At 44.3% G+C, this 144,179-nt stretch overlaps 3 protein-coding genes, 1 non-coding gene and 2 pseudogenes across 4 annotated transcripts; 3 read left to right on the top strand and 3 right to left on the bottom strand.

Moving 5' to 3' along the window:
• Positions 1 to 1,997: 1,997 nt before the first annotated feature.
• On the top strand, positions 1,998 to 20,512 carry LOC142461199 (cytoskeleton-associated protein 2-like). Its single transcript, XM_075562881.1, has 8 exons — positions 1,998 to 2,165; positions 6,141 to 6,207; positions 6,325 to 7,193; positions 7,717 to 7,921; positions 8,975 to 9,145; positions 10,870 to 10,939; positions 17,706 to 17,961; positions 18,709 to 20,512. Exons 2-8 carry the CDS (start codon positions 6,154 to 6,156, stop codon positions 18,968 to 18,970), a joined length of 1,887 nt encoding a protein of 628 aa, XP_075418996.1. The 5' UTR covers positions 1,998 to 2,165; positions 6,141 to 6,153; the 3' UTR covers positions 18,971 to 20,512.
• Positions 15,987 to 16,776, bottom strand: LOC142461201 (proteasome activator complex subunit 1 pseudogene; annotated as a pseudogene).
• A 9,336-nt stretch (positions 20,513 to 29,848) lies between the features above and the next one.
• LOC142461894 (U6 spliceosomal RNA) lies at positions 29,849 to 29,953 on the bottom strand. The gene has a single exon (XR_012787064.1). It is a non-coding gene; the product is annotated as a U6 spliceosomal RNA (small nuclear RNA).
• Positions 29,954 to 34,774: 4,821 nt separating this feature from the next.
• On the top strand, positions 34,775 to 62,032 carry NEK3 (NIMA related kinase 3). Its single transcript, XM_075562880.1, has 14 exons — positions 34,775 to 34,829; positions 38,226 to 38,458; positions 41,073 to 41,166; positions 41,258 to 41,355; positions 44,815 to 44,898; positions 47,036 to 47,103; positions 47,218 to 47,304; positions 48,776 to 48,830; positions 51,791 to 51,991; positions 52,602 to 52,674; positions 54,610 to 54,753; positions 56,111 to 56,245; positions 58,305 to 58,431; positions 60,486 to 62,032. Exons 2-14 carry the CDS (start codon positions 38,312 to 38,314, stop codon positions 60,565 to 60,567), a joined length of 1,395 nt encoding a protein of 464 aa, XP_075418995.1. The 5' UTR covers positions 34,775 to 34,829; positions 38,226 to 38,311; the 3' UTR covers positions 60,568 to 62,032.
• On the bottom strand, positions 45,533 to 46,399 carry LOC142461538 (large ribosomal subunit protein bL35m pseudogene; annotated as a pseudogene).
• Positions 62,033 to 66,835: 4,803 nt separating the features above from the next.
• NEK5 (NIMA related kinase 5) lies at positions 66,836 to 138,376 on the top strand. The gene is made up of 25 exons (XM_075562879.1): positions 66,836 to 68,503; positions 74,091 to 74,187; positions 78,869 to 78,966; positions 81,963 to 82,046; positions 82,146 to 82,216; positions 84,424 to 84,510; positions 86,038 to 86,092; positions 89,473 to 89,673; positions 89,760 to 89,835; positions 91,979 to 92,112; positions 96,338 to 96,519; positions 100,502 to 100,568; positions 103,786 to 103,902; positions 106,037 to 106,123; positions 107,153 to 107,245; positions 109,277 to 109,357; positions 109,585 to 109,653; positions 113,451 to 113,580; positions 114,008 to 114,014; positions 117,059 to 117,183; positions 121,930 to 122,074; positions 124,140 to 124,156; positions 124,328 to 124,339; positions 126,718 to 126,799; positions 138,084 to 138,376. The coding sequence occupies exons 1-25, from the start codon at positions 68,387 to 68,389 to the stop codon at positions 138,319 to 138,321; spliced, it is 2,472 nt and encodes an 823-aa protein (XP_075418994.1). The 5' UTR covers positions 66,836 to 68,386; the 3' UTR covers positions 138,322 to 138,376.
• The last annotated feature ends 5,803 nt before the right edge of the window (positions 138,377 to 144,179 follow it).

Genomic DNA, 144,179 nt, shown 5'->3' with positions numbered 1-144,179 from the left:
CCTAAATGTTTCCTCACCCCACCCCTATCCCCCACTATCATGATCCAAATTCTACCTTGCAAGTCTGGCTAGACCAGAGGATTTACACTGGTACAGATAGGAACTGGAAACACAGGGAATCCAGGGCAATGATTCATTCAGGACCATTGGTGTGAGTGGCGATACTGGGAGGGTAGAGAGTAGGTTGGAAAGAGGGAACCGATTATAAGGATCTACATGTGACCTCCTCCCTGGGGGACGGAAGACAGACAGGTGGGTGAAGGGAGACATCGCAAAGGGCAAGATGTAACAAAATAATAATTTATAAATTATCAAGGGCTCATGAGGGAGGCGGGGAACAGGGAGGGAAGAGAAAAAATGACCTCATACCAGAGGCTTAAGTGGAGAACAAATGTTTTGAGAATGAGGAGGGCAATGAATGTACAGATGTGTTTTATACAATTGATGTATGTATGGATTGTGATAAGAGTTGTATGAGCCCCTAATGAAACAATTAAAAAATTATTTTTTTAAAAGAGTTCAGTGTTCATTATTGGAAACCCATAGGGGGCAGTTCTACCCTGCTGTATAGGGTCACAATGAATTGGAATCCACAGGATGGGATGGCCGTGACCACTACTACCAACTGCTTTGAAAGTGATCACATTAGAAGGCCCTGGATAGAGGGGGAGGAAATATGTGAAACAAAACTCAAAATTATACCAAGGCCTCACTTCCTGCCACTGAGTTGCTGCCAACTCATGGTGACCCTATAGGACTAGACGGACCTGCCCCTGTGTGTTTCCAAGATTTTAGTTCCAGAGGAGTAGAAAGCCCTATCTTTTGGTTTTGAACTGCTGACCTTGCAGTTAGCAGCCCAACAAATAACCACTATGCTAGCAGGGCTCCTTCACAAAGCATTTACTGATTGGATAGAGATTGGTGGATTGATTCCCTAAAACTATGGCCTTTAGGCACTCTTTAAGCCTGGAATTGAATTCACTCATGTGACTCAATTTTCACCCCCCAAATCGTTCTTGCAACTGAACGATAACACCAGGAGGTACACATTCCTTAGAACAATCACGCATTTGAGATCTAAACGGGCAGCATCTGCTCAAGGACCAAATTGAGAAGTCAGAAAGGATTAGGAATGGAAACGGAAAAGACGGGTGGAAGTGGAATGAGTGAGGTTATGTTGTGGGGATTGCAACCAATGACAGGACATAAAATGTGTATGAATGTCTGAATGGAAACCTTCACCCGGTTCACAAGTTACACAGACACAGACACACACACACACACACACACACGACATACATATACAAAGATACTTATTGAAAAATAAAATTGAAATGCTATTTTAGCTTCACAGGAAGATTTCAACCCCGGAGGGTAGGAGTCGTTTGTGTTTTTTTCTCCTCTTCTCCCCCTTCTTTGCACCTGATAGCTGGGTACAAAGCGTGGGCTCGCGTTTCAATCCCTCTCTACAAGCTGCGAGAACTTTGTGACCAATAACGTAGCTTCCCGTGGGAACGGGAGATAACATCCTGTTAGTGGAGGGAAATACGTGTGCGTCCAGCCTCCTCCTCAGCGAACATGCACATGCTTGAGAAGGGCAGCACACGAACACTCAGATATGTGTCCACGCTCGTCCTGGTACAACACCCCAAACCCACTGCCAGGCAGCCGAGTGGGGCTCATGCACCACATGCAGTTTCCTGGAGTCGGGAGATTAAGTGCCCCCTCATGGTTAGCCGCCCAACGCTAATCCCACGACGCCGCCAGAGCTCTGGCCCCGAGTACGGACTCCTGAAGATTGAGCGAACAAACGAGCGCGGCCAGGCGACTCCTTCCCAGATGCACAGGCTCCAGGAAAGCTGCTTCCGTTTGAAAACCAGAGTCGTCTTTAACTGAATGGATGCAAGCGCCGCCCAGCAACCGCGGCCCAGACCCCGCCCCTCGGCGCCCATTGGCCCTTTCAAGTCCAGCTGGGACCAATGGGCGGGGTCGGCGGCTACGCCGTGTTAGTGCAGAACTTCCCGCCGCTCCCCGAGCTCCCTGATTGCCTGCGTTCGGGAACTTGAAGGCAGGAGACCCCGGCCGTGAGCCCCTCGCTCCTCGCCCCGCGCTGCGCTGCGCTGCGCGAAGCACCCCGGTACCGAGCCCGCGGCCCTCGTTCGCCGGTGAGGGAAGGCCGAGCGCAGGGAGGGAGTCGCGGTGGCGGGAGCGACGCGAGCGGGAACCGATGGTCTGCCTGAGGGGCCGGGCGGACTGGCGGGCTGGCTGGGGAAGGTTTCGTACCTTGCTCGAGATTGTCCCCTGGGTGGCTGGGAACCGGCGACCCCTGTTTTACAAGGGTCCTGACCCGCTGGGTGGCCGGCCCCGAGGACCAGCGCCCCGCTGTCGCGCTGCCTGCGGGAGGTCACTGAGACAGTCGCCCGGCCTGTCCCTTGTGAAATGGATCCTGAAAGAGTAGTGTCCACCCGGTGGTGGGACTGCGCACTGGGCGCGGCCCGCGGGGGTTGTCCCCGGACCTAGCCGCTCACTGCGGGGCGCCGCGGGCCGTTGGGCGCCGGGGCGGGGGGCGGGGCGGGCCCCGGGACGGACTGCGCCTGCGCGGGCCGCGCAGGTGGCTGGTTCGGGGTAGAGCGCTTGTGTTTGCGTGGGAGAGGGTTTGCGCGTTCAAGCACACCACCTTGACCCAGGGCAGTGTGGATACTTCGTGATGCCAGGGCCCTCTGCACCCTGTTAATTCTGTGTCCTGCCACTGGGACAATAGGAATTGAAATGACTCACCCGATCCAGTGCTAGCGCATTAGGCACAACTCAGGGTCTTGGCTCTGGTCCCCAACGTTTAAAGCCTGGCGTCCGGAAACCGTTGGTTGACAATCATGTTATCCAGCTTTTTCAGTGCTGGCCAATCAGGGGGCAGTAAGAATACAACTCTTGCAGAGTGATTTTTTTTTTTTTTTACCAAATACTAGTTTTCACACACTCATTGCTATCGAGTTAACTTCAGGATTATTTCTGAAATGCAAAGAATGTGGAGTATTGTCTGTTCTGTGGACAATAAGGTCTTCTACATGGAGCGTTTTTCCTGATGCAACAGCCAGTCCTTTAGTTAACGATGTTCCTTGGTTCCTGCTGCTTGAAGGGATGTTGACTTGTCCATTTTGAGCGTTGTTGAAAGCAACCACCGACTGGTCTGTGTGAGATAGATGGGATTTAAAGCAAAGTCGAATTAGAACAACTGGAAGCATAGGAATCAATAAGAAACACAAACAAGAAGACATGTTCTTTCCCAAACTGACAGGAAAATCACATACTGGTCCAAGCGAAGTCATGTTTGTTGTGTTGGAGTTTTGAAATAGTATAGAGCTCTCTAATAAGTATTGTGAACATTTCTCAAAAAAACTCACTGCCAGGGAGTTAATTCTGACTCATAGCAACCCTATAGGGCAGGGTAGAACTGCCTCATGTGGGTTTCCAAGAGTATAACTCTTTATAGGAGTGGAAAAATCTCATCTTTCTCTGGCAAAGTGGCTAGAGATTTCAAACTATTGACCTTGTAGTTAGCAGCCCAATGTCACCAGGATTCTGTATGAGCAATGTAGGTCATTTAAATTTTAATAGTAGCCATATTAACAAATTTAAAATGAAATTGCTTTTAATCACATTTTATTTAATCTACTATGGCTATGTCCAAAACAGTATCATTACAACATGCAATTTATGTTCATAAAATGATTTTGAGAGAGAGGCTTTTACATTTTCATTTTTGGTACTATTCAACATTGGGTGTATATTTTATGCTTTCTGTTTATGTCAATTTGGACTTGTAAATGCTCACTACTAGTCACATGTGGTTGCTGGCAATATGCTGGTTTCAACTCAGAGTGCCCGTATGGGCCACAAATGAAAACCCTGCCCAGTTCTGCTCCATCCTCACAGTCACTGCTGTTTGAGCATATTGTTGCAGCCATTGTGTCAGCCCATCTCCTTGACAGTCTTCTTTTTGGTTGAGCCTCTATATTACAAAGCATCAGGTCGTTCTCCAGGGACTGGCCCCTCTTGATAATGGTCAAAGTAGGTGAGGCAAAGTCTTGCTACCCCTGCTTCCTAAGGAGCATTCTGGCAGGACTCCCTCCAACACAGACCTGTTTGTTCTCTGCCGATCATGGTGTTTTCAGTGCTGTATTGGGCCCCCAGCATCAGATCATTTTTTGTGTATAAATGAATTAACACTCCAGTAGGAACCGATTTTTTAAAAGTATGTGCACATACCAAATTTGTCATTTTTGTAATTTAACAAGATTTTTCTTCTTACTATATATGTTTTAAAAAATCCCCACTGCCATAGAATTCATTCCCCCTCCTAGCAGCCCTATATTGGGTTTACAAGGCAGTAACTCTTTTCAGGGGCATCCAGTCTCATTTTTCTCCTGATGAGTAGTTGGTGGGTTTGAATAACTGACCTTGCAGTTAGCAGTTCCACACTTAGCTGACAATGCCACCAGAGCTCCTTTTTAATATATGTAGGAAGCATTTCTGGATGGGTCCCAGAAATTAGATAGATAGTGTTTTTGAGGTTATTTAAATTATAAAAATAAGACATGGTTGTTGCAGATGCAGACCAAACGAAGGAAACATGTAAAGCAGAAACTAAAAGAATCCTTTCCCACTCTAGAGATAAACTCTAATAACATCCCCGAGGCTAATTTCATGCAATCTGAGAGCATGGATTTTGGAAGAATAAGGTCCTTGGGTAGGATCTATAAATTGGCCACTTATAGTTATGTGAGCCTGGGCAAGGTACTTGACCTTTTTGAGTCAATTTACTTATATTAAAAAAGGATCATAATATTTCCATAAACGTACTTTTGGAATTAAATGAGATCATGCATGTATTGTGCTATGCTTGGCATTTCATGAAAGCCTAAAAGTAGTAGCTATTACTTCATGAACCAGTAGCATTACATACTAGTGGACTAGTTCTTGACATTTTTTTCGACCTCTTCCTGGATTAGAAGGAAAGTCTCATTCTTTTAATTTGTATTTCTTCATGTTAGGTAGGATATTTATTAATCTATGTTATCTTTTAAAAAATATTTTGTCGTCTTTTTCCCCTCCTTTTTTTTTTTTTCCCCTCCTTTTATAACCACTCAGATCAATGTTTAGATCTGAGGGGTAAGGAATCTGGTGGGCTTTTATCTGTGAGCCTTCAGGTTTTTAAAAAGTTAAATAAAAAAATATTAAAAGTTCATTTTGTTGGGGCCTCATAGCTCTTATAACAATTCATACATCAAGTATATCAAGCACATTTGTACATATGTTGCCATGATTATTTTCTGAACATTTACTTTCTATTGGAGCCCTTGGGATGCCAAGCTCCTCTTTTTTTCCCTCTCTCCTTCCCCCCCCTTGTGACCCCTTGATAAATTGTAAATTATTATTTTCATATCTTACACTGACCACTGTCTCCTTTCACCTATGGTTTCTGTTGTTCAGGATGGTGGGGTATCGATCATTGCAATCTGTTCTCCCTTCCTCCCCTCCTCTCCTTATCTTCCCCCACCCTCCTGGTATCAATACTGATTTTACACTTGATCTTAGCCAGAAGGCCAAGAATCAATAATACTGATTTTTTAAAAATCATTTTATTGGGGCTCGATACAATTCTTATCACAATCCATACATCCATCCATTGTGTTGAGCACATTTGTACATTTGTTGCCATCATCATTCTCAAAACTGATTTTGTTTTTTAAAGAAAAACAGGTCTGTAGTTGCACAGCCATATCATCAAATCTAATAAGTAATAGTATCCCATTAAACTCCCCATAAATAAGGGTTGAATGGTTAGAGACAAGTGGTTTGCATAGAGCTCATCAAATGTGTACACATTTATGGAGGGGAGGGTGTTAAGTCTTTATAAGTATCTCTATATTTCTCATCCAGCTAATTAATAATACCACACTATAATAAAAATATTGGTTAGGACCAGTAAACCTCAGCTCAGTTATGCCTGAATATAAAATTTTAAATGATAAAATCAGAGTTAGCTATTATTCTGCTTCCCAAAAAAACAGTGGAATTGGGAATACATATATAATACCTGCACATATATATAATTTCTATTTTACGTTTTAAAATAATAGAGCCAAGAGAGTGATGACATCTGAGGACCAGTTCCAGGAAGGGACAAGCATTCTGAAACATAAAATGGTAAGCCATGGGCATACCACTTATAAATAAATGGTCCTTTCTCCCCTTTGTCCCTTTTAAAAACCTTTCTGACATAAGTTATTGGAAATACTGACTTTTCTTAAATAACTCTTTTAGGCTGATAAAGAAAATGCCAATAAATCTGCATGGAGTGAAAATAATGTAATGATGGGAAAAAATTATATTCCTTTAAAACCAAATGAATTAAGCAATTCAACTATAGCTCTTGATATACATAATTGTGAGGACAATAATCAAGATCTCTCATTTATACCAATTAAAGATGATCTTCAAATTCAACATACGTCCTTTAACCAGACATTTCCTCTTAAAAGCAATAGTAAAGAAAACCAAGTGCCTGTAGGAAAATCAAAGCAAGATGTCAAGGTGCTCAAGAAACCTGTGCTTGGATTGTATCGTGGGAAAGTTGTTGAGTCTAAGATTAATTCATTCAGAAAACCTCTGCAAGTCAAAGACGAAAGTTCTGCAGCAAACAAGAAACTGTCAACAACTCTCCCAAATGCCACCAAGCCGCCGCCTGTGAACACCAGCAGTGGGACAGTGGAAACGGATAAGGCCTCGAAGGTGACTCCTTCCACGAATCCGGGCAGCACGGCCTCTCAGAACAGACAGCTTCTGCGGCCTCCTATCAGAAGCCACCAGGGCAATACTCAGGCCAAGGGGAAGCAAGGCATCAGTAGAACCTCCGCCAATGTTACCGTTCGGAAGGGGCCTGGTAGTAAAGAATTAACTCAAGTGAAACCCCATCTATCTAGTGTCAGACCCAGTGCTTCTCAGGACATGAAAAGAAACGGGGTACCCTCGAGAAACACAGCATGTGACCTCGTAGCCAGGCCTGCCTCCTCTTCTAAGATCAAACTGATGGAAAAGTCAAAACCCACCGACCAACGAAGACATACTATAGTAGCGAAGACCAGTGCCCACAGTAAACCAGCTCAGCCCAGGGAAATTGCAGAGCAGAGGAGGTGAGTAGATGATATTTGATTACCTTTATTTTTTATAGCGCTGTCTTTGTGAGTGTGGTTTGCCTTTTCCATGGATGCCTTAGGATTTTCTTGTGCCTTCTTTAATGTCCTTTGCAGACAATGTTAAGTCTGTGTATATTGTAGACCTATAGGATAAGTCACAGTGTCTGGGTTTGTTTTATGAGTTCAAACACTTAATAAAGATTGGAAAATACTTTGTAAACACAACCATTTTAAAAAGCATTCTGTATGTGCTTTTTACAATTGATGTATGTATATGTATGGACTGTGATAAAAGTTGTATGAGCCCCTAATAAAACGTTTAAAACCAAAAATAAATAAATAAAAATAAAAAGCATTCTGTGAGGGTCTTTGTGCATGCCATTGACTGTTATGTGCAATGTTTCCTTCTTCAGATTTGTGAACTATGAATGTACCACTAGTTTCAAACCACTTACGTTTTTTCTTTGGGTGTTCTGTCATAAGGATCACAGTCCTGTTTATGCTCTGCTTCTGACCATAGAGTGCCTCTGACTGAGTGCAAAGCTGACAGAGGAAGGGTGCCAAAGGGGCCTCCGAGCTCGGTAGTGACACAGGCCGAGCCCGAGGGGCCGAATGGGAAACCAGTGGGGTCCTTCTGGAAGACCATGGCCGAAGAAGACGAGCAAAGACTGTTCACTGAGAAAGTCAACAAGACGTTTTCTGAATGCCTGAGCCTGATCAGTGAGGTATGTCGTGTTTGTCTTCTCTCTTTGTAGCGTTTTATAGTGTGTAGATGATCAGTGTAAACAGCTCTTTAAATCGCACTGCCAGTCTTTTTGACTAAGTTATGTCGAGGATGTTATGGTGACTTAATGTGAGATTGTGTCTCAAATGCCTTTACTGAAAGAGCCCCAATGGCACAGTGGTTATGCACTTGCCTTCTAACGGAAAGATCAGCGGTTCAACCCCACCCCTCCAACCCTCTGCAGGGAAAGATGTTGCAGTCGGCAGGAACCCCCTTTGGGCATTTCTACTCTGCCCTACAGGGTTGCTGTAAGTTTGAAGCAGCTCATTGACCGTGGGTTTAGTTTTTAACTGACGGCATTTTGTGCTGAGTTCATGTACCTGTATCAAGGGGGTTGGCGGTGTTGTCTGAGCATAAAAATGGTATTCCTCTAAGACAGTGAGTGGTTCTCAGCCTTCCTAATGCCGCGACCCTTTATATAGTTCCTCATGTTGTGGTGACCCCCACCCCAACCATAAAAGTATTTTCGTTGCTACTACTTCACTGTCATTTTGCTACTGTTATGAATCAGGCAACCCCTGTGAAAGGGTCATTTGACCCTCAAAGGGGTCATAACCCCCAGGTTGAGAACCATTGCTCTAAGATGTTTAGATAGAGTAGACTTGCAGTGGATTGTCATTTTCTTTGATACTGCTATTTCTAGTTTTTGACAATTCAAACATGTTTGCCATGCATTTTTCCCCATCGTTATTAGTTAACAAATGAAATCTCAGAATATAGAAGAGGATCAACTTTAAAACCAAGTAAAGTGTCAGTCATTTTTACTATCCTGATACTTTATTTTCTGCCACTTAATGCTCATGAATAGTCACCTTCTGACTAACCATTCAATATTAGTCTGGAGTAACTTATTTTAGTCATAATGAATATGCTTTCATAACTTTTTATAGCAACTATCTTTATCATTTATCATAATTTTCATATATGTAAACCATTACTTATTCATAATTTATAGACTAAAAAATATATGCTACTTTATTTCTTGCTCTTTCAGGGCTGCCCCAAAGAAGAAATATTGATCACACTCAATGACCTGATTAAAAATATTCCAGATGCCACAAAACTTGTTAAGTATTGGGTATGCCTTGCACGCCTTGAACCAATCACAAGTCCAATTGAAAACATTATTGCTATCTACGAGAAGGCCATCCTGGCAGGGGCTCAGGTGAGATAAAACCTCATCTTAAAGCCGGGTCAGTGGTGTTGACTTGTTTCAGGACACATCGCAGTGTGACTGGGTAAAATGTAGGTTCTGTACGGGGAGTGACGGGACGCTGTTCCTCAGCAGCCTAGAACATTGCCTGTGGGATCGAGATGGAGCTTAGAGAAGGATGTAAGCATAAGTGTTAATTTACTAAAACTTACGAAGAGAAATAGCTGAGCATTTGTCATTTTGATTTCATAATCGAGAAGTCTAGGAAACTCAACTTTTAGTATTAAGATTTACTTATTGAATATAAAGCCAACAGTTAAAATCAATATTTTTAATGTCATCAAGTGAAAATAACCTCACCTTCAGAATATGCTTGAGCTGCATACTCACAGAAAAGCAGAGTAGATCCTTTGTGCACGCGCATAGAAGAGAACAGCAAACTGGTTTCCTGGTGTTACTGCTATGATAGTGATTTGTTGCCATAATCTCTCTTCGTAGTTGATTGGTAATTAAACAAGCAAACAAACAAACAAACAAACTTGGTATAGGATAAATTCCACCCTGAGGTTTTTGTTTGGTTGATTTTGTTTTTAGGCAAATGTCCCAACATGTATTTCTTTCTTAAAAATTACTTGCGTAGATTTTGTTTTCTTCCTTTTAGCCTTTCCTTAAGGAAAGTATTCACTCTGGTTTTAGTGAAGCCAGGGTTGTATTTGACCTTTCACTTGAATTAGAGTTTACATAGTTAGCATATAGTTTCTCAAGGACTAATAATTATATGTAAAACACTAGGCTGAAGAGTAATCATTTTTAATAAGATCCCACTTGGAAATGAGTGTCAGATACGCAGTACTTTGAAGGTACAAGGAAAATTACCAAGGCAGCTTAGGGCAGTGTAGTTTGGATGCCTAACTGGTACAAAGGCTGCACATGAAAAGAAGTCTTATGTTGAGAAAGGTTCAGCACCAGACCAGAAATTGGAAAACAAGGATTGAAACTAGGCAAGGAAATGAAAAAGATGAATGGGTAAGAAGTTCAAGACGCAGTTGGCGAACTATGAGCCAGGTTACCTTTTTACATTATATATATATATATATATATATATATATATATATATATATATATATATATATATATATATATATATATATATTGTGTGTGTGTGTGTGTGTGTGTGTGGCAATAGCAGTCATAGTAGCTCAGAGGTACATAGTAGTTAAAGTGCTTAGCTGCTAACTTAAAAGGTGAGTGATTTAGATCCCCTAGCAGTTCCACAGAAGAAAAATGTGGCAGCCTGGTACAGTGAAGATGATAGTCTTGAACACCCTATGGGAAAGCTCCACTGTGTCCTGTAGGGACTCTGTGAGTCTGAGTCAACTTGACAGCCATGGGTTTGGTTTCTGGTTTTAAGAATGGCAATCTGCTACTCTTCTTACTTTGCCCTATCAAGCAAGCAGTAGTAATTATCAAAGATTTAAGAAAAAATGATGGGGGAAATTTTGAACTTCTGAAATTCTATCTTGGATATTTGTTTTTCATTCCATAAATAGTAAAAGACAGCCATTTTACACAGTTAATGGAAAAATAAGTGTTGTGAGAAGCCCAGTTAAAGAACCACTGTTGTATTTTTACAATGAAATCTTCATCACTGTGATTTTACTATTTTCAACATGGACTGTCTAGTTACTGTATGAGAACACAAAATTTACACCTTTACTTTCTTCATTAAAAAAAAGCCTATTGAAGAGATGAGACATGCAATTGCAGATATTCTAACAGTGAAGAATCAAGAAAAAGTTCATTTGGGTAAGTTATGACTTTGCTTTCCTTCAACTGAATTGAGAGTTTACTCAATTTATTACAATACCTTTTTTCTTTTCTCATAATTTTTAAAATATGCAGATTGTTACTTTCCTCCGACTTCTGTTTAGCCCGCTTCTGAGATAACAAGATTTATGTCTGATGAAGAATATTTTATTAGGAGAGCTGATTTAAAATCTAGACTGGTCATGTGTTTGAAAGTTACTTCACCTTCTCTCTAGTCCTTCTTTTCCTGACTTAAAAATTAAAGTGGGGCAGTTTGTTTGACCATGAGGAGCCCTGACAGTGCACTGTGGTTAGGCGGCAGTGCAAATCCGCCAGCACTTGTCCAGAGAAAGAGAAGGCTGCTGCTCCCATAACAGCTTGAGACTGCGTGCCCGTGAGTTTTGGTTTGGGACTATAGAGAAGCTCATTCAAGAATTTTCTTTTCTGTCATTAGTAGATACAGATACGATATGAGATTCATTAGCTTTGGATGCATAAAATGGAAACGTTTCCTAGACTCAGCTTATAAAAGCAATAAAAGAAACAATCCATTGCCTTTTGAGTCAAAGTGACCCTCTAAGACAGAACAACTGCCCCGTAGGGTTTCCATTGGAAGCAGACTGCCACCTCATTTTCCAGGAAAACAGCTAGTGGGTTGAGCCAGTGACTTTTCAGTTAACAGACAAGTGCTTAGCCGCCGCAGCCCCAGGACTTGTTAGAATGAAATGTAAGCACTCTATGTAGATAAATATTGGTAGATATACAAGGTCATTGCTGTCCATCCAATAACCCTCATAGTGACACTCTAGGAAAGAATAGAACTGCCCCAAAGCGTTTCCAAGTTTGTAATCTTTATGAAAGCAGACTGCTTCATCTTTCTCCCTCAGAGTGGATTTGAACTGCTGAATTTCCTGTTGACATCTTCCCTTTGTGCAAACCAGAGATAATGTTAATATCTGCCTCAAGATTGTTGGGATTATTGAGTGAAAGGATACAAACAAAACAGGCATTTTAATCTGTGCTCGTAGCAAGTTCATTAAACATTAGGTGTTGTTAATAGTAATATGCTAAGTGGGGGAAGAAGTCACTACATTTAACTGTAGCCTAATTTATTTTCTGGTTAGAACAGTTTCCATTTTTTTGCTGTAATATTGTATATTACCAAATTAGTAAATAATTGGAACACTTACATGCTGAGGGACCCTTGTGGTGCCATGGTTGCATGCTTGCCTACTAACAGAAAGGTCAGCTGTTCAAACCCACCAGTGGCTCCATGGAAAAAAAAGCCCTGGTCATCTACTGCGATACAGATTACAGCCTAGGGGGAAACATGAGGAGCTAATACCAAGGGCTCGAGGAGAAAGAAAATGTTTTGAAAATGCTAATGGCAACAAATGTGCTGACACAATGGATGTATGTATGGATTATGATAAGAGTTGTATGAGCCCCAATAAAATGATTTCAAAAAAAAGATGACAGCCTAGGAAAGCTGATGGGCAGTACCACTGCTTCATATAGAGGTTTACTCTGAGACGGAACAGGCTCCATGGGGCACAGCAGCAACTGTGATCCCATAGTTTGTTTCCTTGTTTGCTTGCATCAGGTTGTTTTGATTATTTTTATCAGGAATCACTTGGAATTCTTTAAGGTTCCTAATTGATGCTTCCACATTGATCTCCAGAGTATTTACAAATACTCTTTTTGTTTAGTACCAAAACGAATTTAATATATTCTAGGTCAAGTACTAAATACTAAATAAAATTCAAGATCTTACCAAATTTCTAAATTGTGTTACAAAAGTTTTGATTTTGTTTAATATATAAAAAACTACAATCCTAACTAGTTTCTGAGGAGATGATATATTGTCAGTATGTTTAGCTGAACAGGAAATATTTCCATTTGTGGTGGCTATTAATAGGCCCCAGGAGAGCATGCATATATTCTGATCTTACTCGTAACGTTTAACGAAGGGGCTTGAGAAAGAATGGTCAAAGAGATAGAGGAAAACCAGGAAATACTAGTCACTACAAACAAAAGGGGGACAAAGGAAAAGGATATCCTGACCTCTCTTATGTGCTAAGGAGGAAAGTAGAAAGTATTTCATAAGCAGAGCAGTCTTCCAAAAGTTGTGTGATAATTATATGTACAGCAACAACTCCCCTCCCCCTGCAAAAAGAGCCTAGTAAAAAGCAGCTGAGACTACTTATGTATAACTAAACCCATAACCCTTCATGAGGTAGGGTTCCTTGGTTTGAAGTTTTAGGGTCAGGGTTTCACGGGAAAATCCCAGTTAATTGCTCTAATCACATGAGTGCTTCTGCTTCAGACCTCTTGTTCTTTGTGTAGTGCATGGGGTCTTAAACGCTTAGAAGCGTTGAATTATAGATCAATGACACTGTTTAAAACAAACGTGTACGCAGCCCATCTAAGATACACCAACTGGTCTCTGCCTGGAGCAACAGAGGGAGGATAGTTGGAGGGGAAGAGGAAGAGGTATGGAATGTGTGATAATTGTCTCCATGAACAAATGCTGCTTTTCCCGTGACATCAAAAGAACTGGATGATTCTACTATTACAGAACAACCTATATGGTATCAAATTGACGGCGGCAACTTGAAAGATTAGATGGGAAACTTAGAGGGCAGTTCATTTATGTTAGTGGGATAAGAACAACTCGAGAAAAGGGGAGGTAGAGTGGCATCCACCTGGACGAATAGAGCCCATGTCACTGAGTTATACATTTAGAAATGGATAATTGGGTATATGTTCTGCTGTGTATTTCCTCAACAAAATATTCTCTATAAAAAATCGCTATTAAGGACAAAAGAGCCACCTTATAATTTTCACTGGCAGTAGAGATACATTAGAGAAAAAGAATATTAAGTAAAACTGGTGGTAGCTGAATAAAGATAATATTCTTTTCCTATTTTAGGATTCCATCAGTAAGAATCCATTTTACTTGTTATTGTTAAGTGCCATTGAGTCAGTTACAACCCATAGCAATCCTATGCTTAACAGAAGAAACACTGCCCACTGCTACGCCATCCTCACAATTGTTCCTATGCCTGAGCCCATTGCTGCAGCCACTGTGTCCATCCATCTCCTGAGGGCTGTCCTCTTTTTCACTGCCCTTTTACCCAGCATGATGTCCTTCTCCAGGCATCTCTCCTGACAACATGTCCAAAGTATGTAAGATGAAACCTTGCACTTCTTGCCTCCAAGGAGCACTCTTCCAAGACGGCTGCCTTTGTAGCAGTGCAGGTCCTTTCAGTCTTCTTCACCAGCACCACCATTCAAATGCACCAGTTCTTCAGTCTTCCTTATTCGGCGTTCACTTTTCACATGTATATGAGGCAATAGAAAATACCTTGGCTCGAGTCAGGTGCACATTTGTCCTGAAAGTAACATCCTTGCTTTACAGCACTCTAAAGAGGTCTTATGCAGCAGATTCACCTAATGCAGTGCATCCTTTGATCTCTTGGCGGCTTCCATGAGCATTGATTGTGGATCCACGTAAGACGAAGTCCTTTACTTTTTTTCTCTATCATGATGTTCACTATTGGTCCAGTTGTGAAGAATTGGGTCGTCTTCGCATTAAATTATAATCCACACTGGAAGCTGCAATCCATGATCTCCATCAGCAAATGCTTCAAGTCCTCCCACTTGGAGCACGTAAGGTGGTGTCAGCTGCAGATCGCAGGTTGTTAAGAAGCCTTCCTCGCAATCCGACCCTGCACTCATCTTCACATAACGCAGCTGCTCTGATGATGGGCGCAGCATGCGGTTCAGCAAGCGTGGAGAGAGGACAACTCTGACGCACCTCTTTCCTGATTTTAAACCATGCAGTGTTCCCTTGTGCTGTTTGAAAAACTGCCTCTATCTATGTACAAGTTCCACGTGAGCACAAGGAAGTGTCCTGGAATCCCCACTCTTGTCAAGGTTGTTCATCGTTTGTTACGAGCCACACAGTTGAATGCTTTGGCATAGTCAGTAAAGCACAAGTAAGCATCTTTCTGATTTTCCAAGAGCCATCTGCCAGCAGCAGTGTTAATTAACCCTGTTCCATGTCTTTTCTACATTTGTCTCGAAGCTCTGGTTGTTCTTGGCCCTGTACTGCTGCAACCATCGCTGGATGATGTCGGGGAAACGTTGCACTTGCACGTGGTTTCAGTGGGCTGTTCCTTCACTGGAGCATTCCATTGAGTCGCCTTTCTTGAGAACGGGCACAAATACGATCTCTTCCAGTCAGTTGGCCAAGTAGATGTCTTGCAGATTTCCTGGCAGAGATAAGTCCAATAGCAGTCCATGTCAGCTCCCTAATGCCTAGGATCGCGATCTTTATGTGTTCCACTGCCCATTGCTGAGGTTCATGCTTCGCACATTTCAAATCCCATCATTAGCAGGCTTTTGCAGCTGGTTCTTACTTTGAGTGGCACCTCACGAGCAAAGGAAGAGTCCGAAGGCTCCACTGCCACAGGCTTTACTCCATTCTCATCACCACGGCCGACTCCACTCTGAGAAAGCAGCCTCTTCTCAGTCACACTTTGAGTGTCCTCGGACTCAAATGAGGACCCATTCTCTGGCACTGTCTCCAACTGTGTTCCGCTTCCATTCATTAGGTCGTTGGTATCTGACAATGTTTCAAAGCCGTGCGTAAGGTTTTCAGCAGCTATCTCCTCTGAAGGGGGGAGCCAACTCCTCCTTTGTTGTCGGTGCTTAGTCTGGAAGCGCCACTGAAACCTGTTCACTGTGGGTGACCCTGCCGGCATTTGAAACACTAGTGCCATCGCTTCCAGCGTCACAGCAACAAACAAACCACCACAGTGCGACACACTTGACAGACAAGTGGTGGACATTTACTTTGTCATCACATTTTCGTGGTTTCCTCTTGGTTGTGAAAGTTCCTCAGGCTTTCCTTGTTAGTTTTGTTTTGGTTTTTTAATGGCGTGGCTGTATTTATTGCACCTGGGCGGCAAGGTGAGAGGGAACCCCTTAGGAGAAATTTAGGAGGCAAGTTCCCAATAAAGGCAGGAGCGTCTCTGCCGTGCCCATCACAGAATGAGAGGAGAGCGGAGGCCTCAATAGATCATGCCCTTTGTCTCTCCCCTCGGCTTCTTGAGCTTTTCGAAGGTCTTCAGGATGATGTCATACAGCACAGCATAAGCATTCCGGATCTCCATGACCATCAGTCGGATATCCCAGTACTCCGCCTCATCCAGCTCATGCCCCAGCTGCCGAAGTCACCCACGTGGGGCTGCTTGGCTGCCTTGGCCACTGCATCACCCGGCTCAGAGAAATACTTGGAGATCTGGGTGTGGAAGCCTTCAGCTTGGTGTGAAGACTGGTCATCAGTTCTAACATCTTTTCCTGAACAGCAACTCCAAAGTTGTTGCCATCATCAATCCGAGGGATCAGTAGCTGCAACCAGGTGGTGACCAGGTTGAGCTGTTCAGTGACATCTTTAATCTCTGGCTTCAGGAGCTCCAAGAGCCCCACGATCTGACCTTTATCTCCATCTTCCCCTTTCTTCTTTTCCTCCTTACCTTCCTTCTCCTGCTCTTTCCTCCGCTCCTCCTTCTCCTTCTCCTTGACTGGATCAGGCACTGGGATGTCTAATGGTGCCTGGAGTTGGCTCAGGTTGGCTTCATTGAGAGCTGGCTCCTTTAAAAATGCATCCAAGTCAGAAATCTTCTTGGGGAAATAGCTCCCTAGCAGGTTTTCTGTCTTGGTACACAGGTCCTCCTGGAACACATCCACCTTGGCTTGGGCATCAGGCTGGACCCTGAGTGTGGTCATGGCTGGGGAGGGGGCCCTTATGCGGCGTGAGGAGCAAAGAGAGAGCATGGGGAAGGGCTTGTTTTGGTTTTATTGTGGCACTAAAATATATCTAACAGAAAATTAACTGTTTAAGCTACTTTTGAATATCCAATTTAATGTTATACAACTATCACCTCTTTCTGTCTCTGAAACTTGCTGACTCCATGTGGAAATTCTGTAACCGTTAAACAATAATACCCTATTCTTCTCTTCTTCCAGTCCCTGTAACCACAGACCTCTTGCCTGCTTCTATGGACTTGCTTACTTTAGAGCTGTCATAATTGCCCTTTCATGTCTGGCTTATTTTATTTAGCATAATGTTTTCAAGGCTCACCATGAAATAATGACATGTAGCAGGACTTCGTTTCACTTTATGGCAACTTGGTATTCTGTTGTATTTATCTACTACATTTTATTTATACATTCATCCCTTTTGGTTGTTTTAGATAATGCTGTCATGAGCCACATACAAGCATCTGTTCAAGTCCAGTGAAATGACCGGGTCCCATGTTAATTTAACGTTTAGATTTTTGAGGATTGTCAACATTTTCCAGTCACTGTTACATTCCTACCAACAACAAGGGCTCTGATGTCCCATATCCTTGTCAACACGTGTTACCTTGCATTTGATAATAGGTGTTCTGCATGGGGGGCTATCTCATTGTGATTTCTCCAGTAATTTTTTGCCAAACTCCTTGCAAGGAATATATTGAGTTCATTATAATCCAGTAGCTGTCTATCTGAGCTTACCACCTCCTCCCCTCACTCCTGTTCAATAGATGGCAGCCTAGAAAATTATAGCCTGCTCAAAAAAAGCTATAGCTAAGAGATGACAGTCTGTTTCTCTTGTTTTGATATTTTGGTCAACTAGAACTAACTGAAATGTCTTCTGATTTTATGCTTAAAATAAGACCAAAGCCTAATCTATGAAAAAATGCATTCTGTGCAGGAGAGAGTCGTGAGGAGACCTGGGAAGCAAAGACACAAGATCAAGAGGTCAACACTGAAGACCAAGGGGTCCCCCCAGAACCGGGAAAGCCGAAAATGGAAACCAAGCATCGTAAGAGTGTGGGGTTTCATGGTTGTGAAAAAGAGCAGGAAGACGCAACAACAGAGCCAGCAAGTGCCGAGAAAACGCCCGGGAAAGAGTCCCAGGACAGTTGCATGATTAAATATAATGTGTCCACCACCCCATACTTGCAGAGGTAAGCTTCAGAGTGCAGGGTGCTTCATTGTTAGGCGTTTGGAGTAAGGGTAGTATTTCTGACAGTAGAGAGGGTTTGAAACAGATGGAACGTGTTCCCCCTTGAATGTTTCCCCCTTGAATGTTTCCCCCTTGAACGTGTTCCTCCTTGAATGTTTCCCCCTTGAACGTGTTCCCCTTGAATGTTTCCCCCTTGAACGTGTTCCCCTTGAATGTTTCCCCCTTGAATGTTTCCCCCTTGAACGTGTTCCCCTTGAATGTTTCCCCCTTGAATGTTTCCCCCTTGAATGTTCCCCCTTGAACGTGTTCCCCTTGAATGTTCCCCCTTGAACGTGTTCCCCTTGAATGTTTCCCCCTTGAATGTTTCCCCCTTGAATGTTTCCCCCTTGAACGTGTTCCCCTTGAATGTTCCCCTTGAAACACCGTGTTGCTTTCCTTTTCTCTCAAGAGTGCCGTTTGGAAAGCTGACATTCAAATGGCTTTTCTCTAATCCCTCACCGTGTATTGCTAATACCAGCAGGGTTGGATTGTATTCTGCGCATACTTACAGCCTACTTATTTCTACCATGTTCAAGTTCTAACATCAGGTAGAGAAAAGAGTTAAGTTCCTCACTTTTAGGAGCTTCCTGCCCCGTCCCTTTCTGTGAGACACGCTGCCAGTGGTTGTCATGTGCCCAAGATAGTACAGTAACTGGCATGGAAGAACACAGCAAAAGTTATTCACACATGCTTTTGAACTTTTTTTCAGTGTCAAAAACAAGATTTTATTTGATGAACCCAATTCGATATTTAAAGAGCTCAAGTTTCTAACACCGGTGAGACGGTCACGACGGCTTCAAGATAAGCTCTCAAAATTGCCAGAGATGCTGAAAGACCATTATCCTTGTGTGTCTTCATTAGAACAGTTAACAGAGTTGGGAAGTGACACCGACGCCTTCGTGTGCCGCCCGAATGCAGCCCTGGGCCGGATGTACTCGGAAATGGAGGCCACGGAGGAGAAGTCCAACTGACACGGATGATGGGCTTTATTACTCTTTTCTTCCTTTCCCGTTCTCCTGTGTTTTGTGACTGCATCTCTCAGGTCTGGCGGGGCCGGGTACTCATGTGTTGAGGGTATTCATGGCAGTGAGCTCCTTGATGGACTTTCACATCACAGCAGGAGGGCGTTTTGTGCAGCAGAATCCCAACCTGCTCTGTCAGTTTCAACAGAGACCACGTTTTTCTTGAAGGTGTAGTGCACGCTGTTCCTTGAGCATCAAGTATCCTAATGTTCACTCTTCACTTTTAAGAAGCCTAAAATCACAGCCACTTTACATCGCTGAATGTAACTACAGTTAAGTAGAGCTACAGTAGTGCATTATTAGAAAATGAGGTGTGCTAGAGTAAAATTGATCATTTTTCATGGACATATTTTCAAAATTTCTGACACAACCTCCTTGTTAAAGATAGCGTACTCTCAGAGATCTTTCCTTGATGGTTCTTGATCAGTATGAAACCCAATAATTGTAATGTATTACATAGTAAGACATTTAAAATGTACGAGCCTGCTTTTTCTCCAGATCCGTTACCAGAGTACTGTGTGTTTTGTGTCCCTTAGACAGCCTGTGGTTGTGCACCTTTCATTAATGCTACAGAGCTAGTCTCCGTGTCTTCTTGGTCTCTTCCTTTTTCTGTGCAACTGAGGTCCCCAAGAAGAGGAGCTGGCTCGGGACACTCTCTCTGAACAAGGTGTTGATGGAGGAAAGCCAGAGGTGTTGTGTCTAGCGGATAGCTTCAGCTTCACGCTAGTCTGATCTCTTTTGTACTTGCCTCTCTAAAATGTTGAAATCTTGCCTTGCAGAGCTTCCTTGGTAGTTTATGCAGACGACTAGACTGGAGCGAGGGGAGGAATATGCACCACGTAGGAAAGGTCATTCTACTGCAGGTAGCATTCCTAAAAAAACTAATACTTTTTTAATACCTTTCTTCCACATGATATAAAGACCTATAACGTCACTCATAAATCATGTCCCTGTAAACTGGACAGTTATATACACTAAACAGTTTTCTTTTTACATAGACATACTACCTACATTTTGAGAAAAAATGATTTTTTGTAAAATGTCAGCTTTAGAACTATGTACCTAGTATGCCTGTATTTGCAGATCACATACGTGGTCTCAGCTGTGTTCGTTATTTATGTAAAAACACCTGTTTCTGTTCTATTTATTGTTATCTCCTGTTTAGAGAGTAGGATTTTTAGTCTTTTTTAATAGTGCCCCTAGTTTGTATACAATAAATTAAAATACTCTAATCATGGTGTTCCAATGAAATTTATTTCAACAAATATTTTATAAAATGTAAATTCCAATTAATTAATTTGGGCCTTGCCTTTATAATAGAGTAAGTTTTTGACATATAACTGTGTTTCATGGTGCATTTCCTTGTTAAAAATCATCATTGATATGCGTATCTAAAAATTTATCTTTTTTTTCCTTTTCATTTTAACAGAAACAGTAACAAGCTCTTCGATGTATTTTTTGTGCTATACGTGAATCACCCCAAACATGCTGTTTTGAAATAAACTTCCATGTATTTTCTATCACCTCTGTAATACCTCTGCCATGTAGTTCCTTTGCCCAAATTCCACAGCTTGAAATACTTCAGTGAAGAGACCTTAGAGAAACAGTTTTAAGGTAGGCAAGTTATTAAGAGTGTTTCTTTTTCTTCTCCCTTGAATAAAAATCTCTCTAAATGGCCCTACTTCAAAAAGATGCACGGGGACTAGGGGAGGGCAGGGGTTTATAATGTAGGGATAACAAGCTGCTGCCAGGAGCCAATATTCTCATCAGCCAGGAAGCTCGCTGAACCTCCAAGAGAGAGCTATTCTCAGCACTCCCCTGTTCTCTCTCCTGAGGCGAATTGCTGTTGGCTTTCCAAGTCACTATTTTCTTGTCTGGCCTGGAAGTCCTAAACCAAGGTACCCTAATTGCTCCAAGGTTATGGAACCAAGGACAGAGGCCACCTTACTCTGAATTAAGGGTAGGGTCTTTACCTCACAGTCATGATCTGAGGACCTAGAAGTCTGAACAGAGCCCAGCAGTATAGAAAGAGCAAGCGAGAAAAGCCAGTGGAAGATTAGTCGTGGAGAGGAGGGCCCCATACAGTGTAAGCTATCAGAGATGGGTCAGCTCTTGGCCATCTCAAAGTCCATGCGTGGGTTAGGGATCAGTTGGTAAAGTAGGAGGCAAAGCTCACTGAGAGGAGAAGTGAGGAAAGGATTGAAAAGCAAGTAGGTTATGAGGAGAGTTGGGTGCCTGGAGCCGGTCCTAGCTCAGCAACCCCGTGTAAACAGAAGGAAACACTGCCCTGTCCTCACAATTATCCATTGTTGCAGCCACTGGGTTAATCCACTTTTGTTAAAGGCCTTTTTCACTGCACCTAAACATTAGCAAGCTTGATACTCTTCTCCAGGAACTGATATCTCCTGACAGCAAGCCCAAAATATGGGAGATAAGTCTCATCATCCTTGCTTCTAGTTCAGACTCATTCCCAGTTCTATTGACGTTTTGTGCTGCACAAGTCTTTGTTACAGGGGAGATTGTCCAGTGCCTGTAGGGTAGTTAGCAGGGTCCCTGGTAAACTAGATGCCTGCAGTACCCTCCACCCCAATTTGACAGCCAAGTATACAAACATTGAGAGTATCCAGGGGTAAAGGGCGGGCAAAATTGCTCCTTACGGACCGCTAATCTAATCTGATGCTGCATATATTTCCTAGAGCTGTTGTAACAAATTGTCACAAACTTGTACAGCTTGTTGGGTGGCTTCAAGGCAGTTCCGACAACTGGTGACCCTGTGTGTACCCCAAAACATTGCCATCCTCATGATTGTCATGTTTGAACCTGTTGTTGCAGCCATTGGGTCAATCCATGCCCTTGAACGTTTTTCTGTGACCTACTTTATCAAGTATGATGATCCTTTTCTCTTACATGCCCAAAGTATGGGAGACTACGTCTTAGCGCCCTTGCTTCTAAAGAGCATTCTGGTTGATTCTTCCAGCAGTTCATGGGATCTTCAATATTCTTCACCAGCACCATAATTCAAATCGATTCTTCTTCAGTCTTCCTTAACGTCCAACTTTCACATGCGTACGGGGCTATTGAAAATACCACGAGTTGGGTCGTGCACACCTCAGTCCTCAAAGTAACATTTTTGCTCCTCAACACTTTTTTTTTTATTTAAACATTTTATTAGGGGCTCATATAACTCTTATCACAATCTACACATATACATACATCAATTGTATAAAGCACATCTGTACATTATTTGCCCTAATCATTTTTTTAACAATTTATTGGGGCTCATACAATTCTTATCACAGTTCATGCATATACATACATCAATTGTATAAAAGCACATCTGTACAGTCTTTGCCCTAATCATTTTTTTCTCCTCTTTTCTTTTTTTACATTTTATTAGGGACTCATACAACTCTTATCACCATCCATACATATACATACATCAATCGTATAAAGCACATCCATACATTCCCTGCCCCAATCATTCTCAAGGCATTTGCTCTCCACTTAAGCCCCTTGCATCAGGTCCTCTTTTTTTTTTCCCCCTCCCTCCCCTTTTTTCCCTCCCTCATGTGCCCTTGGTAATTTATACATCGTTATTTTGTCATATCTTGCCCTATCTGGAGTCTCCCTTCCCCCCTTCTCTGCTGTCCCTCTCCCAGGGAAGAGGTCACATGTGGATCCTTGTAATCAGTTCCCCCTTTCCAACCCACTCACCCTCCACTCTCCCAGCATCGTCCCTCACACCCTTGGTCCTGAAGGTATCATCCACCCTGGATTCCCTGTACCTCCAACCCTCATATGCACCAGTGTACAGCCTCTGTCCTATCCAGCCCTGCAAGGTAGAATTCGGATCATGGTAGTTGGGGGGAGGAAGCATCCAGGATCTGGGGGAAAGCTGTGTTCTTCATCGGTACTACCTCGCACCCTAATTAACCCATCTCCTCTCCTAAACCCATCTATGAGGGGATCTCCATTGGCCGACACTTGGGCCTTGGGTCTCCACTCTGCACTTCCCCCTTCATTTAATATGGTATATATATACATATACATACACACACTTATATCTTTTTTTTTTTTTTTGCATGATGCCTTATACCTGGTACCTTGGCACTTCGTGATCACACTGGCCGGTGTGCTTCTTCCATGTGGGCTTTTTTGCTTCTGAGCTAGATGGCCGCTTGTTTATCTTCAAGCCTTTAAGACCCCAGTCACTATCTCTTTTGATAGCCGGGCACCATCAGCTTTCTTCACCACATTTACTTGTTCACCCACTTTGGCTCCAGCCGCTCCTCAACACTTTTAAAGAGCGTTTGTGCAGTAGGTTTTCCCAGTGCATTGTCATTTGATTTCTTACTGCGGCTTCCATGTGTATTGTTTGTGGATCCAAACCAAATCGAAATCTGTGTTAGTCTGAGTAGGCTAGAGAAACAAATCCATAGACATTAGTATATATATACACGAAAGATCTATATATACAAGAACAATTGAACATTGAGAAAACATTCCAGCCCGATCCAGATCAAGACTATAAGCCTGATATTAGGCCACATGTCCAATACCAATCTATAAAGTCCTCTTCAGATTCATGAAACACATGCAATGACAGCAAATGCAGGAAGACCACAGGCCAGTGGGTTGGAGGTCTTGTGGATCCAGTGGCGTTATAAGCAGGTCAGCGCTGGCAGGGGTCTCCATGTGGTTCCTTCAGCATAGAAACTGACTGCCTCAGGGTAGCTTCATGTGTAGAGAGAGAGTGTGTGTCTCGCCTCCAAGGAGGAATACAAGGGTTCCCAGAATTCTCAGAAGGCCAGGCCCACCCAAAGGCCTCATAGGCTATATCCTGATTGACAGGCTAGACTCCACCCTTACACTTAATCCTCAAATTGACACCAGATAAGGTAACTACTGCAAAATTCTTGACAACTTCAATCTTTTCTCTATCAGGATGTTAGCTATGGCTTACAACATAAATACACCGTCTCAGTTCTGCAGGCTAGAATGCAGGGTGTTGCAGGGCCATGTTGTCTCTCAAGGACCTAGAGCAGGAGTCAGCAAACCGGTTCTGAAGCCTTAATCGGCATGGACATGTGGCTCTGAAATAAAATTGAAAAATTTTTAAAGGATCTAATTCGCATAATGGTGATTTTATTTGTTTGTAAAAAATATATTTATGCACCTTCCCTACATGATCGCTGAAGACAAAGTGGGTGCATAAGCAAACGTGGTGAAGAAAGCTGATGGTGCCTGGCTATCAAAAGATATAGCATCTGGGGTCTTAAAAGCTTGTAGATAAACAAGCAGCCATCTAGCTGAGAAGCAACAAAGCCCACATGGAAAAAGCTCACCAGCCTGTGTGACCATGAGGTGTCGAAGGAATCAGGTATAAGGCATCAAAGAACAAAAAATCATATCATTGTAAATGAGTGTGAGTGCATATTGAGGACCCAAGACCCATCTGTATGCAACTGGACATCCCCTTACAGGAGGGTTGTGGCGAGGAGATGAGCCAGTCAGGGTGCAGTGTTGCAATGATGAAACACAACTTTCCTCTAGTTCCTAAATGCTTCCTCCCCCTCTCCCCCCAATTTCATGATCCCAATTCTACTTAACAAATCCGGCTAGACCAGAGAATGTATACAGGTACAGATAGGAGCTGGAAACACAGGGAATCCAGGACAGATGATCCCTTCAGGACCAGTGGTGAGAGTGGCAACACTGGGAAGGGTGGAGGGAGGTGGGGTAGAAAGGGGGAACCAATTACAAGGATCTATATGTAACCTCTCTGGGGGATGGATAACAGAAAAGTGGGCGAAGGGAGATGTCCGACAGTGTAAGATATGACAATAATATACAAATTATCAAGGGTTCATGAGGGAAGGGCTCGGAGTGGAGAGGAGGGGGAAAAATGAGCTCATATCAAGAACTCAAGTAGAAAGCAAATTTTTTGAGAATGATGATGGCAACAAATGTACAAATTGTGCTTGACACAATGGATGGATGGATGGATTGTGATAAGAGTTCAAGCCCCCAATTAAATATATATATATGGCTCTCAAATAATTTTTAAGTTGTAAGGGACAGGCTTGGCTTTTCCATCTCAAAAGTTTGTCAGCTCCTGTCCTAAAGGAAGATCTTTTCATTTACCAGCTTCTGGTAGACCTAAGTGTTCCCTGGCTTGAGGCAGCGTAATCCAAACCCTCGCTTCAGCCTTCACATAGCAGTCTTTCCTGTCTCTGCATCTCTTGTAATGACAAGAGCTAGAACCCACCTTACTCCAGTCCGAATGCAATACAGTTTAAATTCTTACTTCCATATAAGGGCACATCCACAAACTTCAAATTGTGTGAGGGGTGGGACACAATGCAACTCAAAACCATTATTGTGAGCCTCAAACATACTGTCTTTTTCAGAGTTGTGAAGACTTAATTGATAACAGCTCTCGGGATGTAATTGCGGGCATTGCTCTCAAGTTGGCAGCAAGTGAAGTTGAGAATGAACAGTTAGGAACTGAGAGCCCGGTGTGTCTTATGCTCAGACAAGTGGCTATCTAGCATTGATAGGGCTGCCAAGACCTTTTATTTTTTATTGATTTTTAAAAATAGACCACAAGGCCTTTGAAATATCAAAATAAATCTTCATGAGTTCCTGATGAGTTAATTTTAAATTCTAGCCCTTGTTGATAAAGAAAAAAAGGTTGTCTTGATTTTTATTAGCTCCTGACATATCAAGTAAATGAGGTCTTAACATCGAGTTTTACTAGATTAACGTTGGAGAAAAGAGTGAAGTAGTTATTGATTTTATTGAATGCTCACAGAAGCAACAGTCAAATCAATGTAGTCCATTAGGAAAATCTGCACAAGACTTCTTTAAAGTGTTGAAGAGCAAAGCAGTCATTTTGAGGACCCCGGAGGCCCTCACCATGGTATTGTCCATGGCCTCATGCGGGTGAAAGTTGGACAGTGAATGAAGAAGACTGAGGAAGAATTGAGGCGTTTGAATGTCGGGGTTGGGGAAGAATATTGAAAGCACCACGGGCTGCCGTAAGAACAGGTAAGTCTGTCTTCTTGGAAGAAACACAGCCAGAACGCTCCTTAGAAGAAAGATCGGTGGGGCTTTGGCTCCTATCCTTTGGATGTATTTTCAAGAGAGACTAGCCCCTGGACATGGACATCATGCTTGGTAACATAAGGATCAGTCAAAAAGAGGAAGACCCTCGTCAGGGAGATGGATTGACACAGTGGCTGCAACGATGGCTCATGGATAACAATTGTGAGGGTGGTGCAGGACTGGGCAGTGTTGTGTTATGGTGACAGGGTTGCTATGAGTCGGGACAGACTCAATGAAACCGTAACAACACCATATATAGGTTCACTGTGCTGTAGTAGAACAGGAGTTTTCAGTTGCTTCTGAAACAGTGACACAAAGGAAGAGAATTACCGTAAGGCCGCCTGGAAGGTTTACTCCACCTACATCCACTGGGTCAGCGGGGGAGTGGGAAGGGAAACATCTGGCGCCTCATCAGAAATGAATCAAAACAGCTTGGAGCAGGACCAGCTTGAGGCTCCTCCCTGCATCCATTCCCGTGTGACTGCTACTTGGGGTTGAAAACTATCCCACCTTCCTCTTGACAGTGATTGGAGTCATCCTCCATTTTTACTCTTTTAGTGCCAATTCTTTCCAGGGGTAGTTTTTGTTTCCTTCGTTATAATTTACATTCAATAAACTATACCCACTTCTATGAGAATATCCAAGTAGTCACCCCCACAATCACAATATAGAACATGTCTATTACTCCACAGTTTCCTTAAGCCCTTTGTCGTTAACCCCTGATCTTGACCCAACCCATGACCCCAAGTAACCACTGACTTGCTCTGTTACCATAGCCTTAGCATTTTCTAGAGGATGCTGCAGGACTGGGCAGGGCTTCATTCTGCTGAACGTAGCATTGCTGAGTCGGAACCGAGTGGCAGAGCCGAGTGGGGAGCACCCAACTACCCACTGCACCACCAAAGCGCCTTAAAAACTCTATGCAAACCCCTGGAGAGCAAAGGGGTCATGCAGGAAGAGGCACACGAGAAACTACATATGGTTTGATAGCCGTTGTGCCCACATGAAAGAAAGAAAATAATTTAAGTATTTTCGCATAATAGATGTCTTCCCAACACGTGAATACTTAAAAAAAAAACTATGCAAAAAAATACATTCTTAGAATTTATTTGGATGATGTTACATTTAGGGAAAATGTGATTAGGTAGTGGAGTAATGAAATTATGGCATCCTATGTGAGGGAAACATCACCAACATGAATTTAAAGAAAATTGGATTAGGGAATATGTTGATGTAACTGATGATATAAGAGAGAAACTTTGGGTATTTTATAAAACCAAAACAAGTGTATAGTTTTTCATGACATTTTAAAGTTGTCAAGATTTACATGTGAGCAAAAAAAAAAAAAAGGATTTACATGTGAGTGAGAAACAATATTGGTATTATTTGAATAAAGACCTTAAAGGTAAACTTTAGGTTTTCCCAGAGTCATATGGCTTGGTTTTCTATTCAAGAGCATGAAGACTCATACACGTAGAGATACAGAGTGTTCGCCTCTCAGGGAGTTTACATTTAACCTCCTCACTCAAAACGCACACATGTCTGAGGTGGATGAAAACAATACACAGAGAGCCAAAGAAACAATACTATCAAATTGAGTAAACTTTGTTAAAGTTTTCCCCCTAATAGAGTCTGTATCTTTTAAAATGTAGGAATTGGGTTTTTTGAACCTTTGCTTTGAAAAATAGACTGCACTAACTACAAATAAAAATGAACTTAAAAAAACCATTTTATTAGGGACTCATACAACTCTTATCACAATCCATACATGCATCGATTGTGTAAAGCATATCTGTACATTCTTTGCCCTCATCATTTTCAAAGCATTTGTTCTCCACTTAAGCCCTTTGCATCAGGTCCTCTTTTTCCCCCCTCCCTCCCTACTCCCCTCTCCCTCATGAGCCCTTGATAATTTATAAATTATTATTTTGTCATATCTTTCCCTGTCCGACGTCTCCCTTCACGCCCTTTTCTGTTGTCTGTCCCCCAGGAAGGTCACATGTAGATAGATCCTTGTAATCAGTTCCCTCTTTCCAACCCACTCACCCTCTACCCTCCCAGTATCGCCCCTCACACCCCTGGTCCTGAAGGTGTCATCCACCCTGGATTTCCTGTGCCTTCAACTCCTATCTGCACCAGTGCACATCCTCTGCTCTATCCAGACTTGCAAGGTAGAATTCAGATCATGATAGTTGGGGGGGAGGAAGCATTTAGGAACTGGAGGAAACTTGTATTCTTCATCGGTTCTACATCGCACCCTGGCTGACTCATCTCCTCCCCTAGACCCCTCTGCGAGGGGATCTCCAGTGGCCAACAAATGGGCCTTGGGTCTCCACTCTGCATTCACCCTTCATTCACTATAGTAAGATTTTTATTTTTCTGATGATGCCTTATACCTGATCCCTTCGACACCTAGTGATTGCACAGGCTGGTGTGTTCTTCCATGTGGGCTTTATTGCTTCTGAGCTAGATGGCTGTCTGTTTATCTTCAAGCCTTTAAGACCCCAGACGCTATCTCTTTTGATAGCCGGGCACCATCAGCTTACTTCACCACATTTGCTTGTTCACCCGCTTTGGCTTCAGCGGTTTTGTTGGGAGGGTGAGCATCATAGAATGCCAATTTAATAGAAGAAAGTATTCATGCATTGAGGGAGTGCCCAAGGTTCTTCTGCCACCTTAATACTAAACCTATAAATATAGACACATAGATCTATTTCTCCATCCTCATATATATATTTGCATATGTACATGTCTTTGTCTAGACCTCTGTAAATGCCCTTTGCCTCCTAGCTCCTTTATTTCCCTTGACTTTCCTCCTTTCCCACTGTCATGCTCCGTCCCCACCTGGGTTTCAGCTATACCTCTTAGTTACATTACCTCTGATCACGCCCTACCAGGCCTGCCACACCCACCTCACCACCAATTTGGATCATTTGTTGTTCCCTTGTCCCTGGGTTTGTTAACACCACTTCCTTACCCCCCACCTCCCCCTATCCCAAGTCCCCCCGGAACTATCTGTCCCGTTGTTTTTCCTCCAGATAGTTCATCCAGCCTATCTTATTTAGACAGACCTGCGGAGATAATAACATGCACAAAAACAAGACAGAGAAAAACCAAGCAACAGTATACAACATAACAACAACAAACCACTGACAAAGAACAAAACAAAACACAACAAGAAAGAAAAGCTTGTAGTTGGTTCTAGGATCCTTTGTTGGCCTTTAGGAATGTTTTCCAGTGCAGTCTGTTGGGGCACCACACCCTGGCCCCAAAGAAAAATGAACTTTTTCACAATAAAAGTTTTATTATTTTAATAATCAATCATTTACTAGTTTGATATATAAAGCTCTTTATTTCATACATTAATGTAAATTTCAGGCTTATGAAAACTTTAGTTATGTAAAATTGGTTCTCTGTTAATAATACTCCTTTTTGGCTTCTCATCTTTATTACATATTCTTAATAGCACAAACTTGTTATTAGTCGTTTTACTGGGGGCCTCTTACAGCTCTTAGAACAATCCATAATTCAATTGTATTAAGCACATTTATATATATGTTGTCATCATCATTTCCAAAACATTTTCTTTCTACTTGAACACTTGCTGCTAGTAGCTCTTTTCCCCCCTCATGCACCCTCGTGAATCCTTGATCAATTATATATTATTATTATAATTTCATATCTTACATCATTTGTCTCCCTACACTCACATTTCTATGAAAAAATATGGAACACCATGAATTTTCGTGTCATCCTTACGCAGGGGCCATGCTAATCTTCTCTGTATTGTTCCAATTTTAGTATATGTGCTGCTGAAGCGAGCACCATAGCACAACTTTTGTAGTGATAAAAATAATCCCACTATTACCAGACTGAACGATATATACTTATATATATGTCCTTTAACTGTGGTACAAAAGTCTATATGTTTTAATTATAATGGATATTTATTAACTCCATTTTTAAGACAAAAGGGTTACCTAAAATTCTTAGAAATTAAGTAGAAAGGTATTGCTACCAGGGCTCAAATTCATACGTGCCGAGGTCCACTCCCAACAGGACCTGTTGAAGCATGTCTCTGTGGCCAGTGCGTGACTGCCAACCAGGCTCTCAGTAACACACTTTATCTTGTTAGGATGCCTTCTAAACAAAAGGGCTGAGACCAAGAACACTGCCACTGGTCTTCTCAGGGTCTCATTCGTTTTTTTGCTCAGAGTACCGTGGCGCTTGGAAGGTGGTTAATTTTTTCCATCCCCAAAGTTTTGGGCCTCTGGAGATCCTGAGCTCTTTGAAAGCAGAATCCTCCGGAACTAACCCTGAGACCCACGAAGCAGATTGACTTCCAATGGGAGCCAAAACAGAGAGAAAAAGAAAACAATCCAGGCCGAGCAAAAATTAAACTGTCTTAATAATTAAAACAAGCCAGTAAGAAAGTTTGGTTGAACCTCAGTCACAGCAAGGCAGAGTCTCAAAGATCCAAAAGTTACTCACACAGGCAGCGGCAATCTGTTGATAAAGAAAACAAAACACCAAACCCACCGCCGTGGAGTCAATGCTGGCTGAGAGCGACTCCCCAGGGAGTTTCTGGGATCGTCACTGTTCACAAAAGGAGAGTTCTGAGGAGAGCTCAAGCCTCTCTGCTGGAGCCAAAGTCCAATTTCCCAGATTCCAGGAGCCGCCAGAAGGAGCTGCCCCTCAGATCTCACTCCTAACACCAAACTTGTAGGGAAAAAGAACTAAACTAAAATTCTATCCAAAATAAAATCGAGTTTTAGTAATGGCAGAAAGAACATTTGAAAAACAGAGAAAGGCAAGGCCGGTAAAATCTGGTAAAGTGCCCCCAGAGCGGTGCACTTACAAATGTTAGGTAGCTAGCTCAGGGACAGGGGGTTGTCCCTCCCATGCCTGCAAAGGCCCCCATAGAGGAGGTTGGAAAGAAATCAGGTAGCCATTGACCACCGATGAAGACCCCAAACTGAGCATGCTCATACTCAAGCCCGCGAGCCAGGTGGGAGGTACACAGGGCAGGCCAAACTAGGCCCAGGCTCATGACATCATCACTTAGGTGGGCCTAACTCAGTCAATGGGGTCACCCAATACCATCAACCACGCATTCCCCCAGCCAGGGGGTGGGCTAGAATAAAGGGAGGGAGCACCCTCTGGGATGCTCTCCTACCCTGCTCCTCCTGCTCAGAGGCAGGAAGAGGGGGAGGGTCATCTCCCTCCCGTATGTTGGTGCACATGTGGGCCTACTGGGGGCCCACAGCCTCTTGGCCCACATGATCTTAGCCCCTAAGGTTCTTGGGCTTCTGGCCTCCCGGGATCCCCCCAAATTCTACATGTGTGGGTGCTCTTTTCCACATGGTTGTTTGGGCACAGTTGTGAACCCCCTTTGAGACTGTAAATGCTGAAACTTGTCCTGTTCATAAAATCCCACTTGAATTACAATTCTTTCATCGTGTAAAGCCAAGAAGCGAGGCATTACCAACTCCAGAAACCTAGCACAAAAGCTTATACAAGGATGCAGAAGAACCAAAAACGAGACCCATTGCCATCCAATCTATTCTGTCTCATAGGGAATAGCTGCAATCTTGTGATTGGTCTTGTTTAGAGTGGGGGTTGTAGAACAGGTTTATAGAAAAATACAGGACTTTATAAGGTCCAAGCACAGGTTAGGGGAACAAAGCCCTGTACAGGTTAAAGGGCTAGTTTCTGAGCTCCTGCCAAAGGTTAGAGCCATATGATTTGACACCTGTACATACTAGGAGCCTGCCAGAACCACATTCTAAACCTTTCCCCACTTCTAACCTGCACAATGCTTCTGTAAAGCTTCCCATCTTAGATGAAGTCTCAGAGTAAGAAAAAGGAATTTTGACCTATTATTGAACTTGACCTACAGTCCAGTTATGAGCCCTACTCCTGTCAAGTATTTACCTTAAAACAAAAAAATATGCCTTTCTATCAGTTGCCTGGGGGTGGATTTAAACCACCAACAGCTTGACACCCCCTTCTCCCCCCACCAACCACCAGGGACTTGTCAACGAGTCCTCAAAACAAAGCAAGAACCCAGTTGCTGTGGAGTTGACTGGACTCAGGGAGCCCCCCGTGCTACAATGCAGAACTACATCAGAGACCCAGTGCCCTTTGCGGACCTTGGTGCACGGGATAGTGTGCAACAGCCAGCCGTGGGATCAGCAGAGCGGTACAGGCAGCCTTCGCCTCCCAGGAACTTTATAAGAACCAAAGTCAAAAACCAAACTTACCATCAGCGGTTCTCAACCTGTGGGTTGTGACCCTTGCGGGGGTCAAACGACCCATTCACAGGGGCCACCTGATTCATAACAGTAGCAAAATGACAGTTATGAAATAGCAACGAAAATAATTTGATGATTGGGGGTCCCCACCACATGAGGAACTGTATGAAAAGGTCACAGCACGAGGAAGGCTGAGAACCACTGCTCTAGAGGAAGAATAAGGTCTGTTAGGTAGCACTAAGGGTGTAAAAAGCCTCATAATTTTCCAGTGGAGCTCCTGACGGTTTTGAATTGCTGACTTTACGGTGAGCAGGCTAACAGGTAACCCACTACAGCATGAGAACCAGGCTGGAAAGGGGAGTATTCTGCTTAACGCACTGACCCAAAGTCCCCGTCTAGTACGAGTGTTGTGCCCCTGAAATGTCATCTACGCAGACCATTGGCTTAATCCAGGGACCACCCCCCACTTTTTATTTAAAAAATCATTTTATTGGGGGCTCTTATAACATTCCAACATTCTTATAACATTTGTACATATGTTGCCATCATCATTTCTAGAATATTTTCTACTTGAGCCCTTGGTAAAAGCTCCTCTTTTTTCCCCTAGCTCCCCAACCTCCCAGCCCCCATGTATCCTTGATCAAGTATATATTGGTATTGCGTTTCTTTTTTTTTTTTAAGAACCCATGGGGCAGTGTTATTTCGTATCTTACACTGTCCATTGTCTCCCTTCACCCTAATTTCTGTTATTCGTCCCCTTCCAGGGATCTATATATCCAATCTTGTGATGGATTCCCCTTTTCTCTCCCTTTGCCCTCCCTGACCATCCCCATACCCTCATGATATCGATACTCCCATTACTGTTCCTGACCTGGATTCTATGTGTTGAGAGCTCTTAGCTGTACCAATGGGCGCTCTCCGGTCTAGCTAGATTTGTAAATTAGAACTAGATCGTGGCAGTGGAGGGTGGGGGGCGGGGAGGAAGTATTCAGGAACTAGAAGAATGATGTGTGATTCATCGGTGCCACACTAAACATTGGTTGAATCATTTGTTCCTTATACCGCTTCCTTGGAGGAGATATCCAATTAACTAGAGATGGGCTTTGGGTCCCCAGTCCAGTCCCTCTCTTTTGCATCAATGTAGTTGTTTGATTTGGATCTCTGGGTACCTGATTCCTGATTGCATCGACACCTCATGGTCACACAGGCTGGCGTGCTTCTTCCATGTCGGTTAATTTGCTTCCCTGCTAGATGACCACTTGTTTGACTTCAAGCCTTTAAGACCCCAGCACTGTATCTTTTGATAGCCAGGCACCATTTGCTCTCTCCACCACATTTGTTTATGCACTCCTTTTGTCTTCAGCGATCTCATGTAGGGAAGGTAAGTATCAAAAAGTACTAGGTTATTAGAACAAAGTGTTTTGTGTTAAGGGAGGCCTCTTGAGGAGAGGCCCAAAGTCTGTCTTGCTATCTTAATAATGATCATCTAAGCATATGTACATTGGCCTCTATCACTTTCAATATAAATTAATATATTTACATATATACATTCCTCTATACCTCTATAAATAGCTTTTGCCTCCTATTTCTTTTCTCAATTTCCGTTCACCTTCTTTCTATCCCACTATCATGCTCACCCTCCATTTGGTATTTCCCCTCGGATACATTGCTCTTGATCAAGCCCAACCTGGCATTATACTCCCTCCTCACCATCAATTTTAGATCGCTTGTTGTTCCCTTATCTCTGTGTTTGTTGGCCCTCCCCTCCCTGCCTCCTCCACTCCTATGTTCTCCCAGAACCGCTGGTCAATAGTTTTCTCCTCGGGGATTGTTCGTCCTGCCTATCTTATATACTGTAGATAGACAAAGGGCGAAAGATAATAAAAAATAATCAAAACTAAAACACAACAGAACAAAGTAACAAAACAGAACAGGAGGGGAAAAACCCCAAACCAATAAATAGTTCCAGGTCTGTCTGCTGACCCTTATGTATGTTTTCCAATTGAGTCTGATGAGGTGCAAAGCCCTGTCCCCGCAGCCAAGTCAGAAGTCTATTTTCAGGATTCCTCGGGACTTGGTTACTTTGCTGCCCTGCTGCCCTGTTGTGCTCCCTTCGAGTTTCACCCCGCTGTGCATGGGGCGGGCCGAGCACACTTTCTGTACAACGTCTCCAGTGCTGTCCCACGTCGCACTATGGGTCAGTGAGGGAACGTCGTGTCCTGTCTAAGGTCCTTAGGGTGACAAAACCCCTTTCAGATGGGACCTTTCTCCCAATAGTACTGGCTTTGTTCTACGGACACGCCCCTTGAGCAAGAGGACCGCCCCCCCAGGCTTCTGGGCAGAACCCAGGCCCCGCCCCAGGCCCCGCCCAGGCCCCGCCCCAGGCCCCGCCCTCGGAAGCGCTCTGGTCTCTGGGCCGGAAGCCGACGCGAGCTCTCGGGAAGCCGGTGAGCCGTCCCGCCCAGGGCGCGAGGGTTGGGGTGCTTTAGGGGGAGGGCCGCTGCGGGGGTCGCGCGGGGCCCCGGGGAGCAGGCAGCGCCCACGTGGGGTGCGGCCGAGTGCGAGACCCGCCCTGGGTGCTCGGCTCCCCCCCGCGCTCCGAATGGAAGCGGCGTCCGCCCGCCCGCGCCCTGCGCAGCTTGCAATAATGATTCGGTCACTGGCCTCCCGCGCGGGGTGGGGACTGGCCGGCCAGTCGTTGGCACGCTAATGCCACCTTAAGGTGTGGGCCGGACGCTCTATGAGGCTGGCAGTCTTGACGCGGGGAGCCGAAGGCGTCTTCCGCGGAGCGGCCGGGCGGATCAACCGCGGCTTGGCACTGAGGAGCCCAGCTCCCCGCCCACCCCGCCCAGGGCTCCTCCGACCGCTGGAAACGGGAGCATTGGGGCTCTACTTAGAAAGGTCATCATAATGACCTATCGGCAGTGGTTCTCAGCCCTGGAATACAGTTCCTCAGGTTGCGGTGGCCCCCCAACCTTAAAATTATTTTCATTGCTACTTCATAACTGTCATTTTGCTACTGTGATGAATCGTCACGTAAATATCTTATATGCAGGATGGATTTTCTTTGTTACAAATGGAACATAAAGCATAGGGATTTATTACAAAAACTATGTAATTATATATTGTGGAATTTTAAAAAATCATTTTATTAGGGGCTCATACAACTCATCACAATCCATACATACATCAATTGTGTAAAGCACATTTGTACATTCATTGCCCTCATCATTCTCAAAACATTTGTTCTCCACATAAGTCCCTGGCATCAGGTCCTCATTTCCCCTCCTCCCCAATTCCCCTTCCCTCATGAACCCTTGATAATTTATAGGTTATTTTGTCATATCTTGAACTGTCCGATGTCTCCCTTCACCCACTTTTCTGTTGTCCGTTCCCCAGGGAAGAGGTTATATGTAGATCCTTGTAATCAGTTCCCACTTTCCACCCAAAATATTTGTTTCTAATGACAAATGATGAAATTTCGTCTAGAAGCATGCTGTGGCATGCATGGGTACCAGTCTTCACGCCGGGCACTCGTATGTGGGCGTATCTGCATGTGGGCGGACCCGCCTGGAGAGGGATAGAGGAGTGGTGTCTCTGTTCCTAAGACCATCGGAAATATGTGTTTTCCGGTGGTCTTAGGCGACCCCTGTGAAAGGGTTGTCTGATCCTCAAAGAACCACTGCTATAGGGCAAAGTAGCACTGTGCCTTTTGGTTTCCTAGACTGTAAATCGTTATCGGAATAAATACATAGCCTCTTTCACCGTGTGAAGGCTGGTGGGTTGGACCCACTCGCAGGAGTGCTTCCCGATACCTACAAAGCTGCTATGGGGAATCCACTCCAGGGCAGTGAGTTTGCCCATGAATCCAGGACTACCAGGGTCACTAAAGGAGCCCTGGATTCGTGCCCAAACTCTCCCAAGGAACGCTGTCACCACTATTCACCCAGTGTATCCCAGCAGCATGGGGGTCAACTTTGTCCCTCCTCCCTACTTGTCCCTCATAAATTTGTCACCCCAAATCCTGTCAAGTCTTCATGCTTTCCATTTTTCTTCATCCCTGTGGCCACCACCCTCTTCCAGTCTATCCACTTTCCCTGCCTTTTCTATTGTTGGTTCGTCCTGACTGGCCAATGTCTCCTCTCTGGACTCCTTCACATCTCCCAGGCACTCCGGGTCAGAGTGAGAATTTCCTATTCTGTAAGGGTCCTGCCCCCTGGTTAAAACCCTTCAGAGACATCCCAGGAACCACCTGGAGCATTAAATCCAGGAACTTTACTGATCTGTTTTCGTGGTTTTATCAATTCCTTGAACCAGAGACAACCTCTTTTATTGGGTGATTGAGGTAAAATTTTACAACATTCACCAACTCAGCATTTTACATTCATTTCATTTATTTATCAGTTATAGTCACTGTGTGTGCAACCATCACCAGATCCGTTGCCAAGTTTTCCATCACCATTAACTGTGATTCCATACTTCCTCCAGTCTCCTTGCCCTTCCCACCCGGTTCTAGCGCCCCAGCTCGAGGCTGATGCGTTGATTCTAACTCATGCTGGTGCCACGTGTGTCAGAGGAGAAGTGTGCTCTGCTGAGTTTTCAATCGCGGAAGCAAATGGCAAAGGTTTTCTTTGGAGGCATCTCTGGACAGGACTTGAGCTGCCGGTCAGCCTTTCTGTGAGCAACCAGGAGTGTTAACGGTTTGCACCAGGGACTCCCTGCCCTGTTATTGTTAAGTCCTGTTGAGTGCGGCCCTTTGTACCGCAGAACAAAACGATGCTTGGTCCTGCTGCAGCCTCACACTTGTTCTGTTTGGGCCCTTTGTTACAACCACTGGGTCGGTCCATTTCCTAGAGGGACTGCTGCTTTTTGGCTGTCCTTCTACTTTGCCAGGCACCCTGTGGTTATGCATTGGACTGCTAACTGCAAGGTCAGCCGATTGAAACCAGTAGCCACTCTGAGAAAGACTAGGTTTTCTACTCCCATAAAGAGTTGTAATACTGGAAATCCAGAGAACCATTCTGCCCTGTCCTACTAGGTCGCTGAGTTAGAATAGACTTGATGGATTTGAATTTGGTTTCTACGTACCAAAGTCTCTCCTGGTCATATGTCTAAAGTACATGGTGAGACAAGTCTTGCCATCCTGGCTTCTCAGGGCTGTGCTTCTTCCAGGTCAGATTTGTTAGTTCTTCTGGCAGTTCATGGTACTTTCAGTGTTCTTCGTTAGCACGTAATTCCAATGCATCTTCTCCGGTCTTCCTTAGTCACTGTCCAGTAATAGTCCGTGGACACCATCTCCTTTACCAAGTTCCTGATTCTATTTTGATCACTCTTTCCCTCTTGTTTGCTTCACCAGCTTCCACTCATCTTTCAAGCTTCAGCTTAAGCATCTTTTCCCAACTCTCCAAATAGTCTGCTGTGTGACATCGTAGCCCCTAATAAAACTCACCCCCTTCCATTTGTTGAAGTCTGTGGCCCCTTCTGAATTGGAGTGCCCGTGGGGACTGGGACCAGGATTAGAACCCCTGACACAGAATTAGTGCTCAGTGTCTGTTAGGGGACCCTGGTGGCACAGTACTCAAGCGCTTGACCGCTAACTGATAGGTTGGCTATTTGAACCTACCCACTCCTGATTGGCAGAAAGGGGGACACTTTACTTCTGTACCAACATACAATCTTACAAACCCTGTGGGACAGTTCTCCGCTGCCTCCATAGAGTTGCTATGGAGGGCAGTGGGGTTGGTCGGTTTGAGGTATCTCTTTGTTGAATGACTGAAGGAATAAGTTGGCATTGTCTTAATTGAATTAATTAAGACATTGAATTAATTCTGCCTTTTGAAAAGGAAACGGACAGCTCCAGCATTTCTGTTCTGGATGCAGAAACATTGGATACAGTTTCCTGCGCGCACACACACACAGAGGTGACCCCATGCGTGGAGCCTGGTGGAGCAGTGCCGTCATGGATGACTACACGGTCCTGCGAGTGATCGGTGAGGGCACCTTTGGCCGAGCGCTTTTGGTCCAGCAGGAAAGCAGCAACCGGATGTTCGCCATGAAGGAAATAAGACTCCCCAAGGTAAAACACACACACACACACACACACACACACACACTAACCAAACCTACTGTCATGGAGTTGATGCCAACTGACAGTGACCCTAGGGCACAGGGTAGAACTGCCTGTGATTTTCAGAGACTGTAACTCCTTATGGGATTAGAAAGCCCCATTTTTACCCCCAAGACATAGCTACTGGTTTCAAAGTGCTGACCTTGCACTTAGCAGCCCAATATGTAACCACGACCCCATCAGTAGCTCTCCCCAAAGACACAGTTGCAAAACGGAGCCCGTGTTGAAAGGGTACATGGCCCTTTGTATAGGAAAACAAGTCCTCGGAGTGTAATGTGGGATTTCTCCTACAAAACAAAAGATGGAATTGGCTTAGTCATTGGCCTTTCAAGGTCTTTATGTATTTTATAGGGTATAGTGGGTTACTCATTGGGCTGCTTACCACAAGGTCAGCATGTTCAAAACCACCAGCCACTCCATGGGACAAAGATGAGGCTTTTTGCTCCCGTAAAGAGTTAGAGCATCGGAAACCCACAGGGGCAGTTCTCCTCTGTCCTGCAGCATCGCTGGGAGTCAGAATCGCCTCAATGTGAGGGTAAGATATTGTTATTAGCAACAACAAAAAGTAAGAAAAACAGTCAGTATTTAGGTGGTGATTGGTGCTTGTATTATGTCAATGGAAATAATTTGTAGCAATACATGCATCACCTCATACCCAGGTGTGTCCGAAATCTCTGTGGAAAGCATCAGGTGCAATGTTAGTGCCAAAAGGAACCTGGAAAATGCAGTAAGAACAAAGGCTCAGCATCTGTCCTTGGCTGTCCTGTCACTGTGAGATGAGCAGAGTGCTGCTCACGCTTACCTCGCTGTGGAATAGGAGCACTGGTGGGCCGGGGGTTCCGTGCTGCGCTGCTCACTGCCAGACTGGCCATGCCAACTTACCTGCTGTTCTGCAGACAAAACCACTGGCTCCTGAGAGATTACAGGCTCAGAAACTCCAGAGAGCAGTTCTACTTCATTCTCTTGGGTCACCGTGAGTTGGCACCGACTTGACGCCCTTGGGACCGTGGGTTCATGGCTGTTAGGAGACCCTGGGTGGTGACAGTGGTTTTGTACTCAGTTGCTAACCAAAAGGTTCCCATGATCACCTCAGATAGTAGGCCTTGCTGTCTCCATATGAAAGATCACAGCTATTGGACACCTGTGGTGTACAATTCTACACACACACACACACACTCACACACAGTCACCATGAGTCCCTATCTACTCAACAGCACCTAGTGACATTTAGTTGCTGTATGGAAGGATCCATGAGTCAGAAGCTGCTTGCTGATATTTTGATCAAGTTAAAATACAGTACATACTTTATTGAGATTCTCAATAGGCTGAGTATTTTTTCCTGCACGGTATCCTTGACCTCCGACAGTGGTTCTCAAACATCACAGGGATTGTTGGTCCACACACCAGAATTTCTGATGTAGTCGATCTGGCATTGTTCTAGCTAGGTGTTGTCAACTCGTTCCCGACTCATAAAGACGGTGTGCACAACAGGAAGAAGCCCTGCCCCATCCTCACAGTTGTTCATTTGAACCCATTGTTGCAGCCACTGTGTCCGTCCATATCCTGGAGGGTCTTTTTCTTATCCTTTGGCCTACTCTATTAAGCATCATATCCTCTCCCCTGACCCCCTCCCCCCATGATAGCCTTTCCTAGGAACTGGTCTCTCTTAATACCAGGTCCAAAGTACTCAAGGCAGAATCTCGCTGTCCTGGCTTCTAAGGAGCTTTCTGGCAGCATCTCCTCCAGGACAGACTTGCTTGTCCCTCTAGGAGTCCACCGCACATGTAGAAGAGTGGGTCTCGGGCCATGGATGTGCGTTTTTCACAAAGTCCCAGTTGGGGCTGATGCTGATAACTCTTGGGCTCGCTGCCAATCAGCGGTACTTTCTGGATGGCAAGATAAACCATTCTGCTTAGGAGAGAAACAGTTTTGGAAACGCCTTTGAACTGTTGAATGAATTGTCTTTGTCCATTCCTGACACAGTAATATAAAAAATTATTTTTTCATCCGGACTAGTGGATTGATACCGATGTACAAGTAAGAAATATTAAATCCTTTTTTTTTAAGGATGTACTACTTTTGAGGAACCCTAGTGGTGTAGTTATTGGCCAGAAGGTCAGCAGTTTGAAACCACCAGTCACTGTGTGGGAAAAAGAGGAGACTTTCTACTCCCGTACAAAGTTACAGTCTCAGCACACACAGGAACAATTCTACCCTGTCCTATGGGGTCGCTATGAATCAGCATCCACTCAGTGTCAATGTTGAAAAGTTTATGCCATTATTAATTGTATGTTGACTGTCTCATCTACATTATGCATAGATTGCTGTTTAAATTTCCCAAGTGTTGTGCTTGATAATACAAGGGGTCCGTTCAAGCTTACAAAATACAATCCTCATGGAAAAGTCACCGTGTTTTCTGTCTGGTTCAGTCATAAGGGGAGTGCTACAGTGCAGAGAGCTGTAGCCGCTGTCGAAGTACCACACAAACTGTAGTCTCGTATTGTAAAAGCGATCAACTTTAAGATGCAAAATTGAATGACGCCTATTTGAAATCTCTTTCTAGTCTTTCTCCGAAACGCAGAATTCTAGGAAGGAGGCTATTCTGTTAGCCAAAATGAAACACCCCAATATTGTGGCTTTTAAAGAATCATTTGAAGGTAATTATATATACATCCCCTCCTCCCCGTCAGATATGCACTTGTAATGTGCGATCACTGCAGCTTTTCTAACACAGCCGACATTTTCCAGCTGATGGACATCTGTACATTGTGATGGAGTACTGCGATGGAGGGGACCTCACGCAAAAGATTAGACTCCAGAAAGGGAAGCTGTTTCCTGAAGCGACGGTAAGAGAAAAGCTGCTTACATAGCCCCCTCGAGATGTTAACGCACCTTCCTCACATGATTGGTGGGCGCCAAGATGAAAGCCTGAGTATCCTGTGAGTTTCCTGGCACATTTCTTAGAAGTGGCCGGTGTCTGCTGTTCGTGGGACTGCGTCACGTCATCTCGATGTGGCTGCTTGAGATGCTTTGAGGAAGTAAAATCGATGAGTCGCAACAACAAGGAATAAAATCTCCGTATTCAGAAGAATTTCAAAATTGTATCACCCACTGTATTTTGTACGAGACACGGAACGTTTTAGCAATTCCGTTTCTTGTTGAGCTGCCATCTTGGAAGGCAGGCGGTGTTGCTTCGTGGCTCTGGGTCAGTGGAAGAACCAAGGCTGCCGTGTGCGAGCGCCTGCGTGTCTCAGTCTTTTCCCTCCTAAGGCCTGTCCTAGTCTCCTAAACCTAGGACTTTGTCTTTTCCGTGGAAAATTAAACACTCTCAATAAATTGTTTTCAGTTGTTGAATAGGAAAAAAGAAAGCAAGTTATAGAGTCTTTTATGTGGGGCATAGCTTGAATTAGGTAATAGCCTGTCGTGAAAGTTTATTGGTATAAGTATTCTTCATTTAGGACTTTTTGGGTAACAATATGAGCTTCAGGAGGAGGAGACCAATCTGAGCTTCAAATGGATGAGTATAGCCAAAAAAGGGAAGAAAAAAAAAAAGACAGAAGATCAGTTTGGTACTTGACGTGTAGTCCCTCGAGGTACCTGGGAATTATGGGTGTTACCAAGTGCCAAGTGGGAATTAATAAGTAGAAAATGCAGACTTCGAAGGCCATTGTTGGGAGTGAAATGAAATCTTTAAATATTGACATCTGACTATTCTGGAAAGGTAAAAGAAACGCCAACATAGCGGTTCTTTGATAAAAGGTTGTAGCACTTTCGTGTCATAACTGCTTTTATATAGACACTTAAGGAATCTTTCATTTGGCGGAAGACAAGAAAAATCAGATGTTGTTAGGTGCTTTTGAGTTGGTTCTGACTCATAGCAACCTAACCCACAGCCAAAGGAGATGCTGCCCAGCCCTGCACCATCCATCTGCACAATCCTTCCAGCGGTGGGGCCCATTGTTGGCAGCCACTGCGTCAGTCCATCTTGGTGAGAATGTCCCTCCTTTTCCCTGACCTTTACCTTACCAAGGTTGATGTCCTCAAGGGACTCATCCCTGCTAAGGGCATGTCCAAAGTACACCGTCTTTGATTCTCAGAAATATCTTGGCTGTACGTTGTGCTGACCCTTCAGTATCCTTTACCAACATCATAACTTACAGGCATCAGTTTCCTTCGGTCTTTCATATTAATCGCTCAGCTTCTGCAGGACACTGAAATTACCATGGCGTGGGTCAGGCACACCCTAGTCTTCAAAATGACCACTGTGCGTCTTGACACCTCAAAGAGGTCTTTTGCATCAGAGTTACCCAGTGCAGTATATGGGTGCTTTCTTGACCCTGCTTCTTTAAGTGGTGATTGTGGATTTGAGGAGATGAAACCCTTGGCAACGTCAATCCTCTCCCTGTTTGTCCCCATGTTGCTTATATTGCTCCCATTGTGAGAATGTTTATGGTCTTTATGTTAAGGTGTAATCCATACTAAAGGCTGTAGCCTTTGACCTTCACCAGTAAGTACTTCAAGTTTGCTTCATATTCAGCAAACAACGTTGTGTCATCTGCATACCACCAGATTTTTATGTTTCCTCCAACTCTGAGGCTGCGTTCAGATAGAATAAATCTGACGAAACGATGCAACCCTGACATTCACACCTTTTGTGCTTTCAAACCATACGTTATCACCTTGTTCTGTTCAAATGACTGCCTCTGGTCTATCTGAGGGTTCCATGTAAGAATGGTTAGAGGTTCTGAATTCTTTGCAATGTTTTTATAGTTTGTTATGATCCACACTGTTGAGTACCTTTGCACAGTCAATGAAGCACAGGTAAACCTCTTGCTGGTGTTCTCTGCTTTCAGCTAACGGTCCATCAGCTGTCCTAGTTAGAGCAGTCATCCCAGGTCCTCTTCTGAATCCTCCCTGTTGAAGACAGCTGCAACCATTTGTGAATGATCTTCAGCAAAAAACGTCTTCTCTGTGATAGTAATATTTGGCCATTTCTGAATTCTGTTGGATCACCTTTCTTGGAAAAGGCACAAATATGGGTCCCTTTCAGTTGGTCAGCCCGGGAGCAGCCTTCCAAACGTCTTGTTTTGTGTGTGTGTGTTTTACCTGTCATCTTTTACTGATCACATGTTCTCAGGGTGGGGGAAAGACAAGGGGGCAGACCAGGAAAGCAGGTGGCAGACCTTTCCCAGCTTCCTCTGGTATTTCCATAACCGCTCGTGTTTGCGCTCCTCGTGGGAGAGGCAGTAGCTGAAATCATGTAGACCACCAACACCATGGACCTGCCGGCGACGCCCCCTTCCTCCCGTGGATGTTGATGTGCTTGTTGTAACGCCGATGGTCAGTAATCGCCAGTACATCTTGACTGCATGTGTGGTCAATTTCAGACTGTAGAAGTTGGTAAAAACATTCGATTGCCTCATCTTTGGCATTAGTGGTTATTGAATGAATTTGAATAATAGTCATATTAACTGTCTCCCTCGTAGGCATATGGGTGTTCTATCACTGACTGGGTTTTATCTCTGAAGAGATCTTGGAACGTTCTTTCAAAGGACGACTGTGACGCTGTCCCTCTTCAGGTTGTCGCTCCTGGCGTAGTAATCATATAATTGTCGGATTTGAGATGGCCAACACAGTCCCTTTCAGCTCACTGATGTACAGATTACCCATTTGGGGCATTTCATTTTTAATGTCTTCCAATTTTCCTAGCTTCATACTTTGTACATTCCACATTCTAGTTATGAATAAATGTTTGCAATTACTTTTCTGTTCTTGTTTGGAGTCATGCCCCAACCACAAAGGCAGGTCCCCTAAGCGTTGTTCCAGCCACATCCACGCTGACGCGCTTCCCCAGGGGTCTGCTCATAGGTTTTCACGGTGAATTTCTCAGATGTGGACCGGCTCCTCCTTCTTACTAGTTTGCCTTAATCTGGAAGCTCCCCTGAAACTTGTCAATGCCAGTGACCCAACTGGTATCGAAAGACTGGTGCCATATCTCCAGCATCACAGCAATACACAGGTTACCACATTATGAGAAACTGATGGAGTGGTGGAAACACAGATGTTTTATTAAAATAAATGATCATTTGTACCGTATATGAGATGATAGAATGTGGAGTTTATAGCTTTGCTGAATTTCTCAGGTGGCACTGAATCTTTGTTGAACTGCACAATATTCAGGCGTTCCACATTTTAATGATGCTGTACTCTGGCCTAGCTAAGGCTTAGGAATGATCTTCTGAATTTTGGATTAACATGAAGCGATGGTTGCTTTGCTGTAGACTTTGCTTTCTCTTTTCTTACAGATACTTAATTGGTTTACACAAATGTGCCTTGGAGTAAATCACATTCACAAGAAACGCGTGTTACATAGAGATATCAAATCCAAGGTAAGTGTAATATAGGTTTTTGGGACTAAATATTAAGAAAAAGAAAAAACATTCTTACTGATTTTTATGAATCATTTTATTTTCTTTCAGGATTTTTTTGGGGGTATAGTTTAGAAATAATTGTCACCCTAGTATTTATGCTACCTAAATAAAACACTACCTGACTTTATGATAAGGAGCCCTGGTTGCATAGTGGTTATGCATTGGGCTGCTAACTGCAAGGTCAGCAGTTTGAAACCATGGGAGAAAGATGAGGCTCTCTATGCCCATAAAGACTTACAGCCTCAGAAACCCACCCGGGTTAGTGGGAGTCAGCTCGCTGGCAATGAGTTTGTTTTTGTTTGACTTTATGACTAACCCAGAGTAGGGAGATGATTAAATCTTACATTTTCATTTTCTCTTGCCTCCATTATCTCTGACATCAGCCTCCTCCCACCCCCAGCCAGTTTCTCACCACCTCTTCAGAAAGTCAGACGCAAGCTTGGGGCCTCCTTTCACGTCTGCTTTACTTCCACTTGCTGGGTCTCACTGCTTCTGTTTTTAATTTTTTAACTCCATTAAGTTTTAATGTTGTTTAGACAGGATTACATATATCAATCAGCTGGTACAGTTTACATCATCAGGTTACACTTACTCATCTTTGCAAAGACGTACACATAAAGGGCACACCTTCAGAAGCTGGGAAAAATCCCCACACTTCAGCTCTATGCTTCAGGTTCGTGTGCTCCTGGTACAGCTGGTAAGGATCATTAGCATGCCAGTTTCTCCTCTTCCAGAAAGATGTGGTCATCTTATCTAAGCGTTTGCCCTGGGTTTTATTGCAGAAGACAACTTCTCTCATGCATCTCTTCCCACAGCTTGTTCTTATAGCCCACCTTTCTCCTTACCCAGAGGCCAGAATGAAGTCGAAGAACCCGATACATGACAGCCGACAGCCTCCAGTCTTTCTCGTCCTTTCCTTGTACTGCAGTAAGTTAGAGTGCTGACAGGTAGCTTCAGGATACTAGGAAGCAAGGGACCACCCTGCTGAGGATGGCTGCAGGCAGCCAGCACGCAGGTTTCCCACAGCACAGCGGTAAGCAGTCTGGGAGCAGAGCAAACAACTGGTGTTTGCAGCTGACTGAAACGTCGGGTGGACAATGCAGAGACACACATTCTTGGCACAGTTTTGATAGGCCAAAGATGCCACAATACTCAAGGGCCCTGAGACTCTTGAAGCGGCTCTCAGGGCCGGCTAAGGCGCTGGGCGCCATGCTGCCAGCCGCTCCTGGTACTGCGGCTGCGCCTCACTGCGTCTTTGAATTCAGCAATTCACCGTAACAACTCGCAGAAAGTACGAAGCTGGCAGCGTTATTTCCGCAAAAGAAGCAGGATCATCTTAAGGAGGGGATACGTGTGTGAAGTCTGGGAGGATTCCCAATGGGGAGCTTCCTGACTTCCCTTCACCAACCAGGAAGCTCTTGGGGCCTTCATTTTCAGAACCTGTATTGGCTTTAATCATGGCTATGATTGAAGCCTCATTGCCTACGGTAGATTTAAATCCTGTCTCATGAGGTTAGTTCGTATTGGAGTGCCAGGTGGTCTTTGTGGTCTAACCCCGCCACTCCCCCACCCCCAATGAACACCAATCCCCAGGTGTGGTTTAGATGACCCAAGTTAATCTCATTTACTCCGGAAATGCCAAGGGTTCTGTCTCAGAAACCAAGGACAGGTTGTTTTGTTTTTTAGGTAAGATGGTTCTGCATATTAAGAAAAGGTTTTGAGAGTGTCTTTAGTAGTGCTTGTTAATAAGTCCCAAGGTTTTTTAGTGACTGGTTCCTAAGCCCAGGTGTGGTCAGAGGGAAGCTGGTTGCCACCTCAACTTGTTTTGTGGCATTCCCCTGACACAGGTTTCCAGTCCTTAGATAGGGGTCAGGTGATACAAGGTAAAATTCACCTGTCAGCTCTCTATAAGCCATCCTCCAGAACCCCCAGGGAGAGAGAGGCTGTCGAGGGTGTCTGTCCATTGTGTGGCCGCCTTCGTCCTCAGCTGTCAGTTGTCCACCCCGACTGCCATCATTGACAGCCTTTGGGAGACCACTTCTGCAGAGACCTGGGGAAGACAGAACTCAGCTCTGTGTCTCTCTCTCTCACGCAGAATGTCTTCCTCACCCAAAGTGGAAAAGTGAAATTGGGAGATTTTGGATCTGCCCGTCTTCTCTCCAAGTACGTAGTTCTATAGTAGCAACTATAGCACATTATTCAATCTCTCAGTTTAATCTGTAGACGCCCGGTGCTGAGGATCGTTCTGTGACCACTCTTTGCCTCTTTTGGTTTTAGCCCCATGGCCTTTGCTTGTACATACGTGGGAACGCCTTATTATGTGCCCCCAGAGATCTGGGAGAACCTGCCTTATAACAATAAAAGGTAAGTGATGAGCTACTTGGTGCAATCAGTGCAGACTCTGGTCACAGGCACTGTTGCCTGAGAATGGTGCTGGGCTTCAGAGCCGCCTCTAACGTGGTTGTCAGCCGTTCTCCCCGATCTAGGAGGCTCACTGTGCAGGGATCCCGGGGTCCAGAGAACACCCTCCACTGCCAGCTCGTGCTGGTAGCGAGATCCCCATGCCGATTCTCGGAGAGCACAGCATGGCATTCTAGGGTACCCTGCTGACAGTTACGCAAGGGGGGTCCTGTCATTATCTTCCTCCACCTCACCGGGCTCACGCAGGGAAAGGTGGTTTGGTGGGAGAGGGGCTTTGGCCAGAAGAGCCCCCTTCAGTAACTGCCTGCCCTGCAGCAGTCAGCTTATGCTGCTATCACAGACACAGGACAGGTGGACAAACTAGGTTTGTTTTCTCACAGTTCAGGAGGCTCGAGATCCAATTTCAGGGCACCAGCTCTCTCTCTCTGCGCCTCCTCTGCGCTCCGGGACCGTCTTCATTTTTGTAGTAGAGCCTCATCACCCAGCTCAACCTTGTGAAGAAGAGCGGAGGAGTCGTCACAGTCCACTTCAGAACATTTACTCCTTTCTCCTTCCCATTCTCGTTAGCTCGCCATTTCCCCCAGCCCCCCCCCCCACCATTGCCCCTAGGTACTTATTAAACCAGTGTCTGCCTCTCTAGATTTACTTACCCTGATTTCATATGCCGAAAGTCATCATCATGCAGAAGCCAAATAGGAAGCCAACAAGCACACACAGTTCAGCAACAGTGACAAACGAAAACAGAAAAGCTTCCACTGGCAAGGGAGCAGAAAGTGTTAAAAACCAAAACAACTTTAAAATGGGTCCAAAAGAAGATCGAGTGATAAAATCGACAACTTCACCTAGCTCCATGTGCCAGACGTGGGCTCCCAAGCCTGTAAATCTTTAAAGGCGTAGAAATTCTCATCTTTAGCAGCTAGTGGTTTCAAACTGCTGACCCAGTGGTTAGCAGTTTAACGCATAACCTCCTATGCCACCAGGGAAGGGGGGGTAAAGTATTCACTAGAGGTGGATGTAGGTTAACTGAGGTGAAGGGAAAGACATACAATAAGCCCAAGGTCTGCAAAAACACTGAAGGCGAAGGACACTGTGAGCAGTGCAGGAGCGAGGAGTAGAGCATAGTTCGAGCCCCAGAGGATGTCCAAACGGCCATCTTGATAGGGCACCAATGGAAGTTTGCGGAATTCTTTGGGGAAGGGTTAGAGAGACAGAAACATCACCTTCAGAAGTGTCTCCGCCTAGATGGAGGATGCTTCAAACAGTAGCTACATATTTTGATATTTTTGGTAAAGGCATGTATTTTTACAGCAACATTTCAGACCTGCGTATATGCCCTTTGTATTTTCATATTCCACATCTCTTCCATCGATGTCACTCGTGACCCACTTACCACATTGCTTCTTTGTCCCCCCAGTGACATCTGGTCCTTGGGATGCATCCTGTATGAACTGTGTACCCTTAAACATCCAGTAAGTATACAAGGCAGAAAGGGCAGGCCGCTGCTCCTCCTGGGCCAAGTCCTGAGTCCTGAGCTTCTCTGGAGCTCATGCATCGGCAAAGTTTTTATCTGTTTCCATTTGCAGACATCTCTGCCTTAAACTATGAGTAGTTTGTAACCCACACCCCACTGCTGTTCAGTCAATTCCAACTCACAGTGACTATGTAGGCCAGAGTAGAACTGACCCCTAATCTTGCAGAGGAAGATGCCCACATCTTTCTCCAATTGGAGTGGCCACTGGGTTCAGTCTGCATGTAACCTGTTGCCAGCGAGTAGATATTGCTTGTGAAGCCCTACAAGACAGAATGGACTCCTGTGCAGGGCAGATGCCTCTCTCTCTCTCTCTCTCTCTCTCTCTCTCTCTCTCTCTCTCTCTCTCTCTCTCTCTCTCTCCCTCTCCCTCTCCCTCTCCCTCTCCCTCTCCCTCTCTCCCTCTCTCTCTCTCTCTCTCTCTCCCTCTCTCTCTCCCTCTCTCTCTCTCCGTCTCCCTCTCTCTCTCCCTCTCCCTCTCTCCCCCCGATCGGCTGCTGGCCTTGAACCTCAGGATCAGCAGCCCGGCATTTCACTGCTCACGGGAAGTGCTGGTATTTAATTTCTGGAGTTGGGTACATATATTTTTGTAGTTAGATTTCCATCATGGGAGTTTCCTCTCTAACTGAAAAATCCTGAGAAAATAGATGTTGCCCAATTTTATTCTTTCGTGTAGTTATGTATTTGTTCTCAAATAGATGTATCACTTTCAAAAGTTACTTTAAAAAAAACAGTTCACTGGCCACAAACAAAGGATTGAACAACTTGTCCTGTTTGCTCAGCAATTGTCTGTTACACAGCCCCAGGATACATAGTGTTGGTCTCACTGAGGGCGTCGGTTTGCATGGACCTAGAGTCTGCTCTTTGGCTGTGGACTGAAACCCAAAGCTCCAAACTTTCACATGGGTGCCCTTGAGAGCACGTGAGGGGCCTGGAGCCGTGGTTGAGAACAGCCTTCAGCTCCTTCAGATGACCCGAGCCCGGCTGCAGCCAGGCCCTGGGAACGAGGGGGTTCTTCCTGGGACGTCGGTGGCCCACACTGCTGGCTACACAACTAGAGAAACCAGGGACTTTAAAACAGGCGGATGCCCAGGTCTCACACCAGACTAATTACATGAAAATCCAGAGGGTGACTGGGACATCCTCTTTTTAAATCAGGTAACTTTGAGTGCGCAGACCAAGTTGAGAACCAGTTTATCTCCTTGATTTTACCTTTTCCTTGAGATTATGTATCCATGGTTGTAATTTTTTTCTAGGGAGACTAAGTCCTAAGCACTATTTAAAAAATTACTGCCCCCTCTCCCCCCACTCACCTTACACACACTGCTGTTGAGTCAATTCTGACTTATAACAGAGTAGAACTGCCCACTTGGGGTTTCTGAGGCTGTACATCTTTACAAGAGTAGAAAGCCGCTCTTTCTCCCGTGGGGCAGCTGATGGATTTGAACTGCCGACCTTGCAGTTAGCAGGCCAGGGCTCTTAAGCACTGTTGTAGCCTAGTATTTGGCGCACAGCCTGTTGTTTCTTGTCCGCTTTAAGGGAGAATTAATGTGCAGACCTATAGGAACCCTGACATTCCGGCTTCGCGGTGAAAAGCCTGAGACCCGCTAGAGGCCGTTTTTCGTTTTCAACATCTGAGCTTTGTTACGTGTTCGTTATCGCCTTCCTGTATCTGCACCTGCGTTTTTCCAATGGTGTCATCAATAAACTCTCAAGGCAGAATGCCAACTTACTCTTAAGGCGTTCCCCAGACTGGCATCTAGTGTTAGCTCTAATGTATGTTATGTAAGAAACAACATTTCAGTGTTGTTCTGGTACGTCATTTTATATCCCACTCTCTCGTCAGAGGTCAATAACTGGCTTAATGACACGCATGGTAAAAGCTTGTAGGTGATGCTTCCAGCTGTGAAAGCCTGCGGTGCATGTTACTGGGGTGCCTGGGAAGGAGTGGGGCAAAGGAATGCGCCACGTTGGATAAGCCTATTGGTATCATTCGGCTCCCTTTACAACCAGGCCTGTGTGTTCCTTTGATTTTAAGTGTATATTACAAATGTGCATTTGTAAGAGTGCTGAGTACAACAAACGAAGGGCCCAGAGCAACGGTAAGGCTGTTTCTAGATTTTTATTCTTTTTCCCAAACCATCGTAAGATGTCCAGAATGCTCTCTTCAGGACAGAGGAACCCTGGTGGGGGAGTGGTGACCAATGGGCTTGAACTGCAAGGTCAGTGGTTGGAAGCCACCAGCCACTCCGTGGGAGAAAGAGGAGGTGTTCGAGTCCCGTGAGGAGTATATTCTCAGAAACCTGCAGGGGCAGCTCGACCCTGGCCTTTACTGTGCCTGGGAGTCGGAATCGACTCGACAGCAGTGAGGGGTTTTGTTGGTTTGCTTGTTTATCTTAAGGATAACTTTAGGGAGAAAAGTGGTAAGTTTATAAAATTACTATAATTCATTTTTGTTTTTTTCTTTTATTGGGGGCTCTTACATCTCTTATCACACTCCATACATTATTCATCCAGTGTGTCAAGCACATTTTCACATATGCCACCATCATCGTTTTCAAAGCATTCTCTTCCCACTTAAGCTCCTGATATCAGCTCCCCATTTCTTTCCCCTCCATCCCCCGCTCACCCGCTCTCATGAACGCTTGATAGATTATTATTTCCATATCTTACATCATCCTCCATCGCCCCTCACCCACTTTTCCATTATTCGTCCCCCTTTTTTTGAGGGTATAGATTAATGTGTGTTATAGATTAATCCTTATGCTCGATTTCTCCTTTCTCTCCCTACCTGCCCCTAAAAATAACAATAATTTATGTGTAGTTTTAGGGCAAGCAGTATTTCCTTACTTCCATTTTCTTTCCAGATGCTTGCTTTTATACTTCATTTGTACTTTTTAGTTTCAGGCAAATAGTTGGAAAACTCTTATCCTCAAAATATGCCAAGGGTCCATCAGTCCACTGCCATCTCATTATTCCTACGAACTCCAGTATCTAATCAAACAGATGTTTAAACGGAATCCCTCCCATCGCCCATCTGCCACAACACTTCTGTCCAGAGGCAGCTTATCCCGGCTTATCCAGAAGTGCCTACCACAAGAGGTATGATATATGTTGGATTGACTGGGAGCAGTCTGTTGGTATGTGGTAAGATATTTGTTTTTTTTTAATAATTGCATATTGTACTTGCTTGTTAAAATCCAAACAATGCAGATGCATCTAAAAAATATGAGTTAAAACATCCTTTTCTTCCTCTTCCCCCTCCCACAATGCTACTTCCCTAATTTAATACCAGTTACCACGTGCACACCTTCCCGGTCTTTTTCCAGACATAGCTGTCTGTCTAAAGCAGGCGTCCTCAAACTACGGCCAAGGCCACATGCGGCACACCAAGGACATTTATCCGGCCTGCCGGGTGTTTTTTGGCACCCCCCCCCAATTTTTACTTCAAAATAAGATATGTGCAGTATGCATAGGAATTTATTCATTGTTTTTTTTAAAAACTATAGTCCAGCCCTCCAATGGGTCTGAGGGACAGTGAACTGGCCCCCTGTTTAAAAAGTTTGAGGACCTCTGGTCTAAATTACATAGTTGTACATGTCATTCTTACCAACTTTACTGAAGAGGGGATGGATGCTACCAATGAAATGCCATGGTGGCAGTGTCCAAGACAAGTGCGTTTCACATCTGTAAATTCTTTTTAAAATTTCAGATCATCATAGAATATGGTGAACAGATATTAGAAGAAACTGGAAAATCCCAGGCTAGTACACCGAACAGAAAGGGTAAAGGATTTTTTTTTAAGTTTACTCTTTTAAGATATGGCATAGCAATCAAGGAAAGATTAATGTGTAAGTTTTTAGAAAGGATAGATATTCTTCAAGTAAAAATGTTATTTTTGTTACTTCAGACATAATTCTGTTTCTTAGTCTTATACATTTAGTTTTTCTGGGATCAAGAAAGCCCAGTTTGGAGATTTCAGTAATAGAAAGATTGTTGTAGATTAGGGACTAGGTTCTGTTTCATTACTAGTTCTATGTTTACTTTGATTTCTTCTGGGTCACCGAGAAGACTTCAGTGGGCTGACCTTGAATATTACATTAAATATTACATTAATCCTGTAGAAAAACATATTGTAACTGCCAAACCACTGAGAATCTTGGCCTAGCCAAGTTGACACAAAACTGTCGCATCTAGTCATTTATTTAATGGTGCAGAATACTTCATATTTTCATAAAAGGAGAGAGACCAGTGTTTACCTATAGGAGCCATTAGGAAAAGAAGTATTTGTTATAGTATCCCCCACAAAAACTAGGGCCTAAGTGTGTTTATATAAGGTCTGTTAGGGCTTTGATCTCGTGTCTGTGTAAAATAAAAATAGAGCCAAGTCCTAGGTAGCATCTGTGTAGGCCAGTGCCTCCCAAAGTGCGTGATGACTATCCCCTGGGGGACGCTGGAGCTATCCAGAGGTGCTGCAAAAGCAGGAGCCTCCACTCTATCCCAAATTATGGGCTATCGTGTGAACGTTAATAATTGTCAAGGTGGCACCAATTAAGTTTTTTTCCCTGAAAAGGGGACAGTAGGCTGAATAAGTTTGGGAAAGTATCTGACCACATATACATCTGCAGTCTCATAAGCTTAGGAAGAGGCTTCAGAAAGTTCTTGGAACTTTATCCATTATCTTTTAGTTCCATTTTCCCATGAACTCACTGAAGTTCCCTCGTGTAGTCAGAGTGTCAGAATCCTGATCGGAGGATGCAGTGTAACAAATGCAACGTTCCTGCAGGCGACATGTGCATCTCAGGTCTCTTGTGTACAGATGTGTATCTCATGTCTCATATAAAGTGATTGCTCCTTTTAATTAATACACTTTCATATAAATGTACTAATGGTACATTACATACACGTCGCCCATCATCCATAATGCCTTGACAATCAGAATAAAGGCCTGTGGTTCTGGCTTGCATGGCGTGCCCTGTATTTTCTGTCTAAAATGTTTGCTATACAACAGCGAAGGCTTCGACTCGTGAGTAGCAGCACCCAGTTTCTCGGTCTCTTCTCCCGTACTATAGTGTTCTCGCTCCACTTACCTTTATTTTGGAAGCACTGAGTGCAGCATGCCTGTGCAGCACATCAAGGCGAGTGATAGCCACAGCAAAGGCCAAGTGACTGCTAAGAGGTGAAAGAAAGGGGCTTTAAACTACACAGGTGGAAATTCAGCGGAGGCGGTCGCTCATCATTTTCAGCATGTCACACTTGACAATCACAGTGCTCCTCCAAAGCCAAGCAAAGTTCTCTAGGCTGTTAGAGGATCAGCTCTCAGAGAGGGAGGAATTGGCAGTGACCACAGTGAAAGACCAGACTCAAAAACGAATCCCTCTCCATGGAGCGATGATCCCTGCTAAGGCACAAAGCTTGTTTGAGAGGTGCAAAGGAAAAGGAGGACCAGAGTGCAATAGGATGTTTGCCCAACGTCCACATCACAGAGCATCCTGTTTCGCAGAATGTAATTGTGGATGTTACGAGCCCCTTAACTGTCCGTGCATGTTTTCCTGATTCAGTCATTTTAATGATTCTTTGCACCTTTTCGTTTTCTACTTACCTCTGAAGAACATTTAAAGAGAAAATACAACACTTGGTATTGTTACAGTGTATGTATAGGTATAGATAAGCCAGTAATATAGCATGTTTGGTATTCCTTTTTTATATTTTAAAATTAGAGAATAAATCAGCCCATTCGAGGAAAGAGAATTCCCTAAGCCCTTGCAGGCAACAGTGGGCGAAAGATGTATCCAAGACAGCTGTCACGGCTTTGCAGAATGCACCCATCCTGGCCTCCAGTTTCACAGCCCAGGACAGTCAAGGTTGGTTGTGAGATTGAATACTACATTTGTTTTTAACTGTAGAAACTTTGTCCATAAAAGCCCCCAATAAAATGATATTTTTAAGAATTTATTTAATGTTAGAGGCTTTTTAAAAAAACATTTTATTAGGGGCTCATACAACTCTTATCACAATCCATATATATACATACTTCAATTGTATAAAGCACATCTGTACATTCTTTTCCCTAATCATTTTCAAAGCATTTGCTCTCCACTTAAGGCCTTTGCATCAGGTCCTCTTTTTTTCCCCTCCCTCCCCGCTCCCCCCTACTTCATGAGCCCTTGATAATTTATAAGTTATTATTTTGTCATATCTTGCCCTATCCGGCGTCTCCCTTCACTGTTAAAGGCTTTTTTTGCATGTGTAATGTCCCTCTTGAACACTCTTTGGTGTAACCCATCAGAATGCTGCTCTGACAAACTGATAAAATAGATTACAAAACAGATGTGAGGGGACCGCAGAGTGGAGTGAACTTTGCCTGATGATGTAGCTAGAAGAGATATGCTGAAAAGAATGGGTTGTTTTTTTGGGGGGTGGCAATCAATGTTTTCCTTGTCTTTCTTCTATGACAGATTTGTTGATTCTTTCCACAGCCCATGATCCCTTCAGCATTCTTCACCGACACCATTGTTCACATGTATTGATTCTTCTTCCATCTTCCTTATTCAGTGCCCCCTGGCGCGTGCATATGAGGGCACTGGGGATACCATGGCTGGGGCCAGGAGCACCTTAGTCCTTAAAAGTACCTCCCTTGCCTTTCCACTCTTACAAAGAGGTGTGTGCAGCAGACTGACCCCATGCAATGCATCCCCCTCATCTCTTGACCGTTGTTCCCATGAGCCCTGATTGTGGATCCAAACAAGATGAAATCTTGACAACTTCAGTCTTTTCTCCCTCTATCATAATGATACCTACCAGTCCCGCTGTGAGGATTTCGGTTTTCTTTACATTGAGTTGTAATCCATGCTGAAGGCTGCAGTCCTTGAAGCCAGAGCCTTGAAGCACAAAGCCCTTGAAGTGCAGCCAGAGTGCTCCTTGGAGGGGAGAATGGTGAGCCTTGGTCTTCTCATGTCTTTGGACATGTTGCCAGGAGAGACCAGTCTCTAGAGAAGGATATCATGCTTGGTGGAGTGGAGAGAGAGCAAAAAGAGGAAGGGCCTCGGCGAGCTGGACTGCCACAGTGGTTGCAACAGTGGGCTCAAACACAACACTTGTGAGGATGGTGAAGGGCGGGTGGTGTTTCGTTCTATTGTGCATAGGTCGGGATGAGTTGGAGCCAACTATGGCACCTGACAGCAATGACAACAACAACAGCATTTACCTTCTCTCACCCAGGTGGTTCTGTAATAAGGTACCAGGAAAACAATGTCCGTAAGCAGTGGCTCAAAGAGCCTCCAGAGACTTTGTTGGACATTCTTAGGAATGCTGACCTCAGTTTGGCGTTTCAGACATACACAATCTGCAAACCAGGTAATGCGTGTCTTGTACGTAACCACGGGAACCCATGATTTTAAAGTTATGACGTCATTTGTAGCATTGCATTTTCAGGTGCTTTTAATCTTTTCTGGTCACTTTTAAGCTGTGCTTGAAATTTCTCATAGCTCTCTTCTGTCCACTCACTTACTGATCTTAATAATCATGGAGCTCTCTTCTTTGAAGCACAGGCTGATTTTACCAGGCAAATGTGTTACTGCTTTAGTGACTCTACAGAGTGAACTCTGAGGAACGCTTAGATGTGTTTTCCCTTTTTTCCATTGGCTAGAATTCTGCTATATTGAATAAAGTTAAAAAATAATAATCCAAATCCAGTGTCAGCAAGTTGCGTCCGACCCACCGCAACCCTGCGGCACAGAGGAGAATAACTGCCCCACAGGGTCTCTGCAGCTGTGCCTCTTTCATTGGTTGCTTTTTGTTTGAGGTTACAGGCTTATTTTTATATCATGTCGAGTTTTGCTTGTTTTCGTTTTTATTGTGATTTGAAGGTTTACAGAGCAAATCGATCCCCATTCAACAGCCCTTACACATTCCTGTTTCATCCTAAGGATTGCATTCCACCCCTCCCCCATGCCCCCTGCTTCCCGTTGCCATGCCTCCTTGCCTAACCTTCTGAACTCTGTCGCTTGCGTAAATGCTGCCCTTTGGATGGCAAATAATTGATTATTCAAGGGTATCGGTACCTCCGCAGTATTACTGTTCACCTTGTAGACCTGAAAATTGAAGCCGGGGTGAGCTGAGTCTCAGGGTGACTCAGAAGAGAACGGAACACCATTGTCTCGGGGATCCTACCCGTCTCTGACTGGTTAGCCTGCTCTTTTAGAGGACTCTTGAGTTTCTTTCTTTCACGTTTTCCAGGCAGTCAGCCTCCACGGAAGCAGACCACCTCATGTTCTCCCCCAGACCAACGGGTGGCCTCAAACAGCCAGCTTTTCCGTTAGCAGCCCAGAGCTTAACCCACCGCACCACTCGAAAGAGCTTGCCAAAGATGAACAATTAGAATTTGATTCTGTTACGTTTTCTAGGAATGCTGTCACCAAGTTGGACAAATTACCCTTTATGATATTACCCTTAAGGATTCAGAACAGGGCTGGGCTACATCAGGGGAGCGTATTTGTATGTATGTGAGTTTGACCATTCAATGACCAAGGCACCTTGGTTGGGATCTAACTTCTGCGAGTGGAGCGTGGAGTGGTAAGGTAGGTCTCTACTGCACTGACTACGACAGGATCGCTCTAGTTCATGTGCATCGTTCCTGCGGAGAGCCCCCAGAGAGATTAGAATAGAGACACACTAGTGACTTCTGATGAATGTCTGCTCTGCTCACTGCCCAGATGTCTGCGCTGCCAGCGCTTTTAGATGTACACCGAGCCAGGGAGGAAGCTGGGTGTAGGTGGATAGACAACCAAAGCTTTCCTACCATTCAGAGGTAATCTTTAAAAGAAAAAAATTTTTTTTTAATTATTCAGCATTCACTTCATGGCGGGTGCCTAGAGTTCTGACAAAGTAGGTTCTGTCCGTTTCTGCTTGGGGTTTGTTCGTTTGGATGTTTTTGTGGGAGCAGGCTGGGAGCACAGAGCTGGCTCACCCTGCCTGCCATCCGGCCTCTCAGTCTGGAAAATGTTTCCATGACGTGCGCGGGGTCTTCCTTTACTGCCCTACTTTCATCTCCCTTCATTGTTAAAACTTGGTGCGAGTGAGGAGACTCATAGCTAAACTCACTACCCAACGATAACATTTCATGCTACAATTTAGATTTTTAAAAAAAATATATGAGGGCTTTCCAAAATTTCTGAGGGTTTTTTTTTTAAGCCTGCGGGTAAAAGCCCTATTTTAAAATTTCACCCACATCCTGATGTTTACTAGTTCACATACGGTTTTATGCTGGACTCGATGCCGGGTGATCCGGAAGGCACCTCAAAAGAGTGTCCGGGCTTGGCATCCTCCTCATGTAGATGGCAGGCGTTTGGAGGAGGTTCGTGAAGCGCACACAAAATAAGCACGCGCTGTTTCACCTGCTCCTATTCCTCCGCAGGCTCCGACGGGTTCTTGAGGGGCCCCCTGTCTGAAGGAACAGAACCATCGGACAGTGTTGATGGAGTTGATGATTCCGTGGTTTTGGATCCTGAGAGACTGGAACGCGGACTGGACGAGGAGGACACGTATGTTGTGATGTTGCTAGAAAGCAGTGCTTGGCCGGTGTGGGGGGTGTGTAACTGAAATCGCACCGTAATGCTCGCTCTGCTGTTTGCCTCATAAATGGCTATTTCAACCTTGTTCTTTTGTCTGGGATGGTGAATGCACTTACCAAACCACAACTGCCAAGTTCATTCTGACTCAGAGCATCCCTGTCGGCCAAGGTAGAACTGCCCCTGTGAGTTTCTGAGACTGCAACGCTCTATGGAAGTCGAGAGCCTCTTCTTTCTCCCTTGGAGTGGCTGGTGGTTTTGAACTGCTGACCTCAGGGTCAGCAGCCCAACATGAAACCACTGTGCCACCAGGGCTCCTCGCCAGAGCCCGATGCATGTAGCCCTACAGCTTAAACGTAATAATTAGCATACGAGATTTTACATTGACAGAAGCTCTAGAAAGACGTCATTGATTGAAATATCAAATGCATTTTTCATCTGCTCAATTGCCTTATGGAGTTTGATTTAGAGTGCACCAGAGAAGCAGCACCTGTTATACACATGTGCATGCATGCACACACACATGCACGTACACACACACGAGGGTAAATAAAATCATACTGCTACCTGGGTTCTAGTTTGCACATGCATGGTTTATTCCAAATAAAACATAATTAAACGTGTCTCTGTCATCAGTGGGTGGCCACGAGATCAGGAATCCACTTGTGTTAGTTTCTTTAACTTGCCTTTCACCTGCACAGATCATCCGCTCAGAACACTGCCACCTGAACAGATGTGTTGGGCCAGTTAATTCAAGGCAGGGAGATTGGCTCAAAATATGATGGCGCCTGCTTTGATAGGTTTTCTCAAAGGACACGGGTCAGCACGGGGGCTAATTAGGAAGAAGTTTTTAAGAAAAGGGAACACTACATTGATGAGGAAAAGGTCAATAAAGTTGTGCTGAAGAATTTTGTCCATCAGACAGTGCTCCTGTTCCTTCTCTGAGGGGCTGTCCTTTAAGGATTTTATTGGGAAACCTTACCCATCCACCCTAGAGCCCTGATCTTACACTATTCATATTTTTTAGTTCCCCAAACTTTCAGAATATAAAAGGAGCATGAGGTGGTCCCTCGAGGGTGCCCACACTGCTGTTGGACATGGTGCAAATCGAACAGGGCAGAATTATTCAGAGAATGATTGGAGAGGTGGACATATCGCCTTCAGAAGTACATACACCTACATGGGGGATATATCAAGAAATAAGAGCTTCACAATTTGCTACCCTTATTTAATAAATGTTTCTATGATTCTGTAGCAATACTTTTTAATATCCCTCATATATTTTATGTACGTAGACACATGTACCACTATGCCAAGGCTTGCTTGCTCTACACACACACAGAGAGAGAGAGAGAGAGAGAGAGAGAGAGAGAGAGAGGTTATTTCAAAACCACCAGCTATTCTGTGGCAAAAAAATGAGACTTTCTATTCCCATAAAGATGTACAGTCTCAGAAACCCACAGGGACTGTTCTATTTTGCGCTATAGGGCCAGTATGATTTCCAAACTGACTTGATAGGAGGGAGACTGCATTTGTTTTTTGTTTGGTGTGTGTGTATATGTTGATTGATTGATTTACTTTAGGAATTGGGTCACACAATTGTTAGGAACTGGTAAATATAAAATCCACAGGTCAGGCAGCAGACTGGAAGCTTCTGTTGATTTTGTTTCAAGATCCGTAGGTTAGGTGTAGGGAAGAATAAAATGAGAGTACTACAAATATATCATTTTATTGTCTGGAGGGCAGATCACATCCTGGGGGAACTGCCTTTTCAGCTGATTGATTGCGTCGTAATAGGTTACATTATCGAAGGTGAATATATTTCATTACATCATCAAAAGCAGTTGATTCCACCCATTGCCAATTGATTTAATTACCTGTGACTGCCCCATCCCTGGCAGAATCCAGACAAGCACGTGGTCAAACTGCATCACAGTATCACAGAGGTCATTTAATGAAAATTCAAATATTGCGGTGTTAGTGTGCTATTTTGAATCAGTTAATACTCAGTTTCCCCCCCCCCCCAGGGACTTTGAGGACGATGACAACCCAGATTGGGTATCAGAACTGAAGAAGCGAACTGGACCACAAGGAGAGGCTGATGGATGATGCCCTCGATGTTCCTTAATCATCCCACGTTGATTTTTTAAAGAAAGAACCAATTCTCGGATGATCATTAGTTAACAGGATAATTGGTTTTCTTTGGAAATAGAATAGAAAAGGAGAAGCTGTGAATATTTAGAATCATTTCTGATTAGTCTCACAAAGTTTTTAAAAAATGGAGAAGAAGTACGAGTTTTTGAACTTGAAGATGTTTCGATCTTTGAACTTTGGAGACAGGCAGAAGAGAAACTGGTGTCTAGATCAACCACTTGCTAGTTGTTTGACTAGGGAAACTAACCTCTTTGAGCCTTAATGAGGAATATTATGCCCACCTCATAGGGATGCTGACCAGAGACCATATACCATTGCAAAAGGTAATCGTGATTTGTACTTCTTGTGCCACTCATACTTTCTAAGAGATTAACAGCTCAAATGCATTTAATTTTAACAGATCAATGTTTGAAATTTTAAAATAAGACTGACTTCGGGTAGTTTGTGTGAGTTTCACTTTATATGTCATCTTTACCACATGTCAGCTGCCCTAAATTCTATTGTGGACCAAATTGTATTCTCCTAAAATGTGTGTTGAAATCTTAATCCCTGTGCCTCTAAATATCACCCTGTTTAGAAATCGGGCTTTTTGGGGTTGTATTAATGGGTCATATCAGATCAGGGTGGGTGCTAAACCTAATCACTTTTGAGCTAGGAAGTGAGCAGAATGAACATGCGGCATAAGCCCAGGGAAGCAGGTAGAGGGCTATGGAGCACCAGTCCTGCAGCTCGCACACAGGAGCCCAGGTCAGGGATCAGTAACACACACGTGCGGTAGACTAGATTTTATAACAGAAGATAGTCCTTCAAACGAGAGGCCAGAAGACCACAGGAGTAGATGCAATACATGTCTACAGATGGGAGTGGTGTGGAACAAGTGCTGGGTCCTATCATGTGTTACTCGTGAAGAACAGATATGTAAGCAGTAGGCTTAGGTGCCTTCAACTTTACCGTATCTGGTAGAGGGAGTGTTCCCTACTAGACATTGCAGTCACACCAATAATACATTCAGGTAAGGGAGATGCAACTACTTCATATAAGATATGTGCAAACCTTCCCTATCTCATTCAGATGTCCACCATTCTCTCATCAACCGTTGCATTTCCATATGCTCTGAGTCAAACCTTAGGCTCTTTAATATGCATACTTGGTGATTGAAAATACCATGGCTTGTGTCAGGTGCACCTTAGTCCTCAAAGTGAGAAGTGTGTAAACTTGGAGAATATGTTGAAAACCAATAGGTTCGCTTTTTGTATTCTTGTTTAATAAACGTTTCTGATTTTGTACCAATACTTTTTTATTCACCCCCTGTGGTACAGTTATTAACTTAATGAGGTTGGAGATGGAGGCGGAGAACAGAGATAGAATTTAGCCAGGAATGTGAAGTTAAGAAAGGCTTTATTTATTGGGGCAGGGAAAGAACTCCCGGGAGGGAAGGGAGAGCAGAGAAGGACGGGGGTCATGTTGAGCCTCTGGGTGGGTTCCGAGACCCAACGAGTTAGGTCAGGGAAACCGCGTCTGGCAGTGGGTCATGTATAGGGCTGAGTCAAGGACGCATGTACTGATACGGGGAAGGAGGGCCTTCTGGGGCTGCAGTTGCAGGGTCTGAGTCAGGATGTCGTCTGTGAGTAAGTCATCCTGGAACACTGAGGGAAGGGTCTGTACAGATCAGGCCCGGAGAGAGAAGCTCCTTGGAACGCTGGAGGCAGGGACTGCACAGTCCCCAGCTCTGGCCTTGAGGGGGGGGGGGCGGGAAAGGGCCGCACAGTCCAGCAGGCTATCTTTCAGGAGAGCTGGGGGAAGCAGCTACATGGTTGGGACCTGGCCCAAACATTCCAAACTCTTAATATTGGTGATGGGCATAGTGTACTGTCTGAACTACTTCCTGCTGAGATAGGGTGAAGAAGGGGGCGGGATTAAGAGTTTGAAGGTCTGGGGTCTGGGCCCGGTTGGCAGCAGATTATAAGGGCGAAGCAAGAGTTGGTTGAAGGTCAGCTTGGAGATGGCTTTCATTCGGTTCTGCAAAAATTTAAACACGGAGCCAACAGTAACAGTATACAAATTAATGCCAAAGGCCCAACAAGGGGCATAATCCATGACATGACAGAACTTTGAAACCACACCATGAGAAAGGGCTGGTGGTGGCCCACTGACGTTTCCTGATTTCCTCAGCCATGTTGTGGAGTGCTTTAACATTTTATTTAACTACTTTTGACATTGATATAGTATATGTACCCTTTTGTTAGCTGTTAACAGATTTAATGCACAACGATTTTGAAGGGTTATCTGTGGCAGGCATATAAGTTGTTGCGAGGAGGTGAGAGACTTTGAGGTGGAGTTTATGACCAGCTGGAGTTGATTGTTAAAGTTCTGTGTTTGGAGTATGCTGTGCCCTAATGGGTGAGTGTGCAGACACGGGCATGTGGACGCATGAACGCAAGTGAACGAGTTTGCACCAACGAGTGTGAGTGGGATTAACAGTCTGAAAATTCCAGGCAGAGAAAAATCCTCCTCCTCCTGATTTGTGAAGTAACAGATTAGCTGTGGTTGGGCCATCTAGCTGAGAAGCATCAAAGTCCACATGGAAGATGCACACCAGCTTGGCAAGGTAGAACATCCCTTGTGATTTTCAGAGACCATGAGGTGTAGAAGGGGCCAGTCATCAGACATCAGAGAACTAAAAATCATATCAGTGGGTGCCCACCTTCCTGATATGATCACTGAAGGCGAACGTGTGCATAAGCAAATGATGCGAAGAAAGCTAATGGTGCCCGGCTATCAAAAGATACAGCGTCTGGGGTCTTAAAGGCTTGAAGATAAATAAGTGGCCATGTAGTTCAGAAACAACAAAGCCCACATGGAAGAAACACACCAGCCTGTCTGACCACAAGGTGCCGAAGGGACCAGTTATAAGACATCAAAGAACTAAAAATAATATCAATGGGTTCCCATCTCCCTGATACTATCAATAAAGACAATGCGGATGCATTATGAATGATGAAGGGTTCATGAGGTGGGGGGAGTGGGGAGGGATGGGGAAAATGAGCAGCAGATATTAAGGGCTCAAGTAGAAGGAAAATGTTTTGAGAGATGATGGTAACAAATGTACATATATTCTTGACACAATGGATGTATGTATGGATTGTAATAAGAATTGTACGCGCAAATGTGGTGAAGAAAGCTGATGGTGCCCAGCTATCAAAAGATATAGCATCTGGGGTCTTAAAGGCTTGAAGGTAAACAAGTGGCCATGTAGTTCAGAAACAACAAAGCCCTCATGGACAAAGCACACTAGTCTGTGTGACCACAAGCTGTCGAAGAGATCAGGTATCAAGCATCAAGGAATAAAAAAGCATACCATTGAAAATGTGGGTGAGTGCAGAGTGGAGACTCAAAGCCCATTGGTAGCCAACCGGACACCCCTTGATGAAGGGTTGTGGGGAGATGAGCCACTCAGGGTGCAGGGTAGCAATGATGAAACATATAACTTTCCTCTAGTTCTTAACTGCTTCCCCCCCCACACACTATCATGATCTTAATTCTGCCTTACAAATCTGGCTAGACCAGAGGATGTACATAGATACAGATAGCAACTGGAAACACAGGGAATTCAGGACAGATGACTCCTTCAGGACCAGTGGTGAGAGTGGTGATGCCTGGAGGGTGGAGAGAATGTGGGATAGAAAGGGGGAACTGATTACAAGAATCTACATATAGCTTCCTCCTGGGGGATGGACAGCAGAGAAGGCAGGGGGAGACGTCGAACAGTGTAATATATGACAAGATAATAATAATTTATGAATGATGAAGGGTTCATGAGGTAGGGGAGGAGAGAGGGAGGGGGAAAATGAGTAGCAGATATTAAGGGCTCAAGTAGAAGGCAAATGTTTTGAGAATGATGATGGCAACAAATGTACATAGTTCTTGACACAATGGATGGATGTATGGATTATGATAGGAATTGTATGAGCCCCCAATAAAATGATTAAAAAACAAACAAAACAAAAACCAAACTCACTGTCATTGAGTCAATTCTGACTCATAGCAACTCTATGGCCAGGGTAGAACATCCCTTGTGAGTTTCAGAGACTGACTTTCTATGGAATTAGAAAGCCCAGTCTTTCTCCTGCAGAGCAGCTGGTGGTTTCAAACTGTTGACCCTGAGGTTAGGAGTCCGATGTATATTAGTGTGTAAATTTGAAAAATAGTTCTATTAACTGGGCTTCTTTGTAGGTGTATAGCTATTATCCTATCACTGACATATTTCAGGGTTGATCTTGGAATGCTCTTTCATGTAAAAAGGTGACATTCCTCTTCAATTTGTCATCCCAGTAGAGTAGACCATGTGGTTATTCAATTTACACTGGCCATTTCAGCTCCTTTGTACCTTGGATACAGATCTTTACACAATTTCATTTTCAATGACTTCCAATTTTCTTAGATTGATATTTTGTGCACTCCATATTCAGATTATTAGGGGTGTTTGTTCCTTTTCTCCTTTTGAGGCATGCAAAAGAATATCCTGAAAGCATTGCTCCATCCAAGTCATTGAAGTCAACTCTGAGAAGGCAGCTCTTTTCCATTCATATTTTCAGTGCCTTCCCACCTGAGGGGCTCATCTTCTGGCACTCTATCTGCCAATGTCCTGCTGCTGTCTGCCCCATTTGCACTGGCGGTTTTTTCAGAAGTAGATTTCCGGGTCCTTCTTCCTAGTCTGCCCTAGTCTGAAAGCTGCTCTGAAACCTGCTCATGTGGGTGATCCTGCTAATACTTGGGAGCCCTGGTGGGTAGTGAGATGGACTTCTAACCCCAAGATCAGTACTTCAAAACCACTAACCTCTCCACAGGAGAAAGATGAGGCTTTCTTTTCCCGTAAAGATGGACAGACTTGGAACCCCCCAGGGACAGTTCTGTTCGGTCCTGTGGGGTCACTGTGTGTCTGTCCAGGCCTTATGGCAGTGAGTTCTTGGCCTAGCTTCCAGCATCACAGAGACTTGCAAGCTACCACAGTATATCAATCCGACAGATGAGTGACAGGTCAGTCCTTATCAGAGCTTTGGTAGTGCAGCGGTTAAAGTATTCAGCTGCCAAAAGTGTGACAGCATGAAGACTTAGAACCTATGGGGGCAGGTCTGAGTCAGGATCAACTTGATGGCAATGAGTTTGATTTGGGGTTTTCATGGGCAAATAGAATTGGGCGAGGAGATGTGTTTGAGGACCACGGGGCATGGGACAACCTGGCCCAAGGCCAGTGAACTCATTGCGCCCCTATAGAACAGAGCGGAGCTACCCCTACAGGCTCTCGCTGCAGAGCAGAAACCTCACTGAGAGCAGAAAGCGCTGCTGATCTTGAGGATAGCGGCCCCACGCGACCCCTTCTGCCAAGCATCTAGATCGTACATTAATTAGTACGCGATCCGTATGCTGCTTACGTGTTATGTGAAAGAATCTAGGTTTAAGGAAGTATCCCCAAACCTCCTGCCCTTCCCACCTCCGGCCTGGGTGGGGCCAGTCGCCTGGTAGAGCTCTCGCCACCCCCTCGCCACCTCATTCCCGCGGCTGCACGCGCCCAGCCGCAGGCCCTGCAGTCCTGGAAGCCAGATTCCGTTTCTCCCGCCCGCGGACCCCCCGGAGCAGGTAGGCTGAGGGCGGCCCCCTCCTCCCCGCACCCCTCCCCGGCTTCGCCGGGGCTTCAGGAGCCTCAGGTAGTTGGACAGCCTGGCAGGGTGGGAGCGGTTGCAAGACCGGGGACGCGTTGGTCTCTATGACAACGCACAACAAGCCGAGCTCCAAAGCGGGAGGCTCGGGGTCGCTGAGCCCGGGGCCTGCTGTCTCAGAGGCTGTCCCTAAGCAGAAGGATGTCCCGAAACGGGGAGGCGGGGGGGGGTGGGGGGGGGCTTCCACCCGCTCCGGACACCTGGGGGAGGATGGGTCCTGTTCCCGAGCTGGTCTCCTGTAGAGCGGCGTCAAAGCTGGGGGGGGGGGGGGGGGGGGCAGCCTGGCTCCCAGGCTCCTGGGCAAAACCATGCCCGGACTGCAGGATCAGGGAGACCCGCAAGGAGGGGATTCATAATAACTTACACCAACCATGTCAACGCCTGACACTTCCAAGAGTCCCGGAAGCAGCTGCCTGCCCCCCAAGGCGCCCCTCATGGCTCCAGCCCCTGCAGTCACCAGGCCAGGGCGCCAGAAGCATGATTTCCCAAAGCCCGGTTCCGCTCTGTAAAGTTCCAAGCTATACTCCCTAAAGTTACTTGCTTGGCATGTAGTTATGTTCTGAGAGAGTTTTATGTGCATGGAAACCATTCCCTAACCAAAAGCAAGCGCCTTCATTTCTAGGTGAAACGGAGTTTGGCTTTGGCCACAGACATTTATCAAATGACTTTCCCACAACTGTGAATGTGTGTGTGGGGGGAGGGGGAACTTTCCAAGGTTGTGAGGATGAAGGAGAAGCCTGTCTTGTTCAGACCTTCCCCGGCCCCGGACTAAACTGGCACTCCAGTTTGGCCTCCAACAGCCTGCTACATCTCTCTGTAAAAACCAGCTGCCATCGAGTTCACTCCAAAGCCTGATGACCAGAGTCGAACTGTGCTCTCTAGGGTTGTCCATGGCAGATTTTTCAGAAATAGAACACCAGGCCTTTCTTCCGAGGTGCCGCTGGGCCGCCGTCAATCTCCAAGGTTAGCAGCGAACGACTTTCCCATTTGTACCACACAGTCTTCCCATCTCTGAAAGGACAGAATCCAACCCCCAAAGCAAGCCCCGAACCAAAACAAATCCCCTGCCATCAAGTTCATTTTACTCATTGCGAGTAGAATTGCTCATTATGTTTTTGGAGACCATGAACCCGAAACACAGAGCCTTGTCGTTCTGCCGCAGAGCAGGCTGTTGGGTTTGAACTGCCAATCCCATTGTTAAGAGCACAACGTTTAACCCACTGCACCCTCAGAGTCCCTCTGTGAAGGATAAAACGAAAACAAACTCACAGCCATTGAATCCATTCCAACCCACAGCCACCTTTTAAGATTGTGTCTACGCCCCTGTGGGTTTCTGAGATTGTAAACCACTCACTCACTACTGCCATGGAGTCCATTGACAGTAGAACTGCCCCGTGGGCTTCTGGTCCTGTAAATCTGTAGAAAACCTCATCATTCTCCCCGGGACCTGCTGGGGCCTTCACACTGCTGCCCTAGCGTTAGCAGCCCAAACCAGGCCTCCTCCACACGTTTCCAAAATCCCCACTAGGGGACAGTACCACCTCACTGAGACAGATTGGACTGTAAAACCATTCAAGCCTAAACCCCAAACCCCTTCACCATGCCGCCCAGCCAGTTTCACAAGGTAGGGAGAACGACAGCCAGCTTTACCCAGATGTCAAGCTTGGATAGGAGGGCATACGATCTTCCACGTTAGCCTTTTATGACACATGCATTGGTATTTCTATTTTAGAAGTCTGGAAAGTGAGGCCTTTGGGGTTAGTGCCTGAGATCACCAGAGAATGCATCAAAGTTCAGTTACCAGCCAAGTCTGACCTCAGTTCACTAAGAAGCCTGTCTCGCTTTGATGTCTGTCTGACGATCCCCAATTCCCCTGCCCCCCCCAGCCCCCCACCCGCCGTCCAAGAAAAGGCTTCACTCTGTCTTGGCAAAGTTGGAAGTCTTAGGAAAATTAAGAGCTTTTAGATTTGAGTCATCAGTGTTCTCAGTTGGGTCTTTCTGAAAGTGTGAGGGGAAATGTCATTCCTTTTTTCCCAGGAACCTCGGCATTGGAGACCATGGATAAGTATGATGTGATTAAGGCCATCGGAGAAGGTGCCTATGGGAAAGCATACTTGGCCAGGGGGAAAGCAGATAACCAACCCTGTGTTATAAAAGAGATCAGCTTTGCGAAGGTAAAGTACGAAGCGCACATCCTGGTTAAGTTTTAGCCCGCTGCTCGGAAGGTAGTGGACACCTGTAAAGCGTTGTCTTGACGAGAGCTGTGTGGCAGACACATTTATACGGATGCAAAAGGGAAAGGGAGGCCTTGCCTCTCCCAGACGCCTCACGGGATTTGGTTCTTTGGTTGGAGGTGCAATACCCTCGTCACCCAGGCCCGAGAGCATGCTTGGTGTTTCTGTGCTCCTCCCTATCTCCCTGTGAAGTGCCTGGCGTCTTAAAAGCTTGCACGTGTCCACCCAAGGTGCGTTTGGTCTCTGTTTGCCTGCAGGGAAGGGAACCCTGGAGGCAGTGGGTGATGCATGAGGCTGCTAACTACCACGTCCCCAATTCGAAACCACCTGCTACTTAAAGGAGACAGAGGAAGCTCGATTCTCGTAAAGATGGACAGTCCTGGAAACACATGAGGGCAGATCTAGTCTGTCTCGTAGGGTCACTCTAATTCGAAATAGACCGGATGGCAGGGAGAGGGCCTGGAGCAACAGAGGGAGTGTAAGGATCCTGCGATGGTGAGAAATGTGCGGCTAATTGCCTCCAGGAAGCACTCCCCATGTTTGCCGGGAGATCTGTAGAACTGGGCCGGACATCGGACCCAAGATTCCATAGTAGAATCCTAATCCAAAGGAGAAATGTACAGAACTGAATTTCAACTTCTTGTGGATGCCAGGCACTCTGGACGCATGAGATTTGGATGAATCCCAGAAACTATTGCCTGGAGATAATAATCTTATCTATCTATATTTAAAACCATTTTATTAAGACATAATCCAGACATCATACCATTCAGTAGTTCAGTGTTGTACAGTTGCTACCACAGTCAGTTTCAAAGCATTGTCCTCCTTCTTGTCCTCCTCCATATAAGCTGTACCCCCAGAAATCCTTAATCTTGTCATTGTCTTTATCGATTCACCCATCCTGGGTTTCATATACTGAAAAACAGAAAAAATATATAACAGAGAGTCAAGACCAGTAACAAAAGACAACAGAGATAAACCTCACTTTGAAAAACAAACACGGAAAATATTAAAAACCAGATCAAGCTTAAGTGTGTAAGGAATTTTGGGGCACAAAACAGAACCAAAGATCCAATCAGCAAAATTTAGAAGCAGGCTTTATTGAGAGGCTTGCAGGCAGATTCAGCAACTCAGGGAATTGAGCCTTTGAAATCGCACTTTAGGAAATTTAGGCTGCGGTTTTTATACCCCTGCTGGCAGACACAACTGGGAAGGGTCCAAGCTGGGGAGGATCTGTGCACACAGGTGCTTCAGAAGGGAGAAAGTCTTTGACCTTATCTATATGCCAAGGACGGCTAGAGTGGAGTGTACATATCTTCAGAAAACATTCTGGCTCCAGAAATTTGAAGGTTGAGCAGGGGAGGGGGAGATCAGTGAGAGAGGGAGGTCAGTGAAAGGGAGATCTATGAGAGGTGAATTCTGAGAGCCAAGTTGAAGGCACTGGATTCAAAATGGAGTCCCTTTTGCCAAGACCAGGCAAAGTGTATCCAAAGGGAGATAAAATGACAAGGTTTTAACGATTCAAGTCAGATTTTTCATTTTAATGTACTACAGTCACCTCTATAGTACTCTGTCGATAGTCAGGTTATTCCCACACTCAATTGTGGTCAGAGGGAAATCAGCGGAGGCTTATCGTATATACTCGAGTATAAGCCAACCTGAATATCAGCCGAGGTATCTAATTTTACCACAAAAACGGCATTAAAAACTTGGCTTATACATGAGTATACACGGTATTCCATTCCTGCCGATGTATGTTGGGCTCCCGCTGTCATCCAAAGCCTTCTGCAAACCAGAATTTCACAATTTAAGCTCCGATACCATTCCCTCTTTCATATTTGATATTATTTACAATCCTTGGATCATAGATGTTGGTGTGCTTCTTCCATGTGGCCGAAGTCAAAGTTGACTTAGTTGAAACCAAGCCTCTAAGACCCAGGCACTGCCCTTCTGATAGCTGGGCACCATCATGTTTCTTTGCTGTAGTGCCCATGTCTTCCCTGTTTCCTTCATGAGGGTGTGTTGGGGGGAATCTGTAAACCAAGACTATCTTTAAACCTGAGACCAGAAACACCTCCTAAAGCAGTGGTTCTCAACCTCCCTCAATAGAGTTTAATACTTTAATACATGTGGTGGTGGCTCCCAACCATAAAATTATTTTCGTTTCTACTTCATAACTGTAAGTTTGCTAGTTATGAATTGTAATATATCTGTCTGACATGCAGGATGTATTTTCATTGCTACAAATGGAGCATAATTAAAGCGTAGTGATTCATCACAAAATAAATATGTAATTATATTTATTTTGAAATACTTATTTCTAATGACAAATCAATGAAATATTGTCTTGAAGCATGGTGTAGCATGGGTAAGTCTTCGCACCAGGTACTCAAATGTGGGCGTATCTGCATGTGGGCGACCCGCCTGGAGAGGGATAGAGGAGCGGTGTCATGGTTCCTAGGACCATCAGAAACATGTGTTTTCTGATGGTCTTTGGTGACCCTCATGAAAGGGTCCTTCAACCCCCAAAGGGGTCGCGACTCACAGGTTGAGAACCGCTGTCCTAAAGACATATTGAGATCACAGCAGTTTAGCATGACTAGTAAAAGAGGTCTGCCTATGCCCTTTGAAGCACTCTTGTTTGGTCTGGGGTCCGACTGAGGCCAGCCCCTGGACAGACAGGAAGCTCGGGGCAGTGAGTTTCAGGGAATGATGGAAGAACAGCCCAGACAAGGAGGCGTGCCCAATGAGAAGACGACCATCCACGTCCCCAGGTTACAAGCAGCAGCTGCTGAATTGGTGCACACCTTGCAGTGTACAGTCTAACCAAAGGAATAAATAAAATTTAGAAGAAAAAAAAAACCTTTCATTGGCTTTCACTGGGATAGTCAGCTGTAGAGCTTCTATGACTCAGAGGATAATTAACTCATTTAAAAACAACTGAAACGACCCCTGACCCCTCTCTTCCACCACACTCTCATGACGGCCTGGAGGCGCAGAGGCAGCCAACCTCCTTCATCGGGCTGGCTTCTTTCTCTGCTGTCCCCTGCGATGCTGCCCTTCCTTTGGGCTGGGCCTCTTCTTTCAGGTCACCTCACAGGTGGCCCTTCCCCAGCCACCTAACTGAATAGCTCCCTATGTCCACCCCAATCACCCCTTATCACACCCCGCTGGCCCCCAGCCATTAGTTAGAGGCCATTAGAATGGTCTGAAATGACTGCTCATTTACCTGGGCCTCAGCGTTCAGACAGCGCCTGCACACCGTGCACCTGTTGAGCCCGCGGTGGATTCGACCGGACGAAGCAGCACTGCCCTGCAGGGTTCCTAGGCTGCGTCTCTGTGGGAGCAGATCACCAAGCATGGCAGAGGTGGTCAGATACTGAAGTGCTCCGTTATTCCGGAACTTGTTCGGTACCATCCAGTTGACTCTGACTCATAGCAACCCTATCGATGCATGGTCACACACAGTGGGTGACTTGGGAAGCCTCTCGCAAGTAAGGCACTTCACAAGATGGGACAGAAGGGAAAGCAAGAAGTTTTACTGAGTACAATCCTCAGGGAGACGGAGTGGACCTTGTCCATTGAAATCTCCCTGGAACAAGTTCTCATTTACTGAGTTAGTTAGTTTATTGTGCCAACCTGGCCAATAAACACATGTGGGTTTAATTGAAGGGCAGAGGGATAAATGGCTCGGTGAGCCTCATCTTTCTAGTTCTCGGGTCTCTTGCTTTGTGATGGTCACACCAGGGTGCAGTTGCCTTAGCAGTTCCCTGCTTCAGCTTGCAAGGCTGACTTCCTACAAGACATCCCCAAGGAGAAGCCACATGGACCTACCCCGATGCAGCCCTGGCTGCTGGATCACCCGTGTGGAGACCCCTGCCAGCGCTGAGATGTTTACACATTCACTGACTCAGCTTTCTTCCTGCAGTCGACATCATTGTGTCTGTTTTGTGAGGTGGAGGAGGACTTTGTGGACTGGTGTTGAACATATGGGTTAATGCAATAATGTTGGACTGGTGGACTTGGGCAGCACTGGGTTGGGATGTTTTCTTGATGCACACTTAACCTATATATAAAACTCTCTCTTATACATGAGTTGCTGTGGATTTGTTTCTCCAAAGTACCCAGACTCACACACTGACTCACTCATTCACCCACCGACCACCCAACTCACTGCTAACAAGTAGATTTCCACTATAGCAACCCTGTAGAAGAGGGCAGAACTGTTTCTGTGAGTTTCCAAGACTGCAGCTCTTTAGGGGAATAGAGCGCCCCGTGTTTCTTCCCCTGAAGCTGCTGGTAGTTTTGAACTGCTAACCTTGTGCCTAACGCATAACCACTACAGCACAGGGGCTCCTGGAACACAGGGGTAAGGGATTTGACAGGGCATGAGGGAAGGGTCTTCTGTCTGGAGAAGTCTGGCCTAGGAGACAGGCTGTCTGATTCTCAGATTACTCCCTGCTTGGAGGGACAAGTCCGAATTCCAGTTGCTGGATGGATTTATCTTTTTTTTTAAGTCTTATTGAAATATAATTTATATTCATGCAATTCCATAGTTCATTCATATTAAATAGACTTGTGCAAGCAGCACCACAATCAATTTTAGAACCATTTTTTCTTTCTCCTATGTGTTATTATTAGCTCCCCATGCCGTGCCCCTGCCATGTCCCTAGGAAGCTCTGAATCCAGTTATTATCTCTACAGATTTACTTATCCTTGCATTCAGATACTGCAAAACATGCACAACAAAAAGCCCAACAACATGACTCAATAAAAGAACAATTTCAATAGAAAATAAAGCAGAAATAAAGGAAAGCAGAAAACATTACACAACTAGAACAAATTTTCAGCGAGTCAAAAGGAAGATCAAATGATAGGATGGTAATTTTTAACGGAACTGCGTCTGTAATCACCCCCTTTCTGCATCAATGCCCTCTGCCTGATAGCAAGGCTGTTCCCATCCTGGGTCAACGGGCAGAGGGGACTCTCTGGAGGCTGAATCCATGTGGGGAGCCTGCAAATGAATTTTGGGCTTTCACTGTCCTCCATAGCCTTCTGCAAACTGGGTGCCGAATAATACAACAACGTATTATTCAAACAAACACCCACACCTGGTGAAATCTTGGGGGATTTATTGAGTCATTTATTTTTGTTTAATAAACTTGTTTAAAAATTGTTCAATTGAGTTATAATTCACACATCATGCAATTCAATGGTCCAATCACATCAAGAAGTACTGTACAATAGTCACAACCCGCTTTGGAACTTCCCCCCTTCTTTTACACGTTGATGCTGATTCTGTTTCCCCTTCTGAAATCACCCAGTCCGTTACCGTCTTGTCTTTCCTTCAAGGCCAGTTTCCCTATGCTAATGACTGTGCAGGACAAGGACAGACCCCGAGCAAGAACCCTTCGAGGACGGCCACACGCAGCCAAGAGAGACCTCAATCTAAGAGCAAGCTGGGGCGGGAGGGGGCAGAAAGCATGTGGTTGAAAGAAAATGACATCTGCCTTTCAATGCACCCTAGATGCCCATCCAAGAAAAAGAAGCTTCTAAGAAGGAAGTCATCTTCCTGGCGAAGATGAAGCATCCTAACATCGTGACTTTCTTCAGCTCCTTTCAAGGTTTGGCTTCCTGATATTCCTAAAATCCATTCATAAAGTATAGACTAGCGGGCCACAGAGGAGGTATGTTCCTGAGAACTGTGTATAATTGGATTTCTATCAATGGAGTCGTTTTCTCGTTTACTTAAAGTATCGTTTGAAAGGTCTTTATTTCTTCCATGGCACAGTGGGTTTGCTCATCGGGCTGCTCTAACCACAAGGTCAGCAGTTCAAACTTCCCAACTGCTCTCTGAGAGAAAGATGAGGCTGTCTGCTTCAGTAAAAATTTATAGCCTTGGAAACTCAAATGGGGCAGTTCTACTCTGTCCAGCAGGGTCGTTATGAGTCAGAATCAACTTGACGACATTGGAAAAGTGGAAATTTTGCTTCTGTGGTGAGCTTTTCTCAGCAGCCTTTATATTGTCCCCTTCTCCTTAAATCTCACTGCCTCACCTTGTTAGCAGGACAACCCCGAGGCTTTCTACTCCTGCATAGATCTGAAAGTCTTGGAAACCCAGAGGGGTCAATCTGCTCTGTCCTCCAGGACTGAGTCAGAATCAACTCGATGGCAGTGAATTTGGTTTTGTTTTTAGTTTTGCTGTATATTAGGCAAACAGCCCTGGTGGTATAGTGATTACACGTTGGGCCACTTAACCACAAGGTAAGCAGTTCGAAACCACCCGTGGCTCCGAGGGAGAAAGATGAGGCTTTGTCCTCCCATCAAGAGTTGCAGCATCAGAAACCCACAAGGGTAGTTCTACCCTGTCCTGAAGGGATCGCCATGAGTTCACATTGACTCGGTGGCAGTGAATTTGGTTTTGTTATTTTGGTATATTTGGCAGTGCTCTAGGAGCCAGGAATATAAAACCAAACCCACTGTCATTGAGTAAACGAATGCCCTACCCACCTGTCAAGTCCCACCAACATCCCAAGAGAATGGCCCCTTTCACGCGGTTGTTGCGGTGACTCTCAGTCTGGCTGAGTTGCCCTCTTCCCCATCCCTTTCCTGAGCTCGCCATTCAAATTAGAGATCTTCCTCCGCACACTTACTTGTTTGCAGGCGCAGTCTGTCTGCATAGGCAACTTTGAACTTGTTTACTATTTGACTCCCTTTTCAACCCCAAGGAGCCCTTCTGGTGTAATGGATTCCATGCTGGGGCTGTTAGCCACGAGGGCAGCAGTTCAAACCCACCAGAAGCTCTGAGGAAGAATAATGAGGTTCTCTGCTCCCATAAAGATATATACCGTCGGAAACCCACAGGGGGCAGTTCTACCCTGGTTTACAGGGTTGCGATGAGTCAAGACTGACTCATTGGCAGGGAGATCTTGGTCTTTCAACCATAAACTTTGTGAGCCTAGGAGCTCAGCTCCCTGACTAACATCTTCTTCAATAACATCTGCCTGCTGACAAACGGCTCCCCGAAGACAGTGCCTCCGTAGAAGGTGTTCCTGCCATGCTTGTTGAATGGATGGTCTGGGCCAATGGAATCGGCTGCACATCGTGGTGACTACCTATAGTCACCTGCCACCTCATCACTCTTCTCCTGTCCATTCGGTGGGGGGCGGGTGGTGTAGTGGGGAGACATTGGGCTGCTAACTACAAGCTCAACAGTTTAACTGTTCAAGACCACCCGCCTCTCTGAGAGGGTAAGACAGAGCTTTCTAGTCTCATGAAGAGTTGCAGTCTCGGAAACTCACAGGGGCTGTTCTGACCTGCCCTACAGGGCCTCTATGGGGGCAGTGAGTCTGGTTTGGGTTTGGTTACCGCTCAGTGATAGGAATTATGTGGCCACTAACATGGCCCATATCTGAGGTTTCCCATCCCTCTTTCCAGGAGACCAGTGCCTCCTGAGAATGCATCCCTCTTCCTGGCTCCCTCTCTACCACCCTAGGTAACCACCACGCCACTTAGGTCTGTGTACACCTGTGGATTCTCCATAGTCCGCAGAAATGAGATGACGCAGCGGGTCTCCTTTTGTGGCAGCTTACTTCCCTCAGCACAATGTTTCTGAGGCTCTTTATACCGCGGAAGACTGGTATTTCAGGACAGGATGCTTGATAAGAATTAGAGGTCATTCGCACTGGAGCAGCTGATTCTGTTTGTGTCCGGAGTTCTTGTCAGGTGGGCCCTCCGGTGTTTAGGAATCACTGGCGCTATTGTGATTGCTCTGAGCTTGCTGGACTGGTTGCTGGGACATGACACAGCCCTATTGGAATGCCTCAGAGGTCTTTGTAGCTGATAAAGCCTTTGTTGCCCCACAAGCAGCTTAGCTAAGTCAGGAGGGCCCCTATCTGGACAGTGGTTCATTAACCATTCTGACTATAGCAGGTTCCGTAGAGGCAGGACATTGAGATTGCTTCGCCAGCACCCGGAGCCCTAGTGGCGTCGTGGATTATGAGTTGGGCAGCTAACCACAAGGCCAGCAGCTTGAAACCGCCAGCTGCTCATCAGAGGGAAGAAAGACGCTTTCTATTCCTATGAAGATGTGCAGCCTCAGAACCTTCAGGGGCAGTTCTCCTCTGTCTTGTAGTTTGGATAGACCCCACGGCAGTGAGAGCGATGATTCTGCACCTCATCTGTCACCCTCTGAACTTGAGCCTACGGAGCAGGGCCACCGTCTGTCCCCTCCCCTCCCCTCCCTTCCCCTCTGGATGTCGACTGTGCTTGAGAAAAAACAGCGGTGGCATCCACTCCATGGCAGTGAGTTTGGTTTTTGACTAGGCACCAGCTTCTCCCTGGGAGAACGACCAGGCCGTCTGTTCCCAGAAAGGCGCACAGCCTTTGGAGCCCTGCACGAAGTCACTGCAGTCAGAATTGACTCGATGCTGGTGGACGCTCATGTTGATGGCGTCCTGAAAAAAAATTAACCTGGTTCCGGGAGTCCACAATAGCCTTAGCTCTTTTCCCATTCGAGTTTCACCAGGCCAAGGAACAGTAATGTACAGCTAACGAGTACAGCCGGAACCAAGCTCACAATCTTGGTAGGAAGCAGGGGTGCTTGGGCCTGCTACCCGGCCTGACGGCCACCAGCCCAAACCATGAGCAGCGGCTCGTTCATGGAGCGTGCCTATTCGTCTAGCGAGGAGGTTAAGCACAAATCTGGGAGAAGAGCTTCTCATGAGCATGTAGTTGAAGAAGTGCTGGATCGTTGAAAGCGTACACCTGTACGCGGTAGTAGTCCGGGGCCGTCCAACCTCATGGTGGGTGCTGAGAGTCACCATCTGCGCAGAGTTGACTCCTGTGAAGTGGACGTCAGACATAACCCCCATCCTGCTGCCTTTTTACCCGGTCTGAGACCGGCTGGCGGGCTCGATATCTGTGGTCATGGTCTCGAGGGACTCACCGATCGCAGTGAAGTGGTTTCGTAAGGAGCAGGGCCCGAGAGCAGCAGATTATACCACTGAGGACATGGACCGGGAAGCGTGTAGGCAGAGTCTCCGTTCTTCATTGCAGGAGCGCTCTCTCGACTCTTCTTGGCCAGGCCGGCCGCCTCTTAGCCTCCTGAGGACAGGCTGGTCAGGGCCCTGCCATCTGTCACCCCTGACTCTGCTCCTGGGTCCCTTCTGAGCTTCCTGCTGTCTTCAGGGTTGTCACCCCGAGCCTCGTTGCAGTTGGTTCAAGAGGTTCCTTGTCTTTTCTCTCTTTCCTTCCTCTCTTCTGCTTCTTTCTGTCTGAAGATCATCTCCACGGTGCTGCATCGAGAGATAGAAACGCCTCATCGCTTTCAAGGCATGGCCTGCCCCAGGGTCACACAGGGACCAGTCCTCAGTCCTCTCTCAGTAGGCCAGAGACACTTCATTTGCATAGTAGGCTACAATGCACCACATTTGCTCAGCGCATCGTCACTGCATTTTCATAGTCGATTGACCAATCCGTGCAAGGAGCACACCATGCGTACACGCACTCCGGTCTAGGACCAGGCAAAAAGTATCAAAAACAAGATAGCAATTTACACAGGAAATACCAATCCATCTGGACAAAAGTTGCCTCTGCTCTAGGAAACTAAGACAAAGATGTTAAGGGGGAAAAATCTCTCAAGCTCTTTTTCTAAAGAACCAAGGTAAAAGATCTCCTAAAGCACTGGTCCTCAGCCTTCCTAATGCCACGACCCTTTAATACAGTTCCTCATGCGGTGGTGACCCCCTACCATAAAAGTGTTTTCTTCGTTGCTACTTCATAGCTGTAATTTTGGTACTGTGATGAATCGGGCGACCCCTGTGAAAGGGTCTTTCCACCGCCAAAGGGGTCGCGACCCACAGGTTGAGAATCGCAGTTCTAAAGGAACTCATTTTGCCTCAGTACCCCTATTCAAAAGGGCTATTCAGTCTTTCCAGGGTGTTGGGAAGAGCGCGTATTTTAAAAGCCGATTTGTAATCTCTTGAAAGAATGCATTAAAAGTAATAGTTACCACGCATCAAAGGATCACCTGCAGGCGTTGCTCTGAGCATCTGGCGCCAATGAACTCGGTTCATCTTGATAGCAGTCCTCAAAGGAAGTGTCTGCTCTCAGGTCACAGAGCTAAGTGTTAACTAGGGAAGTGGGGTGAGGCCCTAGCCACTCCCAAGTCCACCTCCACACCTTTGGGGTACAAACTCTACTGCATTTTGCAGTTATTTCTTCCACCTTCTAGAGCTTGAGAGGCTAATGATTCATAGCTACTGGCCACCCTCTCTCTGTGCCAAACGGCGTCTTTCCTCCCAGAAAGCAACAGCTTGTTCATTGTGATGGAGTACTGCGACGGAGGGGACCTCATGGAAAGGATCCGGAGACAACGCGGCGTGCTGTTTCGTGAAGAGCAGGTAAAGACACTGGCTCAATTTGCTGTGCTGTGCAATCTGTCGGTGTGGGGAGGTGACATTTCTAGTGCTGCAAGTAGTAGCGTGGGTTTGTATGAAGCATGCTTTTGGGTAGAGTCATTCAGACTATAAAACAGTGGGCGAAGATGCTTGGTAGACTTAGTCCAGGACACGTTTGCAATGAGAAGCCCAGGTGCATCATGGGATACGTGTTGCACTGCCAACTGCCAGGCTAGCCATTCGAAACCACCGGCTGCTCTGCGGGAGAACGATGAAGCTTTCCACTCCTGTCAAGGTTTAGTCTCAGAGATCCGCAGGGGCAGTTCTACTCGGTCTTAAAGGGTCCCTGAAGTCAGTTTGATGGCAGTGATTTTATTTTATTTTTAGTTTTTAGTTTATGCTGCGCCATTGCACTTAAACCAAATCTCTTTTTCTGAGAGTGCAGCTGTCTTGAGACAGGATGGTCTCAAATTTTGAGACTGTCACACAAGATGCCTCTCTGACAAATGTGCATGACGTCAAAAAAGAAAATCAGATTATGATGTCCTTCAGCATTTTATTTATTTATTTATAAATCATTTTATTAGGGGCTCATACAACTCTGATCACAATCCATACATACATCAATTATATAAAGCACATTTGTACATTCATTGCCCTCATCCTTCTCAAAACATTTGCTCTCCACTTAAACTCCTCATTTTCCCCCTCCCTCCCCCCTCCCTTATGAACCCTTGATAATTTATAAATTATTATTTTGTCATATCTTGCCCTGTCCGACGTCTCCCTTCACCCACTTTTCTGTTATCCGTCCCCCAGGGAGGAATTTATATGCAGATCCTTGTAATCGATTCCCCCTTTCCACCCACCCTCCCTCCACTCCTTCAGGATTTTAAATGTGACGTGTTCACTCTTTCCCTTTGCCCATTTGGCACGGTCTTTGCAAAGAGATTTTCCGCTGTTCGGAAGGGGTGGAGCTTTTTCTCAGCTCCAGGTGCGAAGCGTAATAGTCTCTTTCATTCCTGCTTTCTCTCTGCATAGACACGTGTTTTGTCAGTCCTCTGAGCTTCCTTCGAGCACGTGCTGGAGTTGTGCACATGCAAGAGGCAGGCCGAGGCCAGCAGAGACTCCCAGTCAGGGCCTTAGGGCGGGGGCTAGTGGTTTGAGCAATCAGGGCACATGCCTGCCATCTGTTTTGGCCATTTGTTTCTTTGGTTCAGTTTCACGTGTAAGGGCATCATGCCCATATAATTTCCTCTTAGGGTTAAAGTTGAAATCTTTTGGAAAAAAGAAATAAAAAAGAAACACCCAAAAGATCTTTTGATTTTTATGGTTAAAATAATGGATATTTCTAACCGTGGTATGGTTAATTAAGCAATTTATCTTGTTTACATTCTATATTATAATATAATTTACATTATATCTTAAAATCCCATATTTATAAGAACTCTCAAAAAAAACTCTCTTTTCTTCTCTTTGCATTACTTTATTATATTGATAGATCTAAAACTTTGGATAATATTTCCCTTTCTTGAAGAATATACTATCCCAATTTCCAAAGATCTGCATGAGAGCCACCGCCTCTTTCTGTTTTTCTTTCTTCTTTTTCCATCTAAATTGGCTGACAGAACCCAGGAGACTTTGGAATAGTTTCAAAACAAACACCACCTTTGTGTCAATTCCAACACACAGCACACAACACAGTAGAATGTCCTGAGAGGGTTTCCAAAGCTGCCATCGTCCGGGAAGCAGTCCGCACCGTCTCTGCAGGGGAACGGCTGGTGAGTTCGGACCACTCACCATTTGGTTGGCAGCTGAGAGTCCAACTACTTGTGCTACCTGCACTTCTGTCGAAGAGCTTAAAGACGTCTTTATAGAGATAGGACACAGTTTGAGAAAGGGGCACACAGTCGGCTATGACCTAATAAAATGGTGAACAATAAGTAAAAGCAAGCTTTTGAAGTAAAAGAATCTTGATGGTTGTTTAGGTCCTGACAGTTCATAAAAGCTCTAATAACCTCGCGGGTTCCTGTCTCGCCCCTGCCTCCCCTTTACCTCCACTGAGGAGGAAAAACAATCAGGGAGCAGAGCCATTCACCTGGACGTGTCAGTCTGGGTTGACCAGAGAAACAGATCCATCGTCACACACATGTGTGTAAGAAAGAGGTTTATATACAAGAGCAGTTGAATATTGAGAACACATTCCAGCCCAGTCCAGATCAAGTCCATAAGTCTGATATTAGCCCATATGTCCGATACCAATCTATAAAGTCCTCTTCAGACTCACACACACATGCAATGGCACCGAATGCAGGAAGATCACAGGCCAGTGGGTGGGAAGTCTGGCGGATCTAGTGGTGGTGTAAGCATCTTAGCCCTGGCAGGGGTCTCCGGATGGTTTCTCCAGGTCCAGGGCTCTCACTACCATCAGCATAGCTTCATGTATCTTGTCAGTAGAGAGTCTTAGGGTGTGAGTTGAGAGAATGTGTGTCTCCTGCCTCCAAGGAGGAAATATAGGAGTTCCCAGAATCCTCAGGAGAAGGACATGCCCACACCAAGACCTCATTGGCTCCGTCCTGATTGACAGGCTAGACTCCACCCCTACACTCTTAATCCTCCAATTGATACCAGATGATGTAACGGCCACACTGCCTTCCCGACACAATGAGCAACCCCATGTTAAACTAGGGTGGGGTGGAGCGAGGGAGTCATGAACGTCCTTCCTCTACTATTTGCTTTCAAAACCATCTATGAATGCTTAAATGAAGTAGTTGGTGGGGCCCTGTGCCCTTTCCTTGGTTTCTGTTTCCCTTTTTCTCTGCGTGGCACTAGCCCCCTTCGATGCCAAGGCTTGCCTTCCTGCACCTCAGTTCATCTAGCTGTGAGATGAACACAGATGGTGAGACGCGGTCTCTCTCCTTTGGCATGGGGTCATGGGGGTGGCCTCGCTGCCAGTTCGAGGTCCAGGCTGACAGAGCGGCTTTGTTTTCTGCCTACAGATCCTGGGCTGGTTTGTGCAGATTTCTCTGGGACTCAAACACATTCATGACAGGAAGATCTTACACAGGGATGTAAAAGCACAGGTAACCGGTTGGACCAGAGACCCAGCGGGGTGGGTGGGGGGATGCTTGTATGGTTTTCTTGAATGATCTCAAACAGCAGAGAATTGTTCCCGTTTATAGAACATCTTTCTCAGCAAGAATGGGACGGTGGCAAAGCTCGGAGACTTTGGCATAGCACGGGTCCTGAACACGTGAGTACTTGGGAAAAATCATTTTACTTCCTGCTCGTGGCCAACACACGCATTTTCTGGGGCTACAAATGAAGATGACGTTAAAAACCTGGTGGCCACATAATTTTATTCCCAGGAGTCGTGGTGGTGTCGTAGGCTATGTGTTGGGCCACTAATTGCAAGGTCAGCAGTTGGAAACCGCTAGCTGCTCCTCAGGAGGAATATGAGGCTTCTACTCTCAAAAGGGGATCCCTGGTAACATAGTGGTTCCATAGTGACTGTGTTGGCCTACAAAGTCACCAGTTCAAAACCCCCAGCCACTCCACGAGACAAAGATGAGACTTTCTACATCCGAGAAGACTTACAATCTTGAAAACCCACAGGGGCAGTTCTACCCTGTCCTCAGAGGGTCGCTATGAGTCTGAATCAACTCGGTGGTAGTGAGTTTGTTCTTTGCGTTTTTATTTATGTCTCAGTAGCTGTTGAGTCAGTTCTGAAACCTGGTGACCCTGTGTGTGTCAGAGCAGAGCCATGCTCTATAGGACTCTCAGTGGCTGGGTTTTCCGCAGCAGATCACCAGGCCTTTCTTTGGAGGTGCTTCTGTTTGGACTCGAACTTACGGCCCTTCAGTCAGCAGGCAGGTGCATGAACCGTTGACATCACAGGACTCTAACTCTAAATGTATTACGTCATTCAGGTGACACTTTGAGATTACACTCACCAAGCAATAGGATGATGGTGGCAATGTCATGTAGTGTGTAATAGAAGTTTCTCAATGATGTCATGTGACTAATTGGTGGAAAACTGGAGGGAATTCTGTGAAACAGGCAGGATCAGACATTCGGGTGGGAATGAATTGTTCCAACTGTTTTGGAAGATGGTTTGATGGGACTACGTAAATATCAGGAGATTATTAAGTGCTCTACTTCCAGGAATTTATTCTAGGGCAATAGTTTGAAATGTGGAACCATACGAATATCTAATAACGGGGCCATGGTTAAAAACCAATCTCGGCATAACCATGTACCTGAGTATGATACTACGTGAGTATTATACAGACGTTTATGATTTTGAAGACTTTTGTGTTTCTCTCTCGTGTTAATGACTTTGGTCTTTTCCAAATTTTAAACAGTGAGGTTGCATTCCTTTGACGACTTGAAATGGGGAATCTTTCTATCTCCGAGGGTTTCATTTTTTGTTAAAATGACAATTGTGCCTCTTTGTGTGGAGTCTTTAAGCCATCAAATTATATATAATTTTATTGGGGCTCATACAACTCTTATCCCAATCCATACTTCCATCCATTGTGTCAAGCACATTTGTTGTCATCATCATTTTCAAAACATTTTCTGTCTACATGAGCCCTTGGTATCAACTTCTCATTTTTTCCCTTCCCTCCCTCATGAACTCTTGATAATTTACTTTTTTTTTCATGTCTTACACTGACCAATGTCTCCCTTCATCTACTTTTCTGTTGTCCATCCCCCTAGGAGGGGCTTATAGGTAGATCATTGTGATTGGTTCCCCTTTTCTCCCCCCACCTTCTCCTTACCCTCCTGGAATGGCTATTCTCGTTATTATTGGTCCTGAGGGGTTTATCTGTCCTGGATTCCCTGTGTTTCCAGCTCATATCTGTATCCGTGTACATGCTCTGGTCTAGCCATATTTGTAATGTAGAATTGGGGTCATGATAGTGTGGGGGAGGAAGCATTAAAGAACTAGAGGAAAGTTGTATGTTTCATTGGTGCTATACTGCACCCTGACTGGCTCGTCTCCTCCCTGTGACCCTCCTGTAAGGGGATGTCCAGTTGCCTACAGATGGACTTTGGGTCTCCACTCTGCACTCCCCCTCCTTCACAATGTTATGATTTTTTGTTCTGGGTCTTTGATGCCTGATACCTGACCCTATTAACACCTCATGATCACACAGGCTGGTGTGCTTCTTCCATGTAGACTTTATTGCTTTTCAGCTAGATGGCCAGTAATATATATATTTTAAATATGTGTACCTTTGGGGAATGAATTATAAGCTAAAAGCATCAATGAATGTATTGCTCTGAATTGACACAATAGCTTTGAGTGAATATATTCCCCTGTTATCAATGTACAATATGTTTTTGCTTTATTTTCATCTGTGCGGGCATCACATTTGTGTACTCTATGTTTTACATATGTTTATTGATTCAATCATGAGCCATGCTATTTTATTGCTCCATTTGTTCTACCAGTTCAACGGAATTTGCTCGGACTCGTGTTGGAACCCCGTACTACCTGTCCCCGGAGATCTGTCAGAACCAACCGTACAACAATAAGACGTGAGTTGCCCACTGTTGCTGTGAGAGTGGCAGGGAATGCGGGTGAGTGGTGTTTAATTAAGTTCTAGAAACACACGTTCAAATCCCTCCCTTCTTCCTCCTGGTACTTTTGTGATTCCATTTTCTTCTCATATGAGATGAAAAAAGCTTTGGTTTCCACCACCTCAGTGTTCCTGGAAGCGATTGCTGAGAAAAATCTCATCTCTCTACCTTTTAACAGCTTGGTTTTGTTCACCAGTACTGCTTAAAAACAAACAAGTAAACCAGCATTTAAATATTAAAAGGTTTAAAAAGCACCCAGGCGTGGTGCTTCTGAGAACAGGATGATCCAGGCAACCCTGTGTGGGGCTCTTTACCCAGGGACCCATCTTGTGATCCCCACTGCCACTCGCTGGGTGATAGAGGCTGCCCGCCCAGGGGTCACTCTGATTCACCGTGATCCCCTGTGTGTCAGTGTAGCACTGTGCCCCCCAGTGTCTGTAATGGCTGATTGTTCAGAAATAGATTGCCAGACCTTTCTTCAAAGGCACCTCATGTGGACTTGGACCGCCCACCTTTTGGTTACCCATTTGCACCACCCAAGGACACCACAGCGGGCATGAGGCAGGCGAATGTTTGGATGCAGCCAGAGTGACGAGCCTGACCCCTGTAGGTCCATGAATTCATCGCCCTGCTTAGAGAAGATTGAGAATGCAGAAGAAATGGGGTGGCGGGGGGCGCTAGGGGAGACAGAGCAGAGAAGGCATTCTTCATGGTAGGAAATGGCCAGCGGACTTCTACACTCAGTTGGAAGTTGCTCTCTACCTGTTCTGTCACCGCCTACCATTGCCTCTCAACGGTTAGAACGAACCCGTTTGGTCTCTTTCTCTCACACGTTTGAGTTCATAGCTGGTGGAGCCGTTCCCTCACGTTAGACTCTTTCTTGTTTGGGCCCTTTGCCTGCTTCTTTGGCTTTGTATTGTATTTCCTTTGCTCTTTCGGATTGAATTGTGCTTTTGATTCTCTAAAAGAACTCCTTTTAAAACGAATTGCGCGTAAATGTTGCTAAATGCTCCGCCTGTGAAGAGCCAGGCTTCGGTCATGTAAGTGTACGTTCCAGACGTATCCATCCCTTACTGTAATTGGAGTGGCATATGCCATTTGGAACCCACCACAGTTTGCGTGTTAAATGAAAACGCACCCACCTCTGAGTTCTGTCTCCCTCCCCACAAATGCCTCAGATGTCTACACCTGCACACCTTTTCTTGGCACGCATTAAGTGGCGGTGAATCCAGAGTCATCGGAGTGTTGACCGGTGTGTGTACATTTCCCCTGCTAGGACGCTGACAAAGTACAAGTGGCTTCTAGCTCACCTCTTCTCTGACTCGTAGCAAGAATCGATAACGTACTTGTGTCTGACAGCATTTGCAAAGAACTGGTCAGCCTACGCAACGCTGTAAAGTGACATAAGAGGGAAGCACTGTGAGAACGAAAGCTTTGATCCGGGTGTGTGGATCTTCTTGGCGTTTGATCTCTTGTCTTCCCCAGGGATATTTGGTCTCTTGGCTGCGTCCTTTATGAGCTCTGCACACTCAAGCATCCTGTAAGTATGCTAAGCACCAGATTAATCGTGAATCACTAGATTGTATAAATACAATTACTTTCTGGGGAAAAAAGAAAAAAGGTTAAGGTTTGGCTTTAATAGATGGTTAACAATCAGTTGGACAAGCTGATAAAGAGAATTTTGCAGAGCTATGCATACATGGGAATATGGCTGAATGGTTTTACAAAATAAAAATCGAAGTGGATGAATAGGATGGGTAGCATATTTCCACCAAAAATAAATTGTGTGAACAACAAATCTAAAACAAGGATGGCTTAGATTTCCATGGGCTCCATTAACCAAGTGGTGTAAGAACCATCTGCTGTAACGAGAAGGTCTCTGGGCAAATGATGATTGAAAACTTCACGTTCATCCGTAAATGAATACCAAAGCCAGAAAGATCAAGCCAGGCCCAAAGCCATCGAGTTAACTCTCACGGCCACCTTATTGGTTAGATGGAGTCACTCCCTGGGGCTTCAGGGCTGTCAATCTTTATCTTATCTTTTTCTCCCCCAGAGAAGCTGGTGGTGGGCGCAATGACTCCCTAACTGTTCAGTTAGTCCAAAGACAAACAAACGAACAAACAACCCCCAAACCCATTGGCATTGCATCATTCCCACTGACAGTGACCCCCTATGTCAGGGCAGAATGGCCCCTGTGAGGTTCTGAGAGTGTAACTTTTTAAGGAAGTAGAAAGCATCATCTTCCTCCTGGTGGTTTTGAATTGCAGACCTTGTGGTTAGCAGCCCAACAAGTAGCCCCCATCCCACCAAGGCAGTTAGTAGCCCAAGGTCAAAGCCAATGTGCTGCCAGAGGTGCCCAAGAGAATACCAATATACCATCAAGTATTTTATTTATTTGAAGTGTGAGTTATATTGCAAACAGTAACCTCGCAACGTTCTCTACATTCAAAAACCAGTTTTTTTTCCTTTCTGGCAATTTTGGTGTCTGTTTTAATAGACCGAGGGATTAAAATTGAAAAATGAATTGTGTAACTGACAAAATAGAAGGACATTTCTCTACATCCTACTTTGGGGTCTTAAAAGCTTTCTAGTGACCATCTAAGATAGTTATTTGTCTTTTCTGCTTGAACATTTCAGCCATAAATTCCTTCTAATTCTGTGTTAGCGACATCCCATAACTCATGGCTGTGGTAGAATCGTTCTCATTCATCTCAATGTCCTTTCTAAGTTCGTCGCTGACCTGTTAGTTGGGTAGCAGTGTGTGTTTAACATGTTCAGGTATGTAGAATTTCTCAAGTTCCTGTTGTCATTGGTTTCTAATTTCATCACACTGTGATCAGAAAACATGTCTTGCATGATTTTAATCCCTTTGGATATATTGACTCGCAGAGCTAAGTCATGGGCACTGAAGAACCATGTGTATTGTATTGCCATTGGTTCGAGTGCTGCATAAACGTCTGTTAGGTCTCATTTGTTTTGTATAGTGTGAGGCCATTATGTTTTAAAATATTGCTTCTGCCCCTTTCTCTCTCACCTTTCCCTGCAAACCCTGCTACGTGAATGTCGGTATGCCTAGAGGTGCCCATGGGTCTTTGAAATACTGTTCATCTTGCTTTGTTCTTTCCTCTTTCTGCTACACAGGCTACATAGTCCCGATTCACCTGTCTTCAAAATGCAACAACAACAAATGCAACCCGGGTAGTCACAATTTAAGCTCTGATACTGTTCCTTCCTTCTACTTCAGATTATATGATTTACAATCCTTCAGTGACTGATGTCTGTGTGCTGCTTCCATTTTTAATGTTCTCCAATAAAATGACAATGATGTCTCTAAAGTGACTCGGGGACATACAGACACCATAGGTATATATATATATATATATATATATATATATATATATATATATATATATATATATATATATATATATATATATGCATGGATTTAGGCTTGAGCTGAGTCAGAGCCCTAATCTAAGAACAATCAGTTCTTATGACACGGCCCTTCTTGATACTTGCCTTCATAAAGAGTTCACTGAAGAGATGGGTGCTATAGAGAAATGGGGTGAAGAAATCAGATGGTTCCTGGCTAATCAGAAAGAATAGTCTTAAAGGCTTGTCTTCAAACAAGCAGCCATCTAAGGGAAATGTCAAGTAAGTTGATACAGAAGAAGCACGGCATGCTGTGTGAGCCAAAGATTATAAGTAATAAAATTCAAATCCAGAGGAGGGAACAATACCAGAGCTTAAATCTGAACACCTGGCTTGCCAAAAGGCTATGGGTGACAGTGGAGCCCCCAAATCCATTTGCGGGGTCCCCATGTGGATTAAACCTCCAGCGATTTCGCTCTGAGCACAGTGCAGTTAGTGGCCTTGCTCTTAGAGGTCATTGTTAAGTTGATGATGGCAGCTGTGGTAGGTCAAAATGTAACCTTATCATTTGATCGCCCTTTTGACCTATTTTGGAGCCCTGGTCATGGTATGGTTACACATTGGGCTGCAATCTGTGTAGTTGGCAGTTCGAAACCACCAGCAGCTCCTCAGAAGACAGACTGGGCTTTTGATTCCATCCAATAGCCGTAGTCTCAGAATCCCACAGTGGAGTCTCTGTGAGTCAGCACTGACTCGATGGCAGTGAGTTCAGCTGGGGTTTGGTTTGACCTATTTCAGAGTTCCAGTTTGTAATGTTTTATGCTTTCTTTTCGATTGAGGTTTTTCTTTTCTTGTCTTTTGGTTTGTTTCTTGTTTTGTACATTTTTCTATATATGACACCCAGGAGCGGCGAATCTCTATGGAGAGTAAGTGGATTCATAGTTTCCCAGAGGCGTGGCAGGGGAAGTTGGGAGCTCACAACAATGACTGCAGGGAAGAAGAAAATTCTCTCCGCTTGATTGTGGCGATGTTTGCAGAGCTACTTAATATGTCTGAGTGATTGAATTGTGCTCTGTGTGAACGATGTGCCGATGAAGGCTATTAAAAAATAACCTCTGTAGATACTGCATTCAAGGATAACATGTGACTCTCTTCCTTTTGAAAAACAAGCAAAGCTCTCTAAGCAGAGCTGGCAGTTAGCTGGTGCACAGACGTAGCCACTCTGTCTGGTCAGAAACCACGCTCCCCCAGCTGTGAAATAGTTTTGATATTGCCCTTATGGTAGAGCACAAAGTCAAGAACCTGGAACACAGAATCGTATTGCTGGGTTTCAAATTTTAGTCCCACCATTTCTTAATATGATTTAGCAATTGAATTGTATGATATGTGAATTATATGCCAATAAAAATGTAAAAAAATAATTTGAAAAATAACTGGAGGTGGACCGCAGGTGCTTTTTGAAAACATTGTCATGCCACGTGATATACGTATCCCTATTATTACGACAGTTCTTTGATTTAGGGCCATTCTTCCTTGACCTTTCAGTTTGAGGGTAGCAACTTACACCAGCTGGTTCTGAAGATTTGTCAAGCACGCTTTGCCCCCATCTCGCCACGATTTTCCTATGACCTACGGTCCCTGATAGATCAGCTCTTCAAAGTGTCCCCTCGAGATCGACCATCTATCAATTCAATCTTGAGAAAGCCCTTTTTGGAGAAGCTCATCGTCCACTATTGGGCTTCTGAGGTGAGTTTCGTGGTGACTCTGCTTAGACTTTTGACAGAGATTTGGGTCATCAAGTCCTTGATAGTGACCCCTCGCTTCGATTTTAGGTCATACAAGAAGAATTCAGTCCCGTGCGCATAGCAAGACCTCCGGCACCACGCCCTCCCGGGAAGGCAGTGCAGGGTAAGAATGGTTTCTCTGTGCAAACCCAAAGCTTGCATGACATTTGTGTGAGCCTGGGCAGACTAGAGAAACAAATCCAGAGACACGCATATGTGTATACGAAAGAGCTTTAGATAGAGAGTAATTGTACCTTAAGAAAAAATCCTAGTCTGATATTAGCCCATGTGTCCAATACCAGTCTATAAATTCCTCTTCAGGCTCACACAGCACATGCTATGATGCTGAATACAGGAAGATCACAGGCTGGTGGGTGCAAAGTCTTGTGGATCCAGTGGTGGTAGAGGATCTCAGTGCTGGCATGGGTCTCCACGTGGCTCCTCCAGCTCCTGAGCGCTGGTTCCATCAGCATAGCTCCATGTGCCTTGTCAACAGGAATACCAAGTAGAGCGAGTGTGCCTGGCCTCCAGTGAGCTATTTATCTCCAGCGGGCCTCCAAATGAGGCTATCAAGCTGCGACCTGATTGACAGGCTAAACTCCACCCCTTCGCAAGTTGACAAAAGATTATGCAACTGCCACAATATTTGCTTCACACAATGATATCAGTGGGGAAATTCCACCCAATATATGGAACCCGAACATTTTCAAGACCTGAGCCGTGTATGCAGGAGGAAGACCATCTTGTCCAATGGTAACCAAGGACGGATTTGAGAAGTTGTGTGCCTAGCTCCTGCCTGCCCTAGACACATCATCGCCTCTCTTCTCACCAGTCAGGAACCCTTCACAAAGCTGTTCACTTGCGTGTGAAAAGAGACGAGGTCGAACCCCACACCTGGTTTTGTGTTGGGAAGAGATGGAGAGGGAGAGAAGTTTCACAGACTCGGGATTAAGAGAAGGATCGTGTTCCTGTGACAGAGAGAGGATGACTGACAATTACGGGGTCACCCAGGGGAGCTGAGGGCGGGGTCTTGGATCTAATCCCCAACAGTTTATATATGTAACTTCCACAGGACCCTCACATAGCAGAGAACACTTTCTAGAAAGGACCCGTAGAGGAAACCGTTTCATCATCAGTGTCAGGAAGCTGCTGAGAAAGTGGCTAGAAGTGTGTGTGTGTGTGTGTGTGTGTGTGTGTGTGTGTGTGTGTGTGTGTGTGTGAGAGAGAGAGAGAGAGAGAGAGAGATGGAAAGGGAGAAAAAGATATTAAGAAAAAAAATGTAGGCCAGGTGGTAGCTGCTGGAGGAAAGAGAAAAATCACTAATTCGATTAAGATGTGGTGAAGTACGTGCTGTGAGCAGCAATAGAGGGCCGTATCTGACCTCTTCTGCCTTCTTGGAATGTCAGGAGGTCGGAGTCAGACACATCTTCACCCTCCATCCTTCCTCACCTATTCTGACAACAACCTGCTTCTCCCACACCACTCCACATCTACACTGAGTTTGAGAATTCGTTGCAGTGGCCACAGGGAACTCACAGACAACACTTACAAGGAAAGGGGCTTATTAGGGAACTTAATAGGTTGCTACAAGTCAGGATCAGTTACAGTAAGGATACAATTCTTGGTCCCCTCAGACAGCAGCCTAGTCTCTCTCTGGGCCTCTCAGCCACCTGGTCCCTTGGCTTTGTCGCCATGGAAACAATCTTCACAGTGACAAAGAACTGAAAGGGGAGCAAGCTCTGGAGGATGCGCTTCTTCATAAGGGTTGATTTAATTTGGCCTTGCCACCTATCAGTGTAGCTCGGGAATGTTTAGCAAGTACGCAAGGAGAGGATGGGAGAAAAGACCTGGATTGCATCATTCCCTACAGGAAAGAAAACATTTTGACAGGGACAAAAACAATCCCAGTAGAAGGCCTGCTCATGAAAACAACAACGTGACATGGAGGGTCTGGCCCGTGCCCGTGCCAGGATTCTAGGCATGTCTTCTCTGTAAATGTTAAGATTCAGTCCTAATTTCTTTTGGAAAACAGGAGTATTGTGTATTACCAGAAACACACAAAGGAACCTTGGGGAAAATGGTTTTCTCCGATCAAGAAAGTGCCTGCTAACTTCCCACCCCCCTTCTGTCACTGAGGACAGGTGCCTCGGCTAGAGGGAACTTAACGTGAAATGTCGCAGATGTTCATACTCTCATCAGCATCAATATTAAAAGTGTGCAGGTTTTTAAAAAAAGAAATTAAAATGGTTTTCTTTTGGTTAAATAAGATTCTAAAGTGAAGAAAGTGCGAGTCCAGGGAAAGGGCCCACCAAGACCCAGGCCATCAGTGCCAGTGAAAAGGAGGGACGCGGCTTGCAGCAGCGGATGGAGATCACCGCCGGGGGCCCCCAAGCCTGCATCTGTAAGTTGCACTCACCCTCCCTCCCTCGGAGGCTTTAGCACGTGTTTCTGAGTCATGCAAATGATTGACGGGCTTCCTACTAACCCCTAAAGTTGGAGGCTTGAGTCTTCCCAGAAGCACTTAGGTAAAAAGGTCTGGTGATCTACTTCCAGCTACCAAACGCCCAAATTTACCGCCTATAAGTTGATTCGGACCCAGAGCGACTCTATAGGACAGGGTAGAACTGCCCCCAGAGGTTTCACAGAGTATCATTCGGTATGGGAGTAGAAAGCCCCATCTCTATTCTGCAGAGTGGCTGGTGGTTTCAAACTGCTGACCTTGCGGTTAGCTGTCTAATATAGAACCCCCCCCCATGCCACCAAGGTAAAGAATCTTCTTGTGACACATTTCTACTCTGGCATCCTTGGGGTCCCCACATGGCACATGATTTGGTTTGGGGTTTATATTATTGGTAGACCTACCTGATCCATATGCTCCTTCATTTGTAGGCCACGTTCAGTCAGAAGCCAGTCTGTGGGAGAAAGGTGGAACTTTCTGCTCCCATGAAGACCCACAGCACCCCCAAAACCCACAGGGGCTACTTTGTCTTCTAGGGTCACTCTGAATCAGAACAGATTCGATGGCAGTGAGTTTTCTTAAGTTGAACAAGCGGACGTTTCCCCTAGTCCTTTCAAAAAACATTTGTTGATGCCGGGAAAAAAATTTGTGTCCACAGAAACCCCTCCGGTGTTCCCATTATTATTTGGAGATTTTAGAGAAGCACCCAAAAAAGCTGTTTATTTCCCTCCGATGTTTTTTCTTTATTTTGAACCATATTTTAATAAGTAATCAGTGACTACTTTGCTTGGGGTTGCATAAAGGTTAAGACTGTAAAACCAAGAAAGTGATTTGATACTTTCAAAGAGTTTTTAAAAAGCTCTAGCTTTCATGCTTAGATTAATAAACCAAAATGGATACACTTACTCTTTGTATTTAAATAGAACAATATAAATGTGTCCTTTTTAGAAAGTTGAAGATAGAACAGTTACAGTTTCACATGCCTCAATCTGAAATATGAGCCAGATAACATTATACAAACAAAAAATAATATGTGAACAACACCTCTGCTGGAAAAAAAATTTTAGCTTGGCACCTGGGGGTGTGGCTGGGGGTGGGATTTCAGTTTTAGCCATTTGATTGGCTATTCATCTTCCTAAAGGCCTCTTTAGTGCAGTGGTTCTCCACCTTCCTAATGCTGCCACCCTTTCATACAGTTCCTCAGGTGGTGGTGACCCCCAACCATAACATTATTTTCATTGCTACTTCATAATTGTCATTTTGCTACTGCTATGAATCACGATGTAAATATCTAATATGCAGGATGTATTTTCATTGTTACAAATTGAACATAATTACAGCATAGTGATCAATCACAAAACAATATGTAATTATGTATTGTGAAATATTTATTTCTATTGACAAATAAATGACATTTTTGTCTTGAAGCACGGTGTAGCATGGGTAACAAACAGTCTTACTATAACAGCACTAAACTACATTGCTACATTTTGCGACAGTATGTGTAAAGAGCCAACATCAGTGTGAAGGTTGAGATAGCTTCTTTCTCAGCAGATCAGAAATTCTCATAGCAGTCTTTGCACAACGAAGATCATCTTCCATAACAAATCTACTTCTGTATTTAGACTTGATAACCAACAAGCTGGAAAACCCTGTTTCGCAAAAATGTTGGAAATGGGAGAAGAAGGCACAACACAGTCTCAGACAGAACAGGATGTGACCGCAAACACTGATCCAGAACTTTGTAACTGGCATTGTAGCGAAATCAGTTCTCGCTGCATCGCTGTTAATAAGTTCAATGAACTCCTCTGTGCTGTCTCAGGAACATCTTCAACTTTGTGAATGGGCTTCTGGCAAGTGCAAATGGGGTGTCAGGTAGATTTTGAAAGTATGATGAAATTTTGTCTGCAAGCATGTGCAAGTGTTCTTTCACAGAAACAATCATCGTACTCCTTTTGTCTGGTTCAACGTCATGTTTCCAAAAGAAAGAAAATAAGGTAGGCAACATGTAAATTTTATTTTCATCCAATTCTTTTTGCCAAAGCTGAAGTTTCATTTGGAACGATCGGATCTTTCCGACAAATCAAGGCATGTTGCATTTGGTCCTTGCAGTGATAAATTTAACTCATGCAAGATGGCAAACATGTCAACCAATTAAGTTATTTTCTCTGCAGTTCACTTTTATCACTGAAAAGTGCTTTGAACTGTGGTCTTTCTTTCTGATTAAAAAACGTTTGAATTCATCACAAAGCTAAAACACACATTTTAAAACTTTTCCTCTCGACAACCATTTCACTTCAGTGTGAAATAGCAGAGCATTATTCAGCTCATCCAACTCATTGCAGTTTCAAAAACAGTCGACGGTTTAAAGTGCTCGCCTTTACAAAATTGACATTATGACACTTTTCAGTACTTCTTGTAACTCTTGTGGCAGCGTCTTCATTGCTCATATTTGCTGATGAGTCATACAGTGAGTTCCGATGACTTTGGGTAATTCATTCAGTACCAAAAGTCGAAAACCAGATTGACATCTTAGCATAGCTGGAGCACCATCTGTGCAAACACCACAAACCTTTTCCCAAAAGATCTTATGCTCTTTCAGACATGAACCAACGGTGTCAAATATGTCATGTGTCATAGCTGTCATTACAACAGATTTGCAAAAAAGAAGCTCCTCTTTCAAGGTGCCATTACTATTCCTCACATAAACTAGTAACTGTGAAGTTTGCAACATCTGTAGATTCATCAAGCTGGGTGCTAAATAGTGGAAGTGGAGCAGATTTAATTTCCTGGATTACCTGATTAAGAATATCAGCAGACACATCATCTATTCTTCTGTGGACAGTGTCATTAGATAAGGAAATTGCATTCAATTTCGTAACAAATTCGTCTCCAATCATAACTCGAACAATGTCTTTGGCCGCTGGCGACAGTAAATCCTCAGCAATGGTGTGAGGTTTCACAGCTCTGGTGATTCTGAGTGCCACCAAATATGAAGCTTCGACGGCTGCGACATTTTGTTTGTGGTACTTGCCACCAGTGTCAAGTCTGACTTTCTTGAGTCCATCAGCTTTGCTTCTAAAATAGTTGGTATCCTTGTCGGCAAAACTCAATGCTTGCTATCAAAATGGCATTTTAGTTTGTTCGGCTTCATAGATTCGGCTGATAGAACTTCGCAACAAATAACACATTGCGGTTTCTCAATTCCCGCTGTTGCGTGACCATCCTTATGTTCTCCCTGGAAGAATGGCCCTGGGTGACTCAGCACCTTCTTGTCTTCGAGTCCCAGCACCATGTATCATGATGGTAATTTATGGGTCGATTGTGCAGATCCTCCAATCTATGGACTACACAATAGCATTGACACTCCCGTAAAGCACCTAACCCAAAAATGTCCACTCCGTCAGCCAGTGAGGACACGGCACGTGTTTGTATAGTTAGAGCAGGAACTAAGAGTTATAAACTCACAACTGGCTACAAGACAATCGAGGGAGAAGGCTGGGCATGGACTAGCAGGAACACAGCAGAGATAGGCGGGTGGGTGATATATATGTAAGGATACATGATTGACTAAGGGGACCTGTTTGCAAGTGTACCTCCTCAGTTTATTATGGGATGTTTACAGGACAATGATAGGACAGGATATATGGGGGAAACCCGTGGTAAAATCTGCTTCTCAATCATGTCTGTTCCTGAGCGTCCATGGAAAAGACTTATTAATAATGCTTTGGATCAAGGCCTTGGGGCATAAGCTGTGACATCTTACATCTGTCTGTCCAGAGTGGAAAGATCCTCTGGGAATAAATTGTGATATCCTGCACCTGTCAACCCCCAGAGCAGAGAACTGTCTTCTTAAGGTTCGATGGTCAGGTCCACTTCAGGGCTCAAAGAACCGCTGTTAGAAAATTCAGCTTTTAAAAGTCAGCACGGAGTAGACTCCAGTCAAGACTTTCTAACGGGGTTGAGGCTCCTTTTTCAAAGGGCTCTGTTGACACACACTCAGAGCTTCTGGTTTGACGCTCTCTCACGGGCTCTGGCATGGTTTTAATCTCAAAGAAAATTTACAGCCCAAACAACAAAAGTATACCTTCAGTGTTTTGTCTTACTGTGGGTGTTATCAAAAGTCAAGGATTATAGGTTTATGTTATGTTTTTTTAATCTTCCTCAGATAAAAATGGTAGAAAGGCCCCAGGTGGCTGCAATGTGTGGACACTATGATTATTACTATGCTCAACTTGACCTGTTAAAGAAGCGAGCCCATGAACCAGGTTATCACCGTGTTCCTCAAAAAGACCCTGAAGTTGAGTCCCATGACCAAGAAGAAAGCCGGAGTCCGTCACCAGGTCAATGGTAATGTCACAATCTCATCTGGTATCCCCTGTGTATCTTTATGTATCAACATTCGTTATCAGATATCTTTCCAAATTCTCCTAACGTAACACTTTCAGGAAGACTTTCTACACTGTTCATTTTAAACAATTTATAGTTCCTTGGATCTCTCTGGAGTCTTGGTGGTGTACTATGTTGCGTGCTGGGCTGCTAACCACAAGGTTGATGGTTCAAACCCGCCAGCTGCTCAGAAAGATCTATAGCTTTGGGCAAAGTTCCACTCTATTCTATAGGGTCACTGTGAGTTGATGGCAGTGAGTTTTCTTGACTCCTTTTCATCTCAAGTAACTTATCTTCTCATCTGGCACCCCTTTTAACTGTGGACATGAGTTCATTTTCTTGAATTTTTAATTTAGTTTCCCTTCTGGTCAATTCCACTACCTAGGAGTGATGAAAATAGTTATACAAGTTACATTTTCCAAAGAGGTTATTAATCTTATTAACATTAATCACTGGGTTTGAAACAAAATGATTCTTTGAGATATTTTGAAAAGGAAAATGTAATATTGTCTCCAGCATTTGTAATCTTGGTGTGTTAGTCTGGGTACTTTAGAAAAACAAATCCACAGAAACTCACGTATAAAGAGAGTTTTATAGAAAGGGTAAGTGAACATCAAGAAAACATCCCAACCCAGTGCTGCCCAAGCCCACAAGTCCAACATTAACCCATATGTCCAACACCAGTCCACAAAGTCCTCCTCCATCTCACAAAATACAGACAATGATGCCGACTGCAGGAGGAAAGCTGAATCAGTGAATGTGTAAACATCTTGGCACTGGCAGGGGTCTCCACACGGCTGCTCCAGCACCCAGGGCTGCATCAGGGTAGGTCCATGTACATCAGGGTAGGTCCATGTACAACAGGATAGGTCCTCAGGGATGTCTTGCAGGAAGTGAGTTTTGCCAGCCGAAGCAGGGAACTGGCTAAGGCAGTTGCACCCTGGTCCGACCATCAGAGATCAAGAGACCCAAGAACTAGAAAGGTGAGGCTCACTGAACTATTTATCTCTCCACCCTTCAATTAACCCCATGTATTTATTGGCCAGGTGGGTACAATAAACTAACTACCTCACTTGGCATTTACAGAATATGGGTATATTAGAAAGAAAATAATAGTTAAAACTGTTCCAAGGTTGAGTTTCAAAAAGGTTGCTCCATAATAAATTTCTGCAGATCTTTAATTCCAGTCGGTTTGTCTATACTTTCAGTATTATCATGCCTACAATAATTGATACCTACTGGTTATATGGATTGTTATATGTAAAAGCCCCCAATAAAATTATTTATTTTTTAAAATTTTGCATCTAGCCACAGAACTGAAGACCTGGATTGGTCATAACTTTGTAAATATGTTTTTACCATCACCACTTTTTTTCTCCCAAGGTTGAGAGTTTTCTAACTTTTGGTAACTGTGGCTGTTGATTATTGAAATTTTAGATAGATTTTAAAAATATATACAAGACTAGTTGAGGTTGAATGATCAGATAGTCATCGAAACTCAGGCAAGCAAGAGTGACACAGCAACGATCCCTCAGAAGTGGGTATGGGAAAAGCCGAAGTCTAATTTTTAAAGATACTGGATTTTGCTCATTCTCGTAACATGGATTGATCACTTTTTAGTTATTAAAAGCTATGCATTCTATTAATTCAAATAATAATATCCACATCTCACTGGAATCAAGTTGATTCCAAACCTATAGAACAGGGTAGAACTGTCCCTGTGAGTTTTCAAGAGCATAGCCCTTTCTGGGACCAGAAACCCTCATTTTTCTTCTGAGAAGTGGCTGCTGGATTCGATATATTGACCTTGTGGCTAGTGGACCGACCCATAACCCACTATGCGGCCAGGGCTCCTCCGTATCCACACAGCCTCAGTTAATGAGTATCAACTGTTCTACCTACAAACAAAACTCTCTTTCGCTTTTATTAGCCATTGAGAAATGTCTCTTCCACTGTTTGTCTAGATATGATCATTGTCAAGTGGTCAGTTACTTTATATCTGCTTTTATCTCTCAAACTTTCACGTAAAAACAGGTCCCTCCCTTCCTGGTGTGCTGCTACCTTCTCACCACAGGCTCCACTTGCTGCATCCCAGCATGCTCCTCTTCCTCAATGGGAGTCTTCCCATTGCTCTCTCCCTAAACCCCCACCATGACCTCTGTCCGCCATTCCTAACCTTCCTCTTCCTCTGGGAGCCCTGATTCTCGTCTGGAAGGAATCTGTGCAGGGATAGAGTGAGAGAGAGGCTGGCTGTGAATAGTCTCATTCATAGGAATATTGGCACCGGAGCCAGGTAGATTTTTGGATAAGACTCTTTCTACCCTGAGCCCTCATTTGTGTCTCGTACTGTCTATGCAGCAGACACTAGCCAGACATTTTCCAGATGCAGCCTCTTCCAGCCTTCGTCTCCACCCTCTGAGTGATAGTCCTTTTCTTTTTATCTTCATAGTCTTTGTCCTGTTGATGCCCATTTAATAAAATGAGTGACAGTACTTTTGTGCCCATTTAGTATATGCATGTATCTTTGAGGTTACCTTGTTTGTCACTAAAGACACCCAAACCCATTTCAGATTTACAACACACACCCCTAGCCAAACACACACACACACACACACACACACACACACACACACACTTTTAAGCCACACAGACCACTATTTATGTTTGAGAGATAAGGAATCCAGAGGGAGATATATATGTGTATATATATGTGTGTATATATATATATATATATATATATATATATAAAACACATTGTCTATATTTACACAGCCCATCTCAGAAATGAAATCAACAACAATAGCCTGTTAAACCTGCACTGTGCCCATTTTAAAGATGAGGAACTGACCCTCAGAGACCTCAACTACTTTGCCATCCAGTGTATTTCTTAACACAGGACACATTGATCGCAGCGATACAGTTGAATGTTCAGTTGCCTATTTGTAAATCGAGTGCTCATCATGATCCCAAAGGAGAGATATCTGAATGGAAAGTTCTGTCTCTGGTTGCCCTGGAAGTTATTGATCGTCACATCGTTTCCACTGTGAACTGAAATGTTCATAGTGGACATTTTAATCTAGCAACCCATCATGACAGAAATTCTTTGCAGGAAAACGCTGTTAAAAAATAGAATACAGGTATAACCCAGAAATTGGTTTAGTCAAAATTGTGCTGGCAAAATACCACAGCCATTTTGAAAGACAGCTAAAACATCATCACTCATTGACCCATTAAACATTGATGTATCAGAATGAAGAAACCCTGAGCTACTCTTTGGGCTACTAACCATAACGTCAGTAGTTCAAAACCACCAGCCACTCCTCAGAAGAAAGATGAGGCTTTCTACTCCTGTCAAGATTTACAGCCTCAGTAACCTCTAGAAGCAGTTCTACTCTGTCCTATGGGGTCGCTATGAGTTGGAATTGACCAATAGCAGGTATTTGGCTTTTACCCCTTATTTCTTTCCCTCCTTCCTTCCCTCCCTCTCTTTTTCATTTTCTTTGGAGTGCTATGATGAGAAGGAGACAGGACCCTGCTTCGAGGACCCCAGTGGCCTTCGGTGAAATGAAGTGGGGCAAAGCTCCAGCAAAAGATACAGAAGGCATGAGGACCCACACTTCCAGGCAGTGGCTTATATTTTCCAACGTGTCACGGACCACAGCAGGACTCATCTCTCCCCCGAGGAAAAAGCACTGGATCAGACAGTGTTCCTGTAACAGCCCATCCTGTATCCTCAGTGACAACGTTTCCCTTTAACTCCGTTCCTTCTGGTTCCAAAGATCTTCTTTTCCAGTGTAGAGATTTTAGAACTTCAAACCCTCTGGAACTTACAGGCATACATGGGTGACTTGTAAATCCCATGACTAAGCTGAAAACCCACTGGTGTTCAAGTTCTAAGCCTGGTTAACATTGCCACTTATGCCCAACACTCTTACTTTCTAAGGGCTGCTGAATACCTGCAGAGGAGACTTGAAGCTCAACAATATAAGCTGAAAGTGGAAAAACAATTGGTAAGTGAACTACAGGACACGGGAGGCAAACAGGCATCTCCTATAACAGAACGACTGCGCCCCTGTTGCAGGGAACCAAGGGTCTGGGATTGCCCGACAAACAAGGAGCCAAAGACAGTGACCAGGTTGATCTGAGAAACTCCTAAGTTGATTCTGAAGCATGATACAACAATAATTAATTAGCCCAACGGGCAAGAACCCGCGTGGCATTAGCAGGCACGTAGGAATAGGTGATGTTGCCACATAGCAGAAGCCATGCTGCTGGTAACCTGACACGGGCATAGGTTACGGAGGTAATGTTAGTGCACATCATGTTTTAGCCCTGATTCAAAGGAAAACGACAGGGCTGTCCTGCCACCAGTATATAGTACACAGTCTCTCACTGGGATTACCTGAGGTTGAATGTTAGAGATCAGCCCCCAACAGTGCATTGTGGGAGAGTTCACAGGCTCAGTGGGGGTGTCTTTGAATGTGGTACAGTTCCTGAGCAGCTCCAAAGGGGTGCTGGCTCCTATGAAGCATGGAGTGAAGGTTTGTTCCACACAGGTCCCGCCAGCTAGATAGAAATCTGAAATGCTCATCATATTCTCAACTTAAATTCGCTCACACATTTCTCATCCCCTTGGAGAGGACTGACATCCTGGTCCACATTCCTGGGATGCTGGTAAGGAAAAGGTCTAAGGTGAGAATCACATGAAGGGCATTTTCAGTCCAACCTGCGGTTCTGCATTCCGTTCTTCAGTGGTGACTGGTTTCATAGGGTGTGGTGGATCCAACGCTTGACTTCTCCAACCTCTGTGGCAGTCAGTGTGGTCAGGAGTCTGCTGAACGCTTCATTCCACTGCTCCGTGAGCTGGTCCTGTGTGTAGGGGTGAGGTGGGGCAGTCTTCCATGTTTCAGCAAGACCTGATCTCCCAGCTGGATGCTGCATAGAGAGCCCGTAGGAACAGAGAGAGACTTTAAAAAGACTAGACGGGGCACCATAGATGACTGAGCCAAGTGCTCCACATAGGCTTTTACCTTGATAGAGTCTCCTCGCTGCAAATCACTCATCCAGGCAGTGACCTTGAAAGGCTTCCCATACAAATGTCAGAGAGACTCAATGTGAGTGAATTTCCCGAGCCATCCAGAGACGGAGTAGAGTGTGTCGGACCAGCCTCTACAACAGAATGGGTCCTAAGAGGCGATTGTGTAGTTGATGGGTAAATTAAAGAACCATCAGACAAGACATGCAAGGGCGCACCTCTTCTGACTGCAGGATCAAGAGAGAGGGAATGTATTCTGTCAACAAATTTATATAATCTCAGGCACGCAAGATGTCGTCATACACATACATAACAGGAAGAGGACATGCTAGGGACATACACATCACAGGTGGCTTCTAGAGTTAAGATGGCAGCTTGACCTTAAGTGGCCTTGAGCTCCTCTCCAGGGGAGCAATCTATGATCCTTATCAGAAGGGAGTGGGTGGTACTTAGGGTGGGGTGGTCTGATTGCTCGGTGGCAGACCACCTTCAAGCAGCTAGTTAACCTTCAAGCGTATAATAGCAGCCATGTGTTTGCAAGCAGCATCTTCAATTGGCATTATTATTTTTTTAAACATTTTATTAGGAACTCATACAACTCTTATCACAATCCATACATACATCGATTGTGTAAAGCACATCTGTACATTATTTGCCCTCATCATTTTCAGAGCATTTGCTCTCCACTTAAGCCCTTTGCATCAGGTCCTCTTTTTTTCCCCCTCCCTCCCCACTCCCCTCTTCCTCATGAGCCCTTGATAATTTATACATTATTATTTTGTCATATCTTGCCCTGTCTCAATTGGCATTATTATGGGGACATTGTGAGGAATAACTTTAGTTAGGAGAATGGACTGGGATTCATCTCCAATTCCCGAGTGTGGAGGCCTCCCTTCACCATAATCTGCCTCCCAGATCCTTTGATTGGCCTTATAATTATATATTTTTTAATTTAAAAAACACTTTTATTGACATATAATTCACATATCATTCAATTCGGTGTCTGGCTTAAACATATTAAAAATAATTGCATAATCATCTCCACAATTAATCTTAGAACATTTTCTTCATTTTTGCACTCAGTATTATTAGCTCATTTCCCCTTTCTTTTCCAAAACCCTAAGAAACTATTAATCTAGTTACTATTGCTATAGATTCACCTATCCTGGGTTTCATATAAAGAAAAATATACAAACAATAACAAAATAAAACAGAGAAAAACTTCAATTAAAAAGAAAACAGAGATACCAGGAGGATTAGGAGAGGGTGGGGGGAATAAAGAGGTAATCTATCACAAGGATCAACCTAGAACCCCCTCCCAGGGGACAAACAACAGAAAAGTGGGTGAGGAATGACGGAGGACGATGTAAGATGTGAAAATAATAATCTATAACTTATCAAGGGTTCCTGAGAGAGGGCGGGTGGCGGAGGGAAGAGGAAGAAATGGGGAGCTGATCTCAGGGGCTCAAGTGGGAAGAGAATGCTTTGAAAATGATGATGGTGGCATATGTGCAAATGTGCTTGACTCACTGGATGAATATATGGTGTGATAAGAGATTTAAGAGCCCCCACTAAAAGTATTTTTAAGAAAAGAAAACAAAATAATAAGAACAAGAACAAATTTTAAAAGAGTCAAAAGGAAGAACAAATAAGGTGTTCATCTTAACCTGATTCCATCTGCATGAATCCACTTTCCAGCGCTCTCTGTCTGAGAGCAAGTCTGTTCACATCCCTGGTCAACAGCCAGAGGGGATTCACGGGGGATTCATCCCTATGGAGACCCTGAAATGGAATTGGAGCTTTCGCTCTCATCTCTAGCCTGCTGTAAACTGGGTGCTCAGGCAGAATGTAAGCTCTGACAGAGGTCCCTCCTCTGGTCTTGGATTTTATTATGTACATGCCTTGGATCACACAGGCTAGTGTGCTTCTTCTCTGTGAACTTAGCTGACACCTCACTTAGATGGCTGCTTATTTTAAGACAAGCTTTGAAGACTCCAGATCTTACTCTTTCTGACAGCTGAGCACCATCTGATTTCTTAACCACATTTTGCTACAGCACTGAATCTTCAATGCGGGCAAATCTTTAGCAGTAGCCATATAATTTTTGTTGATCAGAAAAAGTCAAGGTCAAACTACAAGAAAATGTTTCCAATGTGAAAATATGCTTTTTTAATTTTTCTCTCAATGAACAGGGTCTTCGTCCTTCTTCTGCTGAGCCAACTCAGAATGAGAGGCAGGAACCAAGAGGGAATGGAGAAAATCTTAGGTTCCAGGATCTGCAACCCAGAAGAAATAAAATGAAGGAACAGGTTAAAAACTATCTAAAACACTCTTATTTAAGGGCAACCAATGTACATGTACCATGATCTTTTGTGCTTTCCAGAATGTTGTTTATATTGTTTACAATGCACCTGAAAAAGTCGCATAGCACAAATACTTGTTGGACAAACTCAGTGTGGAAAGCATTGTACTAGGTGTTTATGGGGACACAGAGACTTGCATCTCAGCTTTTCTGAGACTAGAGCAGACCTAAATTCATAAGGCTTTTTACCTTAGATCAGTATATAATTGAATCTTAATATATTTAGGGTTATATATAAATGAGGCATATAAATAACTTCCATTAATGTATTTGGGTTACATATAAAAATGCATATCATTCACATCTTTGGAGTTATATATAAAAGTGAAATCACCGGAAGCTGCTGTGTCACACACAGTGAGAAATGGCACAGCCAAAATGTAAGACAAATTGTCATCCTTAAGGGCAAGTTTTTCTTGGTCTTTAAAAGGAAAAATGTCTTATTGGTACTCTAATTCCAGGTATGATACTTCACCTATCATACAATTCAGTTATTCCATCAGATTAGGAAAAGCTATGCAAACAACACCACAGTCCACTTCAGAACGTTTTCTTCTTGTATCATTCTTAGCTCCCCGTCCCCCACTTCCCCTCCCACGCCCCTTTGTAATTATTAATCCAGTTACGTCCCTATGGATTTACTTCTAGGGTTTCATATACAGAAATGCATTCAAAACTCAAACAGGAAGCAAACAAACAAATGAAACAACAACAATGACTAAACAAAGCAGAGAAAAAACCTCAACTGAAAAGAAAGTAGAAAATATTAAAAACTGAAACAACCTTAAGATGGATTAAAAAGGGAGATTAAATGACAAAATATTATATTTTAACCTAACTACATCTGCCATAATCGAATGTACAATTGCTCCCTATTTGCTAGCAAGACTATTCGCACCCCTAGAGAATGGTCAGAGGGACTCACCCATGGCTTCCATCATGGGGCGACCCTGCCCCATGATGACCCTGCCTCTGTCATCCACAGCCTTCTGAAACCTGCATGTTCGTAATTTAACCATCCCTCCTTTGGATTTGGATTTTATCATTTACAGTCCTTGGATCACACAGGCTTTGTCCATGTGGGCTTTTATGTGGGCCTCACTTAGATGGCTGGTTGTTTTAAGACATATCCATAAGACTCCAGATGCTATCCTTTCTGATAGTCAGGCACCATCTGATTTCTTCTCACACTTTGCTATAGCACCCATATCTACAGTGATCTCTTCATAAGGGCAAGTATCATATAGGGCCATGTCATAAGAATTCATTATTCATACCCCCCAGGGGGATGAACAACAGAAACATAGGTGAAGGGAAGTAGCCGACAGTGTAAGATATGAAAATAATAATTTATCAAGGGTTCACGAGGGTGGGAGGGAGGGAAAAAGAGGAGTTGATACCAAGCATTCAAATAGAAAGTAAATGTTTAAGAAATGATGATGGCAACATATGTGCAAATGTGCTTGATACAATTCATGTATGGATTGTTGTAAGGGCTCCCAATAAAATGATTTTTTTAAAAGAAAGAGCTAGTTATTCTTAGATTGAGGCTAGAATTAGATGTGGATCAAAATATATTCATATATCTATTATTCACTTTAGAGACCTCATTATCATTTATGATAGAGGACATTATAAATCATCCCCATGAGGCATCATGTAATTCTATTGACTGTGTCGTGAATTTAGCCAATGGTATAGAATTTAAAATATTGTTGATAGAAGGATATGGTGCAAGTGTAAGTCAACTTGAGATTGCAATACATGAATTGTTGACTTGTACAGATTAAACTCTTCCAAGTGATTGGACACTATTTACCAAAACAGTGGGGACTGGTGATAGGGCCAAACTGTCAGTAACACTCATTCCCAAAGGCAGAACCATGCCTGCGAGACTAACAGGTCATGAGAAAGCAAGGGAGACATTAAGATAGGAACTATATGGTAGTCCCAGGTCACCATTCACTGCGTAACTGGTTTGCTTTGTATTTCACACATTTTTAAAAACCATAGGTTGCAGAGAGATTGATTTTCTTAAATTTTCCACAAAATTAATATTTTGGGGTGGGTTTATTTTCCAGGAATATTGGAAGCAGCTAGAGGAAATACGCCAACAGTATCACAGTGACATGAAAGAAATTAGAAAGAAGATGGGGCAAGAACTGGAGGTAAACAAATTCATCCTGCTAAATAAACTGATATTTCCTAAAGAGCTAACTAAATTCAACAGGCATAACATTAATAACCTTTTCCCAGAAACTCTACAATTTTATTATATAGAGAGGCATGAGTCTTAGGCCGGGTTCTCTGGAGAGGCAAAACCAGTGAATCTTGTGTATATACATAGGTAGAGATTTATTTCAATAAAAGGGGCTCTGGTGGTGTGGTGGGTGTGCGTTGGGCCACGATCTGTAAGGTCAGCAGTTCCAAACCACCAGCTGCTCTTCAGGAGAAGCAGGGGACTTTCTACTCCTGTAAAGAGCCACGAGGATGGAGCAAAGGAGGAGAGCAGCCTTCTGAGAGAAGTCCGTGCATTACTTCAGAAAGAGAACTGGGCGTGCTAGACAGGACACGTTGGAGGTGGTTCTTTTCAGAGCAGGTTTGGTTCATGCGGCATCATCATTCTTGTATTTAAGGTAGGTCCCTGGTGGTTAAACAGTTGGAAAGGTTAGCAATTCAAACCCACCAAAAGGTACCTTGGAAGGAAGACCTGGCCACCTACTTTCAAAGGAGCATAGCCATTGAAAACTCTGTGGACCACCCGATGGGATTGAACAGCAGGAATGCACGGGAAGGGAAGGGATAGATGGGAATGAGTAAGGTATGCCGATAAAAAGCTTATGTATATAAAGAAAACTCTCTGGAGTCCAGGTCTACTCTGAACCACGTTGGTGGGCTATGATTTAGAATGGATTCGATGACAATTGGTTTGGTAGATTTGTCTGTTTTGTGTGTTGTGGGGAATCTGAGTTCAGGAAAGAGGAACAGCAGACATTTAGGGTGAACGTATGAAAGAAGTATTGGGGTAACCTGAAGGAAAGCTTGGGAAAGAGGAGGCATAGCACTGATGATGTCTGCCAGCAGGAGGAAAGTACGTCCTCATTAAAACCTATTCCAGCCCTGGTCAACGTTCATAAAGTAGTCTCCAGAAGAGATTCAGAACCACTCTTGTTGACTGTGTATAATTTCCGTTCAAGGAGGATCCAAAAATTGATCAGAGAACCTACTTGGTGAAGAAAAGTAACTTGCCCATCAACCAGGAAGCAGCCGAGGAAGTATCACCTGTACAGGTAGTGACGGCGATTGTCCGATGCTCAGCGTTGCCCACGGAGTTTGTTCTGTGATTGGCCGATGCTCAGCGTTGCCCCTGGGGTTTGTTCTAGTGCAGTACTCTTTAACACCCTAACTGTGCAGTTAATGCATGGGAGGACCTGTTGACGATTGCTTATGCTCAGTTCTTACACTCCACCGAATTGACCCTCGCTGGGACTCTATAGGATCACTATTGAGTCCCTATTGATTTGATGGCAATGTTTTAAGTCAATTCTGAGAACGCTTTCTCTTTAGCTTCCTGGATGGTGTTTGTGTCAGTGGCCCAGACACAATGGACATGATGAAACCTAGTGATAAACGGCTCCCTTCATATCATTTCAGCCTCACGTTTTTGGCCGGGGTGGTGGAGACAGGCAGAGCTGAAATAGCTAATGCACCTTGAGAGAGATTTTTTTCTTTTCTGGGAAAATATTTCAAGCTCATGTGGAAGTGATTTAGTTGATTCAGATTAATTCTGAGAAAGACTTTTGCAACCTATGAAATAACAATACTCCTGTGATTAAACGGTTTACATTTAAATTATAGTGACGATATGAAGGACAAAAAAATCCTTGTATACTTTTTTTTAATGGAAAAGTTTCCAATTATTTAATCTGGTGCTAGGAACTATTATTATCAATCAAGAATCATAATAAAAGCGATCCCTTATATTTTAAATAATGTATATCATTAAAGTTTTGTCTAGAGAAGTAGAAGTTACAAATCCTGAAGATACTGTAAAATTATCATAAAAGATATCAGGGACATGTGGGGTAAATGAAAAAAAAAACAGGTAACTTTTTTTTGCTTTATAGATTAATTAACTGCTTTTTTTCTTTTTTTAAAACATTTTATTAGGGACTCATACAACTCTTATCACAGTTCATACATATACATACATCAATTGTATAAAGCACATCCGCACATTCCCTGCCCCAATCATTCTCAAAGCATTTGCTCTCCACTTAAGCCCTTTGCATCAGGTCCTGTTTTTTCCCCCTCCCTCCCCGCTCCCCCCTCCCTCATGAGCCCTTGATAATTTATAAATTGTTGTTTTGTCCCAGATAGAGTTTTACAGGGTATTTTTTCCTCTCATCATCTGGCTGCGTAACAATATGGAATCCGGTACCGTAAAATAAAATGGAAAAGTCAAGTGACTAACAATGAAAACATATTAGAAAGAAATAAGCAAATTAGGGCATTTCCCCCCAGAGAGTTGAAATCTGAAGTTAAGCGAATAGAGTTGTACACACTTGGTGCAAGGAAAGCAGCACGCCTCTTCTTTCTATCTCCTTTGATACCTTGACGGGTGCTGCCCAGCGCTGACTGTGGATCCAAATGAACTGAAATCCTTGACAACTTCAGTCTTTTCTGTTTAGCATGATGTCTACTGGTCCAGTTGTAAGGATTTCTGTTTTCTTTGCAAGTTTTGTAATCCATACTGAAGGCAACAGGGCTTGAGTCTCATCAGCAAGTGCTTCGAGTCCAGCAGGGTGATGCCGCCTGCACCTCACAGGTTGTTAGTAAACCTTCGTTTGATCCTGATGCTGAGTTCTTCACCTAGTCTGGCTTCTCAGATTAAGTTCTCATCAGAAGGACTGCATCAGCATGGTCAGAGGATACAACTCTGATGGACACGTTCCTGATTTTAAGCCGCGCGCTATTCCCTGGTTCTATTCCAATACAATAGAACTGCCTCTTGGCTCCTGTACAGGTTCCACATGAGCACAATGGTGTGTTCTGACACCCCCATTCTTCTCAATGCTATCTATAATCTCTTGTGATCTATATAATTTAATGTCTTTGCCTACTCAATAAAACACAAGTAAAGACCTTTCTGGTGTTCTCTGCTCTCAGCCAAGTTCCATTGTATGCCAGTAATGAGATTCCTCATCCTACATCATCTCCCGAATCCAGGAATCAAGTCATGTAAATGTACTGGGTCATGAATTCAGAGGTTATGATAATGTCAACCTTGAATGATATAATTTTAATTGTCTCTCTTTCAGGGTATTGAAAGAAGCTTGAAGCATATTAAGCTTCAGAATATAAAGGAAAGTACAATTCCAGAAAACAAATATAAAGTTAAGGTAATGAACCTTTTCACCTTGTGCTTGCATGTTAAAATATTGGTTAGGGGACCATCCCATTTTATCTGGGTCATGTGTAGGACATTGCTCACACTACTTCATGGACTGCCTTATTTTTCAATGTCAGAATAATAATTTTAAGTTTCTGTAATGTCAAAAGACCTAACTAAGATGTTGCTATTTTATTTGATTGCTAAATAAAGATTCTTTCCCTTGCTTTCTTTTAGAGAGGGGTAAAGTTTGAAATTAATTTAAGCAACTGTATTTCTGAAGAAAATAACCAATCAGAGGAAGAGGTATGCCAGGAAGGACATATTTCCATTTGCGGGCATAAGAAAACACATGTGTCTTAATAGCATGCTTCAGGGTGCTATAGGGAGAATTTTTCTAAATATTCCTAAAAGGCCCTCTAGTGATCAATTTAATCCTCTAAAATACTTTTGACCTCCTGACTTGTTTCTTTAAAGTTATTTCCTTGGATGAATGATTCCACCTAGATTTATTTTTCTTTTATAAAGGAGCATTTCCATATAATATTAACACCGTGCCATATTAACTTTTGTATCATGTCAAGATGTATATATTGTACCTTGTGTGGTAGGCCATGCAATATACCATATATACTTGAGAATAAGCTTATACTTAAGTATATATGGTATGTATATTATACCGTCTAAGATGTACTTTGTATGGTAGGCCAGTTGACTAGAGAAACAAATTCAGAGACACTCTTATATGTGTAAGAGAGCTTTATATAAAGAAGTAATTATATATCGAGCAAAATCCCAGTCCAGTCCAGATCAAGTGCTTATGTCTGATACTAATCCATAAGTCTGCTACTAGTCCATAAGTCCCTCTTTAGACTCACACAGTCACACGCAACGATGCAGAATACATGAAGATCATTTGCTGGTGGGTGCAAAGTCTTGTGGATCCAAAGGTGGTGGCTGCATCCCAGGGATCCCAGGGCTCAGTGTGGCTCGCCAACAGGAAGGTGAGAGTAGAGAGGGAGAGGCCTGCCTTCAATGAACCAGGTATCTCGGTCACACCTCCAAATGAGGTCATCAAGCTACAACTTGATTGACAGGATAAACTCCACCCCTACACTTTATTTATCACATTGACATGAGATTGTGTAACTATCACACCTTACTATGATACATGGTCAACACCTAATATGCTGAATTACCTAAAAGAACCAAGCAGGATGCTGAGGCCATGAATATTTGTTTTATGTCTTCATTAGTTATTGGTAGCTTGGTACAGGTCTCTGGGTTAATTTCAATGATGTATCCAAATGCATCAAATACCTTGTTATGGTGCATGAATGCAGGGCACACATATAATACATTCAAACATTGTTTTATTGTTTGATTTTGATATACTATTTACCCACTTTTTCCTGGCCCTACTTATTAGATGTCAAAATTAATTGATTTGTAGTTCCATTTGGATTTTCCTTTCATATGGGGAGCTCTCTAGTCAGGTCCAACCAATAGCAACCCGATGCACAACAGAACGAAACACTGCCCAGTTGCACACCATCCTTTCAATTAATTATTCCTGTGCTCAAGTGCATTGTTGCAACCATTGGGTCACTCCATTTTGTCAAAGGCCTTCCTCTTTTTCTCCCTGCCCCTCTACTTTACCAAGAATGATGTCCTTCTCCAGGGACGGGTTTCTCCTGACAACATGTCCAATGTGTGTAAGTCGAAGTCTTGCCTTTAAGGAGCACTCTGGGATGTTTTTCCAAGACAGACTTGTTTGTCCTTTGGGCAGTCCATGGTTCGTTCAATATTCTTAGCCAGCACCACAATTCAAATACATGGATTCTTCTTTGGTCTTCCTTATTCAATGTCCAACTTTCACATGCAAATGAGGTGACTGGAAACAGCCATGTCTTGGCTCAGGCACCTTAGTCCTTGTTTTGCAACCCTCTACATGGATTTTATATAGTAGATTTACCCAATGCTGTGATTTTTTTTTGATCTCTTAACGGCTGCTTCCATGATCATGGATCCACGTAAGACAAAATTCTTGACAACCTCAATCTTTTCTCCATTGATCATGATGTTACCTATTGGTTCACTCATGAGGATTTTGGTCTTTTTACATTGACTAAATATTCTTCACCAGCGCCATGGTTCAAATGCGTCAATTTTTTCTTTGGTCTTTCTTGTCCAATGCCCAACTTCAAAACATTTGCAGAAAAATTCCATTGTATTTTAGTTTCATTTCTCCACAAACTTTTTGGGCCACCTCCCATATATTACATAGTTATTAGTGCATCATGCCTGATACACAATCTCTTTTACACCCTTCATTAACTTTTAAATGCACATGCCCAAATTTCTCTCACTTTTTTAAACACGCATTTTGCGACATGAGGCTGTATTGCAGTCATCAGAGTTAGGGCCCACCTTTCTTTGTCCCTCAGGCCTCAGAGCTGTGGAGGGCATAGCTGGAGCCTATTTTTAGGTTGGCATTGAGAAGTGGCAGAGCCTCAGTGGCTCTATGACATGAGGCTCAGAAGCTGGCCTGCTAGAAGCAAATAATGCGTCAAGACAGTTTTACTCACCAAGGTGTTTATCTTTTGCTATTCTGGCTTTGCTACATGTGAAGTACAAGTCATCACTTTTCTACTTGGCTGTGGAGTATTAGTAACCACATAGGGGTCTGATTACACTTTGGGCTAACTGCAAGTTTGTGGAGGACCAGCCTCCACAACCGAATAGGTCATGGGCAACTGTGTAATTGAAGGTAAATTAAAGAGACGACATGAAAGGGCTCACCTCTTCCAATGGCAGGATCAAGAGAGAGCGCTAATGTATTCTTTCACAGGTCTGTATAATCTCGGGCACGCAAGCCCCTTCATGCACATACATAACAGGAAGGGGATGTGCTGGGGCCTGCATGTAACAGGAAAGGGAGGTACTAGAGGCATACATGGCATACATGTGACAGGAAGGTACATATGCAACAAGATGGCGGGCGCTAGAGTTAAGATGGCAGCACAACCTTGGTCATCTCTGATCTGGCTCGACCCTAACTGTCCCTGAGCTCTTCTCCAGGGGAGCAATCTGTGATCCTTATCAGAAGGGAGTGGGCGGTACTTAGGGTGGGGTGGTCTGATTGCTCGGTGGCAGATTATCTTCAAGCAGCTAGTTAACCTTCAAGTGTATAGTAGCAGCCATGGGCTTGCAAGCAGCATCTTCAAATTCACATTATTACTGGCACATTGTGGGAAATAACTTGTAGTTAGGAGACTGTGACTGGGATTCATCTCCATCTCACAAATGTCAAGGCCTCCCTCCACGAGTCTGCCTCCCAGACGCTTTAAATATCAGCATAGAGAATTTGTCCCCATACACTCTCTTCCCAGCTCTCAGTTTCCCAACAGGTCAGCAGTTCGAAACTACCAGTACCAGCTTCTCTGAGGGCGAAAGATGAGCTTTCTGCTCCCAGAAAGATGGACAGTTTGGGGGAGAAAGGGGGAACCAATAGCAATGACTGGCATAAAACTCCCCCACCTCCAGGAGGACGAACAATTGATGTATGGATTTTGCTATAAGAGCTGTAAGAGGCCCCAATAAAATGATTTTTTAACTAAATGAGCTATAGGAGGGGGGATAAAAAAGGAGCTATAAGAACCCTTAATAAAATGATTTATTAAAACATTTTTAAAAGGTTTACAGTGTTTGGAAACTCACAGGCACTATGAGTTGGAACACCTGGGTGGCAGTGAATGAAGGGCCTGGTTAGGAACGTTTCCTTCTCAAAGCAAGGTGTGGGCAAGCTAGCCTTGAGAGTGCTGAAACACTGTCAACGGCCGTGAGTAAGTCTGGATGAAGATGCAGCTGTCCCATGATCTCGGCTTGTCACCCTTGACAAGGAGCAGCCAGGCAAACATCCCTGTTTCTCTCTTGTGCCAACCTAGTCCCAGTCTTCAGTCTCTACAGGTTTGTTTCATAAACAAAGATCCCAGGCTTACCATGTGTCTTGCTATATAAATGTCACAGGAAACACACACACAAGTGTTTCATGTTTTAAAATCTGGTTTCTTTCTCATGAAAACTCATTGGAACCACGTTAGGCAGTCGGCGACACACTAAACGAAACGTTGACCTTTGCGGACGGGCTGAAGTTTAAGGAAGACCACCTGACGAAACAGCATGGGGATGGCACAGACGGAGCGTTTGAAGAACTTTGCTGCCCAGAAACAGGTAGATGTTCTGGGAAAACCAAGGATGAGAAGGGATTGTTTTGCTGGCGATCCATCTGACTTCTCTTCTCAGCTGGCTCCCCCTCCCTCAGTCACCTGACCCCCTTGTGCTCCCACTGAGCTGGGATTCTCTGACAGCACGCCTCTCTTCTCTTGTCACACCTGCGGTGTGGGCAGTCTCTGAGAATCAGCTCTCCTGTCTTGTTCCACATTTCCTCTTTAGGAGGTTGCACCTACATCCTGGTGCCAGCTTCTTCCAGGAATCTTCCATACTATTCCATCATCTGCTGGGAGTCTAGGGGTATTGTTAGGTTTCTCTCTCCGGGCTAAATTTCAGCCTCGGTCCTTGGCTCCGCGCGAGAAAGATTTCACGCCGAAGCCGGGCTCGTGATCCAAGTGAATTTAATGAGAGTTAAAAGAAGTTTCAGGTTTTACGTGACACCCATTAGGATTCCTTTGACCATGCGGCCTGGCAGAACCTGCTCAGGGTCCCGCAAGGATCTCTCTCCTCCCACGAAGACGACCAGACAAAACTCCCCTCTCCCTTCAGGTCCCTGCCTTTTCAAGGGTTCCCGGGGAGGCGTGGTGAACGACCCCAGGTCGATCCCATTGGCTGAATTGCAATCACCTGGCCCAGGTGGGCTGCTCCAGGCATAACGTCCATCCAACAGCTTTGTCCTATGCTGGCTCTCCTGGGCATGCATAAATGGACTTCCCAATTCCCTAGGCTAAGCTGCCTAACAGTATGACCCCCCTAGACCTCAAACTCAGCATGTTGTCACATCAGCTTAGCAACTCCTCCTTCCCAACCAACACTTTCAACATCCCGACAGGTCCCACTGCCCACCCAGGGTGATGGTGTCTCGGTAAGGTCTCTGGACCCTTCTTCCTCCTTTTTCCCCATTATGATTAGTTTAGGGCTCTGTTGTAGCACTGCTTGGCTGCTAACCAAAAGGTCAGGGGTTTGAATTCACCCAGAGGTGCCTTGGAAGAAAGGCCTGGTGAGACCCACTTCTGCTCAATCAGCCCTTGGAAATCCTATGGAGCACGATTTTTCTCTGCAGGGTGGGGTGGGAGAGTCATGAGTGGGAGTTGACACCATGGCAACTGGGCTCTGGGGACCCCTGTCCAGCTTTGTTGTGTGACGCTTATGCTTAGTAGGCCGTGATATGCTTCAATTTGACTAGGAAGGGGAGAGACCCCATTCTTCACTGTTTTCTTCATTAATCATTTTATTGGGGGGCTCTTACAAATCTTATGACAATCCACCATTCAATTGTATGAAGCACACTTGTACAAATATTGCCATCAACATTTCCAAAACATTTTCTTTCTACTTGAAAAAATATGTTTTCATTCATTTGAAACTGAAAATGGCCTCTCACTTTCATTTGCTTTTCTGTCGTTATTATTCATGTAATTGGGCATTTAGATGTTTCTTTGGAATTTTGTGTTCATTTTCTATGACTCATTTAGAGCCTTTGCCTGTAATATTTATGTAATATTGTCTTCATTTGATCTTCAGATCTCATTTACAGTGGCAATTCTGTGTGCGTAACACTTACAGAATAAGCTTTACCAAAATTATGCAGAACAGATTAAGAAAGTTATAGATTTTTACTGAAGTATTTAAAGACCACTTGAATAAACGGAGCATACAGATTTCAATCAAAATCACATAAATTGTGGGGTGGTGGGGAGGATGTGATGGGGATCTTGGCCAAGTGATTCTTAACTAGCCAAGGAAGTTTGAAAAAGAAAATAAGGAAAACTTGGTCGTCAAGATTTGGAGTCCTGGTGGCATAATGGGTTAGGCATTGAACTGCTCACCCCAAGGTCAGAAGTTCAAAGACACTAGCTGCTGCCTGGGGGATGGATGAGGCTCTGCTCCCATAAAGACTTGCAGCCTTGGAAACACACAGGGGCAGCTCGACTCTGTTTGTAGGGTTCCTAGAGTCAGCATGGGCTCCATGGCAGTGAGTTTGTTGGTTTGTTTTTAGGTAGTAAAGATTTATAGCCTTCAGGTCTGGAAGTGAACTTACCTCCATGTTAGAATAATCAACCATTTAAGATCAAAAGAGCAGCATTTTCCCAAGGACACGTTTGTAGGGTTAGGAAAGAGGGGAGAGTAGAAGCTGAAGTGGGGAGGAAGTGGGCTAAGCCAGGGTGCATTGAGGGGATTCCAGCGGATGAGTGGAATCAAAATGTGTATGACTAGGTTAATGTAAAACCATAATCTGCTCCCTCAACTTTCACCTAACTTGCAGTAAAAAGTTAAAGCAACAACAAGACAAAGATTAACAGCCTCAGGAATGTTGCGCAGGGCCGCTGCCAGTCAGCACCAACTCGATGATGGTGGGTGTTCCCCTCCCAAGTATCAGCCTACTTTACATAAATGTACGGCCATTCCGGCTACCGTGAGAACAGGCAGAGCAGTGAGGTAGAAGGGATCGTGTGGGAACACACTTGGCATGTACCACAATTTCAGAACAAACACACTGCCTTCCAGTCAATTCCAACTCTTGGCAACCCCGTAGGGCAGGCGAGAGCTGTCCTTGTGGGTTTCCGAAGCGGTAACCAGGAGAGTAGAAAGCCGTGTAGTTCTCCCATATCATAATTGGGTGTTTTATAAAAGTGACACCGTAGTCCTTGGGAAAGAAGGGATTATTCAAATGAATGCTGATGGCCAACTGGCTAACAGCCTCAAGGAAAATGTGCCATTAGCCACTTCTTCACTCTGGAGAGTGGGCGGTGCAAGCGGGTTTGCAAGGGGACCCGTTCAGTGGCTCGAGGGAGAAACTGCCCGGTGATCCGCTTCCCTACAAGATGACAGCCAAGAAAACATGATGGAGCGGTGCTACTCCACACATGTGGGGCTGCTAGGAGTCAACATAGTATGTTCAATAACACAGGATGTTCAACGACACAGGATGTTCAACGACACAGGATGTTCAATTACACAGTATGTTAAACGACACAGTATGTTCAGCGACACAGTACGGTACCACAGCACAGGATGGTACCACGGCACAGTCTATTCAACAACACAGTACAGTTCAGCATCACAGTACGGTTCAAAGTCTCTGGAGGGTAGGATTATGAGTGTATTTTAGTTTCTTATCAGGTTTCAAATTCCCCATGCTGAAAGCATAGTCATAAAAAAAGAACACGTGTGATCTTTTCCATGAGGAAACAGATGTGGCAAGGGACTGCAGTAAACGATGTCCTGGGTTCCCAAGGGAGTTTCCACACGTGCCACCGTGGTTTCTTTAACATTCGGATATGTTGGCTGGTCAGTCAACACCTGTGATGACAGGGAAGCCATTTTTAGTCCTGTTTTTATATGTTGAGTTTTCTGTTATGATCTGTGCTAGGATGAGGGTGGGACCTCCCCAGTGTTGAGAGGCCAGATGATAGGCTTCCTCAAAACTTGAGTTATTTCTGACTTGGGTCATTTCCTTAGACTCAGAGCTGCTCAGCCACGAAGCTGCTGCTGCTGCTGGAAACAGGAGGCAGTGGGAGGCGGGCGCCCCGCAGACCCTGCTGCGACAGATGGCTGAAGCTGACGTCACCTCCACCTCCACCTACCCCAGCGAGCCTGCAGGTGAAACGCTGATCATGAAACATACATTGTCCGGGGGTGGAGGCGGGGGGGGGGGGGAGAAGGAGCCAGGTCCCCAAGACCTCCATGTTCTAGTGCCCACCTGTGATCTTACGTTTCAGGGCAATCTCTATGGGTTCTACATCAACAGCCTTTCAAAGATAATGTTTGGTTCCCCCCCCCCCCCCCCCGTGTTGAGAGAGATTGGCTTGCAAATTATAGAGACTTCCCCGTTACAGGATCCCTGGTGGCACAGTGGGTTACACCTTGGACTCCTAAGAGCAAGGTCATCAGTTTGAAACCACCAGTGTTCCCCTCCAGAAAGATGAGGCAGGCTTTCTACTCCTGCAAAGCATTCAAAACAAAACAAACTACTCGAGTATAGGAGGGAGTGGAACTGCCCCTGTGGGTTTCCAGACTGTAACTCTTTATGGGAATAGAAAGTTACCTTTTTCCCCTTAGGCTACCCTGTCCGGTAGGGTCACTATGAGCTGGACTGGGCTCAACTTGGTGGCGGTAAGTTGTTGTTGTTGTTTGCTCCTATAAAAGGAAGGAGAGATAAATCCCAGATCCTTAGTTCTCCAACACTGCTGCTTCAACACAAACACAACACAAACACCACCAATGAGGGCCATTTGTTACTCTCACAGCCCTGGAGGCTCAAAGTGCAAATCAAGGTCTCCTGCATGACTGTTCCTTCCTTGTTGATGAAAAAAACAAAACCCCAACTCATTGCTAGCAGGTAAATCCTGACTCACAATGACCCTGAAGGACACAGTAGAACTGTCCCGGGGGGGTTCTGAGACTGCATGTTTTACAAGAGCAGAAAAAGCCTCCTCTTCCTGGTGGGTCCAAACCGCTGACCCTGAGGTTAGAATGTGGGTTCCTTCTCTCTGTCATATATCTGGCCGTCCCTCAGTTTCTTGATGGTCCTTGGTTTGTATGTCCTCAGCTGGTGTCTGTCTGTCCCCACCTTCATATGTGTTGTTCTGTTCTTTTTATAACTCAGAAGTGATCTTCAGGACATCGCTACACAGGTATGGCCTTATTAACCGTGTTAGTCCAGGTTGACTAGAGAAACAAATTCAGAGGCACTCATAGGTGGGGGACCAGCTTCCCCACAATGGGATGGGTCCAAGGGGTGATGACGTAATTGAGGGGTAAATTAAAGAGACACCAGACGACACACAGCATGCAAGAACTCACCTGTCCCTGATGACTGCAACCAGAATGAGACCATATTTTATTGACTCATAGACTTATGTAATCTCGGGCAAGCAAGTCACAGTAAGCTCATAAGTAACAGGAAGGGGTTGTACTGGAGGCATACATGTAACAGGAGAGGGACGACCTAGTGCCTAAGGGGAGGCACTAGAGCACTGGTTCTCAACCTTCCTAATGCTGCAACCCCTTAATGCAGTTCCTCATGTTGTGGTGACCCCCAACCATAAAAGTATTTTTGTTGCTACTTCATCACTGTAATTTTGCTACTGTTATGAATCATCATGTAAATATTTGATATGCAGGATATATTTTCATTAGTAAAAATTGAACATAATTAAAGCATAGTGATTAATCACAAAAGCAATATGTAATTATATATTGTGAAATATTTATTTCTAGTGACAAATAAATGGTGTAGCATGGGTAACAGTCTTGACACTGGGTACTCATATGTGGGCATATCTGCATGTTGGCAGACCCACCTAGAGATGGGTAGAGGAGTGGTGTCTCAGTTCCCAAGGCCATCAGAAACGTGTTTTCCAATGGTCTTAGGCAAGCCCTGTGAAAGGCTGATTCGACCCCCAAAAGGGTCGTGACCCACAAGTTGAGAACCCCTGCACTAGAGGCACACATGACCGGAAGGCACATACATCACCGGATGGGTAGGCTCTGGTGTCAAGATGGCAGCCTAACCTTGATCGTCCCTGAGTTGGCTTGACCTTAGGTGTCTTTGAGCTCTTCTCCAGGGGAACAATCCATTACCCTGATCAGAAGGGAGTGGGCCTTACATCAGGTGGGATAGACAATAGGGTCTGATTGCTTTTCGTGGCAGATAGCCTTCAAGCAGTTGACCTTCAAGCTTATAATAAGAGACCATGTGTTTGCAAACAGCACCTGAAATTTGGCGTTATTATGGGGAACATTGAAGGGAATGACTTTTACTTATGAGAATGTGAGTGAGACGCATCTGCATCTGCAACCCATGAGCATGAAGGTTCGTTCCCTCCACATTAGCGCTGGCCTTCCAGATGCCTTCATGTACGAAGGTTGAGTTTTTCCACATACACTCTCTCCCCATTTTTTGTTTCTCACACTTATGGAGAGATCTTTATATGAAAGAGTAATTGTATATTAAAAAGACATCTTAGCCCAGTCCAGATCAAGTCCATAAGGCCATATGAGACCATCTGTCGGAACAAACCCATAAACTCCTCTTGAGACTCATGATGCTGAATGCAGGAAGATCACAGGCTGGTGGGTGAAAAGTTCTGTGGATCTACTGGCAGTGGAAGCATCTCCACGTGGCTCCACCAACTCATGAGTGTGGCTCCTCAACAGGAAGGTGAAGCCGAGAAAATGTGTGGCCTGCCTCCCAGGATAAAGAGAGGAAGTTCCCAGCATCCTCATGAGAAGGCCACACCTTCAAGGAAGCATCATCAGGCTGTGACCTGATTGACAGGCTAGACTCCACCCCTTCTCTTAAAAAAATCATTTTATTGGGGGCTCTTACAGCTCTTATTACAATCCATCCATCCATCCATTGTGGCAAGCACATTTATGCATATGTTGCCATCATCATTTTCAAAACATTTTCTTTCTACTTGGTATCAGCTCATTTCCCAACCTTTTCTCCCTCATGAACCATTGATATTTTATAATTTTTTTTCTTTTTTCCCCTTCACTCTTACTGTCCTCAAGTTGACATAAAATTATGTAACTACCCCATTAACATAATGGAGAAAACCCTCTAGCCAAACAGGAGTACATCCACAGGTATAAGGCTCCAGGATTTAAATACAGATTTCAAGAAGGGATGCAGACGCAATTCAATCCATAACACCACCTTCCTTATGGTCAGGAGAGACTTGCCTCATCTTTTAGTGTTAGTACAGTTATTTCTAATTGCGCTGAGCTGATGCAGGTTGTGTCCCTGCACATCCTGGAGGTCAGCAGCTGCTCCCTGAAATGAGGAGACCAAAGAACCATGCCTGGAATGCCTGCCTCCCTGAGAACTGGTGGGCCTGCCTGCCAGAGCTGATAAGCTACATCCTGGGCCATAAACCTTGCTGCTGCAGCATGGAACTCCCTCTCCCAGCTTTTCTTTAAAAACCCCAGACCCCGGGCAAAGCCCGGGATTCCCCTGGACTACTTGCCAGACCATGGGGCTTTGCCCTGGAGCTCCCTCTCCCCGCTTTCCTTTAAAAACCCCAGACCCCGGGCAAAGCCCGCCATTCCCCTGGGCTACTTGCCAGACCATGGGGCTTTGCCCTGGAGCTCCCCTAATAAAGCTATTTCTGTTTCTGCTCTCTTTTTGTCCTTCAGTTATCTTTGTCCATCTCCGTGCCTCAGCTTACCTCTCAATTTCCTCGCAACTCTTGGAGTGCTGATTTTTTTCACTACTAAAATTGAAGTAGTAGTGAATTTAATAGCTATCCGAATTTAGAGAGTTAATAATATAAACATTTTATTTATATCCAAATACACATATTTATATCCTGGTGCCACAGTGTTTACATGTTGCGCTGCTAACCCCAAGGCCAGCAGTTTGAAACCACCTGCTGTTCCTCAAAAGAAAGAGGAAGCTTTCTACTCCCATAAAAGAATTAGTCTCATAAACCCATCAGAGCAGTTCTACTCTGGTTTTATAAAGTATCTGGAGTCCCTGTGGTGTAGTGCTTAGATGTTGGGCTGTGATCCACATGGTCAGCAGTTCACAACCACCAGCAACTCCATGGGTGAAAGACAGCTTTCTACTCCCATAAACAGTTATAGTCTCGGAAACCCACAGGGGTCACGATGAGTCAGGGCTTTGTGTTATCTTACATGGAAAGTCCATATAACTGCTTTGCAAACACCAATGTGCTATGTAAATGCTAGGAGCATTTAGGATGTGGTACTTATGACCTGAAATCCTCCATTTACATTGGAAGCTTCTGGCATATCCTTTCCGTGGATGATTTTTCCCAGTGGCCTCAAGAGAATTATATGTTTCTCTTGATCTTCTGGGGCTGGGGGCAAGCTAAGATTGATTCCTGTGTTACATGAAGGAAATAAGGTAAACTGTGTTGAGGAGCACTGGTGACATGGTGGTTAGGTACGTATATCGCTGAAATTAACGATCCTTGTCTGAACTGACTTACATTCAACTTCTATGAAGTCCTAAAGTTAGCAAACTTCCAAGAACGGAGGTGCTTGCCAAGTAATAGAATTTACTTTATTCTGAGACAATGAGAACATAAGAAATCTGACTTCACAGAAGCAAATAGAAGAGATATGTTAACACACCTAAAGCAGTCCATTTCCCAAGCCAAGATCACCTCCGCCTACACCAGTCACCTGATGGGTAGACCCTGCGCATTCCCAGATCTCCGTTTCCCGCCTCATAAAACAAAGGGAGGGGGGGGCGGGCGGGAAATGAGGTTACTCCCAAGGTTCTAATCGACTGTCTGTGATTTTATAAAAGTGCACATGAAGGAGAATTGGCGTTTTATTGGACTGTATTTGCTAACACGGTTTCCTCTCCAGATGGCCGCGTGGTTGTGCTTGATGGGGCTCCGGAAAATAGGAAACAGTGGCAGCATGAAGCGCCAGGGACCTTAATGGGTGTCCTGGCCGAAGCACGTCTGCTGAGTCGCTCATTTTCAGCAAATGAAGGAAAAGTTGGTATGTAGTTTATCCTCTAAGAATACAACCAACCCCCTGAAGAATTTTGTCAAGGATGGGAAGCACAGAAAGCCCATGTCCAGTTGACTTTGACTCAGGGAGTCCCCAGGACGGAGTAGAGCTGCCCCACGCCTGTGAAACGTTAGCGGAGCAGACCGCCCTGTATCTTTTTCCTTCCAGAGCAGATTCCAGTTGCTGGCCTTTGGGTCAGCAGCCAAGCACTTAACCCTTAGGCCACCGGAGCTCCTTATAAATGCAGAACGGGAATGAAATGCATTCAATTAGGAGGCTGTCCAGCATTTCCAGAAGTTGAATTGCTTTGCCCAAGCCTGTTCCAAATGCCATTAAGGGAGGACATGGACTTCCAAGAGGAGTATGGTCATTTTCTTTAATGTCATCTGTTAGCAATTGATGGAAAGATAAATCAGTTGAATAATGGGTTTGTGGAGTCACTTGGCTGCTAACTGGAAGGTTAGTGGTTCAAGCCCATCCAGGATCCAAGAAAGGTCGAGTGATCAAGAAAACCTTTGGGCAGCTCCAGTCTGTCACATGAGGTGGCTCTGAGTTAAAATCTACTCGAAAGCGCCCACCAATTCCACCCTATAATGTTAGCCATCTTACTGCTTTTCCTTATTTTAAGGATGAGCTGCAGTAAATTACTTGGCATGCCTCTTATAGACAATCTTTGTAATTCCTACCAAAAGGCTGGGTCAAAGCTTTTGAGTCAATGCGAACTCATCATGACTCTGTTGGGCAGTGGTTCTCAACCTGTGGGTCGCAACCCCTTTGGGGGTCGAACGGCCCTTTCACAGGGGTCGCCCAATTCATAACAGTAGCAAAATGACAGTGATGAAATAGAAACGAAAATAATTTTATGGTTGGAAGTCACTACAACATGAGGAACTGTATGAAAGGGTCGCGGCATTAGGAAGGGTGAGGACCACCGCTGTAGAGCAAAGTACACCTGTCCCTGTACCTTTCTGCGGCTGTACACCTTTTACAGGAGCAGAGAGTCCCGTCTTTTTCCTGTAGAGCAGCTGTGGGTTCACACTGCTGACCTGTGGCTAACAAGCTTGGCTCATAACCCACTATGCTCCCAGGGTTCCTAGTATACAGAGAGGCAGAAAATAAATGAGTGGAAAAAAGGGAACATGAAAACACCAAATAAAAAATCCATTTTAAGTAGCATGGGTAAAGATCAGAATTTTCATAATGAAAAATATGTCAATCCACCAGAAATAACTATTTAAAGTTTGTAGATACCTCATAAAATGATGCTAAAATATATCAATGGAAAATGGACAGATCTCACTGGAGAAACAGAAGAAACAAACATATCAAACAAGCAAAAATCTGTAAGCACATTAAAAAACTGAACAATAAACTTGACATGATTGACATACTTAAAACATTATACTCAACTGTATATTAGTTTCCTAAAATTCAGCAATTTTAAGACTCTCATTGTGTTAGTCTGGGTAGACTAGAGAAACAAATTCATAGATACACATATGTGTATAAGAAAGGTTCATATACAAGAGCAGTTGAATATTGAGGAAACATCCTAGCCCAGTCCAGATCAAGTCCTTCAGTCCAATATTAGCCCATATGTCCCATACCAATCTACAAAGTCCCCTTCAGACTCAGCAAACACAGGCAATGACATTAAATGCAGGAAGATCACAGGATAGTAGGTGGGAAATCCTGTGGATCCAGTGGCGTTGTAAGCATCTCAGCGCTGGCAGGGGTTTCCATGTGGCTTCTCCAGCCCCGAGGGCTGCATCAGGGTAGGTCCATGAGGCTTCTCCTCAGGGATATCTCACAAGGAGTCAGCCTTGTCAGTTGAGAGTCTCCAAGAGAGGAGTCTCCCACCTCCAAAGAGGAAATCCAGGAGTTCCCAGAATTCTCAGGAGAAGGCCATGCCAGAGGCCTCATTGGCTATATCTTGATTGACAGGACAGACTCCACCCCTTCACTCATAAACCTCTCAAATTGACACCAGATTATATAGTTACCACACTCATCCACCTTCCTCCCCGGCTCCCATTTTAAATGTTTTTGAGTCTTGGAAGTGTTTTACATCAATGGTGTTTTATAACCATTGCTATAGGGCAGCTGCAGTTCTGATGTACTATCATTACCTGGGTCTCGGTGGTTATCAAAACTGTAACAAGAGTTGGGGGCAGGTGGGGGGCAGTGGAAGGATTTTATTCCTAGAGACTCTAGTAAAACACTCTTTTATCCTATAAGAACCAGAGAGTAGGGAGGGAGGGTGTAAAAATGAGGAGCTGATGCTGGGGGCTTACGTGGAGAGCAAATGTTTTGAGAATGATGAGGGTAACAAATGTACAAATGTACATACAATTGATGTATGTATGGATTGTGACAAGAGTTATATGAGCCCCCAATAAAATGATTTTTTTAAAAAGAACCTGAGGGTTATAGAATGCAGATGGGAGAGGTAGGTTATGCAGCTCCTCTGTCATTATGTGGACATTTTCCCTTCCCCTTTGAATCTGGACTAGTCAAATTTGCTTAGTTCAGTAGACTACAGTGAAAGTGATAATGCATTTGGTCTGAGTCTGGGCCTCAAAGAGCCCTTTCATCCTCCTGAATCCTTGATCAATTATATATTATTACTGTTAGGTTAATGTTTTAAATAACTCAGTTATATGGTGGTTTATTACTCTGTAATGGCTCGAAAATAGACATATTTAGCAAAAACTCCCTAAATGGGAGTCAAAAGTAGGTTAGTTTTGCAGGATTGTAAGGCTGGCTAGAGAAGCTAGCATTATTTTGTTCATCTGTAGATTATTTTAGCTCTTTTATGGATTCTTTAGTTCTTTTGTTGGATTCTTTTAAGAAAGAGGCCTCAACAGTGGTTTCATTACACCAATGATGAAGTTATTTAGGGGAGGGGCAATGAATGACTTAGGAAAATTATACAAATTTCCATAATTATCTCACTGATAGTTTTATTAGTATTTGCTTGAACCAGAATCCAAATGAAGTGTGGTTGAGCTGTGTCATTCACACACAAATTTAGAGATACAAGACTCTGAATGTGAGAAACTTTGGGAATGTCTTATCTAATTAATTTTTGTCTTCCTCCCTGTATTGTTTCTTTTTTATGAATGTAAAAGAGTAATTTAAGATTTAATATATATATTTAGAAAGATCTAAAAAGTTTTAAAGTTTATTTATATCTGTAACATGAATTTTATTGGGAACATTTTATTTGGTATTGGTATATACAATGAAAAACATCTTAAGGTGGATGAAATTTTAGAGTTTTGAGGGTTCCTTCATTACCATAAAGAAGTGAAAAAGCTTTTCTTTAAATTTTCTGTATAATTAAGGCATCAACCCCCAAAGTTTCAATTTTGTTTCTTCCTTTTTAATCCTTATCTCTCTCGGTCTTGTTAATGTTGCCTGCTACCTGCAGTAATGTTCCAATGGAAATGATTTAGAAATTACTATCATGTGGTTGAGGTTCACTCTAGGTTTCCTGGCATCAGGTGTCTAACTTGGAATGATTTTGACCACAAACAGGTAGCACCAACTCAAACTGATGTAAACAACACAGAAATGTGTTACCTCGTGGAATTAAAAACCCAGAGACAGGGCAGGTGTCAGATAGGGAAGGATGAAATTTAGATCAGCAAATAATGAAGTCTCCTGTATCAGATTAAAGAATAATTTACTTCCATGCGTTTTCTAAAAGTTTTTATTCTGAGTGAATGTTGAATTTTATTGATTTTTATGTGCTTATATTCAGGCAATCACTCTACTTTCATCTAGGAATATGGTGAATTAACAGGAGGATTTTTCTGATAGTAACTTATCTATAACTCTTTTTTTTTAAATCTGTAATTCTGGATATAAACCCAACTTGGTAAGGTTGTGCTTTAAAAGTGTGAATTGACACAATGAGTTTATGGTTTGGGGGTTGGTTTTTTTTTGAGTTTATGTTTTATTGAGGATTTTTACATGCTTGTGAAACTAACCCATATTTAATATTAGTTTCTGATCTTTACACTAGCCTCATAGATTGAGTTAAATACCTCCCCGTCCCCTGCCCCACCTTTACTTTCTGGAACAGTATATATTAGTTAGCATTTATTTATCCTTGAAGGTTTTCTAGACATCAGTGATAGATTGTAAACTCTGCAGGCTCTGGTACTTTATGACAGGGGATATTAGTTTTTTTATTCAAATTTGTTATTAGACACGGCTTAATTTTCGCTTTCTCTTTCTTACTGAGTAACTTTTAGATACATACTCATATAGTGCTACAGAAAATTTTTCATTATAAATTTGCAATTTTATTGGCATAAGGCTGCTGATTTTATTTTCATATGAGTTAGTTATATATTTAATTATGCTCCAATTCACTCAATGGCAGTTGGGTTTGGTTTTATTCATACTGTTACTTATATTTTATCTCTTAGTTTCCTGTTACTTAAAATGTATATATTTTGCCTACTCTAACTGAAAATGCAAAATCTCATACTAGAGTCTAATTATTATATTATATACGTATAAACTATTTTTTAATCTCTTACTGATAGCTCCTTTAAACACTCTCCAAATTTGAATCTCTCTCTCTTTTTATGAACAATGGAAACATGAAAACATTGGCTCCTAAAGAAGATGAGGATACGGTGGAAGTAACCTGTGGCATTGATCGAGATGAAGAACGACTAGAACCAAGATCTGATGATGAAGACACGTAAGCAGGCCCCATCCAGATGCCTAAATGAAACATTAGTGTGCTGGGTTGGTTGGCAAGAGAAACATCAATGACACTCATCCTTGTACAAGAAAGAGCTGTAAGGTCTCTCTCGGGGCTAGATTTAAACCTCGGTCCTTGGCTCCGCATGAGAAAGAATTCACGCCGAAGCCTGGCTCGTGATCCAAGTGAATTTAATGGGAGTTAAAAGAAGCTTCAGGTTTTATGCAGCACCCATAGGATTCCTTTTGACCTTGAGGCCTGGCAAAAGACTGCTCAGGGTCCCACAAGGATCTCTCTCCTCCCAAGAAGACGACCAGACAAAAAGCCCCTCTCCCTCTCGGTTCCTGCCTTTTCAAGGGTTTCGGGGGGGGGGAGGTGGAGGGGAGGCGTGGTGAACGACCCCAGGTCGATCCCATTGGCTGAATTGCAATCACCTGGCTCAGGTGGGCTGATCCAGGTTAACGCCCATCCGTGCCCACCAGCGGGGAAAATCCAGGTCTTTGTCCTATGCTGGCTCTCCTGGGCATGCGTCAATGGACACCCCAGTCCCTATGCTAGCTACCTAACAGAACTTTATATCAACAAGTAATACATTATGAAGTCTAACTCAAGTTCGTAAGTCTGATGCTAGCTGGGCCCTCTTCAGACTCACCTAGCTGCAGGCTGATGACAGTGCAGGAGGAGCACAGCTGTGGGTGCACAATCGCAGGCATCCAAGTTGGGGGAAACATGGCAGGGTGCAGACAGCCCTCAGGGGGTCGCCCCTGGAGACACACACAGAGTTCAACAAGCAGGAAGACAGAGGGGCAGAGAGAGAGGAATGTTCAGTTTCTCCCTTATAAAAAGACACCACCACCACCACCCCACCATCACCACCACCAAAGAGGCATCATCAGGTGCTGGCCTGCGTGATGATTTGGATTCCACCCCTACACGTTCATACCTATTCAAGTTAACGTAGACTCTAAACACCACGATCAGGCAGAAGGAGAAACGCTGTGGAGATAGAGCAGACAGTCCAGTGTAAAGTGATAGTAGCGTCAGCAGAACCTGTGTAGGTTAAGGAGGATTCTGACCAGGATCAGCCCAAAACCGATTCCTAGGGGGCAGGTTAGGCATTCTCCCATTCTCCAGCCTTTTTATAAATTCTGACATGAGCTGTCCCTCGTGCCACTCTCTATTTCTCTTATGGGCTCAATAATTCATTGGAATGGCCACATAAAACTCACGAGCTGATTAACCCCTCAGAGGAGCTGATACCAAGGGCTCAAGTAGAAAGACAATGTTTTGAGAATGATGATGGCAACAAATGTACAAATGTGCTTGACACATAGACAGATGCATGGGTTGTGATAAGAGCTGTATGAGCCCCCAATAAATGACTAAAAACAACAACAACAAAACCTCATGAACTATACCTCTAGTTAAAGTGATTTTTTTAAAAGAAGGAATAAATAAATAAATAAATAAAATGAAGTGGTTTATTAACCAAGTAAAGGGGTCCAACCCAGGATCAAGATTGACAGGCTGGTATAAAAACAACAACAACAACAACAACCCCAAACCCCAGGCGAATATCATCACTACTCTTATTCAACGTGTGCTAGAAGTCTTAGCCAGAGCTATTAGCCAAGTCTTAGCCAAGCTATCGTTATTCATGATCAACAAGAAGAAATAAAGGATCCAGAATGGGACAGAAAAAGAAAAGTGAAACTCTCACTATTTTCAGATGATATGTTTTGAAAATCCGAAAGACTCGTAAAAAAGTTGTTGGAAACAATAGAAAGGTTCTGCAAACATGGCAGGATACAAGATTAAAGTGCAAACATCAATCAGATTCCTGTCGACGAACAAAGAGAGCTCTGGAAAAAAATCAACAAAACACAACCACTAACAATAGCCTTACCCAAAACCAAAATGAAATATATAGGAATAAACCTAAGCAGAGGAACAAAAGACGTACCAAGAAAACTGTAGAACACTACTACAAGAAACCAAAAGTAACCTGCATAAATAGAAGTATAGTCCATGTGCATGAATGGGAAGGCTAAATATTGTGAAGATATCAATACGACCCAAAGCAATCTATAAATACAGTATAATTCCAATCCATAGACCAAATTCATTCTTTAGAAGAGTGGAAAACATAGTTCATGTTAGGTAGAGAGGAAAGAAGACCCATAATTCATGTTATGTAGAGAGCAAAGAACTTCTTCAGAAGAACAAAGGAGGAGACCTCTTACTTCCTGAGCTCAAAACCTATTACATAACCACAGTAGTTAAAACAGCCCAGTACTGGTACAACGATAGATAAACAGACCAATGGAACAAAACAGAAAACCTAGAAATAAATTTATCTATCTACAGACAACTGATCTTCAAAAAGGACCAAAAAATATTAAATGAGACATAGTTGCTTCTACAAATGGAACTGGCAAAATTGGGTTTCCATCTATAGAAGAATGAAGCAGGACCTATACATTGCCTTATGTACAAAAGCAACTCAAATCGGACCAAAGACCTAAGTGTAAATCCTCGTGCTAGCTATATGGCTCATCAGTAAGAAAATAATGACTAATTTACGGGCCCTATGGTGGGGCACAGGCACAGGATCAAATATAATGAAGGGGACACATACACTGGATGACAAAATAGGTGACTCGTACCTACTAAAAGTAAGACACATGCATCCAAAGAGTAGATAGAGGACCCAGGGGTGGCAGAACCCCTTTCACAATGGCACAGTGGACAAGGGATTAATCTCTAAAATCTGTTCAAAACTGTAACACTCCAATAAGGAAAAGGTGAGTAACCCAACTAAGAAGTGGGCAAAAGGACATGAACAAACAATTCACTGAAGGTGACAGCCAACTGGTCAAAAGCAGGAAGAAATGCCCACAATCGTTAGCCAGCTGGGAGATGCACATCGAAGCACCAATGAGATATTGCCTTACACTGATAATAGCAGCCAAATTCAAAATAACAGAAAACAACAAAGGCTGGGGAAGATGTGGAGAGATTGGAATGCTCAGACACTGCTGGTGGGACTGTAAATGTGGACAGAAAGTGATAGGGCATTACCTCAAACCACTGGGAATAGAAATTCCATGCAATCCTGTAAGACCTCTGCTGGGCATAGAATCGAAAGAAGTAAGAGTGACAGCGGACGCATGCACGGCCCTGCTTGCAGCACTGTTCACAGCAGCACGAAGATGGAAACCATTGGAATGCCCATCGGTGGAAGACTGGATGAAACTTTGGTCCATACACCCAATGGCGTACCACACATGGCTCAAACACCGTGATGAGACCCCAAGGCACCTCATGGTGAACGTTATGCTTAGGAAAATCAGTCAATCACAAAAGGACAAGTAGTGTATGGCACCACTGTGATAAGGGGAAAGCAAACAACATAAAGACTTTTCACCGACTTTGGAGTTTGCCAACGTGGGGGAGGGTGGCTAACTCAAGAGACGAGTGTTGTGGGGGAAGTGGAAGATGGTAGTCCACAAGAGGGAGAAGATAAATCAAGGAGGAGGGGAAGGTAAATGCTTTTGGGTGTAGATTAGTAGTTTAAATTGTTGAGTACACAGTTGATGAACTGAAATGTAAACCCCCATCTAATGTACAACTTTTAAGAAATTGATTTTTTTAAAATTACAGGCTACAACTCACAATCAGGAGGCATGTAGGCAAAGTCTGGGAGGTTTCCGTGAAGAGGAGAACAGAGCTCTTGCTTCTTCAGCACAGGACAGCCAGCTCTGGCAGCTCCTCGAAGCCCCCTCAGGACAGGCTGCTCTTCTTCTTCTTCTTCTCCTTCTTCTTTTTGTTAATAAATACTTTTATTTGGGGTTCTTACAACTCTCATCACAATCCATACATCCATCCATTGTATATCAAGCACATTTGTATATTTGTTGCCCTCATCATTCTCAAATCATTTTCTTTCTACTTGAGCCCTTGGTATCAGCTCCTCATCTTTTTCCCTCCCTCCCCATCCCCCTTGCCTCATGAACCCTTGATAATTTATAAATTATTATTATTTTTTCATGTCATACACTGTTTGACGTCTCCATTTACCCACTTTTCTGTTGTCCGTCCCCCCAGGGAGGAGCTTATATGTAGATCCTTGTAATCAGTTCCCCCTTTCTACCTCACCTTCGCTCCACCCTCCCGGTATCGCCACTCTCACCACTGGTCCTGAGGGGTTCATCTGTCCTGGATTCCCTATTTCCAGTTCCTATCTGTACCAGTATACAGACATCCTCTGGGCTAGCTGGATTTGTAAAATAGAATTGGGATCATGACAGTTGGGGGGAGGGGGGAGGAAGCATTAAAGAACTAAAGGAAAGTTGATGTTTCATCGTTGCTACTCTGCACCCCGACTGGCTCATCTTCTCCCCACGACCCTTCCTTAAGGGGATGTCCAATTGTCTACAGATGGGCTTTGGGTCTCCACTCCGCACTCCCCCTCATTCACAACGATAGGATTTTAGTTCTGATGACGCCTGAGAACCTGCCTTGATTTTCAACGGCTCAGCACCCCCTGTGCTGTGTGTGATGGTTTCCTTTGTGCACAGGTTCTGCGTGAGTACAATTCAGAGTTTTGGGGATTCCCATTCTTCTCAGGGTCATCCAGAACTCGTTATGAGCCACACAGTGGAATGTCTCTGTATAGTCAATAAAACACAAGTAAGCATCCTTCAGGCACTCTCGGTTTTCAGCAAGAAGATCCATCTGCCATTAGCAGTGATATCCCTCCTTCCAAGTCCTCTTCTGACTGGCTGGAATTTATGGCAGTTCCCTGTGGATATACTACTGCAAATATATTAAAGTATCTTCAGAAAGATTTCCCTAGCATGTGATATTAGTGATATTGTGAGGTAAGTTCTCTATTCTGTTGATGACTTTTCTTTGGAATGGATACAAACATGACTCCCGTCCAAGTGGTTGTCCAGGTGGTTGTATTCCAAAGCTCTTGACAGAATTGAGTAAGCACTTCAGCATCGTATTGCTTGTTGAAACATTTCAACTGTATTGACGTCAATTCCTGGAGCTTGGTTTTCCACCTGTGTTTTCGATGTAGCTTGGCCTTCTTACCACCTGTGTTTTCAATGTAGTTTGGCCTTCTTTCTCCAACGCCTTTGATACTTAATCATATGCTACCTCATGAAATGGTTGGAGGTCAGTGAATTCCCTGGGGGCGCAGTAACTCTGTGTCATTCTCCCGGCTTCTTTTGATGATTCCCGAATCCTTCAATATTTTGCCCATAGAATCTTTCAGTATTTCAACTCGAGGCTTGACTTTTTCCATCTCTTCTTTCAGCTTGAGGAATGCCAAGTGCACGCTTCCTTGTTGGTTGTCTAACTGCAGGTCTGCAGGGCAGTGGATTGTTTCCTATGGCCGTTCTAGCCATCGTCTTCGAAACCCCCATCACATGGCTTTTCTTTCCTGCTGGGTTTGGCAAGAGAAGGTGGGGGAAGGTGCTGGTACGACTGTATGATTCGTGTGTGAATGATTGATAACAGGGTTAGTTGTGATTGTAAGAACGTGGTACTCTCAATGGGGATCAGTCAATGGGGCCACGCTGCCGAGTGTTAAATGAGCCATCTCAGTAGCAGAAGTAGAGAGTTTCACTACGGTTAAGTGTGAAGCACCAGGGGTGGAGTGTACCTGTTGCATCCCAAGATTCCTGCACATTGAATCTTTTGGATCCAGGGACAGAAAGCTAGACTAGCAGGGAGGCACCAGAGGAGCGGCTGTAGCAGAAGCTAGAGTCCCTTTGGGTGTTTGTTAGCGCTGAAAGCTGTGTAGCATTGCCTCCGGAGGGGAGAGGCCAGCTGGAGGGGTTGAGGGCCAGCGAGCGGCCTGCCTGGGAGAATGGCCGGGAAAGACAGTCCTGAGCACTTCTGGCTCTGAGAACGTCTCTAATAAAATCCATCATCGTGAGCATGGTCTGTGAGTTTTGTGTGGCCACGGCAATGAACCATCAAGCCCAGCTGAGAAGCAGAGGGTGCTGTGGGAGGGATGGTTGGTGTCAGGATTGGTGAGGAAGGTTGGAGGGTCGGGCCCAGTCTGACCTCAGCCTCATAGGAATCAGCTTTGGGCAGCTGATGAGGATCATCTGTCCTCCTTATGAAAATGCCCTTTTCCACAAGGTCTTTGCTGCACATTTTACTCGAATCCTTTACTTCATCTTTTTAAAAAAATCATTTTATTGGGGGTTCTGACAGGTCTTGCCACAATCCATCCACCCATTGTGTCAAGCACATTTGTACATATGCTGCCAGCATCATTTTCAAAACATTTTCTTTCTACTTGAGTACTTCATCTTCTTCTTCTTTTTAAAAAATTTTTTGAGTACTCCATCTTCTTAAGCCACCATTTGAAACCTTCTGTTCTGTTTGTGGGGCCCTGGTGGTGTAGTGGTTATGCACTGGGCTGTGACCTGCACCCACCAGCAGCTCTGCGGGAGAAAGACAAGGCTCTCTACTCTGGTGAACAGCTATAATCTCAGAAATTTACGGGGGAAAAAAAAGAAACTTACAGAGGAAGTTTACCCTAAGTTTGGTTTTTGCTTCTGCTTTTACATCCTCATTTCTTCCATTTGCGTTAGTTACTCTTTCTTCAAGAGTAGGTCTCAGAGTCTCTTCTAACATTCATGTGGTCTTCCCCCCCACCCCCCAGCCCTCCGGCTCCCTTTCCAGTCTTTTTAATGACCTCTTGCTTTTTCATGTGTCCTGCCCTCGATGTTTCCCCACAGTTTAGCCTATCTTCAGTCATTAGTGTCCAATGCATCACATTTATTCTTGAGAGAGTTCAGGTAATTCAGGTGGCTCTGTGGACTGGTTTACATTTCCTTCAGCTTCAACTTGAACCCACATATGAGCAATCAAAGGTTTCTTCTGCAGCCGAGCCCCGGCCTTGTGCTGACAGATCGCATTGAGCGTCTCTCCACAGATGGAGTCCATTTGCATCCTGTGCATTCCATCTTGTGAGAGCCATGTGTCCAGCTACTGTTTGTGTTGTTTGAGAAAGGGACGAGGGGCTCAAAGTTTGGGGAAATGTCCACGATCTTTTCGTTCTATTTCCCCACAGACCTTTTGACACTTGCTTGCATTTCCAATGCACACGTCATTGGTCTCGCCAAATTCTGGCGCGTGATTTTCTGCATCATATTTTGAGGGCTCCCCAACCTGAGAAGCCTATCTTCTGGCACTGTGTCAGACAATGTTCCATTGCTATTCATAGGATTTTCACTGGCTCATTTCTTTAGAAGCACATTTCCAAGTCCTCCTTCCTAATCTGTCTTAGTCTGGAAACTCTGTTGAAACTTGTGACCCTGCTGGTACTTGAAATACCCTTTCCCTGCATCAGTCAGATAAGTGTGTCTATGTGTGGGGGTGGGGGGCACTGTGGACAGGATTCCCTGGAGTGGCGTCCTGCTGTGTATAAAATGAGCCCTCTGCGAAGCAGGAGGAGGGATTTCAGTAAGAGCAAGAGCCAGGAGTGGAGCATGTGCTTTGGCCCCAGGATCTGGATGACCCCTGCCTGACCTTCAGATTTAGGACTGAACAGTACCTGTCCTCAAACTCCTGGGGACACTGCAGCTGTTCAAAGAACCCAGAAACACGAGGAAACAGACTCCAGGGAGCAGCTGGGGGAAATGGGGCAGGCTCGCATCTTGCAAGAGTTGGGCTTTGGGGGATTCTTCCATTTCCAACTCCTCGGGACTAATTTGTTATTTATTTTTGCAAAAGAAATGATGACCACAAGTTCTTTGCCACCCACGTTGCTTATCCATTATTTCAAGAGGCTGTTTTCAATTGGATTCCATATGGTTAGTTCTTAAAAAGGACATCAAAATTAAACCAAATTATTGTTTGGTTTCTAGGTTACTCCAGGTGGTATTTTTGGTTTAAGGTTTAAAAATTATCTCAGGAGAATAATCTCAGGAGTTCAGCCACCCTCCATGCCTCCAGGAAATCTACCATTCGGGATATCATTTTTTAATACTTTAAAACAGTCATTAGGACGGGATATTATTTTTTAATACTTAAAACAGTCATTAGGGAAGCGAAGTGCTTGTTGAATTATTTGTGTCCCATCACTGGTTGTATCCTTAAATCAAGTCTTTCTGAAGAGACTGCTGAAGATGAACTCATAATTAAAAATTCAAGAACAGATGAGGGAAGAATCTACCCTTAATGAGAGATCACAAACCTAATAGCTGAATTGGACCATCGAGGATTTCAGATAGTTTATCAAAAAAAAGACTATAACAATGTATATTTTAAATTATACAGTGTATATTTTAAATTTCTTAGAAGCAGGACAGGAATTCCTGGAGCATCAGGAAGAGCCACCATGATGACAGTAACTGGGTTAACAATGGTCTTGGGGAATGGCAGGGAAGGATGGGGGAAATGGAGCAATAACAGTGAGTATGAGAAGAAAATATTCTGAGATGTGGCGATGATTGCACAAATCATCTTACTATGATCGAACAATTAAATGATAAGATATGTGAAATAAAACTGTTTAAAAATATAACCGAAACAACAACAATTGTTGAGAATGAGGTGGGGGTGGGTTGGAGCAGAGACCCGAAACCCATCTGTAGACAACAGGACATCCCCTTACAGAAGGATCACGAGGAATGGATGAGTCAACCAGGGCCCAGTATAGCACCAATGAAACACACAACATTCCTCTGGTTCCTTGAGGCTTCCGCACCTCTGACTATCATGACCCCAGTCCTGCCTTTCACTTCTGGCTAGACCAGAGCATGCACACTGGGACAGATAAGAGCTCATGACACGACACATGGAATCCAGTTCAGATAAACCCCTCAGAAACAGAACTTGGAGTAGCAATACCAGGAGGGTAGGGGGGAAGGTAAGGGTAGGAGGGGAGGAAGGGGGAATGGATCTCAATGACGGGCACAACCACCCCCACCCCCAGCCCCAGGAGGATAAACAACAGAAACGTGGGTGAAGGGAGACAGCAATCGTTGTAAGATATGAAAACAACAATAAGTATAGTTTATGTGCCGGTGGGAGGACTGGGGAGGGAGGGAACAAAAAGGAGCTGACACCAAGAGCTCCAATAGAAAGTAAATGGTTAGAAAAGGATGATGGCAACACATGTACGAACATGCTTGCTACAACTGATGTATTGTTGTAAGAGCTGTAACAGCCCCCCAAAAAATGATTTTAAAAAGAAAGAGAAAAACCAGCAGCAGCGCACACTTGAACTCCCTCCCTGCCAGAGGGAGTGGCAGAGGGAGCAGAAGGGAGACCAGGAGACTGAGCAGAGGAGCAGTCTTTCAGCTATCACACTCCGAGGCAGAGCAGCAGGTGGGTTTCCTGGCCATGGAGGCAGGCCAAGGGATGACCTGGCTGCAAGGCTGAGGAACAGAGAGAGGCTTGGTTGCTGGCGGAGGAGGGGCATTGCTGGGGCTAATGACCACAACTTTGATGTTTTCTGACTCCCCAACTAACTTCCTTAATAAACCTGCACAACAGTAAGTCTTCTCCGTGCATCCTGTGTGGCCTTGCAAGGAATTATTGAGCCCACTAGAAAAGTAGTGTCCCAGGAAGAATGGCTGGTGTCAGAAGGGGGTTTGAGAAAAGCTGGCAGGTGGACGCATGTCCGATCCTCTCCTGGCGGCAATCGGCCTGGGGTTGGTGTAGAGACAGAGTCTCCTCCTCTCTTGTTAGACAGAGGGGGCCCGATGTGGCTCCATACCCTGCTTGCGGTCATCATTACCTAGGAATGTTCCTCATCTTATTTGTCAGCTTCTTTGTGGACATTCTCGCCTCCCTCACTTCTCGGCTCTTCCCTGTACTTTCTTAGTCTCCCTCTCCGGCCACTAAACTATTAGCAGTCTCTGAGATGTTTCTCCTTCTTCTCTTGGTCTTTTGACCTCCTCCCCTCTGAAACAATAAAATTTTCAGTCCCTTAGTCTTTTGATCTCTTCTCCTCCAAAACAATTAATTTTTCTTTTTTTTCTTTTTTTCAAAACAATTAATTTTTCAATGGGATAAAACTTTAATTCTTGCTCCTAATGATCGGTAGTTGTGAGACCTGAGGCACATTTTAAACTTCTCTGAGCCCGTTTCTCCATCCATTATGGCAATGTTTCCTGTGTTCGTCTAGGGAAACTGGAGAAACAGATCCACAGAAACTCACAGGTGTATAAGAGAGACTTTTCTAGAAAAGGGTAAGTGTACATTCAGAAAGCATCCCAACCCAGTCCAGTCCAAGCCCATAAGTCCGACTTAGCCCATATGTTTGACACCGATCTACAAAGTCCTCCTCAAACCCACAAAACACACACAATGATGCCCAATGCAGGAGACCACAGGCCAGTGGGTAGAAAGTCTTTAATCCAGTGGCGGTGTAAGCATCTCAGCACTGGCAGGGTCTTCATGTGGCTGCTCCAGCACCCAGGGCTGCATCAAGTAGGTCCATGTGGCTTCTCCTCAGGGATGTCTTGCAGGAAGTGAGCTTTGCCAGCTGAAGCAGGGAACTGGCTAAGGCAGCTGCACCCTGGTCTGACCATCAGAGAGCAAGATACCTGAGAACCAGAAAGGCGAGGTTCACCGAGCCATTTATCCCTCCACCCTTCAATTAATCCCACATGTATTTGTTGGCCAGGTTGGCACAATACACCTTAACTATCTCTTCTCCCTCGCAGTATTGGTAGGATTAAATTAACTATGAATGTGCAACATGCCTAAGGACAGGGTACAGAGCAAAGGCTTGGTGCTTTTTTTTTTTTACTATCCTTTTAAATTTCTTTTAATTTTTTTCTCTTCTCTCCCCTTAAATGTAAAATACAAACAAGATCCATTGCCAATGAGTCAGTTGTGATGAGTCTCTTTGACCCTCTAAGATGGAATAGAACTTTTCCTTGGGTTTCTGGAATGATAAATGTTTATGGTAGCAGACAGCCTCATATTTCTCCCACAGAGCAGCTGGTGGGTTTGAAATACCAACCTTGCATGTTCATAGTCCAATGCCTAAACCACAACACCTTCAGCACTTTGTTTAACCAGAGGTGGTTAAACAGAAGTCTGACTAAACGGAAGCCTGCTTCTCCAACACTGGTTGTTTATCACCCTGTGAAGAACCAGACGGATGCAATACATACTTGCTTAACAGAAAGTGCAACCCTCCTGTTGCTCACATGAGGACAGAGGAGAAACCGCTTCCCATATATATTCTTCAGTGTTTGGATATAATAACACTGATGTTTACTCTTTATCATTTCAGGAATTTTGAAGAATCTGAGGATGAGTTGATGGATGTAGTGGAATCCCTAGAAAAACTTGCTCTTTCCAAAGAGGAAGAGATAGAAGGAAAAGCTTCAGGTTCTTCTAAGGATGCGGAAAAGTCAGAAGAAAGAGAAGAGAGCTGCACTGAGAAACATGAAGAGATAAGAGAATGTGCGGAGAGCATTTCGACTCCAGCTAATGTTCCGGAGCCATCTAATGCGATGAACTCCACTTAACGCCATCCAAAATGATGCTGTTGCCAAAATCCAGGGGACATGAGCAACCACTCAGAATAGACAGCTGAGATTTTCCCCCTTAAATAAATTAGCAACTGGTAACTCTCGTATCCATGACAAATGCCATCTTTTCATTTTGGTGCAGAGGTCTTACCGGTCAGTCTAAGGATTTGTTCCTTTTCTCATTACTTAGACAATAGAACTAACCTTTGAGCCTAGAAACTAAGATATGTACCTTCAAATTTCTACTCGGCAATCTTTCAGATAGATGTGCCGGGCGAATGATGCCCTTTCCCCTGTGAAAAGGTACCTGGCAAAGGAACAGTAAGGCTGCAGGTGGAGCGGAGGTTGTTGATCAACTGAGTGTAAAATAAGAAGATCCTAGGTTAGCCGGGTGTCCCAGTATCATGAGAGGGCCTTTAAAAGTGGGAGAGGGAGGCAGAAGAGCAGGAACCAGAGAGATGGCATTTTAAGAAAGGCCCAGGTTGGCACTACTGGTCCTGGAGGTGGAGGAAGTCGCCCATGAGCCAAATAATGTGTGTGGTCTCGAGAAACTGGAAAGGCCAAGGAAGCCAATTCTCCTTAGGAAGCTCCAGAGAGGTATACAGCCCTACTGACCCTGTACAGTAGCCTGGTAGGAGTCACTTTGGACTTCTGAACCCTGGCACGGCAAGATAATAATGCTGCATTGCTTTCAGCCCCCAAATGTGTGGTGACTTGTTTCCATGGTGATAGAAAACGAATCTACGGTACAGAACTCATTCATTTAAATAATCTGCTGCCTGATAAGACTGATGTCGCTATTTCTTCCGCTCTATTGAAAATGCGATAGGGAGGCTGATGGTGACACCTAGGGAGATTGACCCAGGAGAGGAACAGGCATGCTGTGTGGGGGATGTAGCCTCTTCCTGGATCATGCTGCGTACTTCCTCCTGGGGTTTGTTGGGACTGAAGTCTACTTGGAGGTCTATCCTGGCGCTGAGCAGCCTCCATGCAGATTACAGAGAGTGTGGTCAAACATTAAAGTCTGGAGGGCAGGGTCTTTGCCCAGCCGATCCAAAAGAATATTATTTTCAAAGATGACAAAAACCAAATTCCCACACCAATGCCAACAAGTTGATTCCGACTCATAGCGAGCCCATAGGGCACGTGTGTCAGTCTGGGTACTTTAGAGAAACAAATCTACAGAGACTCATATGTGTAAGAGAGAGTTTTATATAAAGGTTAAGTGCACATCAAGAAAACATCCCAACCCAGTGCTGCCCAAACCCACAAGTCCAACATTAACCCATATGTCCAACACCAATCCACAAAGTCCTCCTCCATCTCACAAAACACACACAGTGACGCCGACTGCAGGAGGAAAGCTGAATCAGTGAATGTGTAAGCATCTCAGCATTGGCAGGGGTCTCCATACGGATGCTCCAGAACCTAGGGCTGCATAGGGGTAGGTCCATGTGGCTTCTCTGGGATGTCTTGCAGGAAGTGAGCCTTGCCAGCTGAAGCAAGGAACTGGCTAAGGCGGCTACACCCTGGTCCGACCATCAGAAAGCAAGAGACCTAAGAACTCGAAGGGTAGACTCACCAAGCCATTTATCCCTCCAAGCTTCAATTAGCCCCACACGTGTTTATCGGCCAAGTTGGCACAATAAACTAACTCAGCAAGGTAGAACTACTGGCCTTGAGGTGTCTAAGATTTTTAACTCGTTATGGAAGTAGAAAGCCTCATCTTTCTCCCTTGGAACAGTTCATGATTTTGAACTGCCAATTTTGTTGTCGGCAGCCCAAAGTGTTAAGCACTACACCACCAGAACTACTGTTTTTAACTGTTCTGCTGGATTTGGGGCTGTCCTATTGACGGCTATCTAATCTTTCCCCCAAGTTTCTTCCATTTATAATGAAAATGTCTTACTTTGCCCCATTCTACTTTGAAAATAGATCATTTATTTAATCTAAAGCCCACAGGTTCACAAATTAAGAGGAATTTTGCCCCAGGATGGAATATGTAGAAAGACTCCCTGCCTTTTATTTAGATGACTCAGAAGATGAGATTGGATTTGGGGTGGATTTAAAACTTTGGGGATGAGATGATGGGTGAATGTATTTTTTCATGTTTGAAAGACTTGAAATTTGGCAGAGGTGGGGGGTATGAAAAAGGGTAGAAGTGTTGCATGAAACTGCGCCCCTCAAAGATCTGTGGTGTCTCTTCTAACCTCTATGCCTGTGGTTATAATCCCATTTGGGAATGGGTTGTCTTTGTTGGGTTAAGGAGACAGAATCAGTGTAGGGTGTATCTGGAGTCAATCTCTTTTGTGATATGAAAGAGATTAAGTGCAAAATAGCCAGCAGACGTGATCAAGGGTAAGGTAACCCAAATAAAGAGGAATTACTGAAACCCAAATAAAGGCGGAGCATGATAGTGGGACAAGAGGAAAGTCAAAGGAAATAGAGGAAAGAGCTGGGATACAAAGGGCATTTATAGAGGTCTGAATAAAGGCATGTACATATGTAAATATATTGATATATGAGGATGGGGAAATAGATCTATGTGCATATATGAACGGTTCAGTATTAAGGCAGCAGAAGGATATTGGGCCTCCATTCAAGTACTCCCTCAATGCAAGAACACTTTGTTCTATTAAACTGACATTCCATGATGCTCACCTTCCCGACATGATTGCTGAAGATAAAATGGGTGCATAAGCAAGTGTGGTGAAGAAAGCTGATGGTGCCCGGGTATCAAAAGATATAACACCTGGGGTCTTAATAGCTTGAAGGTAAACAAGTGGGCATCTAACTGAGAAGCAACCAAGTCCACATGAAAGAAGCCCACCAGCCTGTGCGATCATGAGGTGTTGAAGGGATCAGGTATCAGGCATCATTAGAACAAAAAAATCATATCATTGTGAATGAGAGGGGGAGTGTGGAGTGGAGACCCAAAGCCCATCAGTAGGGCACTGGACATCCTTACAGAAGGGTCTTGGGGAGGAGATGACCCAGTCAGGGTGTAATGTAGCAATGATGAAACATACAACTTTCCTCTAGTTCCTAAATGCTTCCTCCTCTCCCATTATCATGATCCCACTTCTACCTTACTAATATGGCTAGACCAGAGGATGTACACTGGTAAAGATAGGTACTGAAAACATAGGGAATCCAGGGCGGATGATCCCTACAGGACCAGTGGTGAGAGTGGGGATACTGGAAGGGTGGAGGGAGGGTGGATTGAAAAGGGAGAACTGATTACAAGGATCTACATGTGACCTCCTCCCTGGGGGACGGATAACAGAAAAGTGGGTGAAGGGAGACGTCGGATAGGGCAAGATATGACAAAATAACAATTTATAAATTATCAAGGGTTCATGAGGGATGAGGGAGCGGGGAGGGAGGGGGTAAAATGAGGACCTGATGCCAAGGGCCTAGGTGGAGAGCAAATGTTTTGAGAATGATGAGGGTAATTAATGTAGAAATGTGCTTTACACAATTGACGTATGTATGGATTGTGATAAGAGTTGTATGAGCCCCTAATAAAAACAATTTTTAAAATAGCCAGCAGAGATGGGGAAAGAGAAAGGCCAAGCCGAATGAAGATAACCTTGATGTAGAGGTTCCAAGAGACCCAAGAGACTAGGATGTTCCACAAAAAAATAAAACCAGAGAGACTTCCTCTAGAGGGAATACCCTAAATCTACCTCTAGCTTCCTAATCTGTGCGAAACTATGTTTTTGATGTTGAAGCCACCCATATTTTTGTTATAACAGCACTAATAACAAGACACCTACCCTAGTGCTAATCAAATTTCGAATAGTCCCTTGCCTCACCTGCACCTCCGCCCCACTGTTCATTCCTACTGCCTTGCTTTTGTTCTGACCATTCTACATGGCATCTCACTTTCTGTTTAATTATACCTACCTTGAAGGTTCTGTGACTTTCTCCATAAATTCTTCTCCATTCTTCATGTAGACTTTATAGTTAGTGTAAACATAAATTCCACTTTTCCTACTCTGCGTTGACATGGCATTTGAAAGACAGGCCTTAAAGCTATAGCTGGTTTGTCCCTCTCTGTTCTGCAGCCTGTCCTCCCTTTGCACTGGTCCAGGTGCACACAGATTTCAGTTATATAACATCCAGAAAAAACAAATAAGCTCACTGCCATCAAGTCACTTTCAACCCACAACTTCCCCTGTGAGTTTCTGAGACTGTAACTCTCGAGGGGAATAGCAAGCCTCATCTGTCTAGAAAGCCTCATATTTCTCCCACAGTGCAACTGGTGGTTCCAAACTGCCGACATTGTGCCCCAACAAGCCCAATCAGTAACCCACTATGTTACCAGGGCTCCTTTGATTCTTCAGTAGTGTTTTGGATATAAGGAAAAATCAGTGTTTCCATGTTAGACCTATAGATATAAGGGACACATAACACATACTGAAAAATAAAATTGATGTATCCTTGGGTAGGTTATGCAATTCTGAGTAAAAAATTTAAATATCTGTACTACAAATTTTAAACTTAAAAAATAAAACCAAGTATTACTTTGCTATCGGAATATAAATGTTCTTTTAACCCCCTCTAAGACAAGTCAGAGAATGTTTTATTAAACCATGCTAACATGATTATAATATGAAGAGGCATGAAGATAGGGATCCCACACTCAAATATATTTTATAGAGATCCCTTGTTTCAATCTTAAACAGGACAGAGATGAAAATGAATCAATCAGGTGAGGGAGCTATCAGTCCTCAAATAATGTTTTTTAAACTTCAGTTATGTTATATCAACCACAAATAACTGGGTCACCCCTGAGCTCCGCTGCTAGCTCTTCAGTCCCTAAACCACTGTGTACACAGCATGTGTGTACTCAGATCAGTGACCCTGATGAGATTTCTGGAAATGCTATCAGCGCTGGGTCACTGCACTTCTGTCATTCAGTTCATAGCACGTCTCCCGTGACAAAGCTAGATAATCAAGAGGGCAGTGCAGCAAAGGGGGGAAAGTTAAGTCTGGAGGTGAAATTCAGATGGAACATCTATGGAGTTATAGAAGAACCGACCATATACATCCCAACCCTGCAGCCACTCAAGACTACATAAGCGGCTGAATTAGTCTGGGTAAACAAGAGAAACAAATCTACAGGAACTCATGTATGTATAAGACAGAGTTTTATATATAAGTGTACATTCAGAAAGCATCCCAACCCAGTCCAGTCCTGCACACCTGCCCATGTGATCACGAGGTGTAGAAGGGATGAGGTATCAGACATCAAAGAACAAAAAATCATCATTGTGTGCTCGCTTTCCCCAAATGAATGCTGAAGACAAATGTGTGCATAAGCAAGTGTGGTGAAGAAAGCTGATGGTGCCCGGCTATCAAAAGATATAGTATCTGGGGTCTTAAAGGCTTGAAGGTGAACAAGCAGCCATCGAGCCCAGAGCAACAAAGCCCACATGGAAGAAGCACACCTGCCTGTGTGATCACGAGGTGCCGAAGGGATCCGGTATCAAGCACCAAAGAACAAAAAATCATGTCGTGAATGAGGTGGAGTGTGGGGTGGGGACCCAAGGCCCATCTGTAGGCAACTGGATATCCCTTTGCAGAGGGGTCACGGGGAGGAGACAAGTCAGCACAGATGAAACACATAATTTTCCTCTAGTTCCTAAATGCTTTCTCCCTGCCTCCACCCCCCGCTCCCCACTATCATGATCCCAATTCTACCTTACAAACCTGGCTAGACCCGAGGATGTACACTGGTGCAGATAGGAACTGGAAACACAGAGAATCCAGGACAGATGATCCCTTCAGGACCAGTGGTGAGAGTGGCGATACAGGGAGGGTGGAGGGAAGGTGGGGTAGAAAGGGGG

Source organism: Tenrec ecaudatus, chromosome 11 (genome assembly GCF_050624435.1).
Source record: "Tenrec ecaudatus isolate mTenEca1 chromosome 11, mTenEca1.hap1, whole genome shotgun sequence".
Classification (NCBI taxonomy): domain Eukaryota; kingdom Metazoa; phylum Chordata; class Mammalia; order Afrosoricida; family Tenrecidae; genus Tenrec; species Tenrec ecaudatus.
This window is presented reverse-complemented; position numbering and strand designations above follow the sequence as displayed.

Excerpts from the sequence above, each read along its gene's own strand:
- LOC142461199 (XM_075562881.1), top strand. The coding sequence starts at position 6,154 with ATGACATCTGAGGACCAGTTCCAGGAAGGGACAAGCATTCTGAAACAT. Across the intron at positions 9,146-10,869 it reads CCATCCTGGCAGGGGCTCAG|CCTATTGAAGAGATGAGACA; the intron begins GTGAGATAAAAC and ends ATTAAAAAAAAG. Across the intron at positions 17,962-18,708 it reads ACCACCCCATACTTGCAGAG|TGTCAAAAACAAGATTTTAT; the intron begins GTAAGCTTCAGA and ends ACTTTTTTTCAG.
- NEK3 (XM_075562880.1), top strand. The coding sequence starts at position 38,312 with ATGCGTGGAGCCTGGTGGAGCAGTGCCGTCATGGATGACTACACGGTC. Across the intron at positions 47,104-47,217 it reads TCTGCCCGTCTTCTCTCCAA|CCCCATGGCCTTTGCTTGTA; the intron begins GTACGTAGTTCT and ends TTTTGGTTTTAG. Across the intron at positions 56,246-58,304 it reads ATACACAATCTGCAAACCAG|GCTCCGACGGGTTCTTGAGG; the intron begins GTAATGCGTGTC and ends ATTCCTCCGCAG.
- NEK5 (XM_075562879.1), top strand. The coding sequence starts at position 68,387 with ATGGATAAGTATGATGTGATTAAGGCCATCGGAGAAGGTGCCTATGGG. Across the intron at positions 74,188-78,868 it reads TTTCTTCAGCTCCTTTCAAG|AAAGCAACAGCTTGTTCATT; the intron begins GTTTGGCTTCCT and ends CTTTCCTCCCAG. Across the intron at positions 106,124-107,152 it reads AGATGGGGCAAGAACTGGAG|GAGGATCCAAAAATTGATCA; the intron begins GTAAACAAATTC and ends TTTCCGTTCAAG.